This window comes from Scyliorhinus torazame, chromosome 15 (genome assembly GCF_047496885.1).
Source record: "Scyliorhinus torazame isolate Kashiwa2021f chromosome 15, sScyTor2.1, whole genome shotgun sequence".
Classification (NCBI taxonomy): Eukaryota; Metazoa; Chordata; class Chondrichthyes; order Carcharhiniformes; family Scyliorhinidae; genus Scyliorhinus; species Scyliorhinus torazame.
The window spans coordinates 82178601-82322779 of record NC_092721.1 but is presented as its reverse complement, the minus strand read 5'-3'; the positions used below and the strand labels follow the sequence as shown (position 1 = coordinate 82322779).

General features: G+C 48.7%; 1 protein-coding gene across 1 annotated transcript; it reads right to left on the bottom strand.

Annotated features, from left to right (window-relative positions):
• Nucleotides 1–30825: 30825 nt before the first annotated feature.
• On the bottom strand, nt 30826–139090 carry LOC140391311 (uncharacterized). Its single transcript, XM_072475904.1, has 21 exons — nt 138958–139090; nt 130626–130780; nt 126368–126513; nt 125613–125738; nt 120767–120928; nt 114652–114793; nt 109040–109158; nt 102921–103077; nt 102720–102814; nt 94649–94740; nt 94438–94508; nt 37631–37802; nt 37150–37385; nt 36891–37039; nt 36663–36788; nt 36182–36343; nt 34994–35144; nt 32749–32879; nt 32264–32423; nt 31931–32034; nt 30826–31795 (listed from the first exon to the last, which is right to left on the bottom strand). The coding sequence occupies exons 1-21, from the start codon at nt 139063–139065 to the stop codon at nt 31692–31694; spliced, it is 2868 nt and encodes a 955-aa protein (XP_072332005.1). The 5' UTR covers nt 139066–139090; the 3' UTR covers nt 30826–31691.
• Between the last annotated feature and the right edge of the window lie 5089 nt (nt 139091–144179).

The window sequence follows — 144179 nt, the reverse complement described above, 5'->3', positions numbered from 1 at the left end:
ATGTTCACGGATCTTTTACAAAATATTCCAGGAGCTACCTCTGGATCCACATCTTCACCTTTTTCTTAAGGTGCCATAATCTACTTGTGTACAGAAAATATTAAAAACAGCAGTACATATCTTAAGGATCTTGATTTAAAAAAACATAGAATTGTACCAATATTAAAACATGGAAACAGGACGTTTGTCACAACAAGTTGATGTCCCAATCGCATGGGACTATTCTGTTCCTGTAAGTCTTTATCCTTTTTTCTTTCAGACCTATCCGACCAAAAACCTACATAGGGCGGAATGTAATTTTTCCTCCATTGCGGATTCGATGTTGCGGGATCAAATAGTATTTGGTATATATGATGAGCGATAGTGAGGAAGATTACTAGGAAGACTGATTTTGCCGTTAGAAGAAGCCATAAATCTTTGCAAGGCCAGTGAGACAGGTTGCCTGGTTCTTCTTTGGCGCCGGTATGATGGTGGTCTTCTTGAAGCAGGTGGGGAGCTCGGAGCGGAGTAGGGACAGGCTGGAGATGTCCGTGAACCCATCAGCCAGCTGATCCATGCAGGCTCTGAGTGCACAACCAGGGATCCCGTCCGTACCTGTCGCCTTCCGAGGGTTCACTTTCAGGAAGGCCGATCTGACTTCGGAAGTTGTGACAGTGAGGATGGGTGTGTTTTGGGCTGCTGGTCACTCGACAGCAGATCGATGGGTTCCTGCTTGAACCAAGCATAGAATGCATTGGGTTCAGCGGGGAGGGGTACGCTGCCGGAGATGGCACTCTTCTGGGCACATGTATCACTGGCATGACATCATTTTTGAGTTTAATGCTATACGTCAACGGTAAGGTGCCCATTCCACTAAAGACATGCTTGAAGTTGCTCAATATTTCCTCAATTCTATCATTGAGTGAGCCATTTAAATTTCTGGCTGTGTGTATTCTTTGTACCAAGTTCAATTTAATGCATGCATCTACCCCAATTAGTGATGACTTCATATCATTCAAAATTTAAAATTGCAATGGCATACAGATGTCACTATTCTATACCGTGAGGCAGCAGGAACCTTTGGTCACTATTGCGTTCCCGTTGTAGTCTGTCAACCTACAATTTGATTTTTTAATTCTTGGAATCTTGTTCCCTTGTTTTAGATCTGCTTCTGTAATTAAATTTGTATGTGCACCGTATCCAGTTTGAATGGACCCATTAATATTAAGTGTGACAGTCCAATCTTTAATTAAATCGGAGAGTTGAAATATTGTTCTGTCATCAGTGTCCAGCGCATTAACTCTGGTTATCTCATCTACCATGAAGTTATCCTGCAGAGTAAACTTAGAGGAATCATTATTTGAAGTTAACATTTTTTCTTCATGTCCTTCATTTTGTATACTCTGTACCTTTTTATATCAATGGAACGATTTTGGGGAGTTGTTTGCCGGTATCGCTGAAGTAAAATAGCATATGTATGTATGTAGATGATGTGATAATATGATCCAACACTCAGGAAGAGCACTGTGAAAGTCCTAACAAGAGTTCATTCCTATGGTTTATAGCTGAACAGAGAAAAGTGCCAATTTGGCATCCAGAAACTAAAATTTCTTGGAGATGTCATATCAAAAGAAGGTGTACAACCAGATCAAGAGGAATTAAGGGCTATGGAGAGAGAGCGGGTAAATGGAGTTGAAATCAGCCATGATTGAATGGCGGAGTGGACTCGATGGGCTGAATGGCCTTACTTCCGCTCCTATGTCTTATGGTCTTATGGTCTAAGCTAAGATTCATGCCATTGGTCAGATGCCAATACCGATAGGTGAGAAGGCAATTCTACGGATGCTGGGTGTTGTAAATTTTATGGGCAAGTTTATTCCCAATCTGTTCGGCAGAACAACAGCTTTAAGAAATCTGAATAGAACATAGACCATACAGTACAGAAGGCGGCCATTTGCCCCATCGAGTCTGCACCAACCCACTTAAGCCCTCACTTCCACTCTATCCCTGTAACCCAATAACCCCTCCTAACCTTTTTCGACACTAAGGGCAATTTATCATGGCCAATCCTCCTAACCTGCACGTCTTTGGACTGTGGGAGGAAACCGGAGCACCCGGAGACCGTGCAGACACCGCACCGACAGTGACCCAGCGGGGAATCGAACCTGGGACCCTGGCGCTGTGTAGCCACAGTGCTATCCACTTGTGCTACCGTGCTGCCCGTTCTGATTAAAAAGAAGGTTGACTTTCTGTGGACACCGCAGCATGCAGCTGAGTGGCAAGACATGAAATTGTCAATAACCACAGCTCCGGTCTTAGCATTTTTTGATTCCACGAAGGAAACAAAAAAACAATGGATGCCAGTCAGAATGGCATTGGTGCAATTTTGTTATGGAAAGCAGAAAATAATCTCTGGAAACCAGTTGCCCATGCATCTCGTGCTATGACTCCAATGGAGCAGAGATATGCACAGATAGAGAAAGAATGCCTAGATCTGTTAACGGGCGAAAGCAAGTTCCATTACTATATGTATGGCCTACCGCACTTCATTGTGGAAACAAATCATCGTCCTCTGGTCAACATAATAAAGAAAGATCTCAATGACATGTCGCCGCGGCTTCAGCGTATGTTGATGAAACTATGCAGATACGACTTCACATTAGTCTATACCCTGGGCAAAGAACGAGTTGTAGCAGATGCATTGTCAATAGCTGCAAGGTACAGTGAAGAGAAAGCATCAGAAGTAGTATTCAATGTGGAAGCACATGCCATATTTGTTGCAGACATGTTACCTGTATCTGATGCAAAGCTAAGTTTAATACGGATGAAACTGAAAAAGACACAATACTTCAATGGGTGATCAAAAACCAAAGAGAAGGATGGTAGAATGGCAATTGCAATAGTTTTCAAAGTATCAATAGTGACATGATTGTTATAAATGGATTCCTGTTGAAAGGAGACAGAATTGTAATACCGTCCTGCCTTCGAAGAAGTATTCTGGAAAAGATACAGGAAGGGCATCAAGGGATAGGGAAGTGTCAAAGATGTGCCAGGCAGTCAGTATATTGGCCAGGCATCAATAGAGATGATGACAACTATGTGCAAGAGTATCTGTCAAACACAGCAACCATCCCAGTGTAAAGAAACCTTTGTAGCAAGTGTGATAATCATAAACCCATGCTCAAAGGTTGGGATGGATGCGTTCTATTTAAGAGGGAATGATTATTTATTAATCATTGATTACTATTCCAATTATCCTGAAGTCATAAGGTTGTCAGATTTGACTGCTCACTCAGTCATAAGAGCGGTGAAGTCTATGTTTGCTCGCCATGGCATTCTATTAAAAGTCGTGACGGATAATGGACCAGGGGCGTCATTCTCCGACCCCCCGCCGGGTCGGAGAATGGCCGTTGGCCGCCGTGAATCCCGCCCCCGCCCCCGCCGAAGTCTCCGCTCCCGGAGATTGGGCGGGGGCGGGAATCCGGCCGCGCCGGTTGGCGGGACCCCCCGCTGGATTCTCCGGCCCGGATGGGCCGAAGTCCCGCCCAGGAATTGCCTGTCCCACCGGCGTAAATCAAACCTGGTATTTACCGGCGGGACCAGGCGGCGTGGGCGGGCTCCGGGGTCCTGGGGGGGGGGGGGGCGCGGGGCGATCTGACCCCGGGGGGTGCCCCCACGGTGGCCTGGCCCGCGATAGGGGCCCACCGATCCGCGGGCGGGCCTGTACCGTGGGGGCACTCTTTCCCTTCCGCCTCCGCCACGGCCTCCACCATGGCGGAGGCGGAAGTGACTCTCCCCACTGCGCATGCGCGGGAAACTGACCGCGGCCGCTGACGCTCCCGCGCATGCGCTGGGAAACTGACAGCGGTCGCTGACGCTCCCGCGCATGCGCCGCATTTCCGCGCCAGCTGGCGGGGCAACAAACGCCATTTCCGCCAGCTGGCGGGGCGGAAATCCCTCCGGCGTCGGCCTAGCCCCTCAATGTTGGGGCTAGGCCGCCAAAGATGCGGAGACTTCCGCACCTTTTTGCCGGCGCGATGCCCGTCTGATTTGCGCCGGCTTTGGCGCCAGTCGGCGGGCATCCCGCCGTTGGGGGAGAATTTCGCCCCATGTTTCAGTAGTTGGGAATGGTTATCATTTGCAGAAGGGTACAACTTCCAACACGTCACCTCTAGTCCATTATATCCCCAATCCAATGGGAAAGCCGAGAAAGGAATCGGAATAGTAAAACAACTGTTCAAAAAAGCATTTATAATAATAATCTTTATTGTCACATGTAGGCATACATAAACACTGCAATGAAGTTACTGTGAAAAGCCCCTGGTCGCCACATTCCGGCGCCTGTTGGGTACACCGAGGGAAAATTCAGAATGAGCAATTCACCGAACAAGCATGTCTTTTGGGACTTGTGGGAGGAAACCAGAACACCCGGAGACATGCATACAGAGGGAGAACGTGCAGACTCACACAGACAGTGACGGGAATCAAACCTGGGATCCTGGAGCTGTGAAGCGACAGTGCTACCCACTGTGCTGCCATCTACATTTGATGATAAAAAGGATTTTTCGCTAGCACTGTTAAGCTACAGAGCTACTCCTTTGTCTTCAGGATTGTCACCTGCCCAGATGGTCATGGGAAGGAAGATTTGTACGATATTGCGTGCCATAACAATTCCAAACATGGATGAGTAGTTATTACATGAAAAAATAAAGCAACAGCAATGCAAGCAAAAAGCATACTTTGATAGGCATGCAAAACAATTACTGCTACTGAAAGAAGGAGATGTTGTCAGGATACGAAATCCAGCTGATGATTGGTTGGACATTGCAAAGGTGTTAAATGAGGTTGCACCACGATCATATGTGGTACAAATTACGGCTGGACTGATGTTTCGTAGAAATCGGTGAGCATCGTTAAAAGTAAAGAATTTCCTGCAGTTGCCAGAGCAAACAATAACAAACCCATGTTTTGTAACATTGACTTACCAACAGAGTTGTTATCGAATAGACATAATAAACAGACAAGAGACAATTCCAATGGCACTGCAAGTGCATTGAGAAGGTAAAAAAGGACAAGAAAACCACCTAATTGACTACAATTGTGAAAATACTGAGGACTGCAACTCTGTAATTGCAATTATGATGTGTAATATGACATTAAGCATGAACTGTATGAACGTATTCTCAATAATGTATGTAAAAAAATGTTCGAAACAATTACAAACATTTTTCTCAAAGAAACAGGGTTGTGACATTATGTGAAATGTTCAGAATACAAAGGGTTAATGTCATATTATAATTAACCACGAGATAGAGCTAGATGCAGAACTATATAAAGCACTGACTCACAGGCTTCTGGGAGAAGGCTGGACAAGGCCGGAGAGGAGCAGTGAGAGAGTGTAGAGTACAGTTATGGATATGGATAAGAGTGTAGGGATCACTCTTTCAAAGGCACTTTGTGACTCACCAAGGGCTGCTGACTTCCCTGACCTTGGCTCTGACTTCCCTGACCCCCTCAATCCATGATGGCCTCCCCACGACCCCATTCTGCCCTCACTCACCTGTGTCAAGGAATCCAGCTACAATTGCTGCCATTGACCCTAGGGCACTATAGCAGCAGCCACTGCTCCCAGTGGCACTGTCAGCAATGGTGAATTGCCAGCCCCTGAGTGTCCAACAGCTCTTGGGGGCAGGGTTTCCACCCCCATGGTCCTAATTCACAGGGGAGGGTCCACACTAGCAGATTGTATGCCTGACATCACTTAATTCGGGTGAGCATCCCCCCACAGAAGGAATGTGGCTTCCCACCACTTAGAGAACCAGTCGACAGGACCCACATCAATAACATTAGACTCCGCCCTTTGTTTCTGTTTCAAATTATACCTTTGGTCATTCATTCCAAAGCCTCACAACTATCTGTAAAAAAGTTTTGTTTCCTGTTATTTGCACCAAATCTCTTACACATAATCATATATCTATGCCATACTGCCTAAACCTGTCAGCCACTGGAAACACTCATTTTTCTATCCATTTAGTGCCTTCCCTCCGTAGGTTACAGTATGGGATGCTCTCCTGGGGTGGATTGATTAAAATGGATAAATATTGCTCGTGCCAAAATTGACCTTTACTTAATGAAGATTGAAAAAGATATTCACTAAAAAAATCTAAAGCTCAACCTAAGCTATCCATTTAACTTGCTGAGGTGTGGTAATTTCCCTGACATGAAGTGAAGTAGAAATATAACAGCAGCTGTTAGCTTCAGGCTACTGGTTTTGCCCGCATTTCGTAATCTATGGAAGTTGGCTTCACTAGTTCAGGAGAATCTTTGAAGACGTCATTTAAACATTGCTGTAGGTATCAGTATTTAAAATACCTAGAGAAATGTGGATTCCTGTTAGCGAACAAATGCTTATCTATTCTTTTTAATTTGTCCGTGAAATATTGTTGTAATTTTACAATTTATTGTACAAAGTTGCATGAAGGTCGATCTTGTGTAAAACCCAACCCCATTTTGGCCTACAAAAGTGTAATTTTCCATATAGACATAGAACATACAGTGCAGAAGGAGGCCATTTGGCCCATCGAGTCTGCACCAACCCACTTAAGCCCTCACTTCAACTCTATCCCCGCAACCCAATAACCCCATCTAACCTTTTTGGACACTAAGGGTAATTTATCATGGCCAATCCTCCTAACCTGTACGTCTTTGGACTGTGGGAGGAAACCGGAGCACCCGGAGGAAACCCACGCAGACACGGTGGGAACGTGCAGACTCCGCAGAGATAGTGACCCAGCGGGGAATCGAACCTGGGACCCTGGCGCTGTGAAACCACAGTGCTATCCACTTGTGCTATCGTGCTGCCACATATTTTTATATGTCGTATAAAAATAGACCTTAGCTTTTACGAGGACGAACCGTGTTGTTATATTAGTTACTTACCAGTAATTATTACAGTTCATTAAAGGCCCATGTGAAAACCTGAAGATTTCCTCTCCACCAAGTTCAGTGGGAAACTCCCAGCAAATTGACAAACCTAATGATTACCACATAACATATCACAATGCCTTCACCAAATAGTACCATGTACGCAGCTCAATTTAAACTGGAGAAAAGAGTGACAGAATGGGTGAGTGAACACCAGGAAAATGGGTACATTATCCCCCATGGAGCCAGCTGACTCGATGCTCTTAGATAAGCGAAGAAGGTAGTACAAGTATTTCTGAAGGCCAGAGCCAGGTGGTGATTCATGGCAAATTATTATTATTAGTTAAAACCAAAGTTTCAGAGCATCTCTCGCCTGAACTCTTTGATAAAATTGTCAAGTTCCACTGGCTTATCACCAGAAATAGAGGGAAGAATGCAAATTGGTTGGCCTACACTGGAAATATGGATGAAACATAAATGAACTTTGAAATGACAGAAATTGTTCCCAAGATTGTGATGAAAACTGTCGTTATAAAGAAGATTGGCCTTGAGAAGGTATGGTTCCCAGTGGTTCCATCTTCTCTACATAGAATTTACAGTGCAGAAGGAGGCCATTCGGCCCATCAAGTTTGCACCAGCTCTTGGAAAGAGCACCCTACACAAGGTCAACACAGACAAGGTCGGTGTCTGTCTGGAGACTGTGTCTGTGTCTGACTGGAGTCTATGTCGATGTTGGTGACTGGACGCTGTGTCGGTCTCTGTCTGGAGACTGTCTCGGTGTCTGTCTGGAGGCTGTGTTGATTGGAGGCTTTGTCGTTGTCTCTCTGGAGGCTGTGTCTCTGTCTGACTGGAGGCTGGCTACTGTCTCCTGCTGTCTCTTCCTCTCTCGGTCATTTCCCTGACTGTAGAGTTATTGTCAGCTCTGACCAATGCTCTTTTCCGGCTCCAGCTAGCTGCTTTTCCCAATAAATGGGTGAACCCTGTAGCTCACTGGATTCCTCCTGTGTCCTCCTGGACATCTCCGCCTGTCTGCATGGTGATTCAAACAGGTCCCGATTGATGATCCCTGTTCCAGTTCGGCAGTAGCCCTATTGATTTATGTGGAGCTTGGAATGACTATACGACCCAATTAAAAGAATCTCAAATCATTCTCGTTGCACATTGTCACTTGTATCACTTGTGACTTTGATAGGAGTGTGCACAATGCCTGCCTCCTGATGTAGCATTCCATAGAATTTCTTGTTCCATAGTAAAGGGGATTTACCACGTGAAGCAGGGAGGCACTGTGTAGGATCAGTTAGCAAGGCTGGAATGTTCCGGATGGTAATTACAGCACAGCCTCATTTACATCAGGCAGGACAAGTAAAAACAACCCTTGCAGGGTAAACAAATTAACTGGTTACCTCTTCTTTGGTTTGATCATTGATGATGCAAGGACAATTAAAACATATAATTTAAGAAATGTTTGCCTGTATTTATCAGCACAGGAGCTCTCTATCTTCTGCGTTTAGAATGAAGAAGCTTTTGTCCAAATTCTTGTGGGTGGTGGGTGATGTTGTTTCCACTTCAAAAGCTAATGGGCTCAGTTTTCCAGCTGTTCAATTAAATAAATATGAATCACTGAAGGTATTATATTTACACGCAAACTTCTGTTGGTAGTGAGACGGTTGGAGAGCAAAATATCCATCAACATTTCACCAAGTCATTTTGTTATGTTCAAGAGCTTTGTTCTTGTTTGTTTGGGGGTTTTTTGCCTAAGAGAAAATATAAGAACCAGGAAAATGACTCATTATTGATGTTATTAACTTCAGTGATATTCATTTTCATGGCCTCAAAATGATTTGAACATGTTGTCACACAAACTGGTGAGGTACATAATAAAATCTGTTTGAAATAAACACCGGAGGTGTTGGCAATACTCAGCATGTCTGGTAGCATCTGTGGAGAGTTAAGGTTTCAAGTTAAATATAACTTCGTCAGAACTGGTTCTGTTCTGCTTCTCAGAGCCTTTGTCTATCTTGGTTACCAAAGTAAAGCTTTTATAATCTGCCGTAGTGGTATTGTCACCGGACTAGTAATCCAGAGACCCAGAGTACTCTGTGGTCCCAGGTTCAGTACCCGACACTGCAGATAGTGACATTTGAATGCAGTAAAAGTCTAATGATGACCATGAAACCATTGTCAATTGTCGTAAAACCCCACCTGGTTCACTAATGTCCTTTAGGGAAGGAAATCTGCCGTCCTTACCTGGTCTGGCCTACATGTGACTCCAGACCCACAGCAATATAGTTGACTCTTAACTGCCCCCTCAAGGGCAATTAAGGATGGGCAATGAATGCTGACTCACACATCCCCATGAACGAATAAAAAAATTATATAGCGCTTTTCACAACAATGTATGTCTCAAAGTGCTTTAATGCCAGTGAATTACTTTTGAAGTGTAGCTCCTGTTATAACATAGGAAACACGGCAGCCAATGTGTGCCCTGCAGATGAGCACCAGCTGAGAGAATGGTGATGGAAGCTTGGGCAATGTAGAGAGGAGGAGCTTCAGCAGAGGCAGCCTCTTGCTCAGGAAGAGGCAAGAGGAGCACAGCAAGGGAAAGAGAGTGCGAGCTGAACTATTAATGTACCACGCCAAGAGTCTGCTATCTCCAAATGACTGCATGCCAGTGCAATAAGAGACTGCACCTATCCAGGCAGATGTTCTTGAACATTTGTGCTCCGGTCCACGATGATCTGAAGCCTCGTGGCCCCCCCCCCCATTGGTAATTTCCTACCTCCAGTTGTCAAGGTGATGGGCAGCTTAGTTTTTTCTGCATCCCGGTTTCTCATGTAGTTGAGTGACATCTACCAGTCAGCAGCTCCAAAGGCCACCAGGGACAGCCTATTCCAGAAAATTTGCATCAACATCCACTTTAGGACAAATGGACCAGCAAAGGCAGAGAGGCCATTGGGCATTGAGCCATCAAAGCATTCCCTGAGAAGGACGGGTGTGCAAACATGACACGACGCCTGAGTGTGACGTAGGTCGAGTGCGGAGTTGGGAATTTGATTCAGATGGGAATTCAGTTCAGAGGGACAAGGAGATTTTCCTTTATCTACTTTTTGTCCAGACTCCACACCTGGTGAGTTTATTTTCTTGTCTCCAAGCTGGGTGAGTGCAACCTTTTTATTACGTTATCTGTGAGAATGATTAATTAATTGGCTAATTAATAAATAAAGTTGTACAGAAATGGCAGGGTTGGTGGTGTGCTGTGACTGCAGCATGTGGGAATGTTGTGGAGTGCACTGTAATCCCAGATAACCTTATCTGCAGAAGGTGTCTGCAGCTTCGGCAATCTTGGCTCCGAGTGTAAGATTCTGCTCTTGTGTCTGCCTTCACAGAACTTGATACAACAAAACCTCATCTCGGGAGTCAAGTGGCAAGTGAGATTGAGGATCTGAAAGAAATTGGTATAAAAGTAGTATTACGTAAAATTAATGGGACTGTAAGTTAATAAATCCCCTGGGCCTGATGATCTGCATTCCAGAGTGTTGAAAGAGGTGGCTGTGGAGATCGTGGACACATTGATGGTCATCTTTCAATATACTGCAGATTTTGGAATGGTGCCTACAGATTGAAACTAGCAAATTGTTGATTCCGTGGTAAGCAGGATGCATAGATGATAATAGAAATTACCTAATAAGGTTTAATATAATGTAATTCCAAATACTCCTCCACTCCAAAAGGGAGCTGGGACTTTCCTTGTTAAGGGGAGGTCCCAGCCTCTTAAAGTGGAAGTTCCTATTCCTGGGAGCTCATGGGAAACAGTATGGTCCCATACTGTTATACACAAATATAACCCCAGTGTTTATGGAATCAGAGAGAAAACAGGGATCTACAGACCTGATAGCCTGACATCAGTAGCAGAGAAAATGCTGGAAAGTTTTATAAAGACTGCGACAACTGGACACTTTGAAAATAATGGTGATAATCAGCAGTCATAAATCAGCAGATTAATGAAAGGAAAATCCTGTTTGACCATTCTGTTGGAGTTTTTTGAGTACGTAACTCGCAGAATAGTTAAAGAGGAATAAGTGGATGTGGTGTATTTGGATTTTCAGAAGCTTTCAAGAAGATCTCACACAGGAGGTTCATCAGCAAAATATAAAGCACATGGGACTTGGGGTAATATACTGACATGGATTGAGGAACGGTGAATGAACAGAAAACAGTGCAGAGCAATTAACAGGTCATTCTCAGGTTGGCAGGCTGGGACTAGTTAGGAACCACAAGGATCAGTGCTTGGGCCCCAGCTATTCACAATCTATGTTAATGATTTGGATCTGGGGACCATACTTCCAAGTTTGTTGGTGACACAACATTTAATGGTTATGAAGATTTAGACAGACTAAATAAATGGGCAAGAATATGGTTGATAATGTGGGAAAATGTGAAGTTATCCACTTGGTTGGAAAAACAGAAATGTAGATATTTCTTAAATGGGGCGAGATTGGGAAAGGCTGGTGTCCAGAGAGACATGTGTGTTGTTCACAAGTCATTGAAAAGCAATTAGGAAGGCAAATATTTGGAAAGGGATTTGACTGGACAAGGAAAAAGGAAGTCTTGTTGAAGTTTTCTCGGACCTTGGGAAGGCCACACCTGGAGTACCGTGTTTTGGTGTCCGTATCTCAGGAAGGAGGCGACAGATGGAGTGCAATGAAGGTTCAACAGACTAATCTTGGCAATGGTGAGATTCTGTATTCTGTAGAATTTAGAGAGATGATGTTCATGAAGTGTACAAAGTTCTTCCAGGACTCACTCAAAAGGATACAGGAAGGATATTTCCCCTTGTTGGGGGCGGGTTCTAGAACTAGGGGACAGAGCCTCAGGATAAGTGGAGCATTTAGGACCAGGGTGAAGAGACATTTTTTTCAGACAAAGCATGCTGAATCTTTGGAATTGTCGACCCCAGAGACCTGTGGAGGCTGAGTCAGTGAACATGTTCAAAGTAGAGGTCGATAGACTTCTAAATACCAATGTCATCCAAGGGGTATGGGGATAGTGCAGGAAGAGGGCGTTGAGGTAGAAGGTCAGCCATGACCTAGTTCAGCGGTTTTCAAAGTCAGGGTCACGATCTGTGGGTGGGTCGTGGGCGGATTTTGAAAGGGTCATGAATTGATCGGTGTCGCCATTCCCACAGTGGTCCTGATTGCGGAAGGAGCGCCCAACCGCCGCGACTGGCTTTTACATCGAGAATTGCAGCCGCTGTCGCCTTTTAAATGGAGATACAGATTAGGCTATGTGGAGTCTTCTGGCCAGAAATGGCAGCAGAGAGCAGGTCATACACCTAATGTCGAATTGACATGAAGTGATGTCCAGTTGCATGCTTTTGGCACCAAAGCAGGAAGCAGAGTTGCTTTGATTTTGCAGCTTCTGGCAAGCAAGGCAAGTGAACTGTAAAGCTCAATGTTTTTTTTAGAAATAAGAGTCGGCCAGAGATCGGACAGGATCTCACAACAGAATCTGCTGAAGAGTGCTGCGCAGGAGAGTCCAGGGCAGGACAGAGCAGTTTTAGAGTTAGAGCTCCAGGGCTTCTGATTAATAGCCCAGAAAAAATAAACTTAACTCGGAACAAAGAACTATAAAGATGATTTCTTGAGATATGGTTTGTCAATTGTGATAATGCAAATAAGGATGCAAAGCCCATATGTGTTATAGGCAGGGAAGTACTGGCAAATGAGAGAAGTTTCAGAATTTGAAAGAGAAGTGGTGTGTGAAAAATTTCCAGAGCTGACTATTAACTTAGAGCTGACACCAAATTAAAAGACAACGCTACTGCAGATTACCTGTAATACCACATTAAAAATGCTCCAAAAGCCCTCGAGGCTGTCAGCATTCTGGTGTAGCATTCTGAAGGAGTATCCAGTGCTGAGTAAAACACACATTTTGTTGCTATTGCCCTTCACGACGACCAACATGTGTGAGGTTGGATTTTCCGTTTTCATAAAGATGAAGACACCTCAAATAAACTGGCTGAAGTTTGCACCTGATCTAAGCATTGCCCTCTCTCCGTTTGAACCAGATTCAAGACAGACCATGAGGACAATACAGGCTCCCCTTTCGCATTAAAAGGTAAGTGAATACTGACACACTACCATTACTACAATTCAGTAAGGCTCTTTTTCTTGCTTATTGAAGTGATTAAGTTCACATTTTAAATATCAGTTAACTCATCAAAGGTGTGTGTAACGAAGGTCAGTCAGTATGTGTTGTGAAGGTCGGCCGGCGTAGGTCCCAAAGGTTGGCCGATTGAAAAAGTGGGTCCCGGGAAATAAAATTTGAAGCACACTGATCTATTTAAATAGTGGAGCAGGTTTGATACGAACGGCCGACTCCATTTTCATAAGGCCTAGAGTGTCATCAATGGACTCACGGAGTCATCAAGGCACCAATAGGTTAGCTAGCACAAATCCTCCACTGAAAAGGTTTCCATTCATTGAATGCAGTCGGTGTGTCACCACAGAAACCACATCTTGCCGGCAGCGCTCAGTTCCTGGGCAGCTGCCATGATTCCTTCCCCCTGCGAGTGTCACTAGTGCAGAATTGTTTCAGGCCAACTTCTAGAGTGCGTGGGTGGCTGCTGGGTGATAATGGATACGCTCTGTAGAGGTGGTTCTTGACGCTCGGCCATTGACCAGATATAGATGCAGAGAGACACTACAAGCAAACATCCGCTAACACGAAGCTGGATTGTACATCCCCTTGCCACCCAGAGGCATGAAGCATGGTAGGCCGCCACCATGATCACACATCACATACCTGCAACAAGCTCAGCCCTCAAAGTTCCACCTTAACTTTAATTTCACACAAGTCTGATCATAAAACTGAGATAAATGAATGGAAAAACAGATGTGGTGTTGTGGCAATGTGTCTGCACTAGTAAATCAGAGGTTCAACATTCTCCCCGTGTTTGCGTGGGTTCCGCCCCCACAACCCAAAAGATGTGCAAGGTAGGTGGATTGAACATGCTAAATTGCCCCTTAATTGGAAAAAAATGAATTGGGTACTCTAAATTTATTTTTAAAAACAGGTTCAAATCCCACCATGTCAATTTTGATAACATTCCCAAGAACTTTGATTCTTATTTTATGATTCTGTTTGGAACTATTACTTTCAAAAAATAAATATGAAATCTAATGATGACCATGACAACTATTATTGATGTTGTAAAACGCCATTTGATTCATTGGTGTCCTTTACAGAAGGCAATCTTCCATCCTGAATCCATCGCACCTACATGTGACTCACAGGAATGGAGATGATTTGCCACTCAGTTCAAAAGCAATGTGGGAGGAGCAACAAATGCTGGCCTTGCTGATGGCACCCATATCCTATGAAAGAATCAAGAGGTAGTCGCTTGGTGGTACTCAGTATTGCTGAAAAATGGAGACGCTTCAACTGCATGTCCCTTCCCAGATTGATCAGGTCCTGAGCCTCTTGTGGCTCTGGGATCTTAGAACATAGAACATAGAACATTACAGCACAGTACAGGCCCTTCGGCCCTCAATGTTGCGCCGACCTGTGAAACCACTCTAAAGCCCATCTACACTATTCCCTTATTGTCCATATGTCTATCCAATGACCATTTGAATGTCCTTAGTGTTGGAGAGTCCGCTACTGTTGCAGGCAGGGCATTCCACTACTCTCTGAGTAAAGAACCTACCTCTGATATCTGTCTTATATCTATCTCCCCTCAATTTAAAGGTATGTCCCCTCATGCTAGACACCACCATCAGAGGAAAAAGGCTCTCACTGTCCTCCCTATCCAATCCTCTGATCATCTTGTATGCCTCAATTAAGTCACCTCTTAACCTTCTTCTCTCGAACGAAAACAGCCTCAAGTCCCTCAGCCTTTCCTCATAAGATCTTCCCTCCATACCAGGCAACATTCTGGTAAATCTCCTCTGCACCCTTTCCAATGCTTCCACATCCTTCCTATAATGCGGCGACCAGAATTGCACGCAATACTCCAAATGCGGCCGCACCAGAGTGTTGTATAGCTGCAACATGACCTCATGGCTCCTAAACTCAATCCCTCCACCAATAAAAGCTAACACACCGTACGCCTTCTTAACAACCCTCTCAACCTGGGTGGCAACTTTCAGGGATCTATGTACATGGACACCGAGATCTCTCTGCTCAACCACACTGCCACGAATCTTACCAGAAGCCCAGTACTCAGTCTTCCTGTTATTCCTTCCAAAATGAATCACCTCACACTTTTTTGCATTAAACTCCATTTGCCACCTCTCAGCCCAGCGCTACAGCTTATCTATGTCCCTCTGTAACTTGTAACATCCTTCTGCACTGTCCACAACTCCACCGACTTTAGTGTCATCTGCAAATTTACTCACCCATCCTTCTATGCCCTCCTCCAGGTCATTTATAAAAATGACAAACAGCAGTGGCCCCAAAACAGATCCTTGTGGTACACCACAAGAAACTGGACTCCAGTCTGAACATTTCCCATCAACCACCACCCTTTGTCTTCTTCCAGCTAGCCAATTTCTGATCCAAACTGCTAAATCACCCTGAATCCCATGCCTCCGTATTTTCTGCAGTAGCCTACCATGGGGAACCTTATCAAACGCTTTACTGAAATCCATATACACCACATCAACTGCTTTACCCTCATCCACCTGTTTGGTCACCTTCTCAAAGAACTCTATAAGGTTTGTGAGGCACGACCTACCCTTCACAAAACCTTGTCCTCATTGTGACCCAGTGACTGCTAACCTACATAGGCACTTCTTTCCAAACCCTTTTGGTCTCTTGGGGAGGGCTTCTTCAGGCAGATTCAAGGTAGAGAATTTCTTGCCTTTTGGCAAAGACCACCATTAAAACATGTAGAGAGGGACCTGAAAATCTTGCGGCAGCCTGCAATGGCCACCTGCCTTTGACGGCACCGAGTCGATCTTCATTCTCTAGAGCCACGTTCCCAGTGAGTGGCATGCTCAGTCATGACCGTCACTTGCCTTTTCAGGACCTCTGTGTATATGACCCAGCCCCATATGGCTCCTGGCTGTGCCCTTGGGCCAATCAGGGAATTACCATTTGAAAATTATGTCGTCACACCATTGGAGTGACATCATTGAAATGGCACAGGAGTAAGGACCCAGAAATGATCTGGCAACCAGGGAGGTAGTGGCGTATTGGTATTGTCACTGAACTAGTAATCCAGTGACCCAGGGTAATGCTCTGTGGACCTAGGTTTGAATCCTGCCACAGCAGATGGTGACATTTGAATTCGATAAAAGTAAGGAATCAGCAGCTGAATGATGACTCTGAAACCATTGTTGATTGTCGTAAAACCCATTTGATTCAATGATGTCCTTTAGGGAAGGAAATCTGCTGTCCTTACGCAGTCTGGCCTATATGTGACTCCAGTCCTACAGCAATGTAGGTTGACTCTGAAATGCCATCATCAGCGATAGGAAATAAATGCAACAACGCCGCATCCCACGAATGAAGTTTGAAAAATTCCTGAGCCCAGATTGAAAATCCAGCTGCATGCAACTCAATTTATTGTCTCATCTCTGAACAGAAACTTTTGGATTTCCATGTTTTACTGAGCATGTGCAGCTGCTGAATGTTGCTGTTCCATTTACACATGAAATAATGGTGAGGGTTGGTTCGCCTCACGGTGTTTTGCCCTCATTGTTACTTTCACAGTAAAAGTCTGTACGTTGTTATTTTCTATACTTAGCACAGGATGTTATGGTATTCAATCTGTCATAAAAACTAATGAAGATGTTTACTAGACATTGAAAATATTAAATTGAATAATGCAAATGGGGGAAAAAACTGGTGATAGTTTCAGTATCAATGCACAGTGATTGTCATAAATAGGAAATCAGGGAAAGGCACCACTGATTAGCTGGAACTCAGACGATTTTCTTGTGCCAATGATTTTGCAGTTCTTTTGTTTTGTAATAGTCATGATTTATTTTTTAAATTGTTAAAAATATAATTGTTCAGTACATCTGCTGACAATATTGGGCGAGATTCTCCACTCCCGCGCCGGTTGGGAGAATCGCCTGGGCCGCCAAAATTTCCCGGGACGCCGGTCCGACGCCCTCCAGCGATTCTCCCAAGCGGCGGGAACGGCCCGGTCGAGTTCCGCGGGCTGCAGGCCGGAGAATCGCCGGAGACACCCAAAATGGCGATTCTCCAGCACCCCCGCTATTCTCAGGCCCGGATGGGCCGAGCGGCCAGGCCAAAACGGTGGGTTCCCCCCGGCGCCGTCCACGCCTGGTCGCTGCCGTCGTGAACGATGCGTGAATGCTGGGGGGGCGGCCTGTGGGGGTCGAGGGGAGATCCTGCACCGGGGGGTACCTGAAATGTGGGGTGGCCCGCGATCGGTGCCCACCGATCGTCGGGCCGTCCTCTCTGAAGGAGGACCCCCTTCCTTCCGCGGCCCCGCAAGATCCATCCGCCATCCTCTTGCGGGGCGGACTTAGAGTGGACGGCCACCACACATGCGCGGGTTGGTGCCGGCCAACCCGCGCATGCGCGGATGACGCCAGTTATGCGGCGCCGGCCGCATCATCTATGCGGCGCCGCCTTTACGCGGGCGACAAGGCCTGGCGCGTGTAGATGACGCGGCCCCGATCCTGGCCCATTGTCAGGGCCTGAATCGGTCGGGATCGGGGCCGTTTCGCGCCATCGTGAACCTCGACGGCGTTCACGACGGCGCGGCCACTTCGGCGCGGGAGTGGAGAATCCCGCCCATTATTTTTACATTTCTGATCTGTTGCTAATTTCAGTGACATGTCTACCCTGCACCAACATGACTGTATGATAACCTGAAACTGCAAAATGTCTGAGCCTCACATAAACTCATGACTAATGTATGATGATGCCCAAGATTGAAAACTAGAGCACATAAAGTTTAGTTCACGGCTTTTATTTCCTATCTCAGTATGCTCTGAAACATCAAAGGCAGTAGGGCAAGTTGGATGAGGTAGATTAAGGAAGTATATTAAAAGGTGTGATGGCAGTCAGACAATAGCTGTCATTTAAAGAATTAGTACATTGGTTGAATCTAATTTATATGAATTTAAACGACAGTAGGAAAAATGATCCCAGCATGGCTAATGTGATGAACGGTTACTGCCTTATCATCATGTAAGGTGATGTCCCCTTTAAGACCAGGCTTGGAACCCTGGGGACTCCGCCTCTGGCTCCGCCCATCTGGGAGCCATACATAAAGGCCTGCCTCATGGTCTGTATAGCAGTCAGCTCTCGTCCAAATCTGTAGCATAGTTATTAGCCTAATAAAGCCTTCTCTACAGTTTAATCTCTAAGCATCATTATTGAGGGTACCTCAGCTAACAAGAGAAGTTAGTGTTTCTATCAGGTCAAAGGAAGAGGCCAAAAATGTAGCATGTTTGAGGATTGGGAGCATTGTAAAACTGAGCAAAGAAAACCAAGAACTTGAGGGAAGAGAAAATAGAATATGAAATTAAACTGAGGATCTTAAAAACAGGCTGTAAAAGACTCTATTGACATGTAAAAAGGAAAAAGGTAGTAAAGACAAATGTGGGCCCATTACAGTCAGAGAATAGAACATTTATAATGGGTAATATGGAAATGGCCTTAATTTTCAGGATCGAAAGGGATCAGCCCCTGCCATCTGAAGAGTTGGCCAGGAACACATCCATGCCAACTCCAGCAGCCCAAATGTCTCATTAAATTCTAATGAGCATTGATTGGCATAAGACAAAACTTCTATCCCTCCTTTGGGAGAAAGTTCCATCATGGAGATCTATCAGGCAATCTTATTGGCCAGCTGCCACCAGTCTTTCTAGGCACAGTACTGTAGTAGTGGCTGGAAGAGGAACTGAAAGGAGATTCCTGGCTCCAAGTGCTGGGAACCACAGGACAAAGTAAATGGGAGAGAGTTGCAGGCCGCGGAGGGTCAGCAATGTCTGAGGGGGTTGCCGGGTGGTGCGATCAGAGTCTCAGGGAAGGGGAAGGGAGAGCTGGAGGTCATTGGGCCTTATAGGGGTAGGGTGACCCAGTCAGAAGGGAGGCTCTGGTTGAGGCAACAACTCTCCCAACCCCATCCCCCAACCCAAGATGCAGCTATCTTTGTTTCCTATTCCTTCGCCCTTAGAATTGCTATCTGCCCGCCATCCTAAGAGTTGAGGCTGAATGGGAAAAGGTTTTATGTGGCCAGTAAGTGACCACTTAAGGGGCTTAATTGGGGCAAGAGTGAGCTTGCCATCTGAGGCCCTTCCTGACCTAACCTAAAATTGCTATCAGGTCAGTTTGGGTGCTAACCCAGAGAAAATCCCTTTCAAGCAATTTCATGCCCCCCCCCCCCCCCCACCTTAGAACCTGCTGGGGGGTGGGTGGGCAGTGTAGGATTCTGCTCTTGTGTCTGGCTTCACAGGGGTTGATACAAAAATCCTCACTTCGGATGTCAAGGGGCAAGTAAGATTGAGGATCTGAAAGACATTGGTATAAAAGTGTGCTGGAAAATTAATGGGACTGTACGTATATAAATCCCTTGGACCTGATGATCTACCCCAGAGTGTTGAAAGAGGTGGCTGTGGAGATAGTGGACACATTGATGGTCACCTTTCAATATACTGCAGATTTTGGAATGGTGCCTACAGATTGAAAGTAGCAAATTGCTGACTCCGCAGTAAGCAGGATGCATAGATGATAGTACAAATTACCAAATAAGGTTTAATATAATGTAATTCCAAATACTCCTCCACTCCCCTAAGGGAGCTCGGGCTTTCCTTGTTAAGGGGAGGTCCCAGCCTCTTAAAGTGGAAGTTCTTATTCTGGGGAGGTCATGGTAAACAATGTGGTCCTGATTTTGGGACCTCATTTGGGCTTATACACAAATATAACCCCAGTGTTTATGAAAGCAGAGAGAAAACAGGGAGCTACGGACCAGATAGCCTAACATCAGTAGTAGAGAAAATGCTAGAATGTTTTATAAAGACTGTGATAACTGGACACTTAGAAAATAATGGTGAGAATCAGCAGTCGCAAATCAGCAGCTAATGTGGAGAAATGTGAAGTTATTCACTTTGGTAGGAAAAACAGAAATGTAGATATTGCTTAAATGAGGCGAGATTGAGAAAGGCACAGAAAACCAACATGCAAGCAATTAGGAAGGCAAATATTTGCAAGGTGATTTGATTGTAGGAAAAAGGAAGTCTTGTTGCAGTTTTATAGAACCTTGGGAAGGCCACCCATGGAGTAGTGTGTATCGTTTTGGTCTCCTTATCTAAGGAAGAAGGCGACACGTGGAGTGCAACGAAGGTTCAACAGACTAATCTTGGCAATGGTGAGATTGCCTATGAGGCAGGATTGAGGTGACTCGGCCTGTATTCTGTAAAATCTAGAAAGCCGATGTTCTTGAAGTGTACAAAATTCTTCCAGGACTCACTCAACAGGATAAACACAGGAAGGATATTTTCCCTAGTTGGAGGCGGGTCCTAGAACTAGGGGACAGAGTCTTAGAGTAAGAGATAAGTGATGGACCATTTAGAATGAGGATGAAGAGACATCTTTTTCAATCAAAGCGTGTTGAATCTTTGGAATTGTCCACCCGAGAGGCCTGTGGAGGCTCAGTCTGTGAACATGTTCAAAGTAGAGGTAGATAGACTTCTAAATACCAATGTCATCAAAGGGGTATGGGGATAGTGCAAGAAGAGGGCATTGAGGTCAGCCAGGGTTCAGGATTTTTCAAACTCAGGGTCACGATCTGCGGGTGGGTCGCGGGCGGATTTCGAAAGGGTCGTTGATAGACCTTTTTAATAATTAATAAGTTTAAATGAAGAAATGGTTTAGAAGTAAAATGGTTTCTTAAAATGGTTTATTAAAGTCACACATTTGACCATGAGAGGGAAAACTTCTGAATAGCATGGGAATGATTAGATTAAAATAGGGCAAAGAAATAAACAAGGACACATTTTGTTAGTATGAAAATCTGGGCAATGTTCCTAGTCCAGTTTTCATGGCAACGGATAAAGCTTGGTGGGAAAGTAATATCTCAATCACACCATATCAAAATTTGATGGACAGACATTTCAATTGAATTGAATGAACTATAATTATTATGACGCAATCACAGCCAGAAAGGGGACAGAACATTGACGATTGCAAATACCTTAAAGCTAGGTGCCGGTTTGAACAATTCATCCCGGGATCATCTTATTTAATTTCTGAAACTGTTTCCTGTGCTGTGCTTTGAAAGCCGCCATTTTGTTTATTTCCAACTTCTCTGTATTGTGTATTTTGATTTGAAGAAATTATCAAGAACTGTAATCTGTATTCAATTCAACTCAGTCATCTGTATTTGCTTGGACAAAACAAACTTTCTAAAACTCTGTATTTGCAAGCAAACAGGTCTGATCAAGAGACATTTTAAAACTGACTGAATTTACTCCATGCATGAAGCTCTGTTACATGTTCTGTCGAGTAATATATGAGTGCAACGACACATCGATATATTAACCAAGTACAAATCTATCAGTTGTGAATTGATCGGTGTCGCCATTCCCACAGTGGTCCTGATTGTGGAAAAAGCGCCCAACCGCCGCTACTGGCTTTTACATCGAGAATTGCAGCCGTTGTCGCCTTTTAAATGGAGACACAGCTTAGGCTGTGTGGAGTCTTCTGGCCAGAAACAGCAGCAGAGAGCAGGTCATACACCTAATGTCAAATTGACATGAAGCGCCATCTAGTTTCATGCTTTTGGCAGCAAAGCAGGAAGCAGAGTTGCTTTGATTTTGCAGCCGCTGGCAAGCAAGGCAAGTGAACTGTAAATTATCAATGTGGTTTTTTGAAGTAAGAGACGGCCAGAGATTGAAATAGGCAGTTTACCTATTGGACAGGATCTCACAGCAGAATCTGCTGGAGAGTGCTGCGCAGGAGAGTCCAGTGCAGGACAGAGCAGTTTTAGTGTTAGAGCTCCAGGGCTTCTGATTAATAGCCCTGAAAAAAATAAACGTAACTCGGAACAAAGAACTACAAAGATGATTTCTTGAGGTATGGTTTTGTCAATTGTGATAATGCAAATAAGGATGCAAAGCCCATGGGCGTCATTCTCCGCCCCCCCCCCCCCCCCCCCCACCAGCGAGAATGGCACGGGTGGGCGCAAGGCAGCCGATTTTGGGCCTGCCGATATTCTCCCGTCCGGATGGGCCGAAGTCCCGTCGACGTCATGACGGGTCATGTCGGCGTAAATCAAACCTCCTTTTAATCGGCGTCAACCTGTGCTCCAGGTTCACGCCGACCAGCGTGGAGGTGGGTGACGGCCTGGGGGGTTGGCCGCTGGGCAGGCGGTGGCGTGGCCGCAGTCTGAATGTGTGGGGGAGAGGTGTGTCTCGGGTTTTGTTTGTGTGTGTGCGGCGGGGGTGGTTAGAGTGGGCTGGGCTCCGGGGGAGTGCCGGGAGGGGGGATGCATGCCGGGGAGGAGGATGGGGGGGTCCGTGCCGGGGAGGGCGATGGGGGGTCCGTGCCGGGGAGGGCCGGGGAGGGGGATGGGGGGTTCGTGCCGGGGAGGGGGATGGGGGGTCCGTGCCGGGGAGGAGGATGGGGGGTCTGTGCCGGGGAGGGGGATGGGGAGTCCGTGCCGGGGAGGGCCGGGGAGGGGGATGGGGGATCCGTGCCGGGGAGCAGGATGGGGGGTCCGTGCCGGGGAGGGCCGGGGAGGGGGATGGGGGGTCCGTGCCAGGGAGGAGGATGGGGGGGTCCATGCCGGGGAGGGGGATGGGGGGTCTGTGCCGGGGAGGGCGGGGAGGGGAATGGGGGGGTCCGTGCCGGGGAGGAGGGGTGCGAGGGCAAGTGAGTTGGTCCACCTGGCCAGGTGCCAGCCTCCAACAGTTGGACCCATGCGGTCCATGCCACCTGGCTGGGGGGAGGCGGGGATATGGGCAATGATGACATGTCGTCGTTCCCCCCCCCACACCAGGCCGTCATGTTTTCCGATCATCCAGCGATGTTGGCCGCCGTGGCGGCAGCCGCTAATGTCTATGTTGCCCTGGATGAGGAGGAGGAGCGTGCCAGAGAGGCAGCGCAGGCTGCCGCACAGGGGCAGGCAGCAGCCGCCCATGCTGGAGGGACACCTGACCGACAGGACGAGGAGGGGGAGGAGGACATTGCGGCCCCACGGCAACGGAGGCACCCGAGGGCGCCCCGTGTGTACCGGCCCCGGCAGTCATACCAGGACCTCACGGACCGGGAATGCAGGAGGAGACTCCGGATGAGCCGGGAAACCGTGGCACACATCTGCCACCTGCTGGCACACCTGTCACCGCGTGGCACTGGCGGTGGACACCCTCTCCCCGTGTCCGTCAAGGTTATGGTGGCCCTGAACTTTTACGCATCGGGGTCATTCCAGGCACTGAGTGGGGGTCTGTCCGGCATATCGCAGACATCGGTGCACCGGTGCATCCGGGCAGTGGCAGATGCCCTATATGCCATGGCGCACCGCTACATCCGCTTCCCTGTGGACCGGGCCAGCCAAGATGCCCGGGCCGTGGGCTTCTCTGCCATGGCCGGGTTCCCCATGGTCCAGGGCGCGATCGATGGGATGCACGTCGCCGTGCGGCCACCTGCAGATAACAGGGCCGTGTTCACCAATAGGAAGGGGACCTATTCGATGAACATACAGGTGGTCTGCGAACACCGCATGATGATCCTGCACGTCTGCGCCCGTTACCCGGGCAGTGTACACGACTCATACGTGTTGTCGCGGTCATCCATCAACGGCATGTACGAGGGACGCCATCTCCGGCTGAGGGGCTGGTTGCTGGACGACGGGGGCTACCCATTGCGATCGTGGCTGATGACGCCTGTACGGAGGCCATGCAATGAGGCGGAGAACCGCTACAATGATGCCCATGTAGCGACAAGGGGAGTGATCGAGAGGTGCTTTGGCGTGCTGAAGATGCGTTTCAGGTGCCTGGACCTCTCTGGGGGCGCCCTCCAGTATCGGTCAGATTGGGTCGGCCGCATCATTGTGGTGTGCTGCGTCCTGCACAACATAGCCCAGGCAGAGGGGCGATGTGCCGCAGGCAGAGGAGGGCGGAGTGGAGGAGCAGCAGGAAGAGGCGCAGTCCTCCCAGGTGAGGGGGATGGGGGGCAATGGTCAGGGCAGACGGGCTAGACACGGGCGGGTGGCTGTCCACCGTTACCGGCTGGGCCAGCGTGCATGGGACAGGCTGATAGACGCCCGCTTCACTGACTAGATGGTCGTGGGAATCGGGTAGTATGGCCACAGACCGCACACCATGGCAACAGCCGACCACCCACACCCCCCACCCATCCACCCACCCAGCACCCTCACCCCCCTCCCCAACCCCACCCACCCCACCCGCATGCACACCACATACCCCCATTGCCGATCCACCTGCGGCACAACGGGCCGGGCTCACACAGTTGCCGGTGGACGCGTGTCTATTGCAGGCCATGGAGGATGATGACAACCCGCCCTGCGATGAGCTCCTGGCTCCACATCGTTGGACTATGTCTGACGCATGGCCACAGTACCACCATCCACCCGGACCATCCCTGCATGCGGCTGTGACACTGCAGCGCATGGTCCCGTCCTCTGCCCGGGGGGGATGTTGATAGCGGCCCAGGGGGAAGGGGGCAGACTCACCTGGGGCTGAGGTAAGACCACCCCTCACACACACACTTGCGCTCAACGTACATGACACCCCTGCACGCTTTGGACAGAGCACAAAGGCAGCTTCTGTCGGTGTAACATTGACTTTAATAACGAACGGAGTTCATGCATGTGCCCTCGCCCCTAAAACTCATCTGTGCCCTGCACCCGTGCCAACTTACTCAGTGTCTAGTTGTTTGGCCTTACGGACCCTATGACTACGTGGTTGCATCGGATCTATGGGTGGGTGTGGTAACTCCAGGAACCCGGGATCCATCTGGGCGGCAAATGTTCGCTTGGTCTGGGCTGCCCTCCGACCGCCCGGCCCCTCTGCTGCTCCTACCTCTGCCTGCTGTACCGGGACAGCTGTGTTGTGCGCACCAGTGAGTGTAGCAGACGCCTCATCACTAAAGTGCCCAACCGAGGTGAGTGTTTCTGCGATGGTGGAGGGTGTTGGTGACAGCAGTGGCGTTGTGTCGTGCTCTTCGTCCCACTCTGAGTCCATGGCACTTTGGGGTGGGGGTTCGTCTCTACCCATCCACTCTGTGTCACTGTCCGGTATTTCGTCTTCCCGGGTAGGGGTGTCCTGGGTAGTGCTGTCCCGGGTAGGGGTGTCCTGGGTAGTGCTGTCCCGGGTAGTGCTGTCCCGGGTAGGGGTGACCTGGGTAGTGGTGTCCTGGGTAGTGGTGTCCTGGGTAGTGGTGTCCTGGCACGGCTGTGACAGGGGCCTGTGGTTGCCCCTCTCGTCGCTGGGTGGCACACGCCTGCGTCGTCTCACCCGCACGAGACGGGGGCGTCGTCTCCCTGTTGCTCCAGGTCTCTCCGTCTCCAGTGGTCTCCAAGGGACATCCTGCGGGCTTTGCATGCCGGAGGGTCCGGGTCTCTCCGTCTCCCGTGGTGTGCGAGGGGCATCCTGCGGGTGTCGCATGCCGGAGGGTCCGGGTCTCTCCGTCTCCCGTGGTGTGCGAGGGGCATCCTGCGGGCGTCGCATGCCGGAGGGTCCGGGTCTCTCCGTCTCCCGTGGCCTCCGAGGGGCATCATGCGGGCAGTCTGCATCTGCGGGGATGGGTGCCTCGACGTTTGCTCCTGCGATACACAATGAGGCATGCATGGTTAGACACGCAGGCAGTGATCAGATGATATGGGGGAGGGGGATATAGGGGAGGGGGGATTATGGGGACGGGCTGTCGGTGGCTCACTTGCTAGTACGCCCCCGACCTCTGCATCAGCAACCTCCCGGTCCTCAGGTCCGCCAGCCAGTTCCAGGGCCCTTTCCTCGTGTTCGGTCAGTGGCCTCTCATCAGCGGGGCCTCCTCCAGTCCTCGCATGCTCCCTATTGTTGTGTGTTCGTTTCTCCTCGGGGGGGGGGGGTGGCAGGGGTAAAAGGCAACAGTGTTAGACAGGTATATGAATGCACGCCATTGGTTGCGCGTGTATTGCAGAGGTTAAGGTTAGGGCTGGATTCACTTGCGGAAATGGGGGAAGGCGGATATGGGGGAGGGGGGATATGGGGGAGGGGGGATATGGGGGCGGGGGGATATGGGGAGGAGCGATATGGGGGACATGGGGGAGGGGGGATATGGGGAGGGGGGATCTGGGGATATGGGGGAGGGGAGATATGGGGAACATGGGGGAGGGGGGATATGGGTGAGGGGGGATATGGGGAGGGGGGATATGGGGGAGGGGGGATATGGGGGAGGAGGGATATGGGGGACATGGGGGAGGGGGGATATGGGGGAGGGGGATCTGGGGATATGGGGGAGGGGGATATGGGGGACATGGGGGAGGGGGGATATGAGGGAGGGGGGATATGGGGGATATGGATATCGGGCAGGGGGAGGCTCACCCTGGCTGCTCTGATGAGGTCGTTCACCTTCTTGTGGCACTGGGTGCCTGTCCGTGGTGTCAAGGCCACAGCGGTGACGGCCTCTGCCACCTCCCTCCACAGACGCCGGCTGTGGCGTGGAGCAACTCTGCGGCCGGGTCCGGGATACAGGGCCTCCCTCCTCTGCTCCACCGCGTCCAGGAGCGCCTCCACATCCCGTGACTGGAACCACGGGGCTGAGCGGCGGGCAGCCATCCGGTCGGGTGTTCCGGTCGGGTGTTCCGGTCGGGTGGGGGGGAGCAGCGCGTCCTTATGAGCTGTCACGCCGTGCGGCATGTATGACGCCGCACGGCATGAAGCACGTGAGCAAGCGCGGATCCCGTCACGTCGCTGCTAGCCCATTCCGGGCCGGAGACTTCGCGTCGTTTTTGGCGGCGTGATGCAGGTCGGATTTGCGCCGTTTTTGGCGCCGATTGGCGGACTTTGCGCCAATAACGGAGAATTTCGCCCCATATGTGTTATAGGCAGGGAAGTACTGGCAAATGAGAGAAGTTTCAGAATTTCAAAGGGAAGTGGTTTGTGAAAAATTCTCAGAGTCAGTTATTAACTTAGAGCTGACACCAAATTAAAAGACAACGCTACTGCAGATTACCTGTAATACCACATTAAAAATGCTCCAAAAGCCCTCGAGGCTGTCAGCATTCTGGTGTAGCATTCTGAAGGAGTATCCAGTGCTGAGTAAAACACACATTTTGTTGCTATTGCCCTTCACGATGACCGACATGTGTGAGGTTGTTTTTTCTGTTTTCATAAAGATGAAGACACCTCAAATAAACTGGCTGAGGTTTGCACCTGATCTAAGCATTGCCCTCTCTTGGTTTGAACCAGATTCAAGACAGACCATGAGGACAATACAGGCTCCCCTTTCGCATTAAAAGGTAAGTGAACGTGGTGTGTGTAACGAAGGTCAGTCAGCATGTGTTGTGAAGGTCGGCCGGCGTAGGTTGGCTGATTGAAAAAGTGGGTCCCGGGAAATAAAATTTGAAGCACACTGATCAATTTAAATAGTGGAGCAGGTTTGATACGAATGGCTGACTCCATTTTCATAAGGCCTAGAGTGTCATCAATGCACTCACGGAGTCATCAAGGCACCAATAGGTTAGCTAGCACAATTCCTCCACTGAAAAGGTTTCCATTCATTGAATCCAGTCGGTGTGTCACCACAGAAACCACATCTTGCCGGCAGCGCTCAGTTCCTGGGCAGCTGCCATGATTCCTTCCCCCTGCGAGTGTCACTAGTGCAGAATTGTTTCAGGCCAACTTCTAGAGTGCGTGGGTGGCTGCTGGGTGATAATGGATACGCTCTGTAGAGGTGGTTCTTGACGCTCAGCCATTGACCAGATATAGATGCAGAGAGACACTACAAGCAAACATCCACTAACACGAAGCTGGATTGTACATCCCCTTGCCACCCAGAGGCATGAAGCATGGTAGGCCGCCACCATGATCACACATCACACACCTGCAACAAGCTCAGCCCAGCACCTTCCACCTTAACTTTTATTTCACCCTTCATACCACCACTCAAGTCTGATCATAAAACAGATAAATCAATGAAAAACAGAGATGGTGCAGTGGCAATGTCTCTGGATAGTAACTCGGCCAACGTTGTCTACCTCATACGCTGCAGGAAAGGATGTCCCGAAGCGTGGTACATTGGCGAGACCATGCAGACGCTGCGACAACGAATGAACGGACATCGCGCAACAATCACCAGGCAGGAATGTTCCCTTCCAGTCGGGGAACACTTCAGCAGTCAAGGGCATTCAGCCTCTGATCTCCGGGTAAGCGTTCTCCAAGGCGGCCTTCAGGACCCGCGACAACGCAGAATCGCCGAGCAGAAACTTATAGCCAAGTTCCGCACACATGAGTGCGGCCTCAACCGGGACCTGGGATTCATGTCACATTACATTCATCCCCCACCATCTGGCCTGAGAAATCCTACCAACTGTCCTGGCTTGAGACAATTCACACCTCTTTAACCTGGGGTTACCCCATCTCTGGATCTGTAAAGATTTAATCACCTGCTAATGCTCGCATTCCTAGCATTGTTTGGCAACTTTGAATTTGTCTATATGTGTGTTTCTGGAACAGACCTCTTCATTCACCTGAGGAAGGAGCAGCGCTCTGAAAGCTAGTGACATCAAAACAAACCTGTTGGACTTTAACCTGGTGTTGTAAGACTTCGTACTGTGCTCACCCCAGTCCAATGCCGGCATCTCCACATCTGGATAGTAAATTTGAGGTTCAAATCCCACCATGTCAATTTGGTACAATTCCCAAGAACTTTGACTCTTATTTTATGATTCTGTTTGGAACTACTAATTTCAATAAATACAATGAAATACAATGATGACCATGACAACTATCATTGATGTTGTAAAACGCCATTTGATTCATTGGTGTCCTTTAGAGAAGGAAATCTTCCACCCTGAATCCATCGCACCTACATGTGACTCATAGTAATGGAGATGATTCTTAGCAGCCCTCAGCAAAGGCCTAGCAAGCCACTCAGTTCAAAAGCAATGTGGGAGGCGCAACAAATGCTGGCCTTGCTGATGGCACCCATATCCCATGAAAGAATCAACAGATAGTGGTACTCAGCATTGCTGAAAAAAAGAGAAGCTACAACAGCATGTCTTTTCCATCAGCAATAAAGAAAGGACCAAGATGATCAGCTGTGCTCCTCACTGATGTTGCCGGCTCATTTCCTTTGACTGTTATGGGCAGCCAGTCTGCTCAGCTAAGCACCATGTTGCTGTGTAGACATAGAGGCCTGTCACTAACAGTCACTTAAAACACACCATCCCAGATTGATCAGGTCCTGAACCTCTTGTGGCTCCGGGCTCTTATAGAACATTACAGCGCAGTACAGGCCCTTCGGCCCTCGATGTTGCGCCGACCTGTGAAACCACTCTAAAGCCCATCTACACTATTCCCTTATCGTCCATATGTCTATCCAATGTCCATTTGAATGCCCTTAGTGTTGGCGAGTCCACTACTGTTGCAGGCAGGGCATTCCACGCCCATACTACTTTCTGAGTAAAGAACCTACCTCTGACATCTGTCCTATATCTTCTTGTCCTCATTATGGCCCAGTGACTGCTAACCTACATAGATACTTCTTTCCAAACCCATTTGGTCTCTTGGGGTGGGCTTCTTCAGTCAGATGCAAGACAGAGAATTTCTTGCCCTATGGCAATGATCTCCATTAAATCATATAGAGGGGTATCTGAAAATCTTGCAGCAGCCACCGATGACCACCTGCCCCTGACGGCACCAAGTCGATCTTCATTCTCTAGAGCTATGTTCCCATAGAGTGGCATGCTCAGTCATGGCTGCCACTTGCCTTTTCAGGGCCCTCTTTGTATATGACCCAGCCCCATGTGGCTATGCCCTTGGGCCAATCAGGGAATTACCATTTGAAAATTATGTCATCACATCACTGGTGTTGAAATGACACAGGAGTAAGGACCCAGAAATGATCTGGCAACCAGGGAGGCAGTGGCGTAGTGGTATTGTCACTGAACTAGTAATCCAGTGGTCCAAGGTAATGCTCTGTGGACCCAGGTTTGAAACCTGCCACAGCAGATGGTGACATTTGAATTCGCTAAAAATATGGAATCCGAAGCCTAATGATAATTATGAAACCATTGTCGATTGTCGTAAAAACCCACCTGGTTCACTAATGTTGTTTTGGGAAGGAGATCTGCTGTCCTTACTCAGTCTGACCTATATGTGACTCCAGTCCTACAGCAATGTAGGTTGACTCTGAAATGCCATCATCAGCGATAGGAAATAAATATATCCCATGAATGAACTTTGAAAAATTACTGAGCCCAGAGTGAAAATTCAGCTGCATGCAACTCAATTTATTGCCTCATCTCTTTTGTTATCAGAAGCTTTTGGATTTCCATGTTTTACTGAGCATGTGCAGCTGCTGCTGAATGTTGCTGTCCATTTACACATGAAATAATGGTGAGGGTTAGTTCGCCTCACGGTACTTTGCCCTCACTGCTATTTTCACAGCAAAATTCAATGCACAGTGATCAGGGAAAGGCACCACTCATTAACTAGAACGCAGACAATTTCTTTGTTCCACTGACTTTGCAATTCATGTATGTTTTGTAATAGTCATGATTTTTTTTAAAAAACCTGTTGAAAATATAATTGTTCAGTACACCTGCTGAAAATATTAATTTTACATTTCTGATCTGTTACTAATTTCAGTGACATGTCTACCCTGCACCAACATGACTGTATGATTATCTGAAACTGCAAAATGTCTGAGCCTCACGTAAACTCATGACTAATGTCTGATGATGCACAAGATTGAAAACTAGAGCACATAAAGTTTAGTTCACGGCTTTTATTTCCTATCTCAGTATGCTCTGAACATTTTTGATTTGATTACAAATTATTTGGCAAAATTATACATTCAACATTGTTACAGGTCCGAAGCATGCCAGCAGGAAATATGTCCAACAAACCTGAATATCGCAATTCGGTGAAAGTTTAGTAATTCTGTTAGACCACAGTCATGTTACTTTTCAAATGATCAAATCTGTACAGGACAGGTTGTGACAATTATATAAAGTGAATAATCACTCTGCAAATTAATGAGTAATGGAAAATAACATTATTAACATGTGCCAAAATACTAAAAAATCATTTGAAGAACATAAGCGGTCAAACTTAATATTACTTCAGTGATATGCAACCTCAACAAACGTTCAATTGATTGTTTGGTATGTATTAAAAGTACAATTCACAATAACAAATGGTATATATTTTTCATCACAAAGAGAGATTAATAAATGATTATTTTCCATTATGTAACACAGTTATCATAGCTGTATCATTTCAGCAAATTGAACAATGTGAAAATGATAGGAATGGACCACGCAAACACAGTAGAAAAATATTAATGATATACCAATCTTGTTTCTGCCCTTTCATTATGCCAGCAATTTTTATTGCATTAAGAACTTTATACAATTTAATGTTTTGTATTTATTTAAAAATTGAATGAAATATTATAAATCACCATAGAAGAATATTCAACGATTGTTTGAAGACAAATATATAAAATGTACTAAGAATGTGTTTTTCATACCAGAACAAAATAATCAAATTTTAATCTGACATGAGGCTCCAGTGCTTTCAAAGAGTACACTACTCTGCATTAGACAGATACCAAATCAAATTATTTATTATTAGCTAATAACAATTTAGCCAGCTATTTGGTCTCAAAACACGGATAACACGTTTGTTCCTGTAATCATATTCATATTGTGCTGCTCCATTAGAGAAGTAGAAGTAGCCTAAAGAAAAAAAAAGAAAATCTTCAACATATTTTACAAATAGAATAATGAAACTTAGAATATCAATCAAAAATTAATCATTGTAGTTGCATAAACTGTGAATATTTCAGCTTTCCAGCCTGCTGCAGAACTCACCAAAGTTTTGAAATGCTGACTCTACTTTGTTCCCAATTCCAGGAAAGTCACCATTTATCCTTCTTGGGTAGCCTCTGTCCATTTGCTTCCTCATTGAATTATAACTAAACAAAAGGGATAAGATGCCTGTGTTTTAAATGGATATTGCAATCTTGTCAATTATTTTATTTTCATTGTCCATATTCTCTTCAGAAGTAAGGGAACCAATTAATGTTACCTTTTTTCAATAAATTTAAGCTTTAAAATAGTCTTAGTAATACAAATTTGATTCTGAAACAATTTTGCTTTGCAGTTGAGGAATGGGGAGCATTGCATAATAATACTACTACATACCTCCAGTACATGTTTCCCACAAAGAACAATACTTTTCTTGTCTCTTTGACATAGAGGGCAGCATCTATTTGTGAAACCGATCTTGGAAATCCAAAGGATCTGATGCTCCTAGGATAGCCTGGCAAAATCGTGAAGCCTCTAACTAGCCAGTACATTGATCCTATGGGATTTTAACAGTGATTTCAGTCAACAGTGAAAAGGTGGGATATGATTGTAGAATGTTTCAAAAAATATTCACTAAATCAACACATGCTCTGCAGATAGTTCAGAAATGAAAAATAAGAAGTGGATCTTTCAGCTTTCCATTCTAAATGCCACATTCATGATCAACACTTCAAAGGAGAAAACAAAACTAATCCTATTGGTTTATGTTGCAAATTTTAATGAGTGTGCATGCTTATATTTTGCCAGTAAATATTATCGATCATGCAGTGGTGATGAACAATATGCAAACTTTGTGTAAAACGTGGAAACAATTCTAGAACCTTTGAAAAGAGCCACCACATCTCTGTTCTTGAATTCAACTGCAGCATCTACTGACTGAATGTTTGGAAAAATGTGCTTGATTGGAACTGATGTTACATCTTGACGTCGATAGTGTTTCCGCCAAAGGATCCTAAACAATAAGAAGGTTTAATTAATAACAATAATCTTTAATAGTGTCACAAGTAGGCTCACCTGCTTCACTGCAATGAAGTTACTGTGAAAATCCCCTAGGCGTCACACTCCGGTGCCTGTTGGGAACACTGAGGGAGAATTCAGAATGTCCAATTCACCTAATATGCAAGTCTAATTAATTCATTAGGGCAATATTTTTAAACTGAAAGAAAGACTGATAGAATGCAAGGTAGTCTATCAGCCAGAAAAGGTATAGAAATACCAGCATTGAGGCTGGATGTCATTCAACCTTAGGGTAAAAGTGTTCTGCAATTTTTCAGTACAACCATGACAGTCAATCTTAAAATAAGTAACATTTTAGTATCGTCTTTTTGAAAACAAATCTGATCTAAGGTGTAGGATTTACATTATATAAAGTGAGATTGAGTGTTGCATTGGGAGTAGTGTCCCTGCCTCTGAGCCAGAAACTCCAAGTTCAATTCCCACCCAGGACTTGATGGCGGAGGAAGGTGCATTCATTTTTTTTTATAAACGTTTTATTGAGGTATTTCTTTGGCATTTAACAGCAACCAAATCAACAATATACATAACAAGGAAAAATATAAACATAGTGCAAATTCCACCTCCCTCTCCCACAGGTCTTGCCATTGCTTACCCCCCTAACCTACGCTAACCTAACCCCCTCCCCCCCCCCCCCTTTCTGCTGACCATTAGTTCTCTGCGAGGAAGTCGATGAATGGTTGTCACCTCTGGGCGAACCCCAGCAGAGACCCTCTCATGGCAAACTTAATTTTCTCCAGGCAGAGGAAGCCTGCCATGTCTGAAAGTCAGGTCTCAGATTTTGGGGGCTTTGAGTCCCTCCATGCCAGCAATATACGCTTCCGGGCTACCAGGGAAGCAAAGGCCAGAACATCCGCCTCTCTCTCCTCCTGGATTCCTGGGTCCTGCGATACCCCAAAAATCGCCACCTCCGGATTCATTGCCAACCTCATATTTAATACTGTGGACATGGCGTCAGCAAACCCCTGCCAAAATCCCCTCATTTTTGGGCATGCCCAGAACATATGGACATAGTTCGCCACCCCCCCCCCCCCCCCACCCTGCACACTTCGCACACCTATCCTCCACCCCAAAGAATCTGCTCATCCGGGCCACTGTCATGTGAGCCTGGTGGACAACCTTAAATGGGATCAGGCTGAGCCTGGCACATGTTGCGGTAGCAGTGACCCTTCCTAACGCATCCGCCCAGAGGCCCTCCTCTATCTCTCCCCCCAGTTCCTCCTCCCACTTTCGCTTCAGCTCCTCGGTTTGCTTCTCCTCCGACCCCATAAGCTCTTTATATATGTCCGAGCCGCTCCCCTCTCCTATCCATCCTCTAGAGACCACCCTATCCTGAATCCCCCTTAGCAGCAGGAGTGGGAAGGTTTGTACCTGCTTCCGCAGAAAGTCCCGTGGAAGGTGCATTCATAGTGTGGCCAAACAGGTTGAGTGTTAACCTGCAAATCCTGGTAAGAGTGGGTGAGGCTCCTGGTCAGCCATGATTAATGCAGAGTGGTGTCCCTCAAGCTATACAAGTTTCTAGTGACCTGTTCCATGAATAACTAGCTATGGAAACAGATGAAAGTCTGCTTTTGGTGTGAGAGGAGTATTGGAATTACATAAATTGATCTGGTTGTTCTATGCATTTTGCTGATATCATATCTGAAAATTAAATATCAAATCCATAATATTTGCATTAATGGAAAGAAACTATTTTAGATTTTATAATTGCAGAACACTCATATTTTGCAGTTCTGTTTTTCTCAAGTCCCATTGTACTGCTCTGGTGAGAATTCTCCAGTGCTTTCGTCTATTTCACTCAGAACTAGATCTCAGGGATAAATTGAGGCATGAAGATATGTTTACCTTTCCCTCCAATCCTTCACATCTCTAAACAATCTCAATTGAAGTTAGAAATACAAAAAAAATTACAACATCCTTCTGTGCACCAATACATATTAATGCATGGCGCTGTCAATTGCATGATATTTAAATGAATGATTGAATAATGTCTGCAGTGATGATTTTAGTGTGATAGGCAGCATAAAACAGAACCAAAAATGTTATTCTTACCTATCCTTAAAGAACCATATTTCTCCACGTAAACTAGTAACGGCATCAAATGACAATTGTGGATTACACTTGTCCAGGGTTTGTGTTGGTTGGGGTGGTTTGGGCTGTGGTTGTGTTGGTCTTGGGCGTGGTCTTGGATCTTGATTAGCTCCTAAAACACAGCAGAAGAATTGTTTTTAAATGATGGATAAATCAGAAATCAATATTAATTTTCAAGTGATGGAGATGACAAACAAACATTTCCAAATTCTATAGATGTCCATTATTGAGAAATATTTGTGGAAATTTAAAAAGATACGGGCAAAAAGGCCAGAGGAAGGAATGACATGGATAGCTCCGTGACATGCCGTGGACATGCCCTCGGACATGCCCTCCGTGACACTAGCATTGATGGACCGAATGAACGTCTTCCGTGATGTAAAATTCTATAATTGTATGAATAAGCAAACTTCAAGGATCACATGAGCATTTTAAAGACAATATAAGCCCTATGAATCCCATGAAACAGTTCCTACAGTGGGATGTTATTTAGCAGGTATTTAGCAATATATATATAATATATTACATACATAATATGTATTGCTCACAGCGAATTGCTGGGGGTAGCTGAAGAATGAACACAGGTCATTGATTAGGACATTGAGAGAGATGGGTTTTCATAGATTGAAGTAACTGTTTTAAATGATTAGCTCAAATTTCCCAACAATTGGAATTTCCTGTGGCTGACACTTTCCATGGACACGTGTTAATACATTCATACAGTAGTAGACTTTGTGTGATGTGGCTCCTCAAGATCAGGGGTGTGATGCACACTTCCAATTCCAATTCGACTTGACCCTCAGGTGCCTGGTCCCTTTGGAATTAACAGCGGCTGTTGATAAACACGAGGAGGTGGGAATCTACCTCTATATACTATTTTGCTGTTGAAGGATGTGTGTCGCCTAATGCTGCCTTCCGAACCACAGGGTGAGTTCACTGGGCGGTCAGTTATACAAACAAATCTGTATTTTTGCATCCTGCAAAGTTAATTTGTGCTTTTATACTCCTCAGCATGGTCATAGCAGAAAACTTGGATTGGGCAATGTTTGAATGGGAAGGATGATGAACAGGAACAGCACAGAAACGTCTTTAAAATTTAAAAAATATATATTATATTTATATAAGTGGTCATCACAATGTTAAACATACCATATAAAGCCTGGATCCCGCGAACATCGTCGGCTGGGAGTCTAAAACCTTTGGTGTTGACATATGAATAGGCGGGAAACATGAGAGCGGATCGATCCCTGGAGTGACCCAGTCCGAGGGCATGTCCAAATTCATGGGCCGCAACAAGGAAGAAATTGATCCCTGTGAAGATGGCGAGGGAGCACAAATTGGTCAAACTGCTCACAAACCATGGGTAAGAAATTGCATGAAGATGAGAAGTGAATCAAGCATTTGAATCGTTAATAAAGATGACATGTGCTCCAATGGAAGCTCATTCAAACATTTGACGTTTCACACTTGAATTGAAATAGTTAAAACAAGCTTGTAACTTCCACTTTCGTCGAATGAGATGGAATGAACGAATAACTGGGACATTGACAGAAAAAAAACACAAGTACCCCCATCGCTTAAATCTTTCCCCGTTTTTGCGCGGTGGCCCCAGTACCTGGAAACTCCTTACCATTTCTTGACAGGGTCCACCACTCATCTTCATCAAAGTGGGTGTCGCCCCCAATCCTCAATGCAGGACCAAAGGCGTGAGCCAAAATGCCGCCCTTTCCATCGAACGAGTTAAAATCCCCGTGACCTAGGAATACAGAGCGAGGGGTGAAGAAAAAAAATAAAAGGGAGGAAGAAAATAAAACATCGAATCATACCATCGAGACACAAACAGAATTGTTGAACCTACTGCCTCTTGCAAACAATATCATGATATCAGCCTCTCCAGTGTAGAGTCTGGTAAAGGTCAGAGGAGTAACATCGCTCCAGACTTTCAGGGCCATAGAAATGGCAGTGTCCACCTCTGGTTTCTTCAGGTCCGGCGTGTAGTTAACGATTCTATTGAGGAAGAAGGGGAGTGAGTGAATAGATAGGTGATCATTCATTGGACTCATCCTTATAATCCCCCCCCCCCCCCTCCACACACACACACTAGCCAGCACCTGTACCTGTAAGTGATTGTAGTGCGAGGCCACCGAGGTGTTCCTGGGAAGAAGGTGTACGGCTGAAGGTCAGGGACTCCGCAGCGGGACTTACTCATCACTGCCAGCGTCTCGCCGTTCAGGCTTCCCGTTACTTGCAGCCCAAAGAATTCTTGCATTTCTCCAATCTTCTCGGTTAATCCGTTCGCGCTCTTTTGCAAAGTAGCCGACTCTGTCATGTTGTAAAATGTCTTCAGATATTTCTGGTGAGAAAAGGGGCAAGTGAAGTTTACCTCAGGACAAAAAGATCCGTAAGTTTTTTTAAAAATCTTTAGCTATCAATCATGTATTTCAATGAAATTTCTAATTTATTGTCTTTTATGCACAGTTACTGTTTTTACATTTTATATGTGCACAAAATATGAAACAATAATATATGTAATATATATAAAATATATAATCTATAATTAAATATCTATTATATGTTTGCTGGTTTTATATATTATACCCGGCATTGGTTCCAGTCCTTTTCGCTGAATGGTTGAGTGTCTGAACTCAGTGGCACAGGTAAACACGCTGCTAGATTTACTAACGTAAATAGAGCGGGGATCTTGATGCAGTTCATCTTTTGGTTCGAGGAGTCCTGCAATGAACTAAATCTTTCTCTTCTGGCAGGGATTTATAGAGCTGTTTAGGTGACTTCCACAATCATGTCGTGCCTTATATGGGGAAATGACCAACACTTTTGTTTCTGGTTGCAGTGATATCATCATCCCCTGGTATCTTAAGAGCTGGAGGCGTTATACATAAACACGCTGGTTTGTGCATTTAAATGAGGCATTTTATATCAGTTGTGATTTAGACACAAGAGAATAATTGAAGTATGAAGAACGGAAAAGGAGGATCCCCCTCCCCCCCCGCCCACACACCTCCACATGGTACGTAACACAACAGGGACTTTTTTAACCTTACGATTACTTCTGGCTTCATTGTGTTAGCTTCATAGTAAAATTGTTCGGAGCATTTTCTATGTTCAGAAATTGAAGACGTGTTCCAACAGGGTGCACTCATGATTTTGATGGTCAGACAAAATCTCCAACACCACGGATGTTAATAGCAACGTTTCAGCCAGATCTATTTTTAATCAATGCTTACCTCTTCCCGTTTTCATAGTGGGCAGAACAAGGCCAGCAGTGCGGGTTCAATTCCCGTACCGGCTGAGAATTCTGAATTCTCCCTCTGTGTACTCGAACAGGCACCAGAATGTGGTGACAAGGGGCTTTTCACAGTAACTTCATTGCAGTGTTTAATGTAAGCCTACTTGTGACAATAAAGATTATTATTATTAGAGTCAAAAGGGTGTGGGTTTAACCCCACACCATGGGCGAAATTCTCCGTTATCGGCGGAAACTCCGCCGATCGGCGCAAAAAACGGCGCAAATCCCACTTGCGTCACGTCATAAAAATGGGCCGATAGTCTGCGGCCCGAAATGGGCTAGCAGCGACGTAACGGGATCCGCGCTTGCGCAGTGGTTCACGCCGTGCAGCGTCATACGCGCTGCACGGCGTGACGGCTCATAAGGCCGCGCAGCTCCCCCCCCACCCGACCGGAACAGCCGACCGCAACACCCGACTTGATGGCTGGCCGTCGCTCAGCCCCGAGGTTCGAGTCACGCGATGTGGAGGCGCTCCTGGATGCGGTGGAGCAGAGGAGGGACGCCCTGTATCCCGGGCACGGCCGCAGAGTTGCCCCACGCCACAGCCGGCGTCTGTGGAGGGAGGTGGCAGAGGCCGTCACCGCTGTGGCCCTGACACCACGGACAGGCACCCAGTGCCACAAGAAGGTGAACGACCTCGTCAGAGCAGGCAGGGTGAGCGTCCCCCATATCCCCCATATCCCCTCTCCCCCAAATCCCCCCCTCCCCCATATCCCCCATATCCCCCCTCCCCCATATCCCCCATATTCCCCCCTCCCCCATATCCCCCCCTCCCCCATATCCCCCATATTCCCCCCTCCCCCATATCCCCATATCCCCCCTCCCCCATATCCCCCCTCCCCCATATCCCCCCCTCCCACATATCCACCCTCCCCCATATCCCCCCTCCCCCATATCCCCCATATCCCCCCTCCCCCATATCCCCCCCTCCCCCATATCCCCCCTCCCCCATATCCCCCATATTCCCCCCTCCCCCATATCCCCCCTCCCCCATATCCCCCCTCCCCCATATCCCCCATATCCCCCCTCCCCCATATCCCCCCTCCCACATATCCCCCATATCCCCCCTCCCCCATATCCCCCATATCCCCCCTCCCCCATATCCCCCATATTCCCCCCTCCCCCATATCCCCCCTCCCCCATATTCCCCATATCCCCCCCTCCCCATATCCCCCCTCCCCCATATCCCCCATATCCCCCCTCCCCCATATCCCCCATATCCCCCCTCCCCCATATCCCCCATATCCCCCCTCCCCCATATCCCCCCTCCCCCATATCCCCCATATCCCCAAGTGAATCCAGCCCTAACCTTAACCTCTGCAATGCACGCGCAACCGATGGCGTGCATTCATATACCTGCCTAACACTGTTGCCTTTTACCCCTGCCACCACCCCCCCCCCCCCCCCCCCAGGAGAAGCGCGCACACAACAATAGGGAGCATGTGAGGACTGGAGGAGGGCCCGCTGATGAGAGGCCACTGACCGTACACGAGGAAAGGGCCCTGGAACTGGCTGGCGGACCTGACGACCGGGAGGTTGCTGATGCAGAGGTCGGGGCCCCACGAGCAAGTGAGCCACCAACAGCCCGTCCCCATATCCCCCCTCCCCTATATCCCCCTCTCCCGTATCACCTGATCACTGCCTGATGTCTAACCATGCATGCTTCATTGTGTATCGCAGGACCAAACGTCCAGGCACCCATCCCCGCAGATGCAGACCGCCCGCAGGATGCCCCTCGGAGACCACGGGAGACGGAGAGACCCGAACCCTCCAGCATGCGACGCCCGCAGGATGCCCCTCGGAGACCACGGGAGACGGAGAGACCCGAACCCTCCAGCATGCGACGCCCGCAGGATGCCCCTCGGAGACCACGGGAGACGGAGAGACCCGAACCCTCCAGCATGCGACGCCCGCAGGATGCCCCTCGGAGACCACGGGAGACGGAGAGACCTGGAGCAACAGGGAGACGACACCCCCGTCACGTGCGGGAGCGACCACCCAGCGATGAGGGGGGCAGCCACAGGCCCCCGTCACATCCGAGCCAGGACACCACTACCCAGGACACCACTATCCAGGACACCCCTACCCGGGACACCACTACCCAGGACACCCCTACCCGGGACAGCACTACCCGGGACAGCACTACCCAGGACACCCCTACCCGGGAAGACGAAATACCGGACAGTGACTCAGAGTGGATGGGTGGAGACGAACCCCCACCCCAAAGTGCCATGGACTCAGAGTGGGACGAAGAGCACGACACAACGCCACTGCTGTCACCAACACCCTCCACCATCGCAGAAACACTCACCACGGTTGGGCACTTTAGTGATGAGGCGTCTGGTACACTCACTGGTGCGCACAACACAGCCGTCCCGGTACAGCAGGTGGAGGTAGGAGCAGCAGAGGGACCGGGCGGTCGGAGGGCAGCCCAGGCCAAGCGAACATCTGCCGCCCAGATGGATCCCGGGTTCCTGCAGTTACCACACCCACACATAGATCCGATGCAACCACCGACACGGAGACGAGCGAATAGGGTGACGGGTGGCTTGCGGCGGCTGCGGTCGCAGGTGGAGGAGTCCACCCGCGTCCAGGAGCTGGGAGTGGTCCCGGTCATGCGTGCCACCCAGGCTGACACCGCACGGGTGGCGTCCGCGGTGGAGGCAATGGGTGCGACGGTGTCAGACATGGGGAACGGTTTGCGAGGCCTGGGGCCTTCCGTGCAGGCGGCGTCTGTGGCCCAGGAAATGGCTGCCCTCTCACAGGAGGCCATGAGCCAGTGCCAGCGCCAGATGGCAGAGGCGCTCAACGCCATAGCCCAGTCTCAGCAGGCCATGGCCCAGTCTCAGCAGGCCATAGCCCAGTCTCTGCAGGCCATGGCCCAGTCTCTGCAGGCCATGGCCCAGTCTCAGCAGGCCATCGCTGAGGGCATCGGCGCCAGTGGCCATGTGCGAGCTGGCGTCGCACTGTCGCAGACAGGGTTCGACAACCCCCTGGGCTCCATGGCTGCAAACCTGCAGACCCCTGTCGATACCAGCACGGGCCTCCAGGACTGGCAGCGCCAGATGTCGGGGGCGCGTCGGATGGCCAGTCCGTTCGCATCCCCCACCCATGTAGAGGCCTGGGGGCCATCGGGCACCCCGAGGGAGGAGGAGGTGGTGTGGTCCATCCCGGCTCCCTCTGTAGGGGAGGTCCCGGTACACCGCGACACCTCGGACTCCCCCCCTTCCGTCCCAGGTGCATCGGGTGGGCAACGGGCAGGACAGGCTGGCAGCTCGCCATCCCAGTCGCCCGGGCCGCAGCCTGGCCCATCTAGGCCAGGACGCCCCAGGAAACGGCCGCCAAAGGGATCCAGTGTCAGAGGGCAGGAATCACAGGAGTCCACCTCCAGTTCTGCTGTACCGTCTGGGGAACCACGTAGACGTAGTCAAAGGGCCCGTAAGGCCAAACAATTAGACACTGAGTAAGTTGGCACGGGTGCAGGGCACAGATGAGTTTTAGGCGCTAGGGCACGTGCATGAACTCCTTTGGTTATTAAAGTCAATGTTACACCTACCGAAGCTGCCTTTATGCTCTGTCCAAAGTGTGCGGGGGTGTCATGTACGTTGAGCGCAAGTGTGTGTGTGAGGGGTGGTCTTACCTCAGCCCCAGGTGAGTCTGCCCCCTTCCCCCTGGGCCGCCATCAACATCCCCCGGGCAGAGGACGGGACCGTGCGCTGCAGTATCACAGCCGCATGCAGGGATGGTCCGGGTGGATGGTGGTACTGTGGCCATGGGTCAGACATAGTCCAACGATGTAGAGCCAGGAGCTCATCGGAGGCGGGCTGTCATCATTCTCCATGGCCTGCGATAGACACGCGTCCACCCGCAACTGGGTGAGCCCGGCCCGTTGTGCCGCCGGTGGATCGGCAATTGGGAGTGGGGGGGTGGTGTGCATGCGGGTGGGGTGTGTGGGGTTGGGGAGGGGGGTGATGGTGCTGGGTGGATGGATGGGTGGGGGGTGTGGGTGGTCGGCTGTTGTCATGGTGTGCGGTCTGTGGCCATACTACCCGATTCCCACGCCCATCTAGTCAGTGAAGCGGGCGTCTATCAGTCTGTCCCGTGCCCGCTGGGCCAGCCGGTAACGGTGGACAGCCACCCGTCTGTGTCTACCCCGTCTGCCCTGACCATTGCCCCCATCCCCCTCATCTGGGGAGGACTGGGCCTCTTCCTGCTGCTCCTCCACTCCGCCCTCCTCTGCCTGCGGCACATCGCCCCTCTGCTGGGCTATGTTGTGCAGGACGCAGCACACCACAATGATGCGGCCGACCCTATCTGACCGATACTGGAGGGCGCCCCCAGAGAGGTCCAGGCACCTGAAACGCATCTTCAGCACGCCAAAGCACCTCTCGATCACTCCCCTTGTCGCTACATGGGCATCATTGTAGCGGTTCTCCGCCTCATTGCGTGGCCTCCGTATAGGCGTCATCAGCCACGATCGCAATGGGTAGCCCCTGTCGCCCAGCAACCAGCCCCTCAGCCGGGGATGGCGTCCCTCGTACATGCCGGGGATGGATGACCGCGACAACACGAATGAGTCGTGTACACTGCCTGGGTAACGGGCGCAGACGTGCAGGATCATCATGCGGTGGTCGCAGACCACCTGTACGTTCATCGAATAGGTCCCCTTCCTATTAGTGAACACGGCCCTGTTATCTGCAGGTGGCCGCACGGCGACGTGCATCCCATCGATCGCGCCCTGGACCATGGGGAACCCGGCAATGGCAGAGAAGCCCACGGCCCGGGCATGTTGGCTGGCCCGGTCCACGGGGAAGCGGATGTAGCGGTGCGCCATGGCATAAAGGGCATCTGTCACTGCCCGGATGCACCGATGCACCGATGTCTGCGATATGCCGGACAGGTCCCCACTCGGTGCCTGGAATGACCCCGTTGCATAAAAGTTCAGGGCCACCGTAACCTTGACGGACACGGGGAGAGGGTGTCCCCCGCCAGTGCCACGCGGTGACAGGTGTGCCAGCAGGTGGCAGATGTGTGCCACGGTTTCCCGGCTCATCCGGAGTCTCCTCCTGCATTCCCGGTCCGTGAGGTCCTGGTATGACTGCCGGGGCCGGTACACACGGGGCGCCCTCGGGTGCCTCCGTTGCCGTGGGGCCGCGACGTCCTCCTCCCCCTCCTCGTCCTGTCGGTCAGGTGTCCCTCCAGCCTGGGCGGCTGCCGCCTGCCCCTCTGCGGCAGCCTGCGCCGCCTCTCTGGCACGCTCCTCCTCCTCCTCCTCCTCCTCCTCCTCCTCATCCAGGGCAACATAGACATGAGCGGCTGCCACCACGGCGGCCAACATCGCTGGATGATCTGAAAACATGACGACCTGGTGGGGGGGAGGGGAACGACGACATGTCATCATTGCCCATATCCCCTCCTCCCCCCAGCCAGGTGGCATGGACCGCATGGGTCCAACTGTTGGAGGCTGGCACCTGGCCAGGTGGACCAACTCATTTGCCCTCCCATCACCCACCCCGGCACGGACCCCCCCCCGCCCCAACCTCCACCCCAGCACGGACCCCCCCCCAACCTCCACCCCGGCACGGACCCCCTCCACAACCCCCAACCTCCACCCCGGCACGGACCCCCCCCCCCAACCTCCACCCCGGCACGGACCCCCTCCACAACCCCCAACCTCCACCCCGGCACGGACCCCCTCCACAACCTCCACCCCGGCACGGACCCCCTCCACAACCCCCAACCTCCACCCCAGCACGGACCCCCCCCCCCCAACCTCCACCCCGGCACGGACCCCCTCCACAACCCCCAACCTCCACCCCGGCACGGACCCCCTCCACAACCCCCAACCTCCACCCCGGCACGGACCCCCTCCACAACCTCCACCCCGGCACGGACCCCCTCCACAACCCCCAACCTCCACCCCAGCACGGACCCCCCCCCCCCAACCTCCACCCCGGCACGGACCCCCTCCACAACCCCCAACCTCCACCCCGGCACGGACCCCCTCCACAACCCCCAACCTCCACCCCGGCACGGACCCCCTCCACAACCCCCAACCTCCACCCCGGCACGGACCCCCTCCCCAACCCCCAACCTCCACCCCAGCACGGACCCCCCCCCCCCAACCTCCACCCCGGCACGGACCCCCTCCACAACCCCCAACCTCCACCCCGGCACGGACCCCCTCCACAACCTCCACCCCGGCACGGACCCCCTCCCGGCACTCCCCCGGAGCCCAGCCTACTCTAACCACCCCCCCCCCCCCCCCGCCGCACACACACACAAGCCGAGACACACCTCTTCTCAGGCAATCAGTCTGCGGCCACGCCATTTCCTGCCCAGAGCCAACCCCCCAGGCCGTCACTCACCTCCTCGCTGGTCGGCGTGAGCCTGGAGCACCGGGTCACGCCGATGAAAAGGAGGTTTGATTGACGTCGACGTGAACGGTCATCACGTCGACGGGACTTCGGCCCATCCGGAAGGGAGAATATCGGCAGGCCGAAAATCGGCTGCCTTGCGCAGGCCCGTGACATTCTCCGCGGCAGCGGCGCCATTAACGCCCCGCCGACTTTTCTCCCTTCGGAGACTTCGGCGGGGGCGGGGGCGGGATTCACGGCGGCCAACGGCCATTCTCCGACCCGGCGGGGGGTCGGAGAATGACGCCCCATGTAACTGAGTGAGTTGTCATGAGCACAGAAGATTTGACATGCCAACACAGTATGCTAGTTAACCCAACAGCACTGCACTACTTTCAGTGCTTACATAAATTATACGATAATGAGGCAAATGTGTCAAATTCTTCCCTGATACCATTAGTGTTTGTTTTCCCCAATCCAGATCAGGAAAACACAAATTCTTTTTCACTTAAAAGATTTGGGAAGTCATCTAATTTACTTGGTAACTGCTTTCATTCATAATTCCTTTGCTCCTGAGGTGTCGTTGCTTAAAGTTTTCCCTTGAATAAACTATTAGAAAAACATTTTTGTTTCAATTTTTTTCTGAACTTCCTGAATCACTGTGACCTGGATCTTTGTCATATACAAGCTCATTGATTTGAAATTATTCTGGTACAAATTTTATGAAATCTTAGCTTTCGCTAGGCGTGTGACATGAAGCTCTGCCCGATTCTCCTCTGGTTTACTGTCTTTTTCTGTGGCAGATTTTACACACAAACAGGAACTCACACTGTTTAAGCATATCATCTTAAACCTGCTACAGAAAAAAAAAGGATTTAAGTTGTTCTCCAAAATCCACCTCCGAGGCTCATGCGAAATTCATTCTGTCACAACTATTCCTTGCCAGCCCTTTGAGGCATTCACATGTCTTTCTGACCTGGATGTCATTCTGTGCAGTGGTAGAAGTTGCACTGACTGCCTCTGCCATCACCCTCTATTCTGTTTGCATCTGATGAGGCTTTCTGATCTCAGCACCCACAAATGACCTTCATGGCTCACAGCAGTGTCGCTGCTTTCATCTGGAGCGCTTCCAAGTTGTCACTGCTCATTCTGACACCTCGTTGAGAAATAATATTGCCCTTGATTGTGCTGCAAACCTTTAAATTAGAATGGTATCTGCACTCTCCAAATGGGACTCACGCAATAAAGTGTGATTCCCTGGTTTCCACTCTTTCTTTACGAGTTAAAGTTCTGGATGGAAATTGCAGCAGGCTAGGGGTAGTTTCACCTAAATGGGAAATAGACGCAATATCCAAATGTTGACTTTTAAAATTCCATTTATTTCTGACCATACTTCATTTCACGATAGGTGCCGCATAATGTCTCTAAACCTCCAAAGGGAAATAAAACAAAACTTTGAAGTAAAAGAGAAGCAACAAAGCCTGTGGATGCTGGAATTGAAAACAGAAAATGATGGAAATACTCAGCAGGTTAGGCAACATCTGTGAAGATGGGAACATTTGGCATTGACGACTTTTTATCAGAACTAGAAAATGTCAGACAGATGTAACACGTTCCGAGCAAATAACTTGTACAGAGGGAGGGAAATGGGGAGGGGATTAAACAACTGGGTGTGACAGGGTGAGAAGTAGCAGGAATAAAAGACAAATGAGATACTGGGACAGTGGGAATGGAACAAATAAAGAAACAGACAGTGGGTCCAGAAAAGCTGCAATTGATAAAGGGCAGAAGCAATGTGAACAATTACCGTCCAAAAAATGGTTTTCAATCTGAAATTGTTTAATTCAATGTTGAGTTCAAAAGACAGAGGTGCATGGGAGCGCGATTGAGAATTAAAATGGCACCGTTTTTCCATGTAATTTACTTTACACCTTTTTCTTATATGCTTTGTTAACAGGTTGTTTGTCACTGGAAGGCCATCCCCACCCCAGTTCATTGCTTTCCTTGGATTTCTGTGCTCCCTTTTATTGCAAAGAAAGAAAACAGAATGTTATGAGTGTGGGATGGAGGACAGTTACAGATGGTGACTGTGAAGCATTGGTTTTGAGATCACACAAAGTGTCTGTGTTAGTTGTTCAGGAGGTGATGTGAGGGGGGTGCCTTGAGGGTGTAGAATGAGTATGCTGGTCAGAGCAGTGTCATGCAGGACAATGCTGAGAAAGTCAGATTGTAATGCTCGGCACATGGAAGCATTATGCCACACAATCTTCCTGCCGTTTTCAATTCACTGAACTTCTTGGGACATTGTACTCTTATTTGGTGGGTCAAATTTCTGCTGTTCACTTCCTCAGCCAATTTAATGCACACTTTATGGTCTGAGAGAATGATCACTCTCTCCTGTCCCTGGGAAATATAATCTCAATGCAGTCACTCCGATCTTGCAGCTGAATCGCCACATCGGACTCTGAGACCTGGGGCAGCCTTCCCGGCCTCCTTTTCATTCCTTAAGAACAAACATGCAGTTTAGTCATTCCTCCTGACCCCTGTTTGTATCCTTTTAACCAGAAATTCATCCTTTGACAGATTTTGCATGTCTTTTCACCCTCCCTCTCTGGCTCAGAAACCTGGACGCAGGATGCTAATGCCATGCCTGAGTTAAGGAACCGTCTACTGAATCAAATCAAATCAGAGATCCAACCCATTTCCAAGTTCCCCAATGCGGATTAGTTAGGATAAAGCACGTCTGAAGAATTTGTTTATTATCTCTGCCATTTTGTTATTTCCCATTAAAAAAAAAATCTGTCCCTACCTCTGTCTCTAGGTACCCACTTTTGCTTTTGCCAATCTCTTCGTTTTTGCATATCTATAGAAACGTTTGCAATCTGCTTTTTATCATTCTTGCTGGTTTGCTCTCATATATTTTCTCCTACTTTTTGATCCTCGTGGGCTGAATTCGAAAATCATCCTCATCTGCAGGCTGACTTGGCAACATTATAAGCTTCTTCCTTAATTTAAATGCTACCTTTGCTGTTTCTTGTTGGCCATGTTTGGACCATTTTCCTGAGGGGTTTATATTCCTTAAGGAAATGTATATTGAGTACAAACTATGAACCAGCTCTTTATATTTTTTCTATAGCTTACCTACTGTAACCTACCTCCAATCTCCTGAGTTATTCTTTGTCTGAATACACAACTACTATTAAATGTTCTGTAAAATACTTCCACGATGTTTTCTGCCTCATTTTACTTTACTCTGACAAGATGATTCTACATCTTGATTTCCAAGCAAAATTTTTTTCCTACTGCAGTCAATCTATTATTGCCAGGGTTATTCTTTTTCCTTCTTACTTACCTGTTTTAAAAGTCAAGTATCCTGGACCATAGTTATCAACCTCAATCACTTTGCAGCAACATCACCGTAACGGAAATTAGATCAATCTTATTCATTTCTACGTCTTCAAAGAATTCACCTAGTTTTATTTCACATTCATATATAGTCTTTAGTTTTAATGTTTCCCCCTGATGTCACATTAGTCTCTGATGCCCCATTGTATTTGTTAAGTTCTCTGTCCCTTGCTGAGCCATTCTGCTCATTTCTTTTTACCCAGATCACTATTCTCTTCTGATAATGTCACCTTCCACATCAGTGCTTTCTATATGTCTTCCTTTACCCTCAACTGAGGATTCCCTCCAAAGTGGTTAGTGGAGCCCTCAACTTCGCACCCTATTCCTCCTCCCATCCATTCCCTTCCCTCCCAGAAGCACAATAGGTTCCCCCTTATTTTCACCTTCCACCTCATCAGTCGTCATGTTCAGAGGACCCCACCCTCCAACATTTATCTGCAGCGTGATGCTATCGCAAAACCTATCTTATTTTGACTTCCCCACTTCAGCATTCCAAGGGGATCATCCCCTCCACGGCACTTGGGTTCATTCTTCCATTATCCCCTACCATCCCACAGCACCTTCCTGTGTAAGTACAGGAGATGCACCACCTACCCTGTTCCCTCCTCCCTTTCCACTGCCAGGGTGCCAAGGAGTCTTTTCAACTGAAACAGTGGCTTACCTACACTTCCTTTCATTTTGTATACTGAATTCACTACAAACAATGTGGTCACCTGTACATTTGGGGAGAACAAATGCAGATTTTCTGATTGTTTTGTGGAACACCTCTGGCATGTACTGACCTAGGACCCTGGAAACATCAGCAATGTTGAGGCAGTGGCATAGTGGTAACATCAGTGGAGTAGAAATCCAGAGGCCCAGGCTATTGCTCTGAGGACGTACTAGCGGGTGGAATTAAGATTCAATTCATAAACATGGAATATAAAGCTAGTTTTAGAAATGGTGGCCATGAAGCTCATCATTGATTTTTTTTCTTTGTAACAAACCCATCGGAATCACTAATGTCCTTTAGGGAAGGAAATCTACCATCATTACCAGACCTGGCCTAAACGTGACTCTAGACCGACGCTCTTAACAGACCTCTGAAATGGTATAGTGGGCAGCACGGTAGCATTGTGGATAGCACAATTGCTTCACAGCTCCAGGGTCCCAGGTTCGATTCTGGCTTGGGTCACTGTCTGTGCGGAGTCTGCACATCCTCCCCGTGTGTGCGTGGGTTTCCTCCGGGTTCTCCGGTTTCCTCCCACAGTCCAAAGATGTGCAGGTTAGGTGGATTGGCCATGATAAATTGCCCTTAGTGTCCAAAATTGGCCTTAGTGTTGGGTGGGGTTACTGGGTTATGGGGATAGGGTGGAGGTGTTGACCTTGGGTAGGGTACCTTTCCGGGGGCCGGTGTAGACTCGATGGGCTGAATGGCCTCCTTCTGCACTGTAAATTCTATGAAGCCACTCAGTTCAAGGGTGATTAGGGATGGACAACAAACCCTGGTCTTGCCAGCAACACCCATGCCCCATGAAAAGAATAAATTTTAAAAAAGATTGATTTTGAATGGATTAACGGGAAGTGGTAACATTGTGATGAAATAACATAATCATGTTGAATCATTGTGGGCAAAGACCACGGAAGAATGATATCTGTTTTTGTTTCATAACTGATCTGATCTTATCAGTTTAGTGCCTCAAGTGTTACACAATGTCAACTTGGCTCAGCAGTAGCATTCATACTTCTGAATCAGAAGTTTATACTTGCAAGTTTCAGTCCAGACCACAAGTATTTGATGCAGTAGTAGGGTTGGAACTGATAAAATTCCAATGAGATTCAAGGAATAAGCCCTGTCTACCCAATGGAAGTGATTTTATGGTACATTTCAAAAGTGCATGGATGGTCTCCCTGTTCCAGTGATCAGTTATCTATCAGTTAATCCCCATCAAACAGATTGGCTAGTTATTCATCTTATTCCCGCAACAGCCTCCCCGAACAGGCGCCGGAATGTGGCGACTAGGGGCTTTTCACAGTAACTTCATTTGAAGCCTACTTGTGACAATAAGCGATTTTCATTTCATTTCATTTTTCATTTTCATTATTTGCAGGCTGTAGAAATCTGTTTTCGGCAAATTGATTGTTTCATTTGCCTATATCTGATGCTCATAAACATTACTTTTAGTGTGCCCCCTTCCTAACCTACCAGTTGCCTGTTTGCACCTACTGGTATACCAGCTTTAATACTTGGACTCCTTTAATCCCAAACCATTGTTTTAATAGTACTCGTTATAGTACACATGTAAAACCTCAGCAGTGCCTTATTGGTATTCCTCACCATCAATGTAATGAACGAGGCTGTTTATTTTGTTCTCACCCTGCATGGGACTCATTCTGCTGGGATGATTGTTCCCTAGTGCTGATTGGGCTGTGAGTTGACCAGCACTAGTATAACACGTCATGACCGAACGGCGTGAGGATCCTGAGATATGTAACTGGTGCTGTGTAAATATTGTTGTTATGCTGAATAAACACCTTTCTTATGAACTTTTCGACTCCCCCTTTGCCGTTTACTTCACATTGCATGATGTTTGGAGTGATAGTTTGACTCAAAAGTGGATTTTTGCATAAAGGCACTGACAATGACCAGATTTTCACGTTGCTCTGGTGGGCGTGCGCCTGACCTGGAAACGTATGAAGTCGTGCAAGAAGATGTCAAGTACGTGTCTCGATGTCATCACGCATTTGCATGATATTCCGGTTGTCAGACATGCGCAAGAATCAAAAGTGACCATCAAGCAGGCAATTTAACAGCTCAATTTAATGCAACTGGAAGAGGCCTATCTGCTTTTGCAGTCAGACGGCCTTTACGTTTTAGCTCCATCGGTATGTCAGGACTGAACTAAAATTTTTAAAAGGTATCTGGGGACTGATGTTGCATTTGCACGTCCTGCCGAGATACTCTTTGCTACGTTTCTCCATCCTGATTTTATTTCTCACTAATCAGCAGCTGTCTGAGACAAAAGCAAATTACTGCGGATGCTGGAATCTGAAACGAAAGAGAAAATGCTGGAAAATCTCAGCAAGTCTGGCAGCATCTGTAGGGAGAGAAAAGAGCTAATGTTTCGAGTCCGATGACTCTTTGTAGGCAGGTTTGATGACAAAGTCGGGGTTAGAGCTGACAGAGTGAAGAGCAGAAAGTTCGGAAGGAGAGAGGTTGGAATGGGTGAGGGGGGGCAGAAAAATTAAGACGGCCAATGTCCCGTCGACCATCTATACCCGAGCTCTCTAAGACAGCTCTGCAGTGCCTGTCCCCCTGAGGAAGCACAATAGAAGTGCCAGCCGGGCACCCTGCCTCTTCCTGCCTTCGCAGCATTCATTTCACACAAGTTACCTGTTAATTGGGCAGCCTATGGGCTGATCGCAGCAGGAAATGCATTTCACACGCACTCCGATGCCCGCAGAGTGTGTGCGCTTGACGGTGAAAAATCTAGGAAAACACACCCACGGGAGAACAGAAAATGCAAGTCCTGCACTTGAGGGTGAGCCCGGAGATTTGCACCCTCATTGAGGAAGTGGAAGACTTCGATGCAGCAATAGAGCTGCTAAAACAACATTATATTCGCTCGGTAAACCAGGTCTACGCCCGACATCTGCAACAAGGCAACAAATCCCTGGGGAATCGCTGGAAGAATTCTACCGCGCACTCCTGGTGTTGGGGAGAAACTGCAGCTGCCCGCAAGTTTTGGAGAGCGAACACTCTGAACTCTTTGTCCGGGACGCTTTTTTGGAGGTACGCTGTCCTCCCAAACCCACCAGCGATTGCTGGAAAAAGACACTCTAGGTCTCAAGGAGGCACGGGCCCTTGCAGGCTCCCTGGATGTGGCTTCCAGAAACGCCTGCGCTTATGTTCCCGACTGCGCGGCAGCCCCCTGGGCAGTATGGAACCCATCCGCAGCCGAACCCGAGACATCCCCATCCCCTCACAAGCTTGTGGTGCAAGGCCTGGCAACCCCGGGGGCCCTGCTGCTACTTTTGCGGGCAGGCCAAGCACCCCGCCAGCACTGCCCGGCCCGCGCATCCACCTGCAAGGGATGCGGTAAAAAGGGCCACTTCGTGGTATGCCAGGCCCGTGCGATTGCCGCGGTCTCCGGCAGCGAATGCGGACCTCCACCACAAACCACTCCACTGTCCCCATGCTGCCAGCAGGCGCCGTCACCTTACTACTCCAGGGCCACATGCGGCCCCCGGGCGCTGCCATCTTGTCCACCACGTCAGATGGTTGGGCGCCGCCATTTTGTGCACCCTCATCCATGTGCGACCAATGGGAGCCTCCATCTTGGAAGGACCCCCAGGACCCCAGCTCGGCTGACCACACACTCCCTGAAGAGAACACTCAACTGCTGCGATTAGCCTCGGTGACTCTGGATCAGTCCCGGCCTCGAACGCTCTCAACTGCTACAACGACTGTATTTATCAACGGGCACGAGACGTCCTGCCTAATCGACTCTGGGAGCACGGAGAGCTTCATACGCCCTGACACGGTAAGGCGCTGTTCTCTCCTCATCCACCCTGTCAATTCAAAAAATCTCCCTGCCCTCCGGTTCCCACTCAGTATAGAAAAAGGGGTTTTGTGTAGCAAACCTCACAGTCCAGGGAAGGGAGTTTAAAAATTACCGGCTCTACGTCCTTCCCCACCTCTGCGCGGCCACACTCCTAGGTTTAGACTTCCAGTGTAATCTCCAAAGCCTAACTTTCAAATTCGGCGGCCCTATACCCCCCCTTACTGTCTGCGGCCTCGCGACCCTTCAGGTCTGTCATGATATTCAAACACACACATCATGATGGACACACTAACAGGCAAATCAGAGTACACAACACCACAACCAATCACAGACAAGAACACCAACCACATAAAAAGCACGAGCACGACACCTGGAGGTCAGTAGGTCTGGGGAGAAGGGAACAGAAAGAGCTGTTGAAACACCACAAGCAGGGAGCCCCCCACATGCAGAGTGCAAAGACCAAGTTGTAAATAGTGAGTTTAAATAAAGAAGCGTTGTACCATATGCAACTGTGTTGGCTCATCTGTGTGTCAGAACACCCAACACCACATGGTACAGGAGTGGATCGATACCTGCCTACTAACCTGCCATTCTGGACATGGACCACACCGGCAAACCGCAGCCGATGCAAGTCACGGGGAACCTAGGCACCAACTGGAAGCTCTACAGGCAGCGATTTGACCTGTACATCCGTGCCACCGAAAAACAGAATGCCTCGGATGATTCGAAGATTGCAATGCTCCTCTTCTACGCAGGCCCCCACCCAAACGATGTCTTTAATTCACTGGTGTTCGAAGAAGGCGAAAACCAGGCCAAATATGACACGGTCATCCTCAAACTGGACCAGCACTTTCAAGTTGAAGTAAACGAAAGTTTTGAAAGATACATCTTTCAGCAACGCCTGCAAGGTAAGGAGGAGCTTTTTCAACCCTTTTTGACGCACCTCCGGATTCTAGCGCAGTCCTGCGGTTACGGCACCACTACAGAGTCCATGATCAGGGACCAGATTGTTTTTGGCGTTGCCTCTAGTGGCCTACGCCAGCAGCTTCTTAAAATAAAGAGCCTCACCTTAGCGTCTGCTGTGGAAGCCTGTGTCCTCCATGAAAATGCTACCTGCCGTTTTGCCCGATTTCAGGCGTCCGAGTTGGCACGGAGGGGGTCCCCAGCCGTCGAATCGGCAAGCCAGGCCGCCCACGACGTTGAACGCATCCAGGCCGTCGATTTCTTCCCGCCCCACGGCCCGGACGACAGCGGCCGCTTCCCGCGCTTTTCGCGGTCTCCCGCGCAGGTGCGCGCCAAAAATAACGGCCACAACGAGGGACGCACTGCGCAGGCGCGCCCACCGCAAGATCGCACTGCGCATGCGCAGTGGCGCAACGAACGCCGTGACGTCATGACGTGCAGAAATTGTGGAGGTCTACACTTAAAAGGGCAATGTCCTGCAAAAAACCGACAGTGCAACAGATGTGCCATGATAGGCCACTACGCAGCCCGCTGTCGTGCGGCTCAACCCATGGATCCGGCGCATCCTCGACAACCTCGCACACGAGTCAGGACCGTCCAGCCCACGCATCAAGACTTCCAATTAAGTGATGCAGATGACCAGGATGACTTCCGAGTTGCCGTCATTGATGTCAACAAGGTCAATGCCATCAATCCAGACGATGAGTGGTGTGCCACCCTGACGGTCAACCGATCGCGCGTCGCCTTCCGTCTGGACACCGGCGCATCCGCCAACCTGATTGCTTACTCTGCAGTCCAGGCCATGAAGGTCAAACCACCCATCACACCATCCCGGCTTAAGATGGTTGACTATAACGGGAACGTTATCCCGTCCATAGGATCTTGCCAGCTACAGGTGACTCACAAGAGGTACACGGCCACACTCCCCTTCGAAGTTGTGGGCTCATCAAAGGACTCGTTACTGGGCGCACAAGCGTGTAAGGTCCTTCACCTGGTACAGCGCATCATGTCTCTCTCTCCAGATGAGATATCCGACTTCCCGGATGCTGAGTTCCACGCGAATCTCCATTCCCTCCTCGCTCACAACCAGGAGGTTTTTGAAGGCATGGGGACATTGCCACACACGTACAAGATTCGACTCAGACCGGACGCCATCCCTGTCGTTCACGCACCTCGCAGGGTTCCTGCGCCTCTCAAAGACCGCCTCAAGGCACAACTGCAGATTCTTCAGGACCAAGGGGTCCTATCCAAGGTCACGGAGCCCACGCCATGGGTCAGCTCCATGGTCTGTGTAAAGAAGCCCTCTGGCGAGCTCCGTATATGTATAGATCCAAAAGATCTGAACAACAACATCATGCGGGAACACTATCCCATCCCGAAACGAGAAGACCTCACCAGCGAGATGGCGCGAGCCAACATATTCACTAAATTGGATGCGTCCAAAGGATTCTGGCAGATCAAACTGGACCCGGCCAGCCGAAGACTATGCACATTCAACACCCCTTTTGGCAGATTCTGCTACAACCGGATGCCATTCGGCATCATTTCGGCATCTGAAGTATTCCACCGCATTATGGAGCAGATGATGGAAGGCATCGAAGGGGTACGTGTATATGTGGACGATATCATCATTTGGTCCACCACTCCGCAGGAACACATGCATCGTCTTCGACGTGTCTTCACCCGCATACGGCAAAATGGCCTGCGTCTCAACCGTGCGAAGTGTGCTTTCGGCCAGACGGAGCTGAAATTCCTCGGGGACCACATCTCAAGGTCCGGGGTCCGTCCCGATGCAGACAAGGTTAGCGCCATCACAGCCATGCCACGACCGGCTGACAAGAAGGCTGTCTTAAGATTCCTGGGCATGGTCAACTTCCTTGGGAAGTTCATTCCCAACCTGGCTTCTCATACAACAAACATGCGCCATCTCGTAAAAAAATCGACGGAATTCAACTGGCACCAGTCGCATCAGCGGGAATGGGAGGAGCTCAAGCACAAACTGGTCACGGCACCAGTGCTGGCCTTCTTTGACACGACTCACCCTACAAAGATCTCAACAGACGCCAGCCAATCTGGTATTGGAGCGGTACTCCTGCAAAAAGACAGCACGTCATCATGGGCCCCGGTTGCGTATGCCTCACGAGCCATGACCCCTACCGAACAGCGCTACGCGCAAATCGAAAAAGAATGCCTGGGCTTGTTAACTGGACTGGACAAGTTCCACGACTATGTGTATGGCCTGCCACGATTCACGGTCGAAACTGACCACCGCCCCCTGGTCAACATCATTAACAAAGACCTGAACGACATGACTCCTCGCCTCCAGCGCATCTTACTCAAACTCAGGAGGTACGATTTTGAACTGATCTACACTCCGGGGAAGGAACTCATCGTGGCGGACACTCTTTCCCGAGCAGTGAGCACACCACCAGATGCAGAGGGGTTCGTGCGTCAAATTGAGGCACACGTGACTCTGACAGCAGCAAATATGCCAGCTGATGATCCTAGTCTGGCCCACATATGCGCAGAGACGGTGACTGACCCTCTGCTGCAGCGAGTGATGCGCCACATGACGGAAGGGTGGCTAAAAGGGCAGTGCCCCCAGTTTTATAATGTGCGAGATGATCTCACCAATATAGACGGGGTCCTTATGAAATCGCATAGGATCGTCATTCCACACAGTGTGCGCCAGATGATTCTTCGTCAACTACACGAAGGCCACTTGGGCGTCGAAAAATGCAGACGAAGGGCCCGGGAGGCGGTATATTGGCCGGGTATTAATGAAGACATAGCCAACATGGTGCTCAACTGCACAACCTGTCAGAGGTTTCAGCCAGCGCAACCTCCGGAAACACTTCTACCACACGAGATGGTGACGTCCCCCTGGGCGAAGGTGGGTGTTGACCTATTTCACGCGCTCGGCAGAGATTACATTGTTATTATAGACTACTTCTCAAACTACCCGGAAGTCATGCCTCTCCATGATCTGACGTCGTCCGCAGTCATTGGGGCCTGCAAGGAAACGTTTGCTCGCCATGGCATTCCAAGGACTGTCATGTCAGACAATGGACCTTGTTTTGCCAGCCGTGAATGGTCGTCCTTTGCCGCAGCATATGGTTTCACTCATGTGACATCCAGCCCTCTGCATCCACAATCGAACGGGAAGGCTGAAAAGGGTGTCCACATCGCAAAGCGGCTCCTGTGCAAGGCGGCTGATGCCGGATCGGACTTTAACCTTGCCTTGCTGGCCTATCGATCGGCCCCGTTATCCACGGGCCTCTCGCCAGCGCAGCTACTAATGGGTCGCTCCCTCAGGACGACGGTACCTTCCGTCCTGGCACCGACAACAGACCATGAGGCGGTTCTTCGGAACATGCAACTGCAGCGTGATCGCCAGAAAGGTCGGTACGACACACGAGCGACGGACCTGCCCCCCCTGTCCTCCGGAGACAAAGTACGCGTCCATCAACCGTATGGTGGCTGGTCAGCACCGGCCGAAGTCCTCCGACAAGTGGCTCCCCGCTCGTTCCTGGTTCGCATGCCGGATGGTTCCGTGCGTCGCCGCAATCGGCGCGCCCTTCGCCGACTTCCACGCTCACAGCCACACAACACGCCAGATCCTCAACAGGCTTCCGAGGATGACTTTGTGGAGCTGCCGCACATCACGCCCTTTCCATCGCCACCCATGGCCATGCCTGCACAGCAGCCGGTGGTTCTTGATCCACCCTTAAGGCGGTCAACCCGAATTCGTCGCAAACCCATTAGAATGGACTTATAATACAGTTCATATGTTTAATAAGTTGGACAATTTTACATGATAACCTGTTGTTGTTTATCGTTCCAGATGTCGTCTGACTGGACAACTGTTCAAATTTTTTTTTCTTCTTCTCTCGTTCGCATTTCTGTTATGTTATGGTACAACTGGATTCATGTGACGCACTCGACATCGCCCCATGTACATAGTTCCGTCATAGACACATGCTGCACACGACACACACACACTCTTAGATGCACTCACGTCACGATCATATTTATTACCACGTAGGCACATATCTTTGTAAAAAGGGGGGATGTCATGATATTCAAACACACACATCATGATGGACACACTAACAGGCAAATCAGAGTACACAACACCACAACCAATCACAGACAAGAACACCAACCACATAAAAAGCACGAGCACGACACCTGGAGGTCAGTAGGTCTGGGGAGAAGGGAACAGAAAGAGCTGTTGAAACACCACAAGCAGGGAGCCCCCCACGTGCAGAGTGCAAAGACCAAGTTGTAAATAGTGAGTTTAAATAAAGAAGCGTTGTACCATATGCAACTGTGTTGGCTCATCTGTGTGTCAGAACACCCAACACCACAAGGTCGACCCGCCTTCCCTGTTTGCGAACCTCACCCCGGATTGCAAACCCGTCGCCACCAGAAGCAGATGGTACAGTGCCCAGGACCGGATCTTTATTAGGTCAGAGGTCCAAAGGCTACTGAGGGAAGGAGTCATTGAAGCCAGTAACATCCCCTGGAGAGCTCAAGTAGTGGTGGTAAAGACCGGGAGAAGCATAGGATGGTCATCGACGACAGTCAGACCATCAACAGGTTTACGCACTGGCAGGTACCCTCTCCCCCGCATATCCAACCTGGTAAACAGGATCGGGCATTACAAGGTCTTCTCCACGGTGGATCTTAAGTCCGCCTACCACCAGCTCCCCATCCGCACTAGTGACCGCAAATACACTGCCTTCGAGGCAGATGGGCGGCTCTATCACTTCTTAAGGGTTCCCTTCGGTGTCACCAACGGGGTATCAGTCTTCCAGCGCGAGATGGACCGAATGGTTGACCGGTACGGTTTACGGGCAACATTCCCGTATCTCGATAATGTCACCATCTGTGGCCACGACCAGCAGGACCACGACACCAACCTCCGAAAATTTCTCCAGACCGCAAATCCTTAACGTTACATACAACAAGGATAAATGCGTGTTTAGCACCGACCGCCTAGCCATCCTCGGCTACGTAGTGCGAAATGGAGTTGTAGGCCCCGATCCTGAGCGCATGCGCCCCCTTATGGAGTTCCCCCTCCCTCACTGCTCCAAGGCCCTTAAGCGCTGCCCAGGGCTTTTCAGTTACACCCTCACCCAGTGGGTCCCCAACTATGCGGACAAGGCCCGTCCCCTGATCCAATCCACAGCTTTTCCCCTGTCGATAGAGGCCCACCAGGCCTTCAGCCGCATCAAAACGGATATTGCAAAGGCCACGATGCACGCCATCGATGAGTCCCTCCCCTTCCAGGTCGAGAGCGACGCGTCTGACATAGCTCTGGCGGCCACCCTCAACCAAGCGGGCAGGCCCGTGGCCGCTTTCTCACATACCCTCCATGCTTCCGAAATCCGCCACTCCCCAGTCGAAAAGGAAGCCCAGCCCATAGTAGAAGCTGTGCGACATTGGAGGCATTACCTGGCCGGCAGGAGATTCACTCTCCTCACTGACCAACGGTCGGTTGCTTTCATGTTCGATAATGCACAGCGGGGCAAGATTAAAAACGATAAGATCTTGCGGTGGAGGATCAAACTCTCCACCTACAACTACGAGATCTTGTATCGTCCTGGGAAGCTAAACGAGCCTCCTGACGCCCTGTCCTGCGGCACATGTGCCATCGCACAAGTGGACCGCCTCTGAGCCCTCCACGAGGACCTCTGCCACCCGGGGGTCACTCGCTTTTTCCACTTTATCAAGACCCGCAACCTGCCCTACTTCATCGAGGAGGTCCGGACAGCCACCAGGGACTGCGAAATCTGCGCGGAGTGCAAAAATCACTTCTACCAGACAGAGAAAGCGCATTTGATAAAGGCTTCCCGTCCCTTTGAATGCCTCTGCATGGACTTCAAAGGCCCCCTCCCCTCCACCAACTGCAACAAGTACTTCCTGAACGTGATTGACGAGTACTCCCGATTCCCATTCGCCATCCCCTGTCCCGACATGACCGCAACCACCGTCATCAAGGCACTCCATAGCATCTTTGCACTGTTCGTGTTCCCCGCCTACATACACAGTGATAGGGGGTCTTCCTTTATGAGCGACGAACTGCGTCAATTCCTGCTCAGCAAGGGCATTGCCTCGAGCAGGACGACCAGTTACAACCCCCGGGGTAACGGACAGGTAGAGAGGGAGAACGGAGTGGTCTGGAAGATTGTCCTACTGGCCCTACGGTCCAGGAATCTCCCAGTCTCCCGCTGGCAGGAAGTCCTCCCGGATGCCCTCCACTCCATCCGGTCACTGCTTTGTACCACAACCAACAAGACACGTCACGAACGTCTCCTTGTCTTCCCCAGGATGTCCTCCTCTGGGACCTCGCTCCTGACCTGGCTGGCAGCTCCCGGACCCTTCCTGCTCCGAAAACACGTGCTGGTGCACAAGGCGGACCTGTTGGTCTTCTCCACGCTAACCCCCCAGTACGCCCGACGGCCGACAAGATACGGTCTCCCTACGAGACCTGGCGCCCGCCGAAGCCCCACGCACACCCCAGCCACCGGTCCCACCCTCCCCTCAACCAGGGCACCTTACAGGAGGATCAGTCCTTCCGCCGGTCCGGTCTAGGCCCCCCCACCCACCGACACACCCTGCAGGCGCTCCCTTCCCAGGTCAACCGTTTTCCCCACCAGCCGTCTAGGGGTGTCGAAGCTGCCACAGAGATCGAGGCCACGCTCCCGGAGCCACAGACGCCCGAGCCTCCACCGGAGTCACCACCGAAGCTCCGACAATCACAGAGGACGACCAGGGCCCCCGATCGACTGATTGCTTCATTTTAAATTGTAAATTCAAATCATAAATTGTAAATAGTTACTAGAATTGTAAATAGTTACAAAACACTGCACGGCGGTATTACGGTACCTCCATAACTAATTCTACCACGTTGCCATGTTTGTAGTATCAGGCCACCACCCCCGCCAGACTCTTTTTTTAACAGGGGGTGAATGTGCTAGTAGAGGTATTGCGGTACCTGGTAATGCTGGAACACCATTGGTAGAAATTGTATGCTTCCTGTTGGTCAAGCTGTATGGTAGCTCCGCCCTGCTAGGTGGGGTATAAGAGCCCGTGCCGCCCCAGCAGTCTTCATTCTGTACCTGAGCTGCTGGGGGAAACATCTAGCTTATTAAAGCCTTCAGTTGGACTACAACCTCGCTTTAGTGGTCATTGATCGTGCATCAAGGAGCCAAGCACGGATTCTTCATACCCACCCTTACAAGAAAAAAACAAAGAAAATATGCGAAAAGCCCATTTCTAAGGGGAGTCACATATATGCTGCACAAGGTAACTTAAGCCCAATCTCAGGACCAGTAAAGAACCAACATCATTCCATATATTTGTGCAGAGAGGACTGGCACCATGTAGGGATTATGAACAAACCTTAATGACATTGCAAGAAGGAAAAAGAAAGGAAGAAAAGTTAGAACTACCAGCATTAACCCACAGGGTAACAAGAAATCAGGCCCCAATCCAGGTTCCATATTTCCCTGACAGACGCTGAACACCCACTAATGAAGAAGTGAACAGGTTGTTCATTCAAACACAAAAGAATCCCAGCCCCAGGGGCGAACAGGAGAACCACCAAAGGACAGTACTCAGCTCATCCCCAGGCCCCTGTGCACCGAAGAAATAAAACCGGATCTTTCAAGATTTCCTGAATAAGTAGCTTCAAAAAAGGACACCCCATGCCCTCCGGGACAACAGGGTACCAGCCCCAGAACCAGACCCAGCCTAGCCCAGCACATTCTGACACACAGGGATAACCACCCCCAGGGTCTCCAGCACACCGCAAAACCTACACCCTGGCTGAATCTACACCTCTCCAACTACATTTGGGGCTGTGCACCACCCCCACTTATGCTAAAAAGAACAAAGGATAAGTACATTAGCTCCAGCTTGAGCGGCCCCAGCATCGAAGAAAAGAAGAATTGTCAAGACCCCCAACAATTTGGTGCCATGGGCCGGAGGGGCGGTTCCTTCCTCCTTGGTACAACCGGGGGAACACCAGCCCCACCACCCCCCAAAACGGCCGGACCAGGATTAGAAACAGCACCCTGCTCACCAGGATGAGGGTGACAAGGTGGCACAGTGGTTAGCACAGTTGCTTCACAGCTCCAGGGTCCCAGGTTCGATTACCGGCTTGGATCACTGTCTGTGCGGAGTCTGCACGTTCTCCCCGTGTGTGCGTGGGTTTCCTCCGGGTGCTCCGGTTTCCTCCCACAGTCCAAAGATGTGCAGGTTAGGTGGATTGGTAGTGCTAAATTGCCCTTAGTGTCCATAAAGTTTGGGTGGGGTTACTGGGTTACAGGGATATATTGGAGGTGTGGGCTTAGGTGGGGTGCTCTTGCCAGGGGCCGGTGCAGACTCGATGGGCCGGATGGCCTCCTTCTGCACTGTAAATTCTATGATTCTATGAAGAGAAAAAGAAAAAGAAAACACTCAAGGGAGTGATGCCCCAAAATGGCCCCAAAACATCCACCACTGCCCCACACTGTCCTCCATCAGCAAACCAATAACAGATTAACTGTCCTCACTTCCGCACGCACCATTACCCAAATAACTCTAAGGAGGAAAGGAAAGAGGCCCAGAGGAACTACAACCTCAAGGACGAGTCAAAAGGGATTCTGTTCCCTCCAGGGTACATAATCTGCCAGGGGATTGAAGGATAAAGGCATGAATTCTTAAATTCAAAATAGCAGAAAAACAGATCTAAGAAATAAACCCCATACGGATTTGTTTTAACTGGAGTGTTATTCCCAATCTCAGTGAGGACAGAGCTAACTCTACCACCCCCAAGCATCAAACGTCACCCCGCCCTGGCTCCACACTTCTTCATTATAAACAAGATAAGAGGTGACAAAAGCACTCCCATAACCACGAGGATTATAAACAAAATGACGAAAAGGAGTAAAACTCTGCACAGACCACATTTTACATAATTGATTCAATGTGATTTTGTTACGAGGTAACAGATGACACTTACCCTCATGCCAACATCTCGCACGCCCTTGCAGGGAAAAAGAAAACAATAAATACGCAACAACAGAATCATAAGGGAGTAACGTCCGGGATTATAGAAGAATTGCAGGATGATGACACCATCTATGTTACTCGAGAAGGCAGAGGTTAAGACAGGATCAGCGAACACTCCTCAGAATATCTCAAGATTCCAATGATGAGGCACCATTGCTTCCATCATGCCGTCGCTCCGATGCCCAGGCGACCCACAGCCTCGGCCCCGGCCAGAGGGAATGACTTCACCTGCTCAACCGCCTCCAGCGCCTCACGACAAGCATGAAGAATTGGATAATATACGACCAGTGATTGGGGTGGATCCAACCGACCCCTGGCCTCAAACTGGATCTGTTGTTCTCCGTCGTATCTGATGCACCCAGCCTCCAATTTAGGATTATTAAGAAGTCGTCCAACACCAGGTTAAAGTCCAACAGGTTTGTTTCGGATCACTAGCTTTCAGAGCACTGCTCCTTCCTCAGGTGAGGCTGTGCTCCGAAAGCTAGTGATTCGAAACACATCTGTTGAACTTTAACCTGGTGTCGTAAGACTTCTTACTGTGCTCACCCCAGTCCAATGCCGGCATCGCCACGTCAGTCGGATTATTAAAGTATGGCAGCCAATTTTCAAACTCAAATCGGGAACTCGCCTGCCACTTCTCATCAGGGACCAGGCTCACGGACATCCCTTGCCCGGCCCCTGCCTTCCCGAACCCGTCAGGAAGGCGACACACCATGCAGCAAGATCTCATCGGCACAAAGGTGGGCTTTTACCAGGGAAAGTGGTCTTTTGAATGCAAGAACTCTCTCATGTGCCTCCACCATTCTCCTCAGGATACTTCACAAATCTTCAAAGTGAGTTCTACCAACCTGCACCACAGAGCCGAAATCTTCATCCAGAACAACATTCTCAATGGCAGCCATCATTCGGATCCACACAGCACCACTGAAGGGAAAGCCCACTCACCAGCAACAACGCTACTGCAAGGGCCCCACCCCAGCCCACTCCAACCGCCATGGTCAAACCAAGGTTTTAACAATTTATCTCGGCTCTTCTTCGCAAAACAAAAATCAGGATCCTCCAGGGACATGGCGCAAGCTATTTATCCCAAGAAAAGACATGAAATGTCCATCAGGATAAAATAAAGGATTTCAAGATGAGCAGAGCCAGAGATTGTGAAAAAGCAACTTCTCCGCACTCACATCACGTGAGCCCCCCCCCCCCTATATCAGATACTTTGTGGAACTTTGTTCATGATTAGACCCAAAACTCCGTCAACTGCTTTTGTTACTTCTCAACCTTGAGTAATGTGGTAAACCACTGTTGCACCTGTATTAGGTGATGTAAGGTAGGACCTATACTACAGGTTCACCGGTAGTCCCTGACTGCTGGCTCGCCTAGTCGGCGGAGAATAAATATGCGTGTCCTCCATTCAGCAGCCATTTCGCCAGCTGCTGTGGGAGGCCACACATCTTAGAGCAATAAAGCCTCAGTTGTATCCAACTCTAGTCTTTGTTCAATTGATCGTGCCTCAATTTATTGCTCTAAGATTTTCTAAAAGATGGACCTCCGAATCAAACCAGATCGCCTGCAGCTGGATCCGCAATCAAGCGACGCCAAAAAGGACTTTAATCACTGGCTAGCTTGCTTCGAGGCGTACATCAACTCAGCGACCACCCCTGTTCTGGAGGCTCAGAAGATACAGATCCTGTACTCAAGGTTGAGCTCCAACGTGTTTCCGCTGATCCAGGACGCCCCGAACTACACCGACGCCATGGCGCTTCTCAAAGAAAACTACGCACAGAAGACGAACACGCTCTTCGCCAGGCACGTACTCGCCCCTCGCTCTCAACTCCCTGGTGAGTCCATAGAAGACTTCTGGCAGGCCCTAATCCCACTCGTCCGGGACTGTGACTGTCAGGCCGTTACGGCCACCGAACATTCCAACCTTCTTATGCGGGACGCGTTCGTAACGGGGATTGGGTCGGACCTCATACACCAAAGACTGTTAGAAGGGGCCACGCTCGACCTAGCTGAAACAAAGAAGCTAGCGCTCTCCATGACGGTTGTCTCACGTAACATTCAGGCCTACCCCACCAGCCGCGCGGCCCACCCCTCCTACCCCTCGTGGACCCCACAGATGGCCGCCCCAGTGGGGGCCTTACCCAGCCAGTGTGCCTGCGCCACACGCCAGCTCGCGCACCCCGGGGGTCCCCGATGTTACTTCTGCGGCCAGCAGAAGCACCCTCGCCAACGCTGCCTGACCCGCGCTGCCCTTTGCAAGGCTTGCGGCAAAAAGGGGCACTTTGCCGCAGTGTGCCAGGCCCGTGCAGTCGCCGCTATCGCCCCCAGCCCCCTAGCCTACACACAATGGGCGCCGCCAGCTTCATCTCCCCGGATCATGCGCGGCCAATGGGCGACGTCATCTTCACCTCCCCGGACCACGCGCAGCCAGTGGGCACCGCCATCTTCACCTCCCGGGGCCACACGTGGTCAATGGACACCGCCATCTTCACCTCCCAGGGCCATGCGCGGCCAGTGGGCGCCGCCATATTCTCCCCATCAGTGCACGTGCAGCCCATGGGCGCCACCATCTTGTCCAACCCCCACAACGTGCGGCCCATGGGCGCCGCCATTTTGTCCCCTGCAGGATTTTCAGACACCGCCATCTTGTCTCCCCCACGGGACATGGATGCTGACAGCATTCCAGGACCTGGGCCCCCCAGGCTCCCCATCTTCCTAACGTCAGTGATGACCGACCACGATTCGCCTCAGTGACGATTGACCAGTCTCATCCGCACAACCTGGCCACCGCATCAACCAGTGTGAAAATCAATGGTCACGTGACCTCTTGCCTGCTGGACTCCGGGAGCACCGAAAGCTTCATACACCCAGACACGGAAGTCCACATCCCGGGTGTTGCTCCCGACTTAACTCGCAGCTCCATAGGCACCATAGGCTCCATAGGCCTGCTCCTTAGGCACGTCCGCCTCCACAAGGTGGACCCGTTGGTGGAAAGGGTGCAATTGCTCCATGCCAACCCCCAGTATGCCTACGTGGCGTACCCCAATGGCCGCCAAGATACTATCTCCCTCAGGGACCTGGCAGAGCGGTTCCACACACATACACACACCTCTCCGGCCTGGCGCCACCCTCCCCTCTCCCGGCGCTCCCAGCATTAACCCCACCAGGACCAACCGACCTTCCCCTGCCTATGCCTGAGGATGAAGAGGATTTCGGCACGCTCCCGGAGTCACCGAACATCAGGCCAGCATCGACATCGCCGCCACTGCTTTTTCCTGATCAAATACTGTAAATATAAATTTATTGCTGTATATAGTTCTCCACCACCCCCGTTGGACTCAATTTTAACAGGGGGTGAATGTGGTAAACCACTGTTGCACCTGTATTAGGTGATGTAAGGTAGGACCTGTACTACAGGTTCGCCAGTAGTCCCTGTCTGCTGGCACCGCCCAGTAGGCGGTGTATAAATATGCGTGTCCTCCATTCAGCAGCCATTTCGCCAGCTGCTGTGGGAGGCCACACATCTTAGAGCAATAAAGCCTCAGTTGTATCCAACTCTAGTCTTTGTTCAATTGATCGTGCCTCAAGTCAACTGTCGGTTTCGGAGGTCTGGGGTTTCTGCTGTTCTTTTATTGACACACCTTTTAACATGGGTATTGCGGAAATAATTGTATAAAAGTAATGGGCACAGCTCCTTGCATTTAACATCAAGGGAAATCTTCTATATTTACCTTGTCAATTTACTGAGATTTAAAAAAATCCTTTCATGCCATGTGAGTGTCGCTCATTTATTGCCAGAAATTCATGGGGATTGAGAAATACTTTTGGTGCTGTTTTCTTCCACAAGCAAGCCCAGAATTCTAGTATTTACGGCCTTCACATGACAGAATGTGGGAGGAATTTAACGACAGGTTTGGGGCCCTGATGTCATTGTAAGAAGTTAGTCCTGAGCCTGAACTTGCTGGTCGTGGAACCAATGTGGCAATTCTCCCACAGACAGCCTCCTTATTTGCTACCTGTGGGCCCGCTGGTGGGCTGGCTCCTGATGCTGCTGGTTCAATCCCTGGGCCAGCAGCTCAGAAGCCTCAGTCATGCCACCGGGAGATGTTCTCACTGGTAAGGGATGCAGGAGACGCTGGAGCCTCCAAGAGAGCAGGTTTTGTAAGGGCCACGAAGAATCCAGCACGAGTTTTAAGGATACAAAATAATAACGTTTATTTACTATAACCATATATACATAACAGCAGCAGTAACTTCCCTTGCTACCTTCTCCTTCCTGCTGGTTCCTGAACTGGCCAGCTTATTTATACTAGGAGTTTCTCCGCCCCCCTCATTGGGGAAGTTCATACTCCCATGGGATTGTGGGATAGTCATTAGTCGCCAGCCAATCGTAAGTAGGCAGGTTATAACATCCCTCCCCCCCAAAGTCCAAGGAATCCACCGACGACCCTGGCGAAGGAAAGCGTCGAACTCATTTGGCCGCAGGCCGGACGCCATTTGCACGCGCCGCTGGATCAGGCGGCGTATAACGAGACGGAGACCGGCGCTTCCATGATGAACGGCGCGGTTGTACATCCACGGCCTGTGGACCCGAGGATTCCCCCTCTGATTCATCCTGTGTCTCCATCTCGGAGTCAGAGTCTGCTGCCTCCGTCATGTCAGCGTCTCTATCTCCATTCGGTCCCATAACGACCTGCGCAGGCTTCGAGTGAGGCACCAGTGGAAGATTTTGAGGACTACCTTCCCTTGTCTCTGGTCTTTGCGGCTGTTGAACTGAGCTCCGGGGGCGGGGAATCTTTTGAGGGGATGATCTTCTGGACCGGACGTGGTCTACATGTTTTTGCTGGAGACGACCCTGGGCTTGCACTTGGTAAGATATAGGGCCCGTTTGGCGAAAGATTACACCAGGAACCCATTGGGCACCACCAGCAAAATTCCGCACGAATACTGGGTCACCGGGCGCAAACTGCCGAATCGGACGATGCCGAGACAATCCCTGTCCCTGCCGTTCTTGTGTGCGGCGTACTTTCGCGCCAATGTCCGGGAAGACCATACTAAGGCGGGTGCGAAGTCTCCGGCCCATTAGGAGTTCTGCGGGAGCTACCCCAGTCACTGTATGGGGGGTGGTCCTGTACGTAAACAAAAACCGAGCAAGTCTCGTGTCCATTGATCCGGAAGACTGCTTCTTTAGGCCTCTTTTGAATGTTTGCACTGCGCGCTCTGCCAACCCATTTGAAGCCGGGTGGTAAGGGGCAGTGCGGATATGGCGGATGCCGTTCATCTTTGTAAACCTAGCAAACTCCTCACTCATGAATGGAGTGCCATTATCCGTGACCAGCACCTCGGGGAGGCCATGCGTGCTAAATGATAAACGCATTTTTTCAATTGTTGCGCAGGACGTTGTCCCCTGCATCTTATGCACCTCCAGCCATTTGGACTGGGCGTCAATTAGTAGAAGGAACATGGATCCCTGAAAAGGGCCTGCGAAATCTGCATGTAAGCGTGCCCAAGGCCGCCCTGGCCATTCCCAGTGATGTAGGGGCGCGGCCGGCGGAAGCTTCTGATGCTCCTGGCAAAATGGAGCAGTTTTGGGCCACCTTCTCAATGTCGGTGTCGAGGCCTGGCCACCAGACATAACTCCAGGCCAACATTTTCATCTTGGTCACGCCCGGATGCCCATTGTGCAAGTCTGATAATATCAGCTCCTGGCCTTTTTCCGGGACAATCACACGCGTCCCCCACAAGAGGATGCCGTCTTCCACGCTGAACTCTGACAGCTTGGAGGAAAATGCCCGCAACTCGCCTGGGAGCCGTCTATGCTGCCCACCATACAGGACTATGTGCCGAACCTTTGACAAGACTGGCTCCGTCTGGGTCCACTCACGGATCTGTGATGCCGTGACAGGCAAGGTGTCCATAAAATTTATGGTTGCAACCACCTCATCGGTCGTGGGGGTCGACATGGGGCCGGTCGATAAAGGCAATCGGCTCAGTGCGTCGGCATTTGCTATCTGCGTACCTGGTTTGTGCTCCAGAGAATACTCATATGCAGCAAGCAACAAAGCCCAGCGCTGGATCCGTGCAGAAGCAATGGGCGGTATTGGTTTATCCTCTCTGAAGAGTCCCAGCAGGGGCTTATGATCAGTCACGATAGTGAAATGGCGGCCGTACACATACTGGTGGAAGCGTTTCACCGCAAAAACCACTGCCAGGCCCTCCTTCTCGATCTGCGCGTACTTTTTCTCCGCTGCAGTCAATGTGCGGGAGGCGAAAGCTATCGGTCGCTCGGCCCCGTTCTCCATCTTGTGGGACAGGACAGCCCCAATACCATACGGGGATGCATCACATGTGACGAGCAAAGGCTTTCCCGGATCATAGTGGGTTAGTAACCCCGACGATGACAATTGTTGCTTTACCCGCCGGAAAGCGGTTTCTTGCGGCTGACCCCAAACCCAGGTGTGATTTTTCTTTAGCAGCAGGTGCAAGGGGGCCAGTGTAGTTGCCAGATTGGGGAGGAACTTCCCGTAATAGTTTACGAGACTGAGAAAAGAACGAAGATGCGAAGTGTCAGTCGGGGCGGGGGCATGTTGAATTGCACGCACCTTCTCTGCGACGGGGTGCAGACCCTCGCGGTCCACCCGATAACCTAGGTAGACTACTTCTTTTGCCTGAAATACGCACTTTGTGTGACGTAAACGGACTCCAGCCTCCGAAAGGCGTCTAAGGACAGCCTCCAGATTTTCCAAATGTTCTTGCTCCGACGTCCCTGTAATCAACACGTCATCTAGGTAGACAGCCACACGTGGTAAACCTCTCAAAATGCCCTCCATAACACGTTGAAAAATTGCGCAGGCAGAGGATACTCCAAAGGGCAACCGTGTATATTCATACAGGCCCCGGTGTGTGTTAATTGTTACATATGGTCGGGAGGCAGGGTCCAGCTCCAACTGCAGGTAGGCGTGACTCATATCTAATTTTGTGAATGAGAGTCCACCTGCAAGTTTCGCGTAGAGATCCTCTATGCGAGGCATTGGGTATCGGTCGAGTCGGGAAACTGTATTCACTGTAAGTTTATAGTCGCCACACAAGTGAACTGTGGCGTCTGGCTTCATTACTGGTACAATTGGTGCTGCCCAGTCAGCAAAACGGACGGGCCTGATAATACCCAAACTCTCCAAACGAGTGAGCTCCCCTTCTACCTTCTCGAGCAAAGCGTAAGGCACTGGGCGTGCCCGGAAATAGCGCGGCGTGGCTCCTGGTTCAACTTGGATACGGGCTACGGCCCCTTTTATTTTCCCCAAACCAGGCTGGAATACCTCTGGGTATCGTCCTAGCACCTCAGTCAACCCTCCAGAAACTGTTTGGAGGATGTGCTGCCATTGCAACCGCAAATGGCGCAACCAGTCCCGACCCAACAGGCTGGGCCCATGGCCACGCACTACGATAAGTGGGAAACGCCCCTCCTGGCGTCCATAGACAACAGGGGTCATTGTAGTTCCTGCAATGTCCAGCGGTTCCCCCGTGTAGGTGGCCAACCTGGCCTGTGAGTCAGTTAATGTAAGGGTCTGTATACCCTGCTTGATGCGGTCGAATGTCCTCTGGGCGATCACGGAGACCGCTGCCCCAGTATCCAACTCCATCTCCAGCGGGTGGCCATTGACCCGTACTGTCACCTTAATGGGGGCCACACGGGGAGCTGCCACACAATGCAGCTGCAGGCAGTCATCCTCAGTCTCCACGTCCTCAGGAGTGGTCGCCGCAGGTTCATCCACATGGAAGGTACAGCCTCTGGGCTGGTCCCAGTTACGGCCCCTGGGCTGGTCCCAGTTTCGGTCGGAACGACGGCGCCTCTGGCGTCCCCAGGACCGCCGTCCGCGACGGGGTCGGCGCCTACAAGTCTGACACGGACATGGCTCCTCATCCATTGGCTCTGGAGAAGGCTCCCTTCGGGGAGGAATGTCCGATGGCCACTGTCGTTGGTCCGGTCGTTGCCTCGCCCAAGGTACCGCAGGAGTGCGGGGGGACGTTTTTGGGCGGAAAGGGTTGCGCCCCAAGGCATGCACTTCCATTCCCTGTAGCTCCTGTACTCCTCGCTCTGCGCTCTCTCGGGACAAGACTATTTGTATTGCCTGTTGAAAAGTCAATGTTGGCTCCGCTAACAACTTCCTCTGGGTTGCTGCTTTGTTAATACCGCAAACCAAACGGTCGGGTAACATTTCTGACAAGGTCTCACCATAGTCACAGTATTCCGCAATCCCGCGTAGCCTGGATAAAAAAATCGGCAAGGGATTCTCCAGGGGTCCTCTCAGCGGTATTAAACCGGTAACGCTGGACTATCGTGGACGGGGTTGGGTTAAAGTGTTGCCCCACTATATTCACAAGTTCGTCAAACGTTTTGGTGTCCGGCGCAGCTGGGTACGTAAGGCTTCTAATCACCCCAAACATATGCGGCCCGCAGGCAGTGAGCAATATGACCACCTGGCGCTCGTTTTCAGTGATATTGTTTGCCCGGAAATAGTAACGCATCCGTTGTGTGTACTGGTTCCAGCTTTCCAGCGCAGCATCAAAAACATCCAAACGTCCGTACAGAGGCATGGTATAATAGAAAACAAATTCCAACCTGTATCCAACAAAAATCCAGGGAGGTGGCTTCAGCAGTGTAGACAGCTATTCACTTTAACCTTCGTCGCCAGTTTTGTAAGGGCCACGAAGAATCCAGCACAAGTTTTAAGGATACAAAATAATAACGTTTATTTACTATAACCATATATACATAACAGTAGCAGTAACTTCCCTTGCTACCTTCTCCTTCCTGCTGGTTCCTGAACTGGCCAGCTTATTTATACTAGGAGTTTCTCCGCCCCCCTCATTGGGGAAGTTCATACTTCCATGGGATTGTGGGATAGTCATTAGTCCCCAGCCAATCGTAAGTAGGCAGGTTATAACAGCAAGTGAAAAATTTACAGTGGTGTGGATGCTGACTCCCCTGCCTGTGGCTTCTTCTTTGACCAATGGAGACTAGTATCCAGACTGTTTAGCTGACAGCATCCCCATGTGGTAGGCGGTTGCCTTATTATTGGCAAAATACCAACAGCAACATAAAATGGCCCCTAATTGGGTCTTTAACTATGTAAAATTACCATTTTTATCTTTCATGGTATGTGGGTGTCGCTGGCAAGGCCAAAACCTGCTGCCCATCCCTAATTGTCCTTTAACTGAGTGGCTTGTAGGCCATTTCAGAGGGCAGTTAAAAGTCAACAACATTACTGTGTTTCTGGAGTCACATGTCGGGCAAACCAGGTACAGATTTCCTTTCCTGAAGGGCATCAGTAACCTGTGGGTTTTTACAACAACTGACAATGGTTTTATGGTCATTATTAGATTTTTAATCACAGATGTTTATTGGATTCAAATTCTATCACCTGCCTTAGTGCGATTCGAACCTCAAAGCATTACCGTGCATCTTTCGATTAAGAGTCTAATGACAATACCACAATGCCATCGCCTCCCCAAACTGCCTCCCTCTTTGGGATGGGCAACCTCTCTGCCTCCGGTCCCACTATTAGTAAATTTTACACAGTTAAAGACCCAAAATGTTGAGAAGGTGGTGGTGACCTGCCTTCTTGAATCACTATGGTGTAGGTACACATAATGCTATTCGGGTGAGAGTTCTGGTATTGTGATAGTGAAGGAACAGCGATGAAGTTCCAAGTCAGGGTGACATGTGACATAAGAGCGAATTTGAAGATAGTGATGTTCCCATGCACCTGTTGCCCTTGTCATTCTAGGTGGTAGAGGTTGCGGATTTGGAAGGTGCTATCGAAGGAGTCTTGGTGAGTTGCTGCAGTGCATCTTGTAGATAGTACACACTGCTGTCACTGTACATTGTTGGTGGAGGGAGTGGATATGTATTGAAGGTGGTGGATGGGGCGCCAGTTCAATGGGTTGCTTTGACCTGGATGCTGTCGAATTTCTTGAGTGTTGTTGGAGTTGTATTCATCCAGGCAAGTGGAGAGTATTCGATCATACACCTGATAGTGGACAGACTTTGGACAAACAGGTGGTGAGTTACTCTCCGCAGAATTGCCAGCCTCTGAATTGTTATTGCAGGCATAGTATTTATATGGCTTGTTCAGTTCCGTTTCTGGTCAATGATAACCCCTAGGGTGTTGGTAGTGGGGCAATAACAATGGTAATGTAATTGAATTTCAAGGAGCGGTGGTTAGATTCTCCCTTGTTGGATATGGTCATTGCCTGGCACTTATGTGGCATGAATGGCCTTGCCATTTGTTATCCCAAGCCTGCATATGGCCAGGTTCTGCTGCATATGGACTCAGACTGCTTCAGGATCTCAGGTGTTGAGAGTGGTGCTGAATATCAGTGAACAACCCCGTGCTTCTGATCTTGTGATGGAGGAAAGGTCATTGATGAAGCAGCTGAGGATGGTTGGACCTGGATCACTACCCTGATGAACTCCTGCGGTGATGTCCTGGGACTGAGATAACTGACCTCCAACAACCACAACCATCTTACTTTGTACCAGTTATGACTCCAACCAGTGGAGAGTTTCCCCCTGACTCCCATTGTCTCCAGTTTTGCTAAGGCTCCTTGATGTTACCCTTGATAAAATGCTGCCTTGATGTCGAGGGCAGTCTATTTCCACTCACCACTGGAGTTCAGCTCTTTTGACCAGGCTTGGACCAAGGCTGTAATGAGGTTGGCCAGTAGAGCAGTGAGATAATCAACGTTGAGAAAATAAAGGTATGGTATATGTTTGTGCAGTGTGTGAGCTGAGGCAGGAATGGAGCTGGGTGATGTTTTAGGAATTAAGTTAAGTAATCTTGGTCGATGTGCGGTCATAAGCTTATTTCAGGGCCAAGAACAACATGAAATTCTTTACAAGCAGCGAAAGTGTGGTCAAGGTATCTGTATGAGATGGTGTGCTTTTCGTCAGGGAATGGAGTTTATTGTGGGACCCAAAGACATTGGCCCCTCAGAACTTGATTTATCTCCCTGAGTTTTTAAGTGGCTACCACTGTGGTGGTTATATAGGTTGTTGCTCAACCGCATTGTTGATGCCAGTGAGCAGACATCTCACTGAAGTGAATTTTTTCAATCCTTCCTGAATCTGTTCCAAAAGAACAAAGAACAAAGAAAAGTACAGCACAGGAACAGGTCCTTCGGCCCTCCAAGCCTGTGCTGACCATGCTGCCCGTCTAAACTAAAATCTTCGACACGTCCGGGGTCCGTATCCCTCTATTCCCATCCTATTCATGTATTTGTCAAGATGCCCCTTAAACATCACTATCGTCCCTGCTTCCACCACCTCCTCCGGCAGCGGGTTCCAGGCACCTACTACCCTCTGTGTAAAAAACCTACCTCGTACATCTCCTCTCAACCTCACTCCTTGCACCTTAAACCTATGCCCCCTAGTAATTGACCCCTCTACCCTGGGGAAAAGTCTCTGACTATCCACTCTGTCTATGCTCCTCATAATTTTGTAGACCTCTATCAGGTTCTCTTTCAGTTCACATTCGCATACCTTTGCTCTGAAATCAAATACTAAAACAAATTACCTAGTGTGATACACCATATCAATGGGCTCCTTTGATTCACATACCTCCATCTTATCCTCCCTTATTCTTCTGCTCATAATGAGAAGCGGCCCATAGTTTCTGTAAACTGATTTTCTACTCTTGGCATGTGGACATCTCTGGAAAGGCCAACATTTATTGCCCATTCCTAATTGCCCTACAGAAGATGTTTGTGAGCCACTATCTTGAATTCTTTTTGAGAATTAGGAGGTGAGTTTCTGGCTGAAGAATTGCCACCCTCTTATTTGCTCTTGACGCCTTAGTATTTATATGACTAGCTAAGTTATGTTTCTTGTCAATGGTATGTTGATGGTGGAGGATCCAATGAAGCTAATGTAGAAAGTCAACACCAGATGATTAGAATACCCCTTGTTGGAGGTGATCATTGCCTGTCACCTGAGTGGCCCAAACGTTATTTACCCCTTATCACCTCAAGCCAGAAAACTGTTCAAGACTTGTTGGATGTCGGAATGAATGTTGCTGTTGCTGGATCAAATCGGGAACTCCCGCCCTCCCAGCACTGTGGGTGTACCTCCACAACATGGACTGCAGCAGCTCCACAGGATGGCCTGCCGCCACCTTCTGAAAGGCAATCAGGGACGGAGAGTAAGTGCTGGCCTAACCAGTGATACTCTCATCCCATGGGCGATTTAAAAAGTTCTTCTCGGGGTCCCAACACTTAACAAGCCTCTCCCCCCTCCCACCCCGCACCCTCACTTCCCAATATTCCCTCAGTAGCTCCACTGCTCCTCACATTGCCACTCCCACTCACGTCCCACACATGCCAGACTTCATTGCCATCTGGTCTGGAACAATTCTTTCCTACATTTTCCCCATCTGTCTCATTGCACCTCAAATGCAAGCACAACTGGCGAGAGCCTGCCAGAGTCATGCACGAGCTCAAGACCCTAACCCCGTTTGAGGAAAGACCCCTTTAGGAACAGGACCACACCTGTGCAGAGGGCGAGGTGGGGACAAGAGACAGAAGTGAGAACCGTAAACACATCCAGCCATGATGCCAGCCTCACATGAGATACCTTTTTCCTATCAGTCTGTTCCTGTCATGCACTAATGCCATCTCGCTTCCCTTGCAGATCAATCAGTCAACCAGCCTGGACCATCCTTATGCTCTCTGGAGACCACAGATCCGAACAGCTCTGAGGGAAATATCTCGGAGATGAGCATTGAAGAGGCATCACATCTGTTGCCCCTACCTTCCACCAGTGCTGATATTTATACCTTGCTAGGAATAACTAGTAGTTAGGCTTCTGGGTCATTCACTAGTGAGCACCTCACAGCTGATGATCCACAGCAGGCAGTGGAAGGATGCCGGGGCCCAGGACTCTGCTGAGTCCCAGGCTGATGATGTGCCCCTGGCTTCAGTCGTACCAGAGATGCTGGTGCTACAAAGGCTGAATCGCAAGTATCAGGCAAGGATGATAGCATTTTCTTCCTTGGACTTTAAGGCCAACTGGAAGAGTTTCATTGCCTTCTGCCCGAGGAGATGGTGCCATCACTGTCATGTGAGAGTACCTTTAAGAAATGGGTGTTTATAAATGGGGGTGTATATAAATATCTGTAGTGAGAGTACCTTTAAGAAATGGATGTTTATTACTCCAGTGATGTCAGAGAGTGGGTGGAGCTGGGCTGTCTGTCAGCTTTTTAATTTCTTTTTACTTTGTATTCTGCAGGGTGTGTTTTAGTTTCGTTTTCAGAGCTGGATAGCTGCAGTCACAGCCAGAAGATGTATTGGAGTCTCTCTCTGTAATCTAAAGACTATAAATCGATCCTGGTGATTTAAAACTAATAACAGTAGTGACTTTAACCTGATGTTAAGCACGTCACCTCCATACTCCCAGAACGCCTTGATCCACTGCAATTCGCATACTGCTGCAACCGGTCCACATCAGACGCCATTTCCCTGGCCCTACACTCATCCCTAGAGCATCTCGAAAACAAGGACTCCTACATCAGACTCCTATTTATTGACTACAGCTCTGCCTTCAACACCATAATCCCAGCCAAGCTCATATCAAAGCTCCAAAACCTAGGACTTGGCTCCCCACTCTGCAACTGGATCCTCGATTTTCTGACCAACAGACAACAATCAGTAAGAATGAACAACAACACCTCCTCCACAATAGTCCTCAACACCGGGGCCCTGCAAGGCTGCGTACTTAGCTCCCTACTCTACTCCCTGAACACACACGACTGCGTGGCAAAACTTGGTTCCAACTCCATCGACAAGTTTGCTGACGATACGACCATAGTGGGCCGGATCTCGAATAACGATGAGTCCGAATACAGGAGGGAGATAGAGAACCTAGTGGAGTGGTGTAGCACAACAATCTCTCCCTCAATGCCAGCAAAACTAAAGAGCTGGTCATTGACTTCAGGAAGCAAAGTACTGTACACACCCCTGTCAGCATCAAGGCGGCCGAGGTGGAGATGGTTAGCAGTTTCAAATTCCTAGGGGTGCACATCTCCAAAAATCTGTCCTGGTCCACCCACGTCGATGCTACCACCAAGAAAGCACAACAGCGCCTATACTTCCTCAGGAAACTAAGGAAATTCGGCATGTCCACATTAACCCTTACCAACTTTTACAGATGCACCACAGAAAGCATCCTATCGGGCTGCATCACAGCCTGGTATGGCAACTGCTTGGTCCAGGACCGCAAGAAACTTCAGAGAGTCGTGAACACCGCCCAGTCCATCACACAAACCTGCCTCCCATCCATTGATTCCATCTACACCTCCTGGGGAAAGTGGGCAGCATAATCAAATATCCCTCCCACCCGGCTTACTCACTCTTCCAACTTCTTCCATCGGGCAGGAGATACAGAAGTCTGAGAACACGCACGAACAGACTTAAAAACAGCTTCTTCCCCACTGTCACCAGACTCCTAAATGACCCTCTTATGAACTGACCTCATTAACGCTACACCCTGTATGCTTCATCCGATGCCAGTGCTTATGTAGTTACATTGTATATGTTGTGTTGCCCTATTATGTATTTTCTTTTATTCCCTTTTCTTCCCATGTACTTAATGATCTGTTGAGCTGCTCGCAGAAAAATACTTTTCACTGTACCTCGGTACATGTGACAATAAACAAATCCAATCCAATCCAATCCAATGTGCTTCTGGTAAAAGGTGTTTTAAGTCTTATGGATGTTAAAAGGAAAGCTTAAAGAGTGACTTTGGGAGTTGTATTTGAATTAATGGTTGCTAAGATGTTCACTGGATGTTATAAAAAAGGTTAACTTGAATTCATAGAATAAACATTGTTTTGCTTAAAAAAATACTTTTCCATTTCTGCTGTACCACACCTGTAGAATGGGCCTTGTGCTCCCCATACCATAATCTAGTAAAAGTTGTGAGGGCTCTCTAAACCCTGGCCCATAACAAATTGGGGGCTTGAGGGGGATAAAAGTCTATCTATTAGATTGGCTTTGTGAACTTAAAGACAGTGAGGGGTGAGCATATTGTGGGTGCTTTTCAGGTGTGGTATTTCAGTTTAAGTAGGGAGTGTGTTGTGGACAATGGCTCTTTCAGCGGGTTTGAAGTTTTTGGGGGTGGAGACGGTCACACGCAGTACCTTATGGACAGAGACTTAAAGCAGACTGTCAGATTTGGCAAAAACATTGCAGTTAACATTACCTGACAAAATGCGAAAAGATGAGGTAATTATGGCGGTGGCTAAGCATTTAAAGTTGCCTGAGATACAGTTTGACTCATTGGAAATGGCAAAAATTCAGTTACAAATTAAACAAATGGAACATGAGAAAGAATTAAAGCAGCTTGAATATGAAAGTGAGAGAGGAAAAAGAAAGTGAAAGAGAGAGAGAGGAAAAAGAGAGAGAAGAAAGGAAAACAGAAAGAATAGCCCTAGCAGAACAAAAAGAAAGAAAAAGGGAGATACAGCTCAGGGAAAAAGATAAAGAGAGAGAGTTTGAACTTCAGAAAATGGCCATGAAACATGACAATCAGTTAAAATTGGCAGACGTAAACGTAAACATACAGTTGGATGACAGTGATGAGGATAGTGAGAAAGAGCGTCAAAGGCTTGTTGGGAATCTATTTAAATGTGTCCAAGCATTGCCAAGGTTTGACAAGAAGGGGGTAGAAGCCTTTTTTGTTTCATTTGAGAAGGTAGCTAAACAAATGAAATGGCCACAGGACATGTGGGTATTACTGATTCAAACAAAGCTGGTAGGTAGGGCTAGTGAAGTGTTTGTATCACTACCGGAGGAGGTATCTGGGACATATGAGGAGGTGAAAAAAATCCATCTCAGGTGCATATGAACTAGTGCCTGAAGCCTACAGACAAAGGTTTAGACATTTAAGGAAATAATTTGGTCAGACATACATGGCGTTTGAAAGGCTCAAACAGAGTAATTTTGATTGGTGGATAAGGGCTTTGAAAATAGACCAAATGTATGAAGCTCTCAGAGAAATTAGACTTTTGGAGGAGTTTAAAAATTCAATTCCTGATGTAGTGAGAACTCATGTGGAAGAGCAGAGGGTTAAAACTGCGAGATTAGCAGCAGAAATGGCAGATGATTATGAATTAGTTCATAAATCAAAGCTTGGTTTCCAACATCAGTTTCAGCCTGTGAGTGATAGAAACTGGGGACATGAGAAATACTCAAGTGGTAAAGGTAAAGGTGATCTGATGGGAGATAATAAGGACCGTGTACCTCAGATTAAAAAATAAATCCAGGAGGGTGGAAAAGAAATGAAAAATGTCAAATGTTTTCACTGTAATAAACTAGGCCATGTAAAGTCAGAGTGTTGGTGGTTGAAATTAAATGAAAATCGCTTATTGTCACAAGTAGGCTTCAGGTGAAGTTACTGTGAAAAGCCGCTAGTCGCCACATTCCGGCGCCTGTTCAGGGGGCTGGTACGGGAATTGAACCGTGCTGCTGACCTGCCTTGGTCTGCTTTAAAAGCCAGCTATTTAGCCCTGTGCTAAACCAGCCCCTGTAAATGAAAATCGCTTATTGTCACAAGTAGGTTTCAAATGAAGTTACTGTGAAAAGCCCATAGTTGTCACATTCCGGCGCCTGTTCAGGGAGGCTGGTATGGGAATTGAACCATGCTGCTGGCCTGCCTTGGTCTGCTTTAAAAGCCAGCTATTTAGCCCAGTGTGCTAAACCAGTCCCCTAAACGAGTTGAAGAAAAGCACTGTGGTAAAACAGGATAAGACAGTGGGGTTTGTTAAAGTGGTAAAGGAAAGCCCAAGTGAAGTGAAAGAGGTGCAAATGATTGTACAGCCTGATCAAGAGGTGATTGATAAGAAGGTGCCAGATGTCTTTAAAGAATTTACTTGTGTGGGTAAAGTTTACTCATGTGTATCAGGAGGAGTAGGTAAAGAAGTCACAATTTTAAGAAATACGGGAGCTAGTCAATCTTTAATGGTAAGAGATGAGGAGTTATGTAGTTTGGGAAGAATGTTGCCAAAAAAGGTGGTAATATGTGAAATTCAGGGTGAGAGGAGTAGTGTTCCATTATTTAAGGTAAGGTTGGAAAGTCCAGTGAAGAGTGGTGAAGTGGTAGTAGGAGTAATAGAGAAACTATCTTGTCCAGGAATACAGTTTAGCTTGGGTGATGATATAGCTGGATCGTAGGTGGGAGTGATGCCTACTGTTGTTGATAAGCCAGTGGAAAATCAGACAACTGAATTGTTGAAGGACGAATATTCTGGGATTTTTCCGGATTGTGTCGTAACAAGGACGCAAAGTCACAGGTTAAGACAAGAGGAGAAATCAAAGAGTGAAGATGAAGTTGAAGTGCAATTATCAGAAACGATTTTTGATCAGGTGGTTGAAAAAGAACAAGAACAGGTGGAGGATGAGGCGGATATTTTTAGTTCAGAAAAATTGGCACAGTTACAACAGAAAGATATAGAAATAAAACGGATGTATCAGAAAGCATACACGGAGGAGGAATCTGAGTATATACCAGAATGTTATTACCGTAAACATGATGTCTTGATGAGAAAATGGAGACCGTTACATATGCAGGCGGATGAAAAGTGGGCAGAAGTTCATCAAGTAGTATTGCCGGTAGGGTATAGAAAGGAGGTGTTGCGAGTTGCACATGAGGTACCAGTGGGAATGAGGCAAGGTGGCCGGCACTGCGAGGATCACATCTGCAGTTGAGATCTCGGCGCAGGGCTGGATGTCCACCTCTGGTACAGGTCATACACTCCATCTCGGAGGGCATGAGCTGCATGATTCAGGGTATCAGGGCATGATTCAGGGAATCCACTGCATGGTGCAGGCATCATTAGGAATCCACGAGTGTCAGCACCAGAGGACAATAGGACTTCTCCATCTCACTTCAGCTGCTCCACAGCTCCAGGGAGGAACCCAGGGGTCCCTATGCATCCACAGAGAAGAGGATCAGCAGGTGCACAGCCAGTGGCCTTCCACCCAGGAGATTTTGGGAATGTCTAGCCCATCTGACTCCCCTTTCCCTGTGAGTGGAACCACCTCCAGCCCCGCACACCATGGAGGGCAGCACCTGTACTGCCCGAAAGCTGGCCTGGACCCTCAAGGTCTCAGCCCTCCAGGAGTCGCCCGCAAAGGTTATCTCAGGTAGCAGGGCATGGAAATCAGGAGGCCACCTCAACCTCAGCTGTGGATCCTGGGAATACACCCAGACATAGCGGGAAGGTGAGGAAGGCATAGGAAAGATAGTTACATAGTGGGCAGGGGTGTACTTAGGCACGAGTAGAGATAAGTCACAAGTGTGAGAACAATCAAATATAATAAAAGTCACTCACGAAGTTCCTCTCCATTCCATGTCATTGTAGCATGCTCTGGCAACCTCTACCTTGCCAGGAAAGCAGCTCAATGGTTCTCTCCCCTCCCACTGTGATGACGTTGTAATATTGAGATGATCCTGGCATTGCCCCCTCAGGCCCCAACCCGGCAACACTCAGGCCTCTCATAATAACCAGTATTCTTTCATCATGAGGAAACTATTGGCTGAAAGTGAGTGAGTGTCTGTCCACCTCCTCAGTAGATGGGGACACACACCGCGAACCCTAAACTCAGAGGAGGAAGTAGCAGCTGAGCATTCAGCATCTTATCGCCTCCAGATCACCCTGTTCAGGGGCAGGACATACTCAGGTCTCTGTCAGGCAGGAGGCAGACAGTCACTGAGGATAAGAGAAACATTACTGTTGTGCTCGCTGGCCGCCATCATCATTTTCCAGCACTATCCAGTCACAGCTTTTTCTCAACCTGCCCATGAAAGGATCGGCCAAGCCGATGACCTGACTGGCAGAACACAAGTCTAATGGTCTCACACCCCATGGGGGGAAAATTCTGGCCCCCCCTCATCCAGTCATTCCCAAAGCGAGATGCAATAAAGATGTCCCTAACCTTGCACTCCATTTGGGCGCTAGCCATCGCCGAAAGTCCTTCTTCCACCTCCTCTGGGGGTTTTCCCTTCCTGCCCTCCTCTCATCTGAGGAGATACGGTGCTCCTGTATCTCCTCCTCATCCAGATCCTCGCCCCGTTGCAGTGCCAGGTTGTGTAGAGCGCAGCACACCATGGTGATGCACGATAACCTCTGGGGGTTGTACTGGTGGGCACACCTGATCCAGTCACCAGAACAGCACCTTTAGCAGGTCGGTCACCTGCTCGACCAGAGCATGAGTAGATGCATGAATCTCATTGTATCGAGTCACAGCGAGTGTTTGGGGCCTCCGCACTCGTGTAATCAGCCACTTTTGAGTGGGTGAGTGGGAGACATCCCTCCAGTCATAGGTCTCTCTTGAATTCTGCTGCTATCTGAGTCTGTCCGAATATGTACCTGTCATGGATGTTACTGGGAAATGGGCACACACCTGCATTATGTGCACTGAATGGTCACACACGTTCTGAACATTGAAGGAGTAGAAACCCTTGCAGTTGATAAACGGCGCTCCATATCACCTTGGGGAGTGCCGAGACACGTGTGTGCAGCCTATGACACTCTGCACTTGGGGCAAGCCAGCTATGTGGACGAAACTCATGACTCTGGTTCCATGTGTGGCTTGTACCCAGTTGATCAGCGGGCCCTGCCAACCCCTCCTTTGCAGGGTTCTGCCCACGTGCAGGTGCATGTTGACATCATTGCTGTTGCTCTACTGCAATCATTATCACTGCCAACTCCACTGGCTCCTTCATCCTCCCTATCTGAAACCTGAAAGGAGACAAACACAAGTGAATGATGAGGAGTCTTCACAATGCCCTGACCCAAAGCCTGCTCAGGGTTCTGGTCATCCACCTGTGCATGCTTCCCTATATACGTATCTTTCTGATGAGCCTCATTCTGTTCCCTCTCACACAATGATCAGTTCCCCACACTTGTCTTTCCCAACTCCAGCTCATAAGTTCACTTCCACCTTGGTGAACCTCAACGGCTTACATGACCCCTCAATGGTGAGGACTGAAGGGACATGAGTGCATTCACTTGACCTGATCACTGACTTCCCAGGGGTATGAAACGCTGCCAACTGTAATGTTATATTATGGCTGACTGTTGACCTCAGAGCAACACCTGTGTCACATCTCTGTAATGGAGTGGTGTGTGTAAGCCATAGAGTTCAATGTTTGGGGGCTCACCCTCCCCAGGGTTAACTATTGGGTGCCAATCAGTGGCACACTTATGTATTGTAATTGTGACTCAATTGGCAACTTAGTCAGCTTCATCCTTAGATTTCAAACTCCTTTCCCATCTTTCACAGATCTCGGATCAAACGAGCCTCCCATCTTGAGCAGCCAGCCACCCATGATTACCTCCCTGAGAGACTGGCCTCCATGACCAGTTGTATTGCGCATCCACACAGCTCATGTCCTGAGGCTACACTTTGTAGCCTGAGGGTGGGGATTCATTTTGACTCCACCCGTCACTCCCCCGTGTGAAGGTCCTTTTACCCCCATGGAACTTCTCACCATCTCATTTCAGAGTCCCTCACACTGTCCATGCAGCCTGGCTTCTCACCGGCCCCCAAACAGGGACCTCAGAGTTGCCCCTGTGCTAACCCTGTGATTTTACCCACTCCCACCCACTTCCAGCTGCCACTCCAGAAGGACAATCCCCCTGAGGGAAAGCCAGTTAAACCACAGCAAACGGGGCCTCAGAAGTGGTAACTCCACACCAAATGCCAGACCCCTTGAACAACTCTGGCAAACACCAATTAAGGCCTGCAAGCATACACTCAATCTCCCACACTGGCCCTGATAGTCACATCACTGGTTCTTCCATGTCCTCTCCGGTGCCCCTTCTCCATTACACTTCCTGGAGGGTAGTGACGACCTGAGTACTCACCTCTGACATCCCTTTTGGAGATGAAGTCACCAGGTTCTTGCTTGTACACAGCTGTTCTAAATCCCGACGGGCATGACACAAAGAATATTCAGTGACGGCGGAGATCCCGGCAGGATGACTCGCAAATGAGATGCAAATGTATTTAAGTGAGGATTCCAAGGTTCCAGGGAGGGAACCTCATTATGTCATGGGCAAGCGGCGTGGAAAATCACGAAATGGGATCTCGCCAACGAGAATCGCTTTTCACGACAGCCGTGGGATTTTGTGCCCATGTCGCCTTTCACATCTCAAAATTCCACCTTTGGTGTGTCGGAGTGCAGCCTTTCCTGTCCACTCAGATGTAAACTTGGCATCTTGGGAAGATCTGAAGCTCTTGAAGAATTGTGGCAGGGAGATGAATTGGGAAAACATTAAAGAAATCAAGCATCAAGATAGTGAAGGCACTGTGTTTTGGCCGTGAAAGAGGGGAAATATCGGAACGGCTGTCAGTGTTTTAGAAATGGAAAGAAGTAGTTTTCGTGTAATGTGGGAAGATTAGCTGAACTTCAGGTAGTATGTGTCATTACTTAGTGTAAGATTGCAGGCAGATTGTTGATTGAATTAAATTGAGAGGTTGAAAGTACAGAGGGGATCAATGAGGATGGCCCCAGTTTCTTCCAGCATTTAGCTGGGGGAAGCCTTGGCTCGTCTGAGTTTGAATGTCAGATAGGAAATTTGAAGGTCTGGCACAGCATTTGGGCCAGCAAAGTAGGTTGAAATGTATAGCTAGTGGCCATTGGCATATGAAGCTGACCCCTTGATGTCCTGCTTTGGAAAACTATGTTAAGGTTGAAATTTCCAACATTTGCCAAACCTTTCTTCTTACAAACCTCCTGATTTTTATTTACTTACAGAATTTTGTTAAGTCTTCACATTTGCGAGGGCTTTAAAACATTCTCACCCATGCTTTTTCTTCTTTTCCTGTTCTTTAGTCCCATCAATAGGGTGGGAGATATAGGAGGGATGTCCGAGGTAGGTTCTTTACTCAGAGAGTGGTTAGGGTGTGGAATGGACTGCCTGCTGTGATAGTGGAGTCGGACACTTTAGGAACTTTCAAGCTGTCATTAGATAGGCACATGGAGCACACCAGAATGACAGGGAGTGGGATAGTTTGATCTTGGTTTCGGACAAGGCTCGGCACAACATCGAGGGCTGAAGGGCTTGTTCTGTGCTGTACTGTTCTATGTTCTAATAGTGATTCACCGTCTGACTACTCTGATTTTGTTCATTCCTTTCTATTGCCAAGGTGGCGTCTGCGATTATTATGACCCACCATCCCTATTTTTCTCTGTTCATTCCAATTCATGATTTATCTCTTCTTTGGTGAGTTGAATAAATCATATAATCTAGTTAGTGAAAGGTTTCTCTGGGTCTTCACTTTTTGTAGTTTCAAAATCCTGCTATAACAAAGGAGCGGGTTTTTCTTGCCTTTGCCCTTTCCATGTGAATGTCTCTAGTGAGGTGATGTCATCTATGTGAGGTAATGCATTTTGGAAGGTCTAATACAGGTAGGGAATATACAGTGAATGGTAGAACCTTCAAGAGTATTGACAGTCAGAGAGATCTAGGTGTACAGGTCCGCAGGTCATTGAAAGGGGCAACACAGGTGGAGAAGGTAGTCAAGAAGGCATACGGCATGCTTGCCTTCATTGGCCGGGGCATTGAGTATAAAAATTGGCAAGTCATGTTGCAGCTGTATAGAACCTTAGTTAGGCCACACTTGGAGTATCGTGTTCAATTCTGGTCGCCACACTACCAGAAGGATGTGGAGACTTTAGAGAGGGTGCAGAAGAGATTTACCAGGATGTTGCCTGGTATGGAGGGCATTAGATATGAGGAGAGGTTGAATAAACTTGGATTGTTCTCACTGGAACGAAGGATGTTGAGGGGCGACCTGATAGAGGTCTACAAAATTATGAGGGGCATAGACAGATGAATAGTCAGAGGTTTTTCCCCAGGGTAGAGGGGTCAATTACTAGGGGGCATAGGTTTAAGGTGCGAGGGGCAAGGTTTAGAGGAGATGTACGAGGCAAGTTTTTACACAGAGGGTAGTGGGTGTCTGGAACTCGCTACCGGAGGAGGTGGTGGAAGCAGGAACAATAGTGACGTTTAAGGGGCATCTTGACAAATTCATGAATAGGATGGGAATAGAGGGATACGGACCCCGGAAGTGTAGAAGATTTTAGTTTAGATGGGCAGCATGGTCGGTGCAGACTTTGAGGGCCAGATGGCCTGTTCCTATGCTGTACTTTTCTTTGTTCTTTGTTCTGTAGAACAGATTCCCAGAATCTAGGCCTGTCAGAAGTGGGATTTCCAAAGAAAAGCTTTCTGAAGAAAATCAATCCATCTGTAATTCATTAGAAAGGCAGCAACTTCAAAATTATTTTCAGCAGTCATATTCCTCCACCCCTTACCCCCCCCCCCCCCCCCCCCCCCCCCCCACAAACACACTTTTTACACTGATTGTCCCCAGATCCACAGATACGATCATACACATCTTCAAAATTTGGGATGAGATCTAGCAGGAATTCTTGGGGTAGGCAGAAGTTCTTCCCATTTTAGATACTTCCAAAAGGGCTTCTGGAGAAACTTTAGAGCTGTTTCCTGAATTATGAACACAAACTGCAGCCAGGTTTCTATTATATGTGCCACATGAAGCCAGTTAGCAAGATTTATATCTATTTACATCAATGTTATATTCATTTATTTACATCAATTTTATTTGCAATATGTGAGGCCTTCTTTGTTTGGTTGCTTTCCTTTCTGCTTTGTCAGCAATGGATGTTATTTCCTCTAACGTGCCACTCCCTTTAAGTTCTGTAACACGTACCAATATTTTTCTTCCCCCCGTGACTGCTATTTAAACATTTGGACTGGAATTCTCCGATCATTGCGATTCACATTTCCCGTCGGCAGCACACCCCTGCCCATGGGTTTCCTGGCAAAATTTCAATGGGAAATCCCCTTGACAAGGGTCAGGAAGGTAGAATTCCACCACCAGCGAATGGTGCTTTGTTGAGAAACACGGGTTGGGTGACCGGAAATTCCAGCGCTTGATTTATTCCACCCCGGTGTTATTCATTTAAATGCTCCTCCAGTTCTGTAATTACCCTTGTAAGGAACCTCTTTTAAATCCTTGTCTGACCTTCCTAATTTCTGTCTTGCTGGCTGCTATGAAACTGCAGACCTTTGTTTTAAACTGTAGACTTTTGTTTTAAACTGAAACATCCCTGGTCTAATATAGTATTTGAACTGGCCCAAGCACTTTCCTCATTCCAGTGCGTTATTTGGCATGGTCAAGTGATGTCATTTTGCTGAACTTGGTTTGCAGCCAATCAACTCTTCTGAAATTCCGGGACCTATTCAGTTCTCAATTTCGATTGGTAGATCACTTCACACCTTTCTGGGAAGGAGGAGCCCAGGCTCCATTTTAAGTATGTTCTGCTGCGACCTCGAGAGCAATAAGCATATTTGAAACACTCTTTCTATCAGCTAAGGCTGGCAAGTTAAAGCACTCTCTCTATCCAGACAGGCCTGTGAAAGTTTAACCTTTGATTAAAAATCTGCAAGCAGTCTCTCCAGCCAACTCTGTGAAAGCCTAACCTCTCTTTGGAAGGGTGAGGAAGGCACAGTGCTGATAGCTCTCCACTGAGATCTCTAGAGGCCTGGAAGATAAGACCTATTTTCTCTTTCTCTTCACTACTGTTAATTTTGATCTGCAGAAAGAGCAGAGAAGTGTTCAAGAGGCAGAGTAGATGGAAAACCACCTTTTAAATTCTTAGGCAGAGAATTCTAAGATAGTCTCAGTGAGACTGAGGTTAGTCATGTGACAATGACTCCCCAGAGGAAATTCTACAGGTTTTAATTGAAGGCACAGACTAGAGGGTCCGATGTAACTGGTGGATTTCAACACTTTGCATCCCAAGAAGATCACCTCCTACAAAGACCGCAACCTCAGCAGTGAAGATACTCATCCCTCATTCCCAGTTTAATCCCCGTTGTTTTGATCCTTCCCTGCGCCCACTGTGTGTCTGTCTTGTGCCTGTGTAGGTGGAGGATGTGACGGTGTTAGGGGAATAATTAGAATAGCAGACCGTTGTTCTATTATTAACATTACATGTTCATCTCATCTCTTGTCATAAATAAACAGTTCTTAATGTTTACTTACAAATCTGGTGCCTGTAAGTCATTGGAGTAGTCAAGCGTCAACGTCAGAGGAAAATATACAAATTATTGATTAATTCACTTCCGTTGGGACTCCCCTTCTTACCCAGGGTGTCGTAACACCCTTTCTGTGAGAATACCAGCACCAGGAGTTGATAAGGATGAGGATGACTTCCGGTTGCGCCGATGCCCAGCTAAGCCGCACGTTTCGGCGGCTCCAGCTCAAACGGACCTTCGGGCTCTTTTAAGAGCCCCAACGGGGAATTTTTTCAGGACGAAACCCGGTGTGGGGTGAGTTAACAGGGAGTCCCCCCCAACGAAAGAGAAAAATATCTGCGGCGGCGGCTACATCGCGAAGAATCCTCGACGATAGGGACAGGAGGAAAAAAGAAGCAAGATGGCGGCGGAGAAAGCCCAGGCGACATGGGGGCCCGATCAAGACGAATTCTTAAGACGGTGTGTGGAGCTACTTAAGAAGGAGGTGCTGACCCCGATGCTACAGGCAATTGAGGGGCTTAAGGAGGCACAAAGGACCCAGGAGACAGAGCTCCGCGTGGTGGAGCAGAAGGTGACGGATAATGAAGACGAGATCCTGGGCCTGGCGGTCAAAACACAGACGCACGAAGCGCTCCACAAAAAATGCATTGAAAGGATAGAGGCCCTAGAAAACAGAGCACGAAGGAAGAACCTTCGGATCCTGGGTCTCCCCGAGGGAGTGGAAGGAGCGGACTGCGGGGCTTACATGAGCACGATGCTAAGCTCGCTGATGGGAGCTGAGGCCCCTTCGGGCCCCTTAGAAGTGGAGGGGCCTCACCGGGTCCCTGCGAGGAGACCAAAGGCGGGAGAACCACCTAGGGCGACAATCGTGCGATTTCACCGCTTTAATGATAGAGAAGTGGTTCTGAGATGGGCCAAAAAGGTACGGAGTAGTAGATGGGAGAATGCGGTGGTACGGGTGTACCAGGATTGGAGTGCGGAGGTGGCGAGAAGGAGGGCGAGTTTTAATCGAGCCAAGGAGGTGCTACACAAGAAGAAGGTGAAGTTCGGGATGCTGCAGCCGGCGCGACTATGGGTCACGTACCAGGAGAGACATCACTACTTCGAAACGGCGGAAGAAGCATGGACCTTTATTAAAGATGAGAAACTGGATCGGAACTGAGGGACTGATCTTAGAGGGAAATGTCACTGTCGATGTATGTAGAGATGTAGATTGGGAAGGGGGGGACACTAATGTGGGCGCCGGTGGGGGGAAAGAAGAGACATAGGCGGGGGATGAGGAATGGGAGTGGGGCGGGAGAGGGAGCTGCGTCACAAGGGGCGGGACAGCTGCAGAGAATATGGAACCTACTGTCCTTGTTCCCGCGCCAGAAAGGTGATGGCGGGAAGGTAGGCGCAAGGTAGATGGGAGTTCCCCACACGGGGGGGTCAAGGAGTGAGCGGGAGAAGCCGGGGTCAGTTGAAGTCAGCTGACTTTCGGAAGTAATATGGGGGAGCAATCACGCTAGACGGGGATCTAGCGGGGAGGGGGGGATAACTGGGTTGCTGCTGCAGAAATCAAAGAGGAACTGGCTAAAGAAAGGGTGGTCGGGGCTGGAATGCGCCACCTGGGGAACGGGTGGGAGCGCGGAATCGGGACATGGGACTGGCCTAGAGAGGGTGATGGCTAGTTGACACGGGAAGGGGGCAGGTAGCCCCCCAGTGCGGCTGATCACGTGGAACGTGAGAGGCCTAAATGGACCGATTAAAAGGGCCCGAGTGTTTGCGCACTTGAAAGGACTGAGGGCAGACGTGGCGATGCTCCAGGAGACGCACCTGAAGGTGGCGGACCAAGTTAGGTTAAGGAAAGGATGGGTGGGACAGGTGTTCCATTCATGGCTGGATGCAAAGAATAGAGGGGTGGCCATACTGGTGGGGAAACGGGTATCATTCGAAGCTAGGAGCATTGTAGCAGATAGTGGAGGCAGATATGTGATGGTGAGTGGCTGGCTGGAGGGAACGGAGGTCGTGTTGGTTAACGTATATGCCCCGAATTGGGATGATGCGGGATTCATGAAGCGGATGCTGGGACGTATACCGGACCTGGAGGTAGGAAACTTGATAATGGGGGGAGACTTCAACACCGTGCTGGACCCAGGGTTAGATAGATCCAGATCTAAGACCGGAAGGAGGCCGGCAGCGGCCAAGGTGCTTAAGGGGTTTATGGACCAAATGGGGGGAGTGGATCCATCCGATTTGTTAGACCGAAGGCCAAGGAGTTCTCCTTCTTCTCCCATGTCCACAAGGTGTACTCCCGGATAGATTTCTTTGTTTTGGGAAGGTTGTTGATCTCGAGGGTGGAAGAAACTGAGTATTCAGCCATAGCTATCTCAGATTATGCCCCACATTGGGTGGACCTGGAACTAGGAGAGGAGAGGGAGCAGCGTGCACTCTGGCGATTAGATGTGGGATTGTTGGCGGATGAGGGAGTCTGTGGAAGGGTGCGGGGATGTATCGAGAGATACCTGGAGGCCAATGACGACGGGGAGGTCCGAGTGGGAGTGGTATGGGAAGCACTAAAGGCGGTGGTCAGAGGAGAGCTGATCTCCATCAGGGCCCACAAAGGGAAACCAGAGGCCAAGGAAAGGGAAAGATTACTGGGGGAGATTTTAAGGGTGGACAAAGAATATGCGGAGACCCCGGAGGAGGGACTATACAGGGAGAGACGACGACTCCAGACGGAGTTCGACCTTCTGACCACTAGGAGGGCGGAGGTGCTGTGGAGGAAGGCACAGGGAATGAGATATGAATATGGGGAAAAGGCTAGTCGCCTGTTGGCCCATCAGCTGCGAAAGAGGATAGCGGCGAGGGAGATAGGGGGAATTAGAGACGAAAAGGGAGCTACAGTGCGGAGAGCAGGGAAGATAAACAAAGTGTTTATGACCTTTTACGAAAGACTTTATAGGTCCCAACCCCCGGAGGGAAAAGAGGAGATGCGGCAGTTTTTGGACCAATTAAGGTTCCCGAGGGCGGAGGTGCAGGAGGTGGAAGGCCTGGGGGCACCAATTGGGGTGGACGAGGTTACCAAGGGGCTGGGGAACATGCAGGCAGGGAAGGCCCCGGGCCCAGATGGGTTCCCGGTGGAATTTTATAGAAAATATGTGGACTTGCTGGCTCCGCTGTTGGTGAGGACTTTTAACGAAGCCAGGGAAGGGGGGACTCTACCCCCGACAATGTCGGAGGCGGCGATATCGCTAATTTTGAAGCGGGATAAAGATCCGCTGCAGTGCGGGTCCTATAGGCCTATTTCACTACTAAATGTGGACGCCAAATTGCTAGCAAAGGTGCTGGCATCGAGGATAGAGGACTGTGTCCCGGGGGTGGTGCACGAAGACCAGACAGGATTCGTAAAGGGGAGACATCTAAATGTCAACGTGCGACGGCTATTAGGGGTGATAATGATGCCCCCAGCAGAGGGGGAGGCAGAGATAGTGGCGGCAATGGATGCAGAGAAGGCATTTGATAGGGTGGAGTGGGAGTATCTATGGGAGGTGCTGAGGAGGTTCGGGTTCGGGGACGGGTTTGTTAGCTGGGTCAAACTCCTCTATGGGGCCCCAACGGCAAGTGTGGTCACGGGTCGGCAAAGATCGGAGTATTTCCGACTATACAGGGGAACAAGACAGGGTTGCCCGCTATCTCCATTACTGTTCGCGTTGGCAATTGAACCACTGGCCATGGCGCTGAGAGACTCCAGAAAATGGAGAGGGGTGATTAGAGGGGGAGAAGAACACCGAGTGTCACTCTACGCAGATGACCTACTGCTGTAGGTGACGGACCCAGTGGGGGGGATGACAGAGGTCATGCAGATATTGAGGGAGTTCGGAGATTTCTCGGGATATAGGCTTAACATGGGAAAGAGTGAACTTTTTGTGATACACCCTGGGGACCAGAGTAGAGGGATAGATGGCCTGCCTTTAAGGAGAGTGGAAAGAAACTTTCGATACCTGGGGATTCAGATAGCCAGGAGCTGGGGAACCTTGCACAGACTTAATATGACACGACTGGTGGAACAAATGGAAGAGGACTTCAAGAGGTGGGACATGCAGCCACTGTCACTGGCGGGCAGAGTGCAGGCAATTAAGATGATGGTCCTCCCGAGGTTCCTATTTGTATTCCAATGTCTCCCTATACTGATCACTAAGGGTTCTTTAAAAAAATAGACAGGAGCATCACGAGCTTCGTGTGGGCAGGGAAAGTTCCGAGGGTAAGGAGGGGGTTCTTACAACGTAGTAGAGACAGAGGGGGACTGGCGCTGCCAAATTTGGGCGACTACTACTGGTCCGCCAATGTGGCGATGATCCGTAAATGGATGATAGAGGGAGAGGGAGCGGCGTGGAAAAGATTAGAGAGGAAGTCCTGTAAAGGGATGAGTCTAGAGGCGCTGGTGACGGCGCCACTACCGTTCTCACCAAAAAGATTTACCACGAACCCAGTGGTAGTGGCAACATTAAATATTTGGGGGCAATGGAGGCGACAGAGAGGTGTGCTGGGAGCCCTGGTGGGGTCCCCAATTAGGAACAACCATAGGTTTGCCCCAGGGAGGATGGATGGAGGTTTCCAGAGCTGGCACCAGTTGGGAATTAGGAGGGTGGGAGATTTATTTATAGACGGGACGTTTGCGAGCTTGGGAGCATTGGAGGAAAAGTATAAGCTGCCCCGGGGAAATTTCTTTAGGTATATGCAGGTGAGGGCATTCACAAGACAACAGGTGAGGGAATTTCCATTGCTCCCGACACAGGGGATCCAGGATAGAATGCTCTCGGGGGTGTGGGTCGGGGAGGGCAAGGTGTCAGAGATATACCGAGAGATGAGAGAAGAGGGGGGGGAGCTGGTGGGCGAACTGAAAGGAAAGTGGGAAGAAGAGCTCGGGGAGGAGATAGAGGAGGGTCTGTGGGCTGATGCCCTAAGCAGGGTAAATTCCTCTTCCTCGTGTGCCAGGCTTAGCCTGATTCAATTTAAGGTGCTACATAGAGCACACATAACGGGAGCAAGGTTGAGCAGGTTCTTCGGAGTGGAGGATAAGTGTGGGAGGTGCGGCGGAAGCCCGGCAAACCACACACATATGTTTTGGTTGTGCCCGGCACTGGAGGGGTATTGGAGGGGAGTGACGGGAGTGATCTCGAAGGTGGTGAAGGTCCGGGTCAAACCAACCTGGGGGTTGGCTTTATTTGGAGTTGCAGATGAGCCGGGAGTGCAGGAGGTGAAAGAGGCCGATGTCGTGGCCTTTGCGTCCCTAGTAGCCCGACGTAGGATTTTACTCATGTGGAAGGAGGCGAAACCCCCCGGACTGGAGGCCTGGATAAACGATATGGCGGGGTTCATAAAACTGGAGCGGATAAAGTTTGCGCTGAGAGGATCGGCTCAAGGGTTCACCAGGCGGTGGCAACCGTTCCTCGACTACCTAGCGGAACGTTAGAGGGAAGATAGATGACCAGCAGCAGCAACCCAGGGGGGGGGGGGGGGGGGGAGGGAGGGAGGGGGGAGGGGAAAGTTTCATTTTATGTTATTTGGTTAGTTTACCATGTTGGTTAGTTACTCTTTATTAGATTGTAGTTAACATGTTACTTGTACTGTTAAATTTTATTTATGTTTGATGTGTAAGGGGAAAAAATTGTGAATGAAAAATTTCAATAAAATACATTTTTTTTAAAAAGATAAGGATGAGGATTTCCGAAGCAGTATTGGAGATTTATATATTAATGAAATGGAAGAATGCTATTTTGCGACCAACATAAATATATGGATTGAAATTTAAGACCTGGATGTCACATCTCCGGCTTCAGTATATGATGGCAGCTACAACACCGATAGAATCAATCTTGGAGGCTTGGAAGTGTTAACTCAGAAATCACACCTTGGTTGTGTTTTCACACAATTCTTTTCAATGAGTTAGTTTCTACTTCCACTGACATTGTACATCACTTCCTGGAAAAATCAGTCCTTGACTCTGTCCTTTTCCTTCTAATAACCACAGTCTTGCTCGTCAATTTATCAAATTATTTCTCATCAGTAAAAATGAGTTTATCATTTAGTGCAATTAGACTCATCACCCGAGTAATTCTTTAAGAATTTATTATAATTTAAATAATTAAAAATATGGACATAGGAACTGCAATAGGGCCGTTCCACTTCTCAGTTGGCAGGTGTTCAATGCAAGGGTCTAACTCCTTGGCTCTATATCCGCGAACACTGTGGCTGGCAAGAATCTATCAGTTTAAAATTATGAATAATTGAGAGAACGACATAAAATTGAATCACCTTTTATGTGACAAAGTGTTTACTAAATTCCCTCCTATGATTTCTTGTGATAAAAATCAATGTTTGCTCATAGTTAATTTAGTGTCCATACAGAGAGCCGAGACAATCCGTATCTTCTAACTTGTTCTTTATTTTCAGTAGGATATATTGAATCACAATTTTTGACATTAATGAATTGAATTAATGGATTAGTAGAAATAAATATTGAACCATCAATATTCTAATCTGCATTTAAGGTAAATTTGTAGGAAATTACACACAAATACCTACTGTGAAACTAATGTATTCACAGTTCAATATATGCTGAGGTATTTTTGAAACTTAAATGCCATATGAACATTACCTTGTTACAAATTTTGCAGTAGATTGAGTAATTAAATCAATCGGTTGACCAATTTTCAAATTAAAAAGCAACTGAATTGTGAAAGAGTTAATGATTAAGCTTCATTGAGTAGTTAACTTTGTTTTACATCGGCGATAACATGTCCATCCTCTGTGAGCAAATTTTTCCATGAGTACACAGCAGTGTGGTAGCAAAGCACATTCATTTAGGTGCAATTATTCCAACTCCTTGGAGTCACACTTCTTATTAATGTATTAGATCGGTATATGAACACATTCGGTCCACTTGTGAGATAGATATACCCTGTCAGATAAAAAATAAATTTTATTTATTCATAGAAGAATTATAGGATCCCTATAATGCAGAAGGAGGTCATTTGGCCCATCGAGTCTACACCAACTCTCTGAAAGAGCACTCCATCCAGGTCCACTCAATCGTCCTACCCTATCCTATCCTACCCTACCCCATCCCAGGAAACCGGTAATCTAACTTGCATATCCCTGAACACTAAGGGACAATTTAGCACGGCCAATCCACCTAACCTGCACATCGTTGGATTGTGGGAGGAAACCGGACGAAATCCAGGCCGACACGGGGAGAGCGTGGAAACTCCACATAGACAGTCACCCAAGGCAGGAATCAAATCCAGGTCCCTGGCGCTAGGAGTCAGCAGTGCTAACCACTGTGCTACTCCTTCATTTTATTTCCTTATGGGTTTTATAAAATACATTTTGTAATTTGAGCAGGACACCAGGAGAACATCTTGGAAACAGACAGATGCCAGGTTTTATCCGATTCAGTGAGTTCACAGATGCTGGTATAGTAGGCAGGACACCTTGCTGCTTCATGCAAGATTAATGATTTAGTGATTCAAGAAGGCGGAGCTAGAATAGGGGGCAGGAACTCCTTAAATTGGGAGTTCCTGCATTCAGAGCCTAGATGAGATTGGACTAAGGCCTGAAATTGATATACTGAGAGAGTCATTGTCAGTCCAAGAAGGCAGCTTGGGCCCAGAAGACAAAGTAACTTGTTTTAACATAATGTCTTGGCTTTCTTGCCCAGGAGATCTAAGGAGGGGGTCATTGAACTGCACTCCCCTTCCCTGTTCTAATTGTGGGTAGATTCAGAATTCTGAGAGAGTGGTGCAGGTTGTCACTAGACACGATCCGACAGGGGATCAACATGCCACATTTTAAATCTGTAGCTTTTCCAATGAATTATGCAGCCTGGAGGATTACATCACATCGCGTGGTGAGGTGGACAGGAAGTTGCGTGCCCTTCTATCATGCCGGGCACCATATTGAAAATATACCCAGACTGTCATTCATTCATCACACCAGGAGCCAAGGACATGGCTTCCAGAAAGCAGCAAACATAGACCCCACGGTTCAGTGATGCCCCTGGAGACTCTCTACCAGGCCATGTAGGACAGGAGGGATGTTCTCTTTCCCAGAGATAGGAGCTGGTGGCCCACTAGTCTCACCACAGTGGCCTGGGAAGAGGTCATCATGGTGGTCGGTGTCACAGGGGTCCAGGGGAAGACTGTTCTGCAGTGCAGGGAATGCATGAACAACTTAATCCACACTGTCAGGGTAAGTGAATTCTTTACTCTATACTCTTTTTAAATTAATTTACACAATGTGGGCATCACTGCATTTATTGTCCTTCCCTTGTGGCCCTTCAGAAGGTGCCTTCTTGAATAGTTGCAGTCCATGTGGTGTAGGTACCCCCACAGTGCTGTTACTGAAGGAGTTACAGGATTTTGACCCAGCGACAGTGAAGGAAAGGTGATATATTTCCAAGTCAGGATGGTGAGTGGCTTGGAGTGGAACTTCCAGATGCTGGTGTTTTCATGTATCTACTGTCCTTGTTCTTCTACATGGTAGTGGTTGTGAGTTTGGAAAGTGCTGCCGAAGGAACCATGGTGAGTTCCGGCAGTACATCTAGTAGATGGTACACATGGCTATCACTGTGCACCAGTGTTGGATGGAGTCGGCTGTTTTGCCTGGATGATGTTGATCTTCTTAAATATTGTTGGAGCTTCTCTGGGACTGGGTGGGAGAGGACGGTATACCTTGGCGGAGGGAACCACCCGCGCTAGCCAACTAAAGTCGGCTAGTGAACAGAGGTGAGGTGAGCGGAGGGCTGCGGACATAAGAGTCTGGTTAGCAGATTTCGATGGGCCTACGAGGCGAGCGAGGGGGATTGATGCTGGGAGATGTTTTTTCAAGAGGATATATTGGGGGAGGGCGGGTTTGGGAGGGGGGAAGGGGTTTGATGTTAATAATGAATAGGGGCGGGTCAGGCTCATGGGGCAGGGCCCGGCGGTATGATGATGGTGGATAAGAAGGGTGGGGGGGTGGGGTGGTGAGAGACCCCAGTTAGGATAGTCACGTGGAACGTGAGGGGGTTAGGAGGTCCGGTCAAGAGGTCAAGGGTGCTTGCGCATCTTAAAAGTTTGAAAGCCGATATAGCAATGCTGCAGGAGACTCACTTGAGGGTGAAGGACCAGGTGAGACTTCAAAAGGGCTGGGTTAGTCAGGTGTTTCACTCTGGATTTGACGAAAGGGCTCGAGGGGTAGCGGTAATGGTCAGCAAAAGAGTACGCTTCCAGATGGAGAACGTGGTTGCAGATCAGGGGGGTAGATATGCGATTGTGACAGGGGCGCTGGAGGGGAGGTTAGTGGCGCTGTTAAGTGTATACCGTCCCAATTGGGACGATGTGGGATTCGCAAAGGAGGTGTTTGGGGCTATCCCCGACTTGGACACACACAAACTGATAGTGGGGGGGACTGGAACTTGGTGCAGGAGCCAAGGTTGGACAGGTCACGGCCGCGCTCGCTGGTCCCATCAGGGGGGGCAAAAGAGTTGGCTGGGCTAATGGTGGAAATGGGAGAGGTGGACCCTTGGAGGTTTCTGCACCCAAGGGAACGGGAGTACTCGTTTTTCTCAGCAGTCCAGAAGGTATACTCGCGGATCGACTTTTTTGTGGTGGAGAAGGCTTTGCTGGCTGGGGTTAAGGGGTTAGAATACTCGGCAATTGCAGTGTCAGATCATGCTCCGCATTGGGTGGAGATGGTACTGGAGAAGGGGGTAGCGCAGAGGCCGGGGTGGAAATTAGATGTGGGACTTTTGGGGGACCAAGGGTTCTGTTGAAAAGGTAATTAAGGAATATGTAGGTTTCAACTGTACGGGTGAGGTGTCGAAGGCAGTTGTCTGTTCGGCTCGAAAGCGGTGGTGAGGGGTGAGGTGATTTTGTTTAAGGCCAGGATGGACAAAGAGGAGAGGTTGGAGCGGCAGAGGGTTACAGATGAGATGTTGGAGGTAAATAGGAGTTATGCAGAAGATGGGGACCCAGCGAAGCTGGAAAAGACGAAGGAACTACAGGCGAACTTTGACTGACTATCTACCAGGAAGGCAGTACGCCAACTGAGACGAGCAAGGGGTGCAGTTTCCGAACATGGAGATATGTTAGCAGGTCAGCTCCGGAGGGAAGCAACGCAAGTGAGGGATAGGGCAGGGAAGTTGGTGGTGGCTCTGGATCTGATTAACAAGGTTTTTGAGGAATTTTATGAGCGGTTGTACAGGTCAGAGCCACCTGGGGGAGACCGTGAGATGCAGGAATTTCTAGATGGGCTGGAGTACCTGAGGTTAGGGGAGGGGGACAGGGCTACATTAGAAGGAGTGATAGTGGAGCAGGAGATAAAGGATGCGATTGGGAGGATGCAGTCGGGGAAGGTGGCAGGGCCGGATGGGTTTCCGGTGGAATATTATAAAAAATTCAAGGATAAGCTGGCACCCCTGATGGTGGGGATGTTTGAAGAGGCGATAGGGAAGGGGGTGTTGCCGCAAACTTTGAGGCAGGCATCGATTTCCCTGTTGCTAAAAAAAGATAAGGATCCAACGGAGTGTGGGTCGTATAGGCCCATATCGCTTCTGAATATGGACGCAAAAGTATTGGCGAAGGTGCTGGCGGGTAGGTTGGAGGAGTGTCTCCCGAAGGTGATAGGTGAAGATCAGACAGGGTTCATGAGAGGGAGGCAGCTCTTTTCAAACGTTAGAAGAGTATTGAACGTCGTTACGGCACCGGCAGAGGGGAAGGAAACAGGTGGTTGTGGCATTGGACGCTGAGGAGGCATTTGACCAGGTAGAATGGGGGTACTTGATGGCAGTGCTGGAGCGGTTTGGGATTGGACCAAGATTTGTGAACTGGGTAAAGCTACTATATAAGGAGCCGAGGGAGAGTGTCCGCACAAACAACATCAGCTCGAGATACTTTTCTCTCCACCGTGGGATGAGGCAGGGATGTCCTCTGTCCCCCCTGCTGTTTGCACTTGCGATTGAACTGTTGGCCATCACAGTAAGAAGTTCGAGGGTATAGAAAGAAATAATGCGGGGGGGGGGGGGGGGCGGGAGAGAGCATAGGGTGTCCTTATATGCCGATGACTTGCTGTTATACGTGCCGGAACCAAGTGTGTTGATAGGGGAGATATTGGAGCTGCTTCGAGTGTTTCGGTCTTTCTCGGGGTACAAACTAAATCTAGATAAGAGTGAGTATTTTGTGGTGTCTCGATCGGGGGTGGGGGCAGGGGTGGGGGGGGGGGGGTGGGCTGCCATTCCGTAGGGCAGGGACTCACTTTAGGAATCTGGGGGTGCAGGTTGTCCTGGGGTTGGGGGGGGCTCCGCAGGTACAACATTTCTAGTTTGTTGGGGAGAGTGAAAGCTGATCTGGCAAGGTGGGATGGTCTCCCTCTGTCACTGGCGGGTTGGGTACAGGTGGTTAAAATGAACGTGTTGCCGTGATTTCGGTTTATTTTTCAATGCCTGCCGATTTTCCTGTCAAAGGCTTTTTCCAGAGAGATTGAGGGAAGGATTACTTCGGTCATATGCGGAGGGAAGGTAGCCAGAGTTAGAAAGGTGCTGCTACAGAGGGAAAAGCAGGCAGGGGGTTTGGGTCTTCCGAACCTGATGTATTACTACTGGGCGGAGAATGTGGAGAAGGTGCGGAGCTGGGTCAGAGGGCTTGATTCCCAGTGGGTCAGAATGGAGGAGAGTTTGTGCAGGGCGGTCGGGATTGAAAGCACTAGCAACAGCCCCGCTCCTGATAACCCCAGAGAAATACTCACGGAGTCTGGTAACAATAACTTCATTGAGAACTTGAAGGCAGTTTTGCCAACACTTCGGGTTGGGTTTAGGGTCAAGGGAAATGCCGATTCGGGGGAACAACAGATTTGAGCCAGGGAGGTGGGATGGGAATTTTCGGAAATGGGAGGAGAAGGGGATTAAGACACTAAAAGATTTGTTTCTTAGGGGTCGGTTTGCAGGATTGAAGGAGCTGGAAGTGAAGTATGGGCTGGAGCAGGGGAAAATGTTGAGATACATGCAGGTTCGAGGTTTTGCCAGAAAGGAGATACAGAGCTTCCCGGTGGAGCCGGCCTCCACATTGTTGGAGGAGATGCTGACGACAGGGGGACAGGAGAAGGGGGTAGTGTCGGCGGTTTACGGAGATATTTTGGAAGAGATGGCACCACTGGAAGGGATCAAAGCAAAGTGGGAGGAAGAGTTAGGAGAGGATATGGAGGAGGGGTTCTGGTGTGAGGTGCTCCGGAGAGTGAATGCCTCCACCTCGTGCGCGAGGTTGGGGCTGATACAGCTGAAGATGGTATACAGAGCACACCTCACGAGGGCGAGGATGAGACGATTCTTTGAAGGAGTAGAAGATGTGTGTGAACGTTGCGGTGGGGCCCCCACTAATCACGTTCATATGTTTTGGTCCTGTCCAAAGCTAGAGGATTACTGGAAGGAGGTTTTTAGGGTAACCTCTAAAATGGTGCACGTGAAACTGGACCCGGGCCCCCAGGAGGCCATATTCGGGGTGTCGGACCAGCCAGGGTTGGAAACGGGTGTGGAGGCAGATGTTGTAGCCTTCGCCTCGTTGATCGCCCGAAGACGAATCCTGATGGAATGGAGAGCAGCCTCTCCATCCGGTGCCCTGGCGTGGTGGGGAGACCTGTTGGAATTCTTGACTCTTGAGAAGGTTAAGTTTGAACTGAGGGAAAGGATGGGAGGGGTTCTACAATAATGGGCATTATTCATTATGCATTTTCAAGAACTAGATAACATCGAACATTAGTTGGGGCGTGTGGGTGGGAAGGTTGGGGGGAGGGGGGCTGTGTGTGTTAATGCCGACTCTGGGTGATCGCTAATTCCTTTTTGTCATTTGTTCGTGTGAACATGCAGGCTAATGTTTGGGGTTTGGTGGGAGGATGGGATTGTTGTTATTGATTTGGGGATCTTCCTTTCTGTCAGGTATGACTCCAACCAGCGGCGAGGTTTTTGCCCTGATTCCCATTGACTCCAGTTTAGCTGGGGCTCCTTGATGCCATACTCGGTCAAATGCTGCCTTAATGTCAAGGGCCGTCACTTTCACTTCACCTCTGGTGTTTAGCTCATTTGTCCACGTATGAACGAAAGCTGTAATGAGAGCAGGAGCTGAGTGACCTTGGCGGAACACAAACTGAGTGTAAGTGAGCAGGTTGTTGCTGAGTAAGAGCCACTTGATAGCTCTGTTGATGACTCCATTCACCAATTTGCTGATGATTGAGAGCAGACTGATGGGGGGATTCCACCCCTGATGAGCCCACGGTGGCCTGGCCCACGACCGGGGCCCACCGATCTGCGGGTGGGCCTTTGCCGTGCGGGCACTCCTTCCTTCTGCGCCGGCCTCTGTAGGGCTCCGCCATGGCCGGCGCGGAGAAGACACCGCCCTGCGCATGCACTAGAATACACCGGCCAGTCTGTGCATGCGCAGAACCACACCGGCGGTTGTGTGCATGCGCTAACTCGTGCCAGACCTTCGGCGCCGGTTGACATAGAGCCAACCCCTCCGGTGCCTGCCTAGCCCCCGGAGGTGCAGAGGAATCCGCAACTTCCAGTCGGCCCGACGCTGGAGTGGTTCGCGCCATTTTTTACACCGGTGTCGAGCCATTTCGCTCCTTATTTCCGCAAGGTTCTGTGGTTCCTCTCCACCCCCTCTTGCCTTCCTACCCATCCACCCCTTTGTATTCCAGCACTCCTGTTTTTACCCCCAACTTCGGGCCTCTGCCCTCACCCCCCGTATTCTCTGCCCCGACTTGTCATTCGCCGTGCTGTTCAGGAGGGGGAAATTCCAGCTTAGAAGTTGTTAATGTTGGCAGGGGAATCTTAACCGTGGCGAGGCAGCGTCAGAGTAGGGGGCCTAACATGAGGAGAAATCTCTTCACTCAAAAGGTTCTGAATCTTTGGCATACTCCGCCACAGAAGGTTGTGGATGCTCCATTCTTGAATATATGAAAGTGTGAGATAGACAAATCTTTGGTCTCGGAGAGAATTGATGGATATGGGGAGCAAGGAGGAGAGTAAAGTTGAGGCAGATGATTAGCCGTGGTTGGACTAAGCTCAAGGGGCCATTTGGTCAAATCCGACTCCTATTTCTAATGATCTTATACCCGGTGAAACATAATTCCGCTAAAATATGAATGTATTTTTCTTGACATCTATTGGTGTTAAATTAACAGTCAGAGTTTTCTAAAGATTCTTGGGATAATTTTAACCTGTTGGAAAACAAATGAGACAAACAGCAAACCGCTCTCGATTTTACCTTTTCTAAAATCGATGGGATGTAAAACCGGTGTTGAAACCGTTCCTATCAGTCACCCAATTTTCTGATGAGATTAAAATGCTCCCCTTGTGCTCCAGTATTTTGTATTATTGAGGATACCCTTTGTTCCTTTCTATCTCTCTGAAGTGTAAAACAAAAATCTGAATACTGCACTTTGAATTGTGACAGACGGGAAGTCAAGCTAATTGCTCAGATTTCATATTATGGACTGGTATCAAATGTTCCTCTGTGTTCTAAAAATGTTAATCCTTGTTGAGAAAATTATGCTCACGTAAAGTGACTTGATGGAGCCAATTTACTGACATTCAGCCGTTGGAATGGAGTCTCGTTTTATTAAAATATAGACTGGAAAAATGGCTGTTGGATCCCGTGATTTGTGACATTCCTGATTTTCCAATGGTAAATCTTTAATATACCCTCTCTGCCAGATTCTGTATTCCATGTTCCTACAGAAATGTTTTATGCCACAAACAGGTCATATATTCTTAACATAAAGAGATCCATTAGTTAAGAGCTTCTGCATTAAAAAACCTGTTTCATTCTCACTGGTACATTTTATTATGTCAATTATACTGTGGTTATTAAACTGTAAGTTACTGTTCTCCACCAAGTGGCCACTTACCTCGATACCGAAAAGCTGCATCCACTTTGGATATTCCTCCAAAGGTGCTGCTTATTAAAAATGGGCCACGAATATCCTTGCTCCGCATAGAATAGCTGTTAAGAAAGCACATGGTACAGTGTGTCACAATCTCCAGAAAAAGCACACAACAAAAGCCTCAGAAAATGGGTGAAATGTTAAAAGAAATATGAAACCACATACGTCCAAAATTGATTGCCCACAAAAAAGAGTATCCTCCTTCTTCGAATTCGCATTGCAGCATCTATTTTAGTGACACTGCTTGGAAATTTAAAATCAGAGATAGGCTTTGGGAATCCCTGTTGCAGAACATTCCGTTTGAAAAACCAGTATTGAGACCCTGAAAGGTGAAGAACAGTTTATTTTTAAAAAAGTGACAAACTGATTGGCCAAACCATTTTTATACCACAACAATGCTGACAATGCCAGATACTATTGTCATACTTCTATACTCCAACTGATTTGCATTCAGTGCTGGCACACATAGGTGATCATTGTGCTCATAATATTGAGAACAACCCATTTAATGACTAACTATCAGGCAAAACATCCTCTAACAACCTGAAAATCATGACTTCAAGGCCAATCACGATAATGTTGCAAGTTCCAAGGAATTAACTCCGGATGATAGTGCTTCCATCAATATCGGAGTGGTGCAACCACTGACCCACAGTACATATCAGTGGCGTTAAACATTTTACATTTAAGATCCCAGATGCCCATTTCCCTTCCCGCATTGTAATTAACTGTTGCTTCCAGCAAGTTACAATGCAGATTATATTCAAACCGAACAGTGAAGGTAAAAGTTTAACTAAAAGTGGTCACAATTCAACCAAAAAGATTTCTCAACCAAAATATTTAACAGCATCGTTTGGGCCAGTTTGTCGGAGTGTTTCTTGACGGCTTTTTGGGTGAGATCCATGATGCGCAATCAATTGCACAAAGACACAGATTGGGTACAACTGTGGCTTTATTACAGTCAGATGCATGGCCTCCTGCTGCAGCTGGCGAAATGGCAGGGCACTGGAGGTCATGCATATTTATACAGATCTTAGTGGGCGGAGCCAGTCGGCAAGGGCTACAGGTGATCCTGTAGTGCAGGTCCTACCTTACATCCCCTATTTCAGTGGTTCACCATATTCACCGGGGGTGATGTGAAACTATATACAAATAGTGCAATTATATACAGTGCTAAGAAAAAAAAAAAGAAAAGTCTATGTTGACAGCCCGGATCCGTCAAAGGTTCAGCCGGTCCGGTGCTTTGGTGCTTCGTTGGGAGCGGCGTAACGGTGGAGATGAAGTCGGTGCTGGCGGTGGTGGAGGTGGTGGCGGTGCTAATGCTGGCCAATCATCGGGGAACTCCGGGAGCGTGCCGAGATCCTCTTCGTCCTCTTGTGCGTAAAGGGGGGGGGGGTCTGGTGGGGTCAGTGTTGGCGGCGCGGTGGGGGGGGGGGGGGGGTGCATGGGTGGGGGAGTGTGTTGGGGTGGAACCTGACGGTGCCAGGTCCCTGAGTGACACAGTATCTTGGCGGCCGTCGAGGAACTCCACGTAGGCATATTGAGGGTTTGTCCACCAAGGGATCCGCCTTGTGGAGTCGGACCTGCCTACGGAGCAGGACTGGTCCTGGTGCTGCGAGCCAAGTTGGGAGCGGCACCCCGGATGTGGACTTCCTGGGGAAGGTAAAAACACGTTCATGGGGTGTGTTATTAGTGGCGGTGCACAATAGTGACCAGATGGAGTGTAGAGCGTCAGGGAGGACCTCCTGCCAGCGAGAGGCTGGGAGGTTCCTGGACTGTAGGGCCAGCTGTATGGCCCTCCAAACCGTCCCATTCTCCCATTCTACTTGCCCGTTTCCCAGGGGTTGTAGCTGGTCGTCCTGCTGGAGGCTATACCCCTGCTGAGCAGGAACTGACGCAGCTCATTGCTCATGAATGAGGATCCCCTGTCACTGTGGATGTAAGCGGGGAAACCGAACAGAGCGAAGATGGTGTTGAGGGCCTTGATGACGGTGGCAGACGTCATATCGGGGCTTGGGATGGCGAAGGGGAATCTGGAGTACTCATCGACCACACTGAGAATGTACGTGTACGGTCGGTGGAGGGGAGGGGCCCTTTGAAATCCACGCTGAGGTGTTCAAAGGGGCGGGAAGCCTTCACCAGGCGTGCACGGTCTGGCCGGTAGAAGTGCAGCTTGCACTCCGCACAGACCTGGCAGTCCCTGGTGACTTCCTCGACGGAGTAGGGCAGATTGCGAGCTTTGACCAGATGGTACAATCGAGTGACCCCCAGGTGACAAAAGCTGTCGTGTAGGGCCCGGAGTTCGTCCACTTGTGCGCTGGCACATGTATCCTCGGGAGAGGGCGTCTTGGGGCTCGTTTAGTTTACCGGGGCGATACAAAATCTTGTAATTATAGGTGGAGAGCTCGATTCTCCACCGCAAGATGTTATTATTTTTGATCTTGCCCCGCTGTGTGTTATTGAACATGAAGGCTACCGACTGTTGGTCAGTGAGGAGAGTGAATCTCTTACCGGCCAGGTAATGCCTCCAATGCCGCACAGCTTCAACAATAGCTTGGGCCTCCTTTTCGACGGATGAGTGTCAAATTTCAGAGGCAAGAAGGGTGCGGGAAAAGAATGCCATGGGTCTGCCTGCCTGGTTTAGAGTGGTGGCAAGGGTGACGTGTGAAGCGTCGCTTTCTACTTGAAAAAGCAGTGACTCGTCCACTGCGCACATCCCGGCCTTGGTGATGTCTGCTGTGATGCTGGCGAAAGCATGTTGTGCCTCGGCCGCGAGAGGGAATTGGGTGGACTGAATGAGTGGGCGGGCCTTGTCCGCATAGTTTGGGATCCACTGGGCGTAGTAGGAAAAGAACCCCAGGCAGCGTTTGCGGGCCTTGGGGCAGTGGGGGAGGGGGAGCTCCATGAGGGGGGGCATGTGGTCGGGGTCGGGCCCGAGAAGTCCGTTTTGGACTATATAGCCGAGAATGGCTAACCGGGTCGTGCTGAACACACACTTCTCTTTGTTATAGGTCAGGTTGAGATGAGTGGCATTGCGGAGGAATTTATCGAGGTTGGCATCGTGGTCCTGCTGGTCATGGCCGCAGATGGTGACATTATCTAAGTACGGAAAGGTGGCCCGCAAACCGTACTGTTCGACCATTCGGTCCATTTCCCTTTGGAAGACCGAGACCCCGTTTGTGACGCCGAAAGGGACCCTAAGGAAGTGGTAGAGGCGACCGTCCACCTCGAAGGCAGTGTATGGATGGTCTGACTTCCGGATGGGGAGCTGGTGGTAGGCGGATTTCAGGTCAATTGTTGAGAAGACCCGGTACTGCGCAATCTGATTGACCATATCAGATATATGTGGGAGGGGGTACGTGTCGAGCTGCGTGTACCGATTCATGGTCTGGCTGTAGTCCATGACCATCCTGTGTTTCTCCCCAGCTTTAACGACTACCGCTTGGGCTCTCCAGGGGCTGTTGCTGGCCTCGATAATACCCTCCTTAAGCAGCCGCTGGACTTCGGACCTGATGAAGGTCTTGCCCTGGATGCTGTACCGTCTGCTCCTGGTGGAAACAGGCTTGCAATCCGCAGTTAGATTGGCAAAAAGAGAGGGAGAATCGACCTTGAGGGTGGCGAGGCCGCAAATGGTAAGGGGGGGTAGGGGCCCGTCGAATTTGAGGGTGAGGCTCTGGAGATTGTACTGGAAGTCCAGGCCCAACAGGAGTGCAGCGCAGAGATTAGGAAGGACATAGAGGCGGAAGTTACTAAATTCTATGCCCTGGGCAGTGAGGGTGACTGTACAGAAGCCTCGGATCGGGACGGAGTGGGATCCGGAGGCTAGGGAGATCCTTTGATTGGCAGGGTGGACCGCGAGGGAGCAGCGCCTTACCGTATCTGGGTGTACAAAGCTTTCGGTGCTCCCGGAGTCCAGCAGGCACGAGGTCGCGTGACCATTGATTTTCACCGTCGTGGACGCGGTGGCCAGGATGTGCGGGCGAGATTGGTCCAGCGTCATCGAAGCGAGCTGCGGGTAGTTGTCGGATGCTTCGGGTGGCAAGCGTGTGCGGTTCCGATGTCGGGATGTCCGGAGACCCTGTGGGGGACAAGATGGCGGCGCCCATGGTGCGTACATTACGGGGTTGGCACAAGATGGTGGCGCCCATGGTGCACACATTGCGGGGTCGGGACAAGATGGCGGCGCCCATGGGGCGCACATGGCCGAAGGGGGACAAGATGGCGGCGCCCATGGGCCGCAAGTGGCCGAAGGAGGACAAAATGATGGCGCCCATTGATTACACATGGCCCCGGGAGGAGAAGATGGCAGCTCCCATTGTGCGTTTGCCGTGGGGGAGGGGGCGATAGCGGGCGCGATCTCAGCGACTGCGCGGGCCTGGCACACAGCCGCGAAGTGGCTCTTCTTACTGCAGGATTTACAAACGGCAGTGCGGGCAAGGCAGTGTTGGTGGGGGTGCTTCTGCTGACCGCAGAAGTAGCAGCGGGGACCCCCGGGGTGCGCGGAGCGGCGTGCGGCGCAGGTGTATTGGGAAGGCAGGGCCCCAGCTGAAGCGGTTGTCGGCGGGGTCCAGGAGGGGTAAGAAGGGGTAGAAGGGTGGGCAGCGCGGCGGGAGGGCTAGGACTGTACATTACAGGATGCGACCGTCATGGAGAGCGCCAAGGTTTTCGTCTCCGCCAGTTCGAGCGTGGCCCCTTCCAGTAATCGTTCTTGGATGTGGTCCGACGCAATCCCCGTCACGAAAGCATCGCGCATGAGAAGGTTTGCATGTTCAGTGACCGTAAAGGTCTGACAGTCACAGTCCCGGTTGAGTGGAATTAGGGCGCGCCAGATGTCTTCGATGGACTCACCAGGTAGTTGCGAGCGGGTGGCGAGTATATGCCTGGCGAAGAGAGTGTTCGCCTTTTGAGCATGGTGTTCTTTAAGGAGTGCCATTGCTTTCGCGTAATTTGAGGCGTCTTGGATCAATGGGAACACGCTGGAGTTCAGTCTGGAGTACAGGACGTTTATCTTCTGAGCCTCCGTTGGCGCGGGGTACGCAGCATTGATGTAGGCCTCAAAACATGCTAGCTAGTGAGTAAAGTCTTTTCTGGCATCGGGCGAGTGCGGATCCAACTGCAGGTGATCTGGTTTGATTCTGATATCCATTCTGTGGAAAAATCTGACTGCAATAAATTGATGCACAACCAATTGCACAAAGACACATATTGGGTACAACTGTGGCTTTATTGCAGTCAGATGCGTGGCCTCCTGCTGCAGCTGGCGAAATGGCAGGGCAATGGAGGTCATGCATATTTATACAGATCTTAGTGGGCGGAGCCAGCCGGCAGGGGCTACCAGCGAACCTGTAGTGCAGGTCCTACCTTACATCCCCTAATACAGTGGTTCACCACAATCCACACCGCTCTTCAACCACACTTAGACCGTGATCTTACCGAATTGCAACAGAGCCCTGTCTCGAGCACATTCAGTCGGCCACCCGCGAGACATCTCAGGAGTCGCGAATCTCGCGGGACGCCTCTCACGAGATTCATCGGCCTCGTTGCGTCACAAAGTTGGGTGAAATGTACCCAGTGTATACTGTATCAAGATTTGACCCATGATTTTGCTAGATTTAAAAAGAAAATCTACACAAAAATTCAAATCAGTCGTGGCTGGTGCATGATGAGCATTATGCATTCAATTTGTTTCATAACTTCTCGTGCACTTTCGTTTACTTTGGGTACTAGCGGGGCAGTTTTGGATTGATTAGCAGGCCAATCATTAACATGTTGATCTGCATCATGAATGCTCCATCCATCGCAAACAGGGACTGGAGTGGGTGTTAAACCCAAAGTTCCTGGCTTGAAAGGCCTTTGAGCCACAAGATGTCTTTATGCATCAGAGTAATAGAACCAGGTATGGTGCAGAAAGAGGCCAGTGAGACCATCATGTCTGTGGTGGCCAAAAAAGAGAAAAAAGAAATTAACTGCTCATTTTAATCCCATTTTCCTCATAGGTTACAGCACCTCAGATGCAGATCCAGGTACTTTTATATGAGTTGAGCGTTCGGTCTCAATCACCAACTTTAGCAGTGAATTCCAGATGCCCACTACCCTCTTGGCTGAAAAAGATTTTCCTCTTGTCTCCTCTAATCCTGCTACCAATCATATTAAATCGATGACCCCCAGAAATTGACCCCTTAGTCGGGGAAACAGCGTTTTATGCAGTTCCATCATTATACCCAATACATTATTACTAACACAATAATAAGTTTGGTACTAAAGACAAAAAGGAAATGAATAACCTGTGAAAAATATAATACTTCTCCTGCGATATTGAACAGCAGCATCAATGTTTGACATGATATTTTGCCAAATGTTTTGAACTGGGATTACTTGTGAAGTCATTAAACTCTTGACGAACCTACACAATAATGAAGAAAATCGCATCAATGGTTATCATGATTTAATGAGATAATCTTCTACATATGTTATAATGGCTGGAATTCTCAGCCACCAGTGCGTAATCAGGAATGACTTCAATCTGCTTTAATTTATCATTATATGGTACGAATTGCTGTGCTTGCTATGTGTAGCAATGTTGTAAGCATCATGTTTGGGTTTTCCACGATGCAGCCTTTTCTTTCAGTGCAATTCACTTGAAATTGACCAAACCAGCACAAAGAATCAAGAAATTATAAACGCAAATTTGACCCAATGATGCACTATCAATTACCAGAGTAATTAGAGTAGTGGAATAATCGAGGCTTTATTGAGCAAAGATGTTGTGCCTCCTGTAGCTGGAACCAGAATGGCTGCAGCACCGGCGAGCACACACATTTATACACCGCCTACTGGGCGGAGCCAGCAGGCAGGGATTTACCCATGTACCTCTAGTATATGTGTCTTACCGTAATACATATAATACCGCTAGTGGTGACTACCACATTCACCCCCTGTTAAAAAAAGAGTCCGGCGGGGTTGGTGGAAAAAAAACTTACAAGTTCAGTCTGTCGGGTGCCTTGACCCTCCTCTGCGATCGCCTCAGACTTGGTGGTGATGTGGGCGCTGACTTGGTCACCTGTGACTCTGGGAGCATGTTGGCCTCGTCTTTGTCATCCCTGAGTGGAACCAGTGGGAGGACGGATCCTCCTGGGGCGGGGGCTGCAGTGAGGTTCGCTGGTGGGAGGGTGAGTGGTGCAGGGGTGAATGAGGCAACCGGGGGGGGGGTGAATAGTCAGGGGCCGTGGATGGGGGTCCAGCGAGTGCCCCATCATATCAGGGCATGGGATGACGAAAGGGAACTGGGAGTACTCATCGACCACGTTCAGAAAGTACGTGTTGCGGTCGGTGGAGGGCAGGGGCCCTTTGAAGTCCATGCTGAGGAGCTCAAAGGGGCGGGGGTAGGGCAGGTTGCGGGCCTTGATGAAATGGAAAAACCGGGTGACCCCTGGGTGGCAGAGGTCATTATGGAGAGCCCTGAGTCAGTCTATTTGTGCGCTGGCACATGTACCGAGGGATAGGGCATCAGGGGACTCGTTGAGCTTCCCGAGGCGATACAAAATCTCGTAATCTCCGGAGGGAGACTGTGCCCTGGCGCCCGTGAGGGTGTGCCACGTAGGCGTACTGCGGGTTCGCGTGTAGGAGGTGGACCCTTTCGACCAAAGGGTCCGACTTATGGGTCCGCACATGCTTGCGAAGGAGGACGGGTCCAGGAACTGTCAGCCATGTTGGGAGCGAGACCCCGGAGGTGGACCTCCTGGGGAAGGCAAAGAGACGTTCATGGGGGTTTCGTTAGTCGCCGTGCAGAGGAGCAATCGGATGGAGTGGAGCGCGTCGGGAGGACCTCCTGCCAGCGGGAGACCGGGAGATTTTTAGACCATGGGCCAGCAGGATGACCTTCCAGACCGTCCCGTTCTCCATCTCCACCTGTCCATTTCCCCAGGGGTCGTAGCTGGTCGTCCTGCTCGAGGCGATGCCCTTGCTGAGCAGGAACTGTCGCAGCTCATAACTCATAAAGAAGGATCCCTGATCGCTGTGGATGTAGGTGGGGAAACCGAACAGAGTGAAGATGCTGTGGAGTGCTTTAATGACCGTGGCAGAAGTCATATCAGGGCATGGGATGACGAAAGGGAACCGGGAGTACTCATCGACCACGTTCAGAAAGTACGTGTTGCGGTCGGTGGAGGGCAGGGGCCCTTTGAAGTCCATGCTGAGGAGCTCAAAGGGGCGGGAGTAGGGCAGGTTGCGGGCCTTGATGAAATGGAAAAACCGGATGACCCCTGGGTGGCAGAGGTCATTATGGAGAGCCCTGAGTCAGTCTATTTGTGCGCTGGCACATGTACCGAGGGATAGGGCATCAGGGGACTCGTTGAGCTTCCCGAGGCGATACAAAATCTCGTAATTATAGGTGGAGAGCTCGATCCTCCACCTCAAGATCTTATCTTTTTGATCTTTCCCCGCTGTGTATTATTGAACATGAAGGCAACCGACCGTTGGTCAGTGAGGAGAGTGAATCTCCTGCCGGCCAGGTAATGCCTCCAATGCCGTACAGCTTCCACAATGGCTTGGGCCTCTTTTTTGACAGAGGAGTGCCGAATTTCAGAGGCATGAGGGTGCGGGAAAAGAAGGCCATGGGCCTGCCCGCCTGGTTGAGGGTGGTGGCCAGGGCTACGTCTGATGCATCGCCCTCAACCTGAAAGGGGAGGGACTCGTCAACCGCGTGCATCGTGGCCTTGGCGATGTCTGCCTTGATGTGGTTGAAGGCCTGGCAGGCCTCAGCCTTCAGGGGAAAAACTGTGGACTGAATGAGTGGGCGGGCCTTGTCCGCATAATTAGGGACCCACTGGTCATAGTAGGAGAAAAACCCCAGGCGTCGTTTCAGGGCCTTGGGGCAGTGGGGGGAGGGGGAGTTCCATGAGGGGGCGCATGCGGTCGGGGTCGGGCCCTAGTCCCTTCCTCAGCCTGTCCCCCTCCTCAGTCTGTCCACCCCTCAGCCTGTCCACCTCCTCAGTCTGTCCCCTCCTCAGCCTGTCCCCCTCCTCAGTCTGTCCACCTCCTCAGTCTGTCCCCCCCTCAGCCTGTCCGCCTCCTCAGTCTGTCCACCCCTCAGCCTGTCCACCTCCTCAGTCTGTTTCCTCCTCAGCCTGTCCCCCTCCTCAGCCTGTCCACCTCCTCAGTCTGTCGCCTCCTCAGCCTGTCCCCCTCCTCAGTCTGTCCCCTCCTCAGTCTGTCCCCCCTCAGCCTGTCCCCCTCCTCAGTCTGTCCCCGCTCAGCCTGTCCCCCTCCTCAGTCTGTCGTTCCCCCCCCCCCCCCCAGCCTGTCCCCCCTCCTCAGCCCATGACTCTGGTGTCTTGGCTAGCCTGGTCCCTTTCAATGTTGATGTTGTCATGTCCCCTCACCAATGGTGCATCAGTCACCTCTTTCTATTTATGTCAAGCGGGCTGAGAGATGCGGCTGGGGTCCCTCGTGCAGCCCTGAGAAGAACCACTGGCCTAAGAGGTCAGTGTGGCTGTAACCTTCAGGGTCACAGGCAATTGGTGACCTCCCAGCCTAATTGGTGCCAACTCCTGCATCATCTGGCACAGGTTGTCCACTGTCTCCCGGGACAGACACAGTTGTTTTTGGCACTGATTCTCTGTTAAACCGAGGTATGTTGTTCTCAGCTACACTCGTGCCTGGTAGTGTCTCCTCCGAGCAACCTTAATGTGTGGTTCTATCCCTGGTAACTCATCAGGCCCTGCCATCCCATCCTCTGCAGTGTGCTGGTCCTGTTGATGTGCAGCTGCACATTGATGTCCTGTCTCCTGGTCCACTGCAATCAGAAGCACAGCCAGCTTCACTGTCTCCATCAACCCCACACTCCAAGAACTGAAACGGAGGAGACAGATCTGTGAGCAATGGGGAGTTCTGTCAATGCCCTGACCCATCGCCATATCACTCTTGGGGCATCCACCCGTGCACATACCCTTATGTGAGTGCCTTTCCAATGTGCTTCATTCCCTTACTCTCTCACACAATGGCTATGTCCCCACATGAGCCTCTCCTAACTTGTGGCAGATGGGTATCTACCTTGGATAACCTTAGTGACCCACAGAATCCCCCCCAAGGTTGAGGACTGAGAGCGCTTTCATACATTGACTTGATCTGTGTGCCGTCTTCCTGGGGATGGTGAAACGCAGCCAAAACACCTCTCTTTTCAGGGTTGTTTGCTGAACTCTGTTGCCATTGCCCCTTGTATTGGGGTTAAACCTATGTCACCTCTCTCTTATTAAGAAGTGAGTGCAAGCCTTAGAGTTCAATGCTCGGGCGCTCAGCTCCCAAAGGGTTAACTAGTGGGCACCAACTATTTTGATCGAACCGATTAGACTAAATTAAACAAATTGAGGGACAAACTAAAAAGTGCAACCCATTAAAGAGATACTGCCCTGAACAAAAACAAAGAGAAAGTGAAACTTAAAACATCAAGCTGAAATGTGAATAAAAGGGTGAACAAAACACCCCATTCCTTGCTGTACCCACCAGGCACGGAAGGCCTCGATGATGCTCGTGGAACCCTCTCCTGGGACAGCTGGCTGTGATTATTGGGCACAAATCAGTGGCAGAATCATCTATTACAATGCTGACTTAACAGGCATAATTGACTTGTTAAGAAAGGGTCAGGAATGTTATTAGGGAAGGAGCACCATTCTGTGGCAGGAGAGACTGCTCTGATTTACATCAAGCCTCCAAATTACACTCAATGTGATCATTGACTTTGACCTGTATTCCCCCAGCTTCAGTGGTAGTCTTCCATCTTGTACACCCAGTACCCACGATAACATTTCTGTTGGCCTGGTGTCCTGAACCATAGGCAATAGCATCCACACTGTTATTGCCCTACAGCTGTCCCTTGCAGCCTGAGGGTGGATGATAAATGTGACAGGCCTCGGTTTCCCCTCTGTGTCAGGGTCCTATTGCCCTCATGGAGCTAATCAATACCCCATGTCATAGTCCCCACATTGCCCATCCAACACCACCGAACCCCATCATGGGACCTCGCAGTCGTCCTCTGTACTGACACTTTGGACTTTAACGCTCCCACTCACTTCCAGCTGCCATCCCAGAAAGACAATCCCACTGAGGAAACATTACTTAAACCCCTGAAAGGATGATGCTCGATGTGCAAAGTCGACACTAAAGCAGTAACCATCCCCATCCCCACCAACGCCAGGCTCATTAAACATCAAGAGCACCACAAGAACAGAAGCCTGCAAAGGCCTGCAAACAGAAAGCCCTCCGCCAACACCATCCCAAACAGCTAGGAGTCAACCCCCACCCCCCCGCATCATCCCCAAAAATGACTTAGCTGGTTCCCCCATTTCCTCTCCAGTGCCCACTCTCCATTGGACTCCCTGGTGGGTAGTGGCGACCTCATATCCCCTTCAGAGGTGAGGTCACCAGGGTCATGTTTTCATAGATTTAAAAAAAAATTTAGAGTACCCTGTTAATTTTTTCCAATTAAGGGGCAATTTAGCATGGCCAATCCACCTATCTTGCACATCTTTGGGTTGTGGGGTTGAAACCCACGCAAGCACGGGAAGAATGTGCAAACTCCACACGGACAGTGACCAAGAGCCGGGATCAAACCTGGGACCTCGGCGCCGTGAGCAATAGGGCTACCCCACTGTGCCACCGTGCTGCCCCGATGTCCTCATAGATCTGTTTGAAAATTCAATGATGGGGGAAGTGACGGTGGGATAGCTTGCCAATGATATTATGCTTTATTAAAATAAGATTCATGACCTTCTTGGGCGGATACTAGATCTTGCTGATGAGAATGACTTTGGACCTGCGTGGTTGTTTATGCTGACGGCTAACGCAGGCTCAAAATTCTATTCTATAAAACTAGAAGGAGATTTAAGAAGCGTATTTTTACCCATTCTTGAACAAAAGAATATCGTTATTTGTTGTAACGCTAGCATCCGCGAACAAGTTTGGGTCACAGGGTGATGGTTGCTGAGTTGGATTCGGGCCTGCTGCTGGTGTTGGATTCGGACCTGGGGTCCCAACTGGAGCTCCTGAATTTAAAGAAAATTATTATAAATAACACAGAAATAAGGAGAAATTATTCTGGTGAAATATAATAATTTGGTACACAAAAGGAAAGGCATGCTGACATTTTAAAAGCATTTTCATCCTTATGAGTATCAACGTACCAGATTCTTCCACCACCATCCAAGAATATGTCTGGTATCATTGACAGGACAAATGGACTAGAGGCGGTGACATAATTGTTCAGAGTGGAAAGGGAGTAGTACTGGGAGTCCTCAACATTGGCTATGGACCCCATGGAGGCTCATGGCGAAAAATCATAAGAAACGACAGTAGGAAACAAGCCATTTGGTCATTGAACCTGCTCCACCACTCAATAAGATCTGGGGCGAAATTCTCCTACCCGCCCGCCACATTTCTGCGCCGACCGGCCGGCGGGAGTCTCCGTAACACCGGCCGGTCAATGGGGTTTCCCATTGTGGGGCACCCCCACGCCGTCGGGAAACCCCCGGGCGCCGGCAGAACGGAGACTCCCGCCATCGGAGAATGATGCCCCTGATGTGGCCTCAGTTCCTCAGACTTTTCTGTCTCTCTCCCAAAATCCTCAACTCTTTTTCTGATCAAACTCAGCCTTGAATACATTCAATGAACTAGACTTCACTGCTCTCTGTGAATTCCAAAGGCTACTGACCCCATGAGAAAACAAATATGGTAAGGTGCCATTTAATGACCTGGAAGCCAGAGGTAGGTGTAACAAAGGATTTATTTAACACGACATAAAGTCTTCCCATGGCAGTAACTATTTACACTTCACAGTCCCCATCGGGCCAAGCAACATCTCGGTCCCTGCTTGGGCCGGCCTTTGTGCTCGATCTTACGAGCCTCAGCTGGGCGGCCTCTGCCCACTACTGGGGAAGCTCATATTGCACGAGCCCCACAGGGAGACCAATTACGGTTTCCACGTGGGCTTTGTGGTGGTTATTACATGCCACATCAAGGGTTATTGTGGAAAATAAAAGTTCATGGTGTAAGGGGAAACATTTCAGCATGGATTGAAGATTGGTGAGCTATCGGGTTGGCATAAATGTGTATTTGTCTAGTTGGCATGATGTGACGAGTGGTGTGCCACAGAGATCAGTGCTGGAATCTCACCTTTTTACAAATATATTTAAATTACTTGGATGAAGGGATGGAAGGTATGGTTGTTAAATTTGCTGACGACACAAAGATAGGTGGGGAAGTAAATTGTGAAAAGGATGTAAGGAGGCGACAAAGGGACATAGTTAGTAGGTTAAACGAGTGAGAAACGATTTGGCAAATGGGGTGCAAAGTAGCCAAATGTGAAATTCTCCATTTAGACAGGAAGAATAAAAATATTATTATCTGAATACTGAGAGATTACAGATCTCTGAGGTTCAAAGGAATCTAGGTGTCCTCGTGCATGGATGACAAAAGGCTAGTTATACAGGTATAGCAAGTAATTAGGCTCCTGCCAGCCTGAAAGTGCCACCTGGGCACCCTGACAGTGATCTGATGGGACGAAATGACTGACAGGAATCCCAGAATCATAGAATCACAGAATTTGCAGTGCAGAAGGAGGCCATTCGGCCCATCAAGCCTACACCAGCCCCTGAAAGAGTACCCTACCTAAGCCCACATCTCCACCCTATCCCCGTAACCCAGCAACCCCACCTAACATTTGGACGCTACGGGGCAATTTATCATGGCCAATCCAACTAACCTGCACATCTTTGGACTGTGGGAGGAAACCGGAGAAACCCCCAGACACGGGGAGAATGTGAAGACTCCACACAGATAGTGACCCAAGCCGGGAATAGAACCTGGGTCCCTGGTGCTAACCACTGTGCTACTGTGCCATCCCTCTTGTGGGATCTAACGGCAGCGTTCCATCCCGATTCTGGTGGGACGGGGGTCGGGGAAATTACGTCCCTTATTTTTAAACTGTGCCTCTGTTTATAGATTCCCCATGAGAGAAAACATCTCCCCAGCCTGTATGCCTCTCAGGCATTCTCAGAATCTTATGCGTCAATAATATTATCTCTGACTCATGCCACTCTCTTCCTGTTCCAGCCTCCCCGAACAGGTGGCGGAATGTGGCGACTAGGGGCTTTTCACAGTAACTTCATTTGAAGTCTACTTGTGACAATAAGCGACTTTCATTTCATTTTCACAATGGATTTTGGCCAGAGACATTGCAACAGGTTGTTAGCTGAAACTGATTCACCAATGGGCAACATCACATGACCAAAGCTCCTTTGGCCTTTGGAAAGTTTTATTGTTACATTCCTGCACTCTCGGGACAATCTGCTGTTAACATTCAACCTGTCAACACCAAAGCAGGACTCCAGGCTGATATAAAGACCCATCTCAAGTCGAAGCAATGTCAAGACTAATCCCTAGGATGGCAGGATTGCCCTTTGAGGAAATATTGAGAAGTCTGTGTCTGTATTCTCTAGAATGAGAGGTACTCCCGTTGAAGTGCACAAAATACTTACAGGGTTCAACAGTAAGTTCTGGAAGGATTTTTTCCCCGGTTTCTAGGTCTAGAACTATGGGACATAGTCACAGGATAAGAGGTAGATCATTTAGGATTGGGATGAGGAGGAATCTCTTCAGTCAGAGGGTGGTGAATCTTTGGATATCTCCTGGGAGGTCTATGGAGGCTCAGTCAGTAATACATTCATGCTAAAGGTTTATAGATTTTGAGATACTAATGACATCAAGAGATACAGGGATAGCGCGGGAAAATGGCTTTGAGGTAAAAGGTGTAATCTACATCCCAGAGTACTTAAGGAAGTAGCCCTAGAAACAATGGATGCATTGGTGGTCATCTTTCAAGATTCTATAGACTCTGGAACAATTTCTACAGATTGGAAGGTAAATAATGTTTAAAAAGGGAGGTAGGGAGAAAACAGGGAATTATAGACCAGTGGCCTGATGTCGGTAGTGGGGAAAATTATCAAAGATTCTGTAGCAGAGCATTTGGAAAACAGTGGCAGGATTGTGAAGAGTCAGAATGGATTTACGAAAAGGAAATCATGCTTGACAAATCTACTGGAATTCTTCGGAAAAGTCCCATATAAGAGATTAAGGTGTAAAATTAAAAGCACATGGGATTAGGGGTAATGTATTGAGATGAATAAAAAACTGGTTGGCCGGCAGGAAACAAAACGTAGGAATAAATGGATCTTTTTCCAAATGGCAGGCAGTGACTAGTGGGGTAACGTAGGGATCGGTGCTGGGATTCCAGTTATTCACAATATATATTAATGATTTAGATGAGGGAATGAAATGTAATATTCCCAAATTTGCAGTTGTCAAAGCTAGGTGGGAGGGTGAGTTGTGAGGAAGATGCAGGGATCCTTCAGTGTGACTTGGAAAGTTGAGTGAGTAGGCAGTTGCAGTATAATTTGGATAAATGGGGGGTTATCCACTTCGGTAGCAAAAACGGGATGACAGTTTATTACCTGAATAGTTTGGGCCCCGTATCTAAGGAAGGGTGTGCTGGCCTTGGAAAGGGTCCAGAGGAGGTTCACAAGAATGATCCCTGGAATGAAGAACTTGTCGTATGAGGAACGATTGAGGACTCTGGGTCTGTACTCGTTGGAGTTTAGAAGGTTGAGGGAGTATCTTATTGAAACTTACAGGGTACTGCAAGGCCTGGATAGAGTGGACGTGGAGAGGATGTTTCCACTTGTAGAAGAAACTAGAACCAGAGGACACCATCTCAGACTAAAGGGGCGACCTTTAAAACAGAGATGAGGAGGAATTTCTTCAGCCAAAGGGTGTGAATCTGTGGAACCCTTTGCCGCAGAAGGCTGTGGAGGCCAAATCACTGAGTGTCTTTAAGACAGAGATAGATAGGTTCTTGATTAATAAGGGGGTCAGGGGTTATGGGGAGAAGGCAGGCGAATGGGGATGAGAAAATATCAGCCATGATTGAATGGCGGAGCAGACCCGATGGGCCGAGTGGCCTAATTCTGCTCCTCTGTCTTATGGTCTTATGGTCATATATTAGGAGAGGTGAATGTGCAACAAGACCTGGGTGTCCTTGTACACCAGTTGCTGAAGGCAAGCATGAAGGTGCAGCAGGTGATAAAGAAGGCAAATGATATGTTGGCCTTCACAGTGAGAGAATTTGAAACAGGAGCAGGGATGTCTTGCTGCAATTGTACAGGGCCTCGGTAACGCAACACCTGAAATATTGCGTGCAGTTTTGGTCTCCTTATCTGAGGAAGGATGTTCTTGCTATAGAGGCAGTGCAGAGAAGGTTTACCAGACTGATTGCTGGAATGACAGTCTGACGTATGAGGAGAGATTAAGTCGGTTAGGATTGTATTGGCTAGACTTCAGAAGAATAAGGGGGACCTCATAGAAACCTATAAAATTCTAACAGGTCTAGGTGCAAGAAGGATGTTCCCAATGGTGGGGGTGTTGAAAACCAGGGGTCACAGCCTGAGAATATGCGGTAGATCATTTCGGACAGAGATGATGAGAAGCTTCTTCACCCAGAGAGTAGCCGGTGTATGGAGTTCACTACCACACAAAGCAGTTGAGGCCAAAACATTGTTGGCTGGATTCTTCACTTCAGCAGCTAAGTGCCGGCAGAAACGGAATTCATGGACGTTTTATGACGGCAAAATTGGAGCCAATTCCGCGACTGGTGAGGGGCTAGCAGTGGCGCCGGGTGAAATTCCTGGCACCCGCGCCAAAAACAGACGGAGAATGGCCGGATCCCTGGCCGCACATGCACATGGCGACGACCTAGAATGGTCGCGCCGTACAACATGGCTCCGGCCGTGCGCGGACCCAGCTCCGCCAAATATGGCCCAGAGGCCACCTGGACATGCCCTGGCCCTCCCATCAGTCCCCAGCCCTCGCGGAAGCCCCCCCTCCCGGCCAGTGGCACGGCTCCTGGCTGAGTGTTGCGACGCTGGACACAGTCCGCAGCCGCCACGCAGGGTTCCCGACCGTTTAGACCACCATCAACCGCGCGGTCAGGAACTCGGCCCATTAGGGGCAGAGCATCGTGGAGGGCCCTCCGATGACGCGCCAACACCGTTTCAATGGCCTGCGGTGCGCGACACGATGACACATTTTCTGACGGGGCGGAGACTCGAAAACCGGCGTCAAACCGGCGCCATCCCCAATTTGGGCATCGGAAGGGCTTCTCCACCTGATCGCCGATTATGGTATCGGTGTCTCGGGCAGGAGAGAATTCCACCCTGTATGTTTTCAAGAAGCTGTTCGATATAGCATTTGGGACGAAGGGGATCAAAGAATACGGAGGGAAGGCAGGATCAGTTGATTTGGTTGATCAACCATGATGATAATGAATGATTGAGCAGGCTCAAATGCTGAATGGCCGCCTTCTGCTCCTATTTTCTATGTTTCTATCAACCATGATGTAGTTAAATGATGGAGCAGGCTTGAAGGGCCGAATGGTATTTTCCTGTTATTATGTTCCTTTATAAGGAGAACGTTTTGGAGGATAAGGACAGGGGGTTAAAAAACTAAGCTACCAATGGTGAGTCAAAGGAAGAGGAGGTGCAACAGTTTTGGATGTACTCGCTGAACCACCTTGGTTCCCAGTTTGCAATGCCTCAATTTTTAAAATGTAAACCTTGTTTCAGAATTCCCCAGTGATCTTGTCAGTCCCTAGCTTTCTAATCTTCTTTCAGATATGTGCACTCCCCATTCTGCTTCTTCCATTTTTGTGGTTTTAAGCACTTTACAATTAGCTTCCATGCCTTCAACTAAGGTGCAAAAATCTGGAATTTGATCTCTAAATTGCTTTTTCTACCTCTCTTTCCTCTTTTCAGATAGTAATTTAAACCTATCTCTGCTCAACATTTTGTTCATCTACCAATATATCTTCTTAATTGATTAGGTTTTTTCTCGACAGTGCTCCTGATTCCATTAAAGGCACAATATAATTGTAATTAAAAGGCATTAGATACAAGTCATTCTTATTGTACCGTATAAAGACTGAATTCCATTCACATCATCTGCTGGAAGCTTAAACCCATTGATTTCCTGAAATCTATAGAAGCGATACATCACAGCATTTTGATCGCTCGAGTGACCAAGCCCCAGAGAGTGTCCAATTTCATGAACTGCAACGCTGAACAGGTTGAATTCTAGAAAAGCAATGTTAAAAAATTGTGTTCAAAATTGCTTCAGGGATAGGTCAGTAAGCAAACGTTTTAATTACATACCTGCACAAAATCTTAGTTCTTTTGTCTATCTTGTATGTTGCTTTTGAAATTGATTCTAAAATTACTGATCAACAAATGTACAGTGACGCTGTCCGAGAGATTACCTTGTGTCTATATGTTTCAAGTGGGTCACCGATTGATATTTATTTTGAAGTGATCCAGGTTCATATGGACCAGAAAATGACCAACATCTACAAGATGCACATGAATAAAAGCAAGTGTATTACCTCTACTTCAATAGAACATGTCATGCTGGAAATTCAATCACTACACAATAAGGTGAATTTTCAGATCCTGAACTTCTGACACAGAGTCCAGAAAATTTAATTCATCACACAATTACTTAACTTTCCATTTATTGTAAGTAGATGGGTATTGGCAATGCACTGATTTTTGAAATGATTGCACGTCATGTATTGGAAGTAATGTATGTCTGATTTGCAGCAGACAGAATCCATGTCCTCCCATTCCCTGGACTGAGACAAGGATAAGATAAGCAACATAAAATGAAGCACTTCCTCAATTTGTGAGTTTCCCATTTTGGCCACAAGTCACAGGTGTAATTCAGTTTGAGACTCTCTCTCTCCCCAGTCAGGTGAATAAGATACTCTCCTCCCCCCCCCACCCCCAACTCCCATCACCCCAACCAGCCCGGTCATCTGTTCGAGTTATACCTGCCTGCAGTCCATGTGGTGTAGGAACACCCGCAGTGCTGTTGGGGAGGGAGTTCCAGGATATTGACCCAACAACGGTGAAAGAATGGCAATATATTTCCAAGTGAGAATGGTGAGTGACTTGGAGAGAAATCTCCAGGTGGTGATATTTCCATGTGTCCGCTGCCCTTGTCCTTCTTGATGGTAACATTTGTTGCTTTGGAAAGCGATGCTTTAGGAGCATTGGTGAGTTCCAACATGCGTCTTGTAGATGTTGAAAGTGAAAGTTGCCATAGTCACTGAAGACCATTGGCTGCTCTCCCCTTTTGAGAGCTGATTGGCGGTGATGTAACCTGAGGGTCATCACACCTCAGGCACGGGCGAGGTTCAGAAGGTGGGGCCTTGATGAATAACCTCAACCGGTATGGGAATTGAACCCACACTGTTGACATCGCTCCGCATCATGAACAGCTGCTACTGCGTTGATGGTAGAAGGAGCAAATGTTTGTGTTAAAGGGGTGCCAATACAATGGGATGCTTTATATTGGGTGTTGGTGAGCTTCTTGAGTGTTTTTAGAGTCACACTAATCCCCAGGCAAGTGGAGATTATTCCATTACACTCCTGACTTGTGCCTTGTAGATGATGGACAGGCTTTGGGGAATCAGGAGGTGAGTTACTGATCGCAGGATTCCTAGCCTTTGACCTGTTCTTGTAGCCACAGTATTTATATGGCTGGTCAAGTTCAGTTTCTGGTCAATGGTAATCTCTTGGATGTTGATATTGGGGGATTCAGCGATGGTAATACCATTGAATGTCAAGAGGGTGATAGTTAGATTCTCTTTTGGTGGAGATGGTCATTGCCCGGCACTTGTGTGGCACAAATGGTATATACTATTTGTCAGCGCAAGCCTGGATATTATCCAGGCCTTGCTGAATTTGGACATAGACTGCTTCAGTGTCTGGGGAATGGTGAACAGTGCTGAGCATTGTGCAGTCATCTTTTGGCCACTTTTGGCCTTATAATTGAAGGAAAGCCATTGATGAAACAGTTGGAGATGATTGGGCCCAGAACACAAGAACTCCTTTCCTCCCACTTTTTCTGCTCTTCGATCACGGATTATTTCTTTGGAGGAATAACAAGAGTGGGAAGAAGGGAATCTGTGATTGGAGGGGCAGTTCTTACCAGATTCTGTCTCTCCTGTGTAAAGAGGCATCTTTTATTGTTTGTCCCATGATTGAATTTTTGTGAGCTTCTGCAGGTGTATTTGCCCATTGCCCCTGTGTATTTCGAACCCCGCCTATAACCTTGTTATATTTCTGGCCTCGGTCTTACAAGTTAGACCAAAGAGAAAGATATAAATCTAAACAATTGTATCTAGCCAGAGACATGAATAACAATGTCTACTGGGCCACATGGATTGCTTAGCAGGCAGAAAATTGAGAGTACGAATAAACACGTTATTCTTGCATGTGGGGTACAGCAAGGATCAATACTTGAGCCCCAGGTGTTCACAATGATTTGGATGTGGGAACCAAATTAATCTTTCCAAGTTGGTGGATGATAAAAAGCTAGGTGGAAGTGTGTAGCGAAAACAGAAAATACTGGACAATCTCAGCATCTGTGGAGAGAGTAGGGAGTGAACGTTCCAAGTCTGGGTGACTTTGTCAAAGCTGGAAAAAAATGGAAATAGGATCAGATTTATACTGTTGTGGGGGGCATGGAGAAGTGGGGCTGGATAGAAGGCCAATGCTATGTGAACATTGATAATGATGTCCTGGACAGAAAGACAAAGGTAATGTAAATGGTGGGGATAATGACTAAAAAGGGTGTTGAAAGTCCGGAAAGGTGTAACGTACATAATTGGAAGATATTTGTGCTGGGCTTCACTAGAACATTGCAGCAGGCCAAGGACAGACATATGGACGTAACAGCAAGACCGTGAGTTGAAATGAGGAGTAACAGGACGGTCTAAGCCTGCTTCTGGACAAACTGAAAGTGTTCTGCAAACTCACCCAGTCTGCATTTAGTCCTCCAATGTAGAGTAGACAGCATTGGGAGCAGCAAATGCAATAGACCAGGTTGAAGGAGGTGCACGTGAAATGCTGCCTCACTTGAAAAGAGTGTTTCGGCCCTTGGATGGTGAGCAGGGAGGAGGTAAAGGTAAAGTTGTTACATCTTCTGCAATTGCATGGGAAGGTGCTGTCGGATGAGGGTGAGGTGTTGGAGGTGATGGAGAAGTGGACCAGGGTATTCCAGAGGGAGAGAGGGGAAGGGGTGGGAGCAGACGTGCAGGAGATAGGTCAGACATGGTTGAAAAATTCTGAAGGAGATAATTATCTCCAGTTGGAGAGGAAAGGTTAGATCACGGAATTCAGTATAGTTTTGGCTTGCCTAACAAAAGTGATTGAATTTTTCGAGGAGGTGATTGGGTGTATAGATGAGGGTAGTGGAGTTGATGTAGTTTAAATGCATTTCAGCAAAGTTTTTGACAATGTCCTCCATGGGAGATTGATAAAAAGGTAAAAGCACATGGGATCCAGTGTAACTTGTGTGAAGTGTAACTTGTTGGTAGAAGGCTGTTTGTGTGACTGGACGCCAGTGTCCAGTTCTAGGTCTCTTAGTGTTCATGGTACACATAAACAATATAGATGAGAATGTGGGGAGGATGATAAGTAAGTTTGCGGAGATTGGCAGGGTGGTTAATAGTGGGGCAGAAGGTCTTAGGTTGCAGGAAGATATAGATAGATTTGGCAGATGGGCAGATTAGTAGCAGATGGAAATTAATCCTACTTTGGAAGGAGTAACAAGACAAGGGAATACTAAATGAAGCTCAGAGAGATCTTGGGCAGCCCATCCACAAATCCTTGAAGATGGTAGGACAGATTAATGGGGTAGTTAAGAAGGCATGCGGGACTCTTGACTTTATCAGTCGTGGCATAGATTATAAGAGCAGGGGCAGGTTATGTTGGAGCTGTACAAAACTTTGGTTAGGCCACAGCGGGAATGTTGCGTACAGTTCTGGTCGCCTCACTATAGGAAGGATGTGATTTCACTGGAGAGGGTGCAGAGTAGATTCACCAGATTGTTGCCTGGGATGGAGCATTTGATCTTTGAAGGGTAACTGGAGAGGCTCGAGTTATTTTCTTTCGAGCAGAGAAGGCTGAGGGGGGACCTGATTAAAGTGTGTAAGATTATGAGGTGTATGGTCAGGGTGGATATGAAGCAACTGTTCTCTTTAGTTGAAGGGTCAATACGAGGAGGCATACTTTCACGGTGAGGGACAGAAGGTTTAGAGGGGATTTGAGGAAAGAGTTTTCACCCTGCAAGTGGGGAGAGTCTGGAATGCACTGCGTGGGAAGGTAGTAGAGGTTGGAAAACCCACAACTAATAAAAAGTATGTGGATGAGCATGTCATAACAGTCAAGGCTATGGACCAAGTGCTGAAAAGTGGGATTAGTGCAGATTTAGTGTAGTTTTGACGGTGCCGATTCGATGGGCCAAAAGTCCTCTTCTGCGGCTGTATCATTCTATGGCTCTATGACTGTGACTTGTCAACAGTTGTGGCCTTTGGTGGCTAACTTTCAAAAGGCATTGCAAAACGCCAGCAGAAACAAAAAAAAAGCTGGCTGAGAGGAGACCCCAGGGAATTCAGTGTCCAGCAAATTATGCACCTTCAAACACACCCTCTCCTGCAACCAATACAGCAGAGATCGCTATGTTAGAGTGGGATCCCTAAACCACAACAGTTGTTGCGGTGATTGTTGCTAGAGTAACTCCAAGTTAGAAAGTAATACATCCACTGATTACTGTGTATCCTTCCATCTAATTTTTCAAATACATGCCTGAGACAAACAATCCGCCCCTCCGCTGACTCAAGCTTACTTGTTTTCCATCAGAGAGGTCTCAAGCTATTTAGCTTATAGAGTTTTAATTAATGGTGAAAACATTTACCTTGATTACTTGTTGTCCAGCGTTCATCCTCATCAAAATGAACATCACCACCAATGCCTGGTCCAGGAGCAAAGGCATGGGCCAGAACGCCACCTTGTCCATCAAAAGCATTTCCATCGCCATGAGCTAGCAAGAAGAATTGAACACATTTGTCAGTAACGATCGATTTGCAGCTAAGGATGAAAATCATAGGTGTGTGCTTGAACACAAAACAAAATAAAACAATGCTGGAAATAAAACAGTTGAGCAATCAGCCGTTGTAAAAAGGCAATGTTAGCATTTCAGGTGTACACTGTTCACTAAGCTGAAGCTTTGTGTTCCTTCTTTGACTTAGTCAAAGAACAGGATTTTTTGTTTTATTCTTCATTCACGGTATGTGGACATCTTTGGTAAAGGCAGCATTCATCGCCCTTGAGAGATAGTTGTGAGCTCCCACCTTGATTTCAATTCAAGAGTGCAGAGTCAACCATGATTCCTGGGGATTTGGAGTCACATATAGGCTAGATCAAGTAAGGATGAGTGATGTGGTTCACACAAACATATTGATGAATCGAATGGGTTTGTAGAACACTCCTGTAGTTTTGGGGTCACCATTATTTTAGACTCCACATCAACTTTTATTTTTATACCATATGCACCTGAAAGGTTACATTTATTTATAGATGCAAGCTGGTCTACAAGTATTTCCAGCATTTTCTGTTCTTATTTCAAATTTCCAGCATTTGCAGTTGGCTGATACTATTGTTTGAACATACCTCCAGCAATAAACTTCATTTCAATGTCTGCAAATGCTGTTGTCTGTATAAATGACAATGGAGTAACATCAGCCCAAACTTTAAAGGCCCTTTTTATAATGTCTTCCACAACAGTCGCCGATAGGTCAGGTGTACGGTTCTGTAATCTGTATCGAGACAAAGTCAATACATCAATATTTTAAGAAAGACTATAGGGGTAATTATGCTGATTATATGCAGTTGTATCTAAGATCAGTGTTGCCCTTCAGAAAGCAGCTCATGCCACTTTCTCCAGTCACTTCCACAGTTACGAACATTAGCATCCAAACAGAAGTGTTCAGATGGCCGCTTAGAGGAGAGAGACTATTTTTAAAAAATTAATTTACGGGATGTGGGCTTCGCTGATTAGGCCATTATTTATTGCCCATCCCTAGTTTTCTTTCAGAAGGTGGTGGTGAGCTGCCTTCTTGAACCGCTGCAGTCCCTGAGGTGCAGGTATACCCACAATGCTGTCAGGGAGGGTGTTCCAGGATTTTGACCAAGTGATGGTGAAGGACCGGTGATATATTTCCAAGTCAGGATGATGAATTAATTGGAGGGGAACGTCCAGGTGGTTTTGTTCCCATTTACCTGCCGCTCTTATCCTTCAAGTTGGAAGTGATTGTGGGTTCGGAAGTTACTACCTAAGGAACCTTGGTGAGTTACTGCAGTGCATCTTGTAGATGGTACACATGGCTGCCACTGTTCCTTGATGGTGGATGGATTGAATGTTTATGGAAGGGACTGCTTTGCCCTGAATGGTGTGAGGTTTCTTGAGTGTTGTTGGAGCTGCACTCATCCAGGCAAATGGAGAGTATTCCATTACATTCCTGACTTGCGCCTTGTAGATGGTGGTCAAACTTTGGGGATTTAGGAGGTGAGTTACTTGTCGCAGGATTCTTAGCTTTTGACCTGCTCTTGTAGCCACAATATTTATATGACTAGTCCAATTCAGTTTCTAGTCAATGGTAATCCCCAAGATGTTGGTAGTGGGGGATTCAGTGATGGTAATGCCATTGAATTTCAAGGGGCAATGGTTAGATTCTCTCTTGTTGGAGATTGTCATTGCCTAGCACTTCTGTGGCCCAAATGTAACTTGCCACTTGTCAGCCCAAGTCTGGATATTGTCTAGGTCTTGCTGCTTTTGGACATGAATGGTGCTGAAAATTGTGCAGTCATCTGTAAACATCCCTACTTCTGACCTTATGATGGAAAGAAAGTCATTGATGAAGCAGCTGCAGATGGTTGGGCCGAGGACACTACCCTGAGGAACTCCTGCAGTGATGACCTGGGACTGAGATGATTGAACTCTAACAACCACAGCCATCATTCTTTGTGCCAGGTATGACTCCAACCAGCGGAGAGTTTCCCCCTGATTCCCATTGACTCCAGTTTTGCTTGGGCTCCTTAATACCACACTCGGTGAAATGCTGCCTTGACTTTGTGGATCACTGAGAAAGAATGAGGAAGGATTCTGACAGGATAATCGATTATTGATTTGCTTCTACTGCTGAGCTTGTTGATTCTAAGGACCTAATTACAAATTGAATTTGGGGATTCAGCAGAAGAACTTTATCAATTTATTTGAAAGTATTCAATCAGCATGAAATGTTTGGGAACATAGCTGTGTGAAACTATTCTGCATTTGTGCACTGCTATGTAACTGTCTGATTGAGCTGCCCAATACCATGCAGACCAGGGCCTTCTACAGCAGGTCTTTGAGAAGGTGACCAAACAGGTGGATGAGGGTAAAGCAGTTGATGTGGTGTATATGGATTTCAGTAAAGCGTTTGATAAGGTTCCCCACGGTAGGCTACTGCAGAAAATACGGAAGCATGGGATTCAGGGAGATTTAGCAGTTTGGATCAGAAATTGGCTAACTGGAAGAAGACAAAGGGTGGTGGCTGATGGGAAATGTTCAGACTGGAGTCCAGTTACTAGTGGTGTACCACAAGGCTCTGTTTTGGGGCCACTGCTGTTTGTCATTTTTATAAATGACCTGGAGGAGGGCGTAGAAGGATGGGTGAGTAAATTTGCAGATGGCACGAAAATCAGTGGAGTTGTGGACAGTGCGGAAGGATGTTACAAGTTACAGAGGGACATAGATAAGCTGCAGCGCTGGGCTGAGAGGTGGCAAATGGAGTTTAATGCAGAAAAGTGTGAGGTGATTCATTTTGGAAGAAATAACAGGAAGACAGAGTACTGGGCTAATGGTAAGATTCTTGGCAGTGTGGATGAGCAGAGAGATCTCGGTGTCCATGATCCCTGAAAGTTGCCACTAAGGTTGAGAGGGTTGTTAAGAAGGCGTACGGTGTGTTAGCTTTTTTTGGTAGAGGGATTGAGTTTTGGAGCCATGAGGTCATGTTGCAGCTGTACAAAACTCTGGTGCGGCCGCATTTGGAGTATTGTGTGCAATTCTGGTCGCCGCATTATAGGAAGGATGTGGAAGCATTGGAATGGGTGCAGAGGAGATTTACCAGAATGTTGCCTGCTATGGAGGGAAGATCTTATGAGGAAAGGCTGAGGGACTTGAGGCTGTTTTCGTTAGAGAGAAGAAGGTTAAGAGGTGACTTAATTGAGGCATACAAGATGATCAGAGGATTGGATAGGGTGGACAGTGAGAGCCTTTTTCCTCGGATGGTGATGTCTAGCACGAGGTGACATAGCTTTAAATTGAGGGGAGATAGATATAACACAGATGTCAGATGTAGGTTCTTTACTCAGAGAGTAGTAAGCGTGTGGAATGCCCTGCCTGCAACAGTAGTGGACTCGCCAACACTAAGGGCATTCAAATGGTCATTGGATAGACATATGGACAATAAGGGAATAGTGTAGATGGGCTTTAGAGTGGTTTCACAGGTTTCGAAGGGCCTGTACTGCGCTGTAATGTTCTATGTTCTATGTTCTATGTTCTTTGTGGGCAAGATCCGACACTCAGACAAAGCTTCTCTGAGGGGACTGATAGCCCAGTCGTTATGGTGCTACTTACAACCTGGAGATTGAGGTGTTCATAAATCCTTGATTACACATCTTGACATTGGATTCAACAAATCGGATCATTTGTGGATTAGCATCAGAAAATGATCATCTTGGGTTGCTGTCAAGTTCCCACATTCCCTAATGTTCTTCACCCCTACATGTGATTGCAATCTCACATTTTATGTGATTAATAAACTGGGAACTTTGTATAAGAGAGTTCATTTTGGACGGGGTGGAATAAGGGATGTTGTGGAAAATGTATTTACTGGTATTTATTGATTTGAAGTTAGTAGTGAAGAGTTTGTATCGTTCAACGCACTTGGCACATGTACAGATGATTTGTCCTTTTACCAACCAAGTGTTATTGTTTCAAATACTGTTTTGTGTGGGGGAAATAGTGAGTCTGTTCCTAGCTAAATGATGTAACTGTCAAATGCAGGAGCCAGTTAATCTACTCAAAGCTTCACAGAAATCTTCTGTTGCTCAGAAAGATTGATGGCAAAAAATCGCAAGGCATTGATTATCCCGCCAGCCACTTGCAGAACTGTCCTTGTTCGACAAAAGGATTTTGAATGATTGTGAATTTACATATTTCTGTCACAGCCTCACTCAAAGATTATGGCCTTACCATACAGGTCTCTATGGAAATGTTCTGATATAAGCATCTGGGGCCTGTGTATTAAATAATGAGGGGCAAGGAAAAGATGACTACCTCTTTAGCAGCTAAGCTGCAACTGATTTCAGGTTGTATGTTGTCTCTAATTCTCCTTTGTCTTCTCCTGAAGCAGAAAATAATGGTTTGCTCAGTGAGTATAATATACCATGGTAGTTCGGGACATTTAGAGTGCCTTTGTCACACTCAGCTTGGAGATAAGATGCAGGTTTAACAAACTAATGTCCCTGCAAAGGCACTTTATATATGACCTTCTAAAAGCTTCTATCCACATTACCTACCAAGCAAATGGATAAAGAGCCATATAAACCAATAGTGCTGATAACTGCAACACCGTTCAGCGTCTCTGGTCACATTGAAGCATTATTTTTTTTTCATCATCATCTTTTGGATCGTGACAAGCCTGGCCAAGCCTAGTGTGTTGCCCTGCACTGTATACTGAACATAAGGACACAGAGTAAGGCTAGTACCTAAACAATGGTAAGCTGTGTCATTTGTGCCTGATGCACTTGCAACTGGAATTTCTACTCGTAAAATTAATTAACATTACTAAATGAACATGACATGTCACATTATCAAAATCTATACCTGAAGCTGAGAACCTTTTTTGCAAATTTAGGTTTATCTGGAAAAAAGCTGAACTCTTCTGTGTCAGTCACACCGCAACGAGGCATCCGTGCTGAATCCATTGACCCATTGACCAGGCTTCCAGCTATTTGAAGATTGTAAGCTTTCTGTGTTACCTAGACCCAAGAAAAATATTCATTTTCATTGTGGTACTATTTTATTCCTTTCCTTTTATTTTCAAGAAGAGTTGAAGTTCTGTTTTAAATGAAAATGGGCGACACGGTAGCACAGTGGTTAGCACTGTTACCTCACAGCGCCAGGGTCCCATGTTCGATTCCCGGCTTGGGTCACTGTCTGTGTGGAACCTGCATGTTCTCCCCGTGTCTGCATGGGTTTCCTCCGGGTACTCCGGTTTCCTCCCACAAGTCCCCAAAGATGTGCAAGTTAGGTGGTTTGGACATTCTGAATTCTCCCTCAGTGTACCCAAACAGGCACCCAAGTGTGGCGACTAGTGGATTTTCACAGTAGCTTCATTGTCGTGTTAATTTATGCCTACTTATGACGATAATAAAGATTATTATTATTATAAAACAAATGCTGTCTATTTTTTTTTCTATCCATTATTAACAACCGAATGATAAAAGCCACAAAACACATGATTTTCAAAAGTGGGAAGTTTGAGACTGAAATTGTTAGCGGGTTGTGATTTAAGGATAAATAGCCATTCTACCACCTTTCATGAAAGAGAAATTTATTCCCAATCTTTTTGTTACCCAATAAATATGTTTGATAGTTATGATTTCTGAAGTGTTGACAATTTTACTCACACTGGAGGCCAATCGATGGAGTATAGGTTTGACAGTGTACTGAGCTTGGGAAAATAGAACATAGAACACAGAACATACAGTACAGAAGGGGGCCATTCGGCCCATCGAGTCTGCACCAGCCCACTTAAGCCCTCACTTCCACCCTATCCCCATAACCCCATAACCCAATAACCCCATCTAACCTTTTTTTGGACATGAAGGGCAATTTAGCATAACCAATCCACCTAACCTGCACGTCTTTGGACTGTGGGAGGAAACCAGAGCACCCAGGGGAAACTCACGCAGACACGGGGAGAACGTGCAGACTCCGAACAGACAGTGACCCAGCGGGAAATCGAACCTGGGACCCTGGAGCTGTGAAGCCACGTGCTAACCACTATGCGACCGTGCTGCCCAACTTGGTGAATGTAGGAATTCTGTGCGTGGATATTTCTGTGCCTCCCCCACTGCGTGTTTCACAGTGGCAGAGGTGGCTGCCATTGGTTGTCGGTGGGCGCTGTCAACAGGATTTCCTGCTCTATGCGCCCCCCCCCCCCACCACCACAGGGAAACCCATGGCAGGGGACCGCTGTTGTCAGGACTGGAAGATCTAGCTGGGGAGAACAGCTGGAAAATTCCAGCCTATGTCTTTTAAGATGTGATTTCTTTTTAAATTCTAGTCAAATGTTGCATTTAGCATTTAATTTAACATGAACATTAACCTGTCGTTTCTTTCCATTTTAGGGCGTGATTTAACTAAAAGGGAACGAAGCAATAATAATAATATTTATTATTGTCACAAGTAGGCTTACATTAACACTGCAATGAAGTTACTGTGAAAAGCCCCTAGTCGCCACATTCCGGCCCCTGTTCGGAGAATTCAAAAAGAGGGAGAATTCAGAAAGTCCAAATCTCCTAACAGCACGTCTTTCGAGACTTATGGGAGGAAACCGGAGCACCCGGAGAAAACTCACGCAGACACGGGGAGAACATGCAGACTCTGCACAGACAGTGACCCAAGCCGGGAATTGAACCTGGGACCCTGGACCTGTGAAGCAACAGAGCTAACCACTCTGCTACTGTGCCGCCCCACCATAGCGAGCACGTTTAGCCACATATTTCTTGGTGCTTGCAGTGCCAAGAAACACAAGGCTATAAAATGCCACTCACGTTACATAAGGGGCCTCAGCGGGGAATGTGCAGCCAGGGTCGCACATAGCCCCGTTTTCTACACCGAGCAACTCTGCTCGCCGGAACTCCTCAATATAGTGAGAGACCGGGACGTAATTTTAAAATAGTGTTGAGATCTCCGAGGTTCATGATGCGATCCCAACCCACCCCCAAGCCCATACTATGGGGGGGATCCCTGCACCCTCCCAACACCCGGGCAGGCACCCTGGCCCGTTCGTCAGCACACAAAACTGCCAGCTTGGCACCTTGATAGTACCAACGTGGAACCCTGGCAGTGCCTCTGCCAGCTGATAGCGCTACCTGGTCACCATGCCAGTGCCAGGCAGGCATCCAGGTGTCACTGCCAGGCTGGCAGTGCCAGGTTGCCCGGGTGGCACCTGCAGTGCCAGTGTATCACCTTATCCAAAGAGCATGCACCTTGGGGTCTTTGATCCCCTGGGAGGCCCATACTTGCACTATTCCATTTGGCCCCATTTGTGGAGACCAGTACCGAACGGCGCTCGCCCGAGGGTTCCGAGACAAGGGAGATAGATCCCATGCCTCGGGTACCTCAGGAATCTGCATATGAATGTGAGACGAGCTGTATTACTCTAATATGCTGATTTGCTAAAAAATGATCCCGCCTGTAATAGATGGGATTTACATCGCAACAACTTGTGAAATTGCATTAGACCTCATCAGGCATTGCAAGCTGGGTAGATCTAGGGAGTGGGGTCTCCCAATTTCTCTCGGCCGCACTGCACCATGGCGAGCTGCTTTTTGGGCGCAGCGTGATCATTTGATCGTGCCCTTTAGCCTCTGGTAAACTGTTAGTGACAGCTGCACAGTTACTTAATCAGGTGGTGAGTTAGAACAGCTCAGAGATAGCTGGGTTTCCTGCTACATGGATCACAAAACATTAGTAGAGTTGTGGTTAGAAAGACAAATGGAATTTTGGCATTTAATGGAAACAGAATAGAATGTAAAAGTGGTGAGGTTTTACTGCAGGACCTTGGGGAGACCACCATCTTTTAAAAAAAATCATTTTCATGGATATGGGCATCGGCCAGCATTTATTGTCCATCCCTAATTGCCCTTGAGAAGGCGATGGTGAACTGCCTTCTTGAACCGTTGCAGTCCATGTGGTGTAGGTACACCCATAGTGCTGTTAGGGAGGGAGTTCGAGGATTTTGACCCAGCAACAGTGAAGGCATGGTAATATATAAGTCAGGATGATGAGTGACTTGGAGTAGAGACTCAGGCAGTGGTGTTCCCAGGTATCTGCTGCCCTTGTCCTTCTAGATAGTAGCGATCATGGGTTTGGAAGGTGTTGCCTAAGGAGCCTTGGTGAGTTCCTGCCGTAGATAGTTCACACTGCTGATACCGTGAATCGGTGGTGGAGCGAGTGAATGTTTGGGGAACGTGAACCAATCAAGCGGGATGCTTTGTCCTGGATGGTGCTGACTTTCTTGAGTGTTGATGGATCTGTACTCATCCAGGCAAGTGAGGAGTATTCCATCGCACTCCTGACTTGTGCCTTGTAGTTAGTGGACAGGCTTTGGAGAGTCAGGCGTTGAGTTACCCGTGGTAGGATTCCTAGCCTCTGACCTACTCTTGTAGCCACAGTATTAGAGGTGAATTGGACATTCTGAATTCTCCCTCTGTGCACTCAAACAGGCTCCAGAATGTGCGACTAGGGCTTTTCACAGTAACGTCATTGCAGTGTTAATGTAAGCCTACTTGTGACAATAAAGATTATTATTATTATATGGCTAGTCCAGTTCACTTTCTGGTCAATGGTAACCCCCAGGATGTTGATACAAAGAACAAAGTGGTGGATTCAGTGATAGTAATGGCTTGGGGAGATGGTTTGATCTTCTCCTATAGAAGATGGTCATTGCCTGGTACATTTGTGGCATGAATGTAACTTGCCACTTGTCAGCCCAAACCTGGATATTGTCCAGGTCTTGCTGACTTTGGACTCGTTCAGCGCTGCAGAGTTGCGAATGGTGCTGAACATTGTACAATCATCAGCGAACATCCCCACATCTGGGGCTGGATTCTCGGCCGGCGGGTTGCTCCGTTTTGCCGGCGCCCGGGGGTTTCCCGACGGCGTGGGTCTGCCCCACAATGGGAAACCCCATTGACTGGCCGGTGTAATGGAGAATCGCGCCGGTGGGTTGGGACAGAAATGTGGCGGGGCGGGGCGGAGAATCCGGTCCCTGATCTTATATTGGAAGAGAGATCATTGATGAAGCAGCTGAAGATGGTTGGGTGTAGGACACTAGCCTGACGAACTCCTGCAGTGATGTCCCGGGACTGAGGTGTAGACCTCCAACCACCACAACCATCTCCCTTTGTGCTAGGCATGATCCCAACCAGCAGAGAGTTTTCCCGCTGATTCCCATTAACTCCAGTTTAGCTAGGGCTCCTTGATGCATGCTCTATCAAATGCCTTGATGTCTAGGGAAGTCACTCTCACCTCACCTCTGGCATTCAGCTCTTTTGTCCATGTTTGAACCAAGGTTGTGATGAGGTCAGGAGCTGAGGGCCCCTGGTGGCACCCAAACTGAGTGTAAGTGAGAGTCACCTCTTTACTTTCCAAAGCCTGCCCACTATCTACAAGGCACAAGTCAGGAGTGTGATGGAATAGTCCTCACTTCCCTGGATGAGTACAGCTCCATTGCTAAGTAACTGCTGCTTGATAGCACTGTTGATTTTCCCTCCCGTCACTTTTATGAGGAATCTAGGAATTTATATATATTGTATTATATGCATCTCGTGCAATAATGGCTTTAAAAATCAGGGTTAGATTGTGTATGTATCTGCTCCAGTAGTATTTTCAAAAAATCCTGGTTTGAAAGACAGCTAGACTTTGCGGCGATAAAAGAGAGAAATTAAGATATTGTAAACATGCGATCATCCTTTTTATTTCAACCTTGTTTACGTTTACAAGGAAGCCTAATGGGATTTTGTTATGATTTTTGGGGATTCCCTGGGGAGTGGATCAATAGAGATATTGGAGGAAATTTTCTGCCTCGCGATGCTGCAAACGCGAACAGCGATCCAGCAGAATCAAGCGTCCAGCCAAAATCGAATTCTGTGCCTGGCACCAATTTGGGCGCCATTGTCCGATCCCTCGCTGGTGCTGATAATGAGGTTTGCGCCCCGCACCGGCAGCGGCACATAAAACTGACATTTGCATGTATTTAAATGATGCTCCACCCCTCTCAGACGAAAATCGCATGGGTACAATTTACTACAGGTAACTACAAATATGGAGTGGGCGCTATGGCTGCTGAGGAGGAGAAGGAAGGTAAGCAAAGTTTGAAATACTTAAAGATTGTAGTGCTTGCTGAGGTGGTTGCCAGGGCCAGGGGGAGTAGCAGAGAACGACTTGGTGACGGCTTCATGGATTCGGGGTGTATCCCTCGCGATCGGGATGGCTGTTTCAGACTGCTGTTGCTTCAGTATTTGTTTTAAATGTACCCATCTGGTACAGTTACAGGCCCCTGGCTGCTGACTGCTCACTATGTCCTGTAAGTGTTCACAGAGCCTCTGGTCATTTAGGAGCCCACCCAGGCCACCCCTCTGGAAATCCTCAGACCCCAGCTCACCCATCAACGTGATGGGCGTGGCCAAGTTCAATCAGTGGCACATCAAGTACCGGCATTAATCAGAAGCGCTGCCCCACTGCAGGTGAAGCAGGGGAACAGCAGAGCTCACCCCAAACAAAGGACACATGCACCGTGGCCTGTGGCACCCTTCCTGGCACAGTGCCCCTCTCAGGGTAGAGGCATCAACATTTACTCTATCAGCTAGCCCACTCTGCAGGACCACCAGCTGTCTTCAAGCTCTGCCTGGCCAATGTGTACATGCTCCCACCTATCCTGCCCAGGGCAGGTTGTCACAACCTGTGCCTCACACCCAGGACCCATATCACACTGCAGCTAAACTCCCAGCAGATGCACACTTCCCTGCCTCACCCCCTTCTGTAGGACCTGACCACACACAAGCCTCTGGGCATGGAGGCGATTGGTGGCATACAGTGACCCTCTTCAATGCAAAACCAGATGACCCCTGCTGGTGGGATAACACATGGCCCACTCAATGAGGACACCCATTGTAGACCCACAGTCGACCACGCTGGGGAAACAGTACAGGGGTCACAGAGCCTATCGCCGACATGGTTTGTGGCAGCCTCCAGTACCCCCATTGACAGGGACGGGTGGTGAGGATGGAGGCTCCCCGGTGCCACTCACTGATGGGGACAGGGGTGCAGTGTGGAAGGCAACATATTGGGGGAATGGCTGAAGGTGGATTGGTTTGGGGGGACATGTGGAGGGTGGAGCTGAAGTGCATCTCAGGGTTGCCATGTAGCCTGTTGGATTTGGATGGGCAAGGGAATACGCATCTTGCTAACATGTCTTTTCTTCCCCCCCACCCCCCTGCAGAGAATGAATTACGGAGTACAGCCAGCAATGCTCGCTATTTACCTGGTCACAGCTGCCATTGTGGACGCATGAAGGTTGGAGGCACAGGGCCTGCTCAGGGAATACCTGGTACACGAGGAGCCTGCCCCAGCAGAGCAAGGGCCAGCCAGTGAGGCCCCGAGTGCCGACCGTTAAACTCGATCAATCTTATTGAATCTTTAAATTAACTAACAGAGGAGGTGATGAAGGGAACATTGTATTGGTCCATATGGATTTTAAGAAAGCACTTACAGAATACATGTAAAAGGCTGGTTAACAAAACTAAGGCTAATAAAATAGGAGAGGAGTATCAGTTTGGGTAACAACTTGACTTAAGGACAGAAAATGGAGAATCATGGTAAATGATTATTATTTAGGCTGGAGGATGATAGATGGTAATATATTGATGTCAAATTTCTTGTGGATGATACCAAACTTGAAAGTGTGGCAAACAGTGAAACCAAATTGCAACACAACGTAGATAGGTTAATGGAATGGAAGGAAAAGAGGCAGATGGAGTTTAATACAGAGAAGTGTGGGGCATTTTGGCAGAAGGGCTACGCAATAAAAACAAGATGGCACAATTCTAAAAATTGTACAGGGTCAGAGGATCTCAGGGATTCATTTGCATTGATCTTTGAAAGTGGCAGAACATGTTGAGGGAGTAGCTAGCAAAGCAAATTAAATTTTGATCTTCATAAATCGAGGTATTGAGCAAAAAAATAGAAACAAAATGCTGAACTTTCGTAAAGTTCTGGTTCGGCCACAATTAGAGAATCGCATCCAATTCTGGATAGCCCACTTTAGTGAGGGTGTGAAGGTCCTTGAGAGAATGCAAAGAAGATTTACTAGAATGGTTCCAGGGATGAGGGATTTGGGCTCCAAAATTGGGTTGGAACAGTTGGGGTTCTCCTTGCCAGAGGGAGATTGCGATAGAGGAGTATAACATTATGCCAACTCTAGGAAAGACAAAACCCGTTCACATTAGCTGATTGGAGAATGACAAAGCTTGGGGGTGAGGGAGAAGTTTTTAAACACAGCACGTGATGATGGCTTGGAACTTGCTGCCACTCAGGCTAGTGGAAGCAGCGACAATGAATCATTTCAGAAGAAAATAGGATGGGCACTTCGAAATTACACGTCTATTATGATTGGGCGGGGAAATTAAAATGTTTGGGTTGCTCTAAAGAGAGCTAGCATAGATACGATGGGCTAATTTAGTCATTGAATTTACAGTGCAAAAGGAGGCCACTTGGCCCATCGAGTCCGCACCGGCCCTTGGAAAGAGCACCCGGCTCAAGCCCACGCCTCCATTTCATCCCCATAACCCGACCTAACCTTTTGGACACTAAAGGGCAATATGGCACGGCCAATCCACCTAACCTGCACATCTCTGGACTGTGGGAGGAAACCGGAGCACCCGGAGGAAACCCACGCAGACACGGGGAGAACGTGCAGACTCCACACAGACAGCCACCCAAGGCCGGAATTGAACCTGGGATCCTGGAGCTGTGAGGCAGTAGTGCTAACCACTGTACCACTGTGCCGCATGATTAGCCTCCGTGTACCATAATGACAACATGGCTATGATTTTATGATTGAAAACTGCTAAATTAGAGTTGCTGAAGAGCCAGAGGGACATTTGATACTTTGTGCAGCTGTGGATAGTCCTACAGTGTCGTAGTGTAGCACAGACGTTGTTTGGTTTAACTTTAGCATTACCTGGCTTAGTACTTCACAGAATGTTATTATCAATAATGTTTAAACAAAAGATAAAAAAGAAACATAAACAGAATGAAACAAGAAAGATTCATCATAATTACATATTACTCTTACATACCTGAAAGAAAGAATAATATTAGATATGCCTTCCTTCACATTAAAATGCGTGAGTTCTTTACATACCTTAGGACCTCCTCTCTCCGTCACTGTAGACAATGGAAGTGCAGTTGAGGAAAAGGCTAGAAAGCCTAGTTCGAGCACCACCGTAAGATAGACACGCATTGTCTTCATTTTGGTTGTTCACCGTGTGGGGAACAGGTTTACGATGCAAGACAGTGTCCACTGCCTATCTTTATATAGAGCGAGAGTATTAATTAACCCAGTGACTCAAACCAAAAATTCATGCCTCAGAGTAATTATTGCTGTAACATTGGCCAAGTATTTTCTTAGTGTAGTGATTGTGCTGTTGCTAAACAGAATTTCAGTCAATCCTATTACTTTGAAACAAAAATGAGGAAGTAAAAAAGCAATAAAGCATTGGGGAAGCAGTAGGATAAAGTAGAACAGATATAATGTTCCACAAACCCATGGTGGCATTATTTAGCCCTGGACTCTTACACTTGTCCAATACAGTTGTATGCGGTTTGCCGGAGTTCAATTTTTCTGATGCCAAAGAAATGCATACCGAACAACAGACTGTCAGTACTGCAGGTATATAAGACCATAAGAAATAGGAACAGGACCAAGCCCCTCGAGCCTGCTCCACCATTCAATAGGATCATGGCTGATCTGACATTCCTCACGTCCACTTTCCTGCCCTTTCCCCGTAACCCTTGATTCCCTTACTAATCAAGAATCTGTCAGTCTAGGGCAACACGGTGGCGCAGTGGTTAGCACTGCAGCCTCACGGCGCCGAGATCCCATGTTCGATTCTGGGTCACTGTCCTCCTCTATACTCCTCTATCGCAATCTCCCTCGGACAAGGAGAACCCCAACTGTTCCAACCCAATTTTGTAGCCCAAATCCCTCATCCTTGGAACCATTCTAGTAAATCTTCTTTGCATTCTCTCAAGGACCTTCACACCCTCACTAAAGTGGGCTATCCAGAATTGGATGCGATTCTCTAATTGTGGCCGAACCAGAACTTTACGAAAGTTCAGCATTTTGTTTCTATTTTTTTGCTCAATACCTCGATTTATGAAGATCAAAATTTAATTTGCTTTGCTAGTGGAGTTTGCACATTCTCCTCGTGTTTACGTGGGTTTCGCCCCCACAACCCAAAGATGTGCAGGCTAGGTGGATTGGCCACGCTAAATTGCCCCTTAATTGGAAAAATTGAATTGGGTACTCTAAATTTATAAACAAAATCTGTCTGTCTCAGCCTTAAATACACAGCTCTCTGTGGCAAGGAAGTCCCAAGACTCTCAACCCTTTGAGGGGAGAAATTCCTCCTCATCTCATTCTTACATTGGCACCCCTTTATTCTGAGACAATGCTCTCTGGTCCTAGACTCTCTCATCCTCTCAGCATTTACCCTGTCAAGCCCCTTAAGAATCCTGCAATACGTTTCGATGAGATTACCTCTCATTCTTCTAAATTCCAATGAGTAGAGTCCCAACCTTTTCTCCCAAGCCAATCCCTCCATACCGGGAATCAGCCTCGTGAACCTTGTCTGAACACCCTGCAATGAAATAATTGCCTGGAATCTCTGTTTTGCGACAGCGGAAGGGCAATTTGTGTTAGGCGGAAAACCCAGCATCTGGCAAAACATGGGATCTACATCCATTCCAATGCTCCGATTCCCCTGGTGGTTTCCCGTGCCAGCGGAAGAAGACAAATGGGTCATTAAGACCTATTAAAGGGCTGGACACCAAATTCTCAGGGCCCGCGTGATTCTCCGGTCCTCGAGGCCGGGAATCTCGTGGGCGAGAATTGGTGTAGGTCTTAACAAACATGGCCCTGATGTGGTGGACCTGGCAGTGGCCAAAGGGGTAACTCTCTTTAAGGGAGTTCCCCCCATCTCCCCAAAGTCCATTGGAGGGCTACCCACACCTCCTCAATGCAAATCCTGCTCACCCACCCCACCTTCACCAGACCCAAGCACCGCCTCAAACCCCTCACCAGAGACTCACCAATTACAGGGACCTCTGCCTGGAAGCTCCCGATAAGAATGATCTCTGTCTGGAAGCCCTTCATAAGAGAGATCCCTTCCTAGAAGCTGGAGGGCAGTCCAGACAGAGGCAGTGAAAAAATTGCTGCTTTAAAACTCACCTGGGAAATATACCTGCTCGCCCAGGCACAGAAAACACCACCTGTCAATCCATGGAATGAGAAAACCACTCAATTGGGTTTAAAACCCTTGAGATATTTTATCTGTAAGACTTTCATTTATATCTCTGTGAAATTGCTTTCACGAAGCTGTGATTCCCGCCCAATGTTTTTGAATCATGTGGCCAAAAGGTCAGCAGGTAAATGAGAAATAGGAGATGGCCAAGGGCGGCACGGTGGCACAGTGGTTCGCACTGTTGCCTCACAGTGCCAAGGACCCGGGTTCAATTCCGACCTCGGGTGACTGTCTGTTTGCAATTGCACATTCTTCCTGGGTCTGCATGGGTTTCCTCCGGGTGCTCCGGTCTCCTTCCACAGAGAAAAGATATGCAGGCCAAGCTAAATTGCCCCTGGTTGGGATCATAGGGATATGGTGGGGTTTGGGCCTAGGTTGGGTGCTCTTTCAGAGATTCGGTACAGACCTGATGGGCCAAATGGCCTCCTTCTGCAGGGATTCTATAATTCTATAAATCCTTGGGGTACACTGTTTAGGAGCAGGAGAAGCCATTGAAAGTGCTTCTCTGGTTATGATTAGATAGATACGAATGGAAGCAGATGTACTAGTCAGCTGGACAACAGTGCAGAGGTGTTGGAGGAGGATGGTGTAGATAAGGTGAATAATACAGAGGGAAAGCTTACCGTTGCCACAGTCACATAGAATATCACTTGTGACTTTGATAAGACCTATTTTGGTACAGGAATTTTTCAAATAGGCTTATAATTTGCAGCTATCAACAGAAAAGCTTCCTAAATGCTATAAAAAGCTGACTGGGTGCCATGTCACTCCTCACTGATCTGGTTTACAACTGACTGTAGTCTCACAATACATTACAGACTCTTAGGAAGCTGGGTGATAAGGCGAGGGTTGCTGGGAAAATAGGTGTCTGAATGGCTCCTGCTGCAATGTCACTGCATGGAAGGCTTCCCAGGTGAATGCAGGCAATCAGCTAAATGAAACAGTTAAAGAACCGATTTCAGACAAGTTTCCCAGCTGTGCGTGGCCCTGCTCTATTGTGTGGGGTGGGCTCCAGTTTCATTGAGATACCTTTCCAGCAGCTGTCTGGGATGACCAGTGGAGTTGGAGGCCATCGGCAAGGAAGGCTCTCCCCTCCCTCATCCTCTTCATCCAAAACAGCCCCAGTGGATCATTAGAGGGGCTGGCGTGCTTGGCCATCCCGATTTAATTATTTTTTACTTACATATCTCAGCGAACTTCCATTTTGAAACACCCTCATGATTGCTTACCTGTCTCAGCAGCGCCCATCTCTTGCTAGGCCTCTGTCAGGCTGACAGAAAAGTTTTCTAAATGTTATAAAAAGCTGACTTGGTGCCATGTCACCCCTCACTGATCTGGTTTACAATGTCTGTAATCTCATAATACATTGGAGACCTAAGTTGCCCAGAGTTCGCCTGTTAGTAGGCTGCCTCTTTTAAAATTGTTGAGTCAATCTCGCTGTCAGCGAGTGTGGGCTATTCAGTCACGATTTGAAATCCAGGAACGCTCAGTGATGTCCTGCTCTTAATTCCCAGACAGCAGCTCAGATTGAATAATAGGTATTGCCTGCAACCCAAGAATAAATAAAATGAGGAAATCAGCAGATGAATACTTGAAAAACCGAATTTTATTGAAAGGGGATGTTAATTAAAAGCCAAAGGGCAGAGCTGTTAAACAGTCTCTGAAAATGCTATCAGCAAAATGAGGAACATTTCTTTTCCAAAATTAATTTATGGCTTTTGAATTTATGAACATACATATGAACATATGAAACAGATGCTGGAGTCGGCCATTTGGCCCCTCATGCCTACACCACCATTCTGTGAGATGATAGATAATTTGTTTGTGTTTCAAATTCTACGTTCCCCTCTACTCTCAATAACCTTTGATTCCCTTACCTGACTAGAATCTACCTACCGCAACCTTAAACAGAGAATGACCTGTCAGACGTTTGCTTAACTCGTCTGTGAGACAGCTCTCCCAGCTTTGGCATCAGCACCAGATGGTAGTAAGGAGGACTTTGCAGGGTCGACAGGGCTGGGTTTGCCGTTGTCGTTTCCAGTGCCTGGTTCGATGCCGGTTTCATTCCTTTCTTGTGTTTTTGTAGCGGCTGAATACAACTGAATGGCTTGCTAGACCATTTCAGAGATCTTTTAAGAGTGAACCACATTGCTGTGGGTCTGGAGTCACATGTAGGCCAGACCAGGTAAGGATGGCAGATTTCCTTCCCGAATGGACATTCATGAATCAGATGGGTTTTTATGACAATTGACAATGGTTTCATGGTCATCATTAGACTTTTAATTCGAGATATTTTATTGAGTTTACATTCCACCACCTGCCCTGGTAGGATTCGGACCTGGGTCCCCAGATCATTAACCTGGATCTCTGAACGACTTGTCCAGCGACACTACCACTAGTAGTAACTTTAATACATGTAGCACCATCGATCACACACGAGGCGAGACGTAAAGAACTTCAATCGAGGCTTTATTGAGCAGACTTGTTCAGACACATTCCCCCAGCAGCTCAGTCACAGAATGCAGCTGCGGGGATTAAACCCAGGTTCTTATACCCCTCCTATCTGGGTGGAGCCCAGTAGGTGGAGGATCCAATCGGGATCCAGCATCTGTCCTCCAATAGCTCCTCGGCATTCCTGGTGTACCGTATTACCCCTAATACATACCACCACATTCTCCCCTTGTTAAAAAAGATCCTGGCGGGGTGGTGGGTGGTATGGTGGTAGGGGTTTACAGGGTCGGTACCTTAACCATTGAACTATATACAATCATGCCGCTTTTACTGGGCCACCGAATTATTCACATTTTACCCGATTTGCAGTGTTAACTATTTACAACAATGCCGCTTTACTGGGCCACTGAATTATATACATCTTAAGTCGATTTGATGAGTCGAGATGGTGCTCTGGTCGCCCTTTCCGATCGTCTCAGCCCGGGTGGTGGTGGTGGTGCTGGCTCGGGTCCGGTCGACTCTGGGAGCATCGCGCTGTCCCCTTCTGTTTCCTTACTCCTGGACGGGCCTGGGAGGAGGACCGATCCCCCCCGGGAAGGGGGTGGCTGTG

Bases quoted from the DNA above. Each gene is read 5' to 3' on its own strand.
- LOC140391311 (XM_072475904.1), bottom strand. From the start codon at position 139,065: ATGAAGACAATGCGTGTCTATCTTACGGTGGTGCTCGAACTAGGCTTT. The intron at 94,509-94,648 runs ACCTAAATGAAT...TTCACAATTCAG, and splicing joins CAAGGAGTTGGAATAATTGC to TTGCTTTTTAATTTGAAAAT. The intron at 36,344-36,662 runs GTAAGGAGTTTC...CCATCTTCACAG, and splicing joins GTGGACCCTGTCAAGAAATG to GGATCAATTTCTTCCTTGTT.